This window comes from Nycticebus coucang, chromosome 19 (assembly GCF_027406575.1).
Source record: "Nycticebus coucang isolate mNycCou1 chromosome 19, mNycCou1.pri, whole genome shotgun sequence".
Lineage (NCBI taxonomy): Eukaryota > Metazoa > Chordata > Mammalia > Primates > Lorisidae > Nycticebus > Nycticebus coucang.
This window is the reverse complement of record NC_069798.1, coordinates 11896789-12018586: the sequence shown is the minus strand read 5'-3', so window position 1 is coordinate 12018586 and position 121798 is coordinate 11896789. Positions and strand designations below refer to the sequence as shown.

The window sequence follows — 121798 nt, the reverse complement described above, 5'->3', positions numbered from 1 at the left end:
GACAGAGCCTGAAGCTGTCGCCCTAGGTAGAGTGCTGTAGCCACACAGCTCACAGCAACCTCCAACTCCTGGGCTCAAGCGATTCTCCTGCCTCAGCCTCCCAAGTGGCTGGGACTACAGGCACCCGCCACAACACCCGGCTATTTTTCGGTTACAGCCGTCATGATTGTTTGGTGGCCCAGGCTGGATTTGAACCCGCCAGCTCAGGTGTATGTGGCTGGCGCCTTAGTCGTTTGAGCCACAGGCACCAAGCCGAAATATCCTGATTTTTAAACATTAGCATCTAACTTAATTTCTTTTTCCCCAAACACCGCAGGCAAGACAAAACAGTTCTATTCCTTAGCGGCTATCTGCGCGTCCTAACTAGATTTTGTCTCCCAACACAATAAATGTTGGTTCACCTAGGGGATTAACCCGCTTTTTTTTTTGGAGACAGAGTCTCTCTTTGTCATCCTCAGTAGAGTGTGGTGGCGTCACAGCTCACAGCAACCTCAAACTCTTGGGCTCAAGTGATCCTCTTGCCTCAGCTTCCTGAGTAGCTGGGACTACAGGTGCCCACCACACAACTCTTGGCTATTTTTTGGAGCTGGGGTCTTGTTCTGGCTCAGGCTGGTCTCGAACCTGTGAGCTCAGGCAATCCTCCCAGAATGCTGGGATTACAGACATGAGCCATCGCACAAAGCCAGGGATTAACCCTTTAATTATCATCAGTTATATTTACCTCAGAGTCCGGAAGTTTATTTCTGAGATCAAATTTTAATAGATCACTGATGGAAAGGACCTAAAGGTCCCCTTGAAATAAGTAATTTGGGTAGCACAATAGAGAGTACAGGTATATCATTTATCCAAACCTCCTAACAACCTGTGAGGGATGAACTATTTCATTTTACAGCTAAATAAAGATCCAAGGCCAGCCTGGTGGCACATGCCTATAATCCTAGCATTTAAGAAGACCAAGGTGGGAGGATTGCTTGAGGAGTTTGAGAGGAGTCTGAACAGAGTGAGAAGCTGTCTCACAAAAAATAGAAAAATTATCCTAGTGTGGTGGCATGTGCCTTTTGTCCCAGCTGTTTAGGATGCTGAGGCAGGAGGATCGCTTGAGCCCAGTTGTTTGCAGTAAGCTACGATAGCACTTTTGCACTCTAGCTGGGGTGATGAGACTCTGTCTCAAAAAACAAAACAAACAAAAAAGGAAAGATCCAGAAGGGTGTATTAGATTTTCTGTAAATGGTGGTTTTTAAAAAGTGGTTTTAAAAAGTTTAACTGATACTCTAAGATAGGAGAGAATATAGAATCACATAAAATCCTCAGTTAAAATCACAAAGGGCAGAAAAAGTGAAATCAAAAATAGGAACAAAGATCAAGGCAAACAGATAAAACAGTAACAAATATTTTTTTTTTGGATTTGAAAAATAAAAGTCTACACTTCTTCAAGAATTTATCAGGATACCAAGATTAAAAAAGAATAGCAAAAGGAACTTGAGCTATTATTAAAATAGATTATCAAGTTGTAGTAATGAAAAGTATGTTAGTAGAAGAATGACAAGTTAATTGGACAAAACAGATGTGTGTATGATAAATGCAGGAATCCAACTCAATGGAGTGGGAATGCATTAACCAATAACTGGTGTTAGAAAAATTATATGGGGAAAAAAATCATGTTAGGCCCTTATGTCATATTTTATACTCAACTTCCAAACAAATTGCAATGTTAAAAAGAAAATAACAAACATAATATAGAGATGAATATTTAATCTTGGATGGTAAGGACTTTCTAAGCTTAAAAAGAAATGAATAGACTTGACAACATACAAATGAACAACTTAAATGTCAAAATTACACACAAAATTAAATGTTAATTTTTGGAAAACCAGGAAAAGGTTTTGATAGTTTTAGGTGATATAATAGTAAAAGATAATTAACACTATTACCTTATTGAAAATAACAAATGCTGGGGCGGCACCTGTGGCTCAGTGAGCAGGGCGCCGGCTCTGTATGCCGAGGGTGGCGGGTTCAAACCCAGCCCCGGCCAAACTGCAGCAACAACAACAACAACAACAACAAAAGAAAATAACAAATGCTTTTGATTGGCCATTCAAAATTTAGTAGTGGACAATTTTATTTTCATTATGCCTATAATAAAAGAATTGTAAGGCACACAGAAATAAGGTTCACATTTCTCGTTTTTAGAAAATTAACACTGGCTGGGCACAGTGACTCACGCCTATATACCTAGCACTCTGGGAGGCCAAGGCAGGTGGATTGCCTGAGCTCACAAGTTCAAGGCCAGCCTGAGCAAGAGGGAGACCTCGTCTCTAAAAATAAATAGCTGGGTGTTTTGGCAGGCACCTGTAGTCCCAGCTACTGGGGAGGCTGAGACAAGAGAATCGCTTGAGCCCACGAGTTGGAGGTTGCTGTGAGCTATGATGCCACAGCAAACTACCAGGGGCATCAAAGTGAGACTCCGTGTCAAAACAAACAAACAAACAAAAAAAAGAGATAGAAAATTAACACCTTTATGGTCAAAAGTGGTCATTTCATTTTATATCCCTGACATAGATTCTCTGTACATACATTTACTCAAATCACTTACATTTCTCTATTAACTAACTGAACTTGGTGTTGTAATTTAAAAAAGAAAAGGAGAAAGAAATACTTATAAAAATGTCACTCACCTGATACGTAAGATTAGCTATACAGGATGAGTACAATGATGTTCTGAATTTAATAAAGAACTTATTTAATTTTGCTCAGGAGTTACAAGTAAATGAACGTTTTTTTCAATGATAGAATACATTCAGAATTACCAATTTTTCAAAAACTAATGAGTAAACACAAATAGCAACTAAAAAGATAAATAGGTGCGTTCGTTGAGAATTTTTATTTCAATTATCCATGAAATAATATTACAATACTTTATAAAAATATTAAGTTTTAGGCTACCATTATTCACTAAAAAAAGTATTTGTGCTAGAAGGTTGTTTTTGCCAACTCACTTTTTTTGGTAAGGGTTAAGTTCCACATTAAGACACTGAAGACGAAAAGCTGCTGAAAAAAAAAAAAAATCTTCAAATGTACAAAGTTGTTTATTTTTCTTGGCATTTAAAAATACATTAACAACTTAAAATGAATACACATTAAGTTAGTGTTTTATCCTTACTATACAACTGTTATTTTAGGGAACTGCTCCATTCAGTTAAAACCCAATGAATACCACCCATCTTTCCTGGCTTTTTATTTTTTTTTTTCAATCAGAATTAGTATGTAATGTTGTTACCTTTTTTTAAAAAAATGTTTAGAAAAATTACAATATTGTAGTTTACCTAAAGCCCTTTAAAAATCTCAGGTCACAGATATTAAGACTAAGTAATGATGTCACTCTCTTAGGAAGACCCTCTGGGAAGAGGTATTCAATACTAAGCAGGTATGTAAACAGAAAAAACCCCACAATTTTTAGTACCAGAACCATTGCTGACCTGCATGCAGATCATTTGCCACATTTTAAAATAGTTGGAATTTAAACACATAAATCATGGCACAGAATTTTAATCATTAAATCAGGTAAGTGATGGTAGTTAAAAATGATAACCTGAAAACAGGAGAACCCGATACAAGAATGTGTGACCAGAAAAGAATATTTATAAAACACAAATACCAAATACTTATCAGATTCAGTTTTTCCATTCTTAGAGACTTAAACCAGAATACTGATATTCAAATTTATATTTTGAAATTTCTTTCTGATTAGTCATAAAAATTTTTATGTTTCACTTTTGCCCTTGAAATGGGCAAAAATTGTTCCCCTTTTTCACTACTGTTCCTGTTCAAAATGAATTTTCCTCTCCAATTAACTATATTCTAAAAGGGAAAAAATGATCACCATTAAGTATATTTAAAAAATGACTGTAGAATCAAACATGGAATTGGAAACTGGAGTTCTAAAAGTGTTTTGCATACAAGCTGTGTCTCAATGGAATTTGTGTGAAACCTCAACTTCACCATTTTGAGGATATAACACTCATTTAGTGTGCATGTTAAGAAAAATTCATTCTGCAGTCCTACCATATAACTCTTAAAGTCTCAGAAAATAATGAAGTGAGAAGCTTTGAGTGCCAGCAAAGCCATTTTGTCACTCCATCACATCAACATTAAACATTCCATTCCATCCCTCTACCTGTAAAATGTTCACATTTTCTTCTCTCATATTTCTTTTAAATACATTTTCCTCTCCATTCGTTTATATTCAATACAAACAAAAGTGCATTCATGTCCCTGGATTTGTGGTATTTTCTATTTGTGGCTCCCATCACCATAAAAACACATTAGCAACATCTCACACTACCAAGTCTATTTTTTTTTTTAACTGTTTAATTAAAAGCTGGGTCTTACTTTTCATGCTAATGAAAGATTAAAAGAATTCCCTTTGGAATGAATAGTACAATTTCAATTATATACTATCTTTAAAAAAAATCAATGCAACCTTATAAAAGATTAACTTGCTTTCTAGTAACCTTCATTATTATAAATTGAACTATTCATAAAATGACTGAAGTGACAATTTTCTTATTCTACTTTCCAGTTCCATAAATATGATTATTAACATAGTGCATTATATTTTTAGATTTCACTGTTGTGGTCTAACATTTAGTCAAGTTTTGGATGCTATTTATATTCCTTTTTTGTTTCTGAAAAACTTGGCCCATTTCCATGCAAAAGGAGGCATATATTAATATTGCATACTGACTATTTAACTTCAGAAAAACTTTCGAGAATAATAAATTCAAGAAATTTTTAAAAACTGGAATGGAATTATTTGGTCCTATGATGTTCTTTAATTTTAGATTTTATTATGATATTAACTTTTTATTTCCCAAATTTTGTCTATAACAAGAAATAATTTCCTCTTAACAATTCTGAGTTTGGGGAATGAAAGAAAGAATGATTTTGGAGCAGTAGCTTTGCTGTTTTTCATTACCATGCCATTACACCACACTATCAGTGGTATCTTAGTTCGGTTTCCTTTGGACCCTGAAATAAGTTGGAAAATTCATCATTGGTACTTTAGAGTTTAACACTTGTGGGGAAAAAGGTGGGTTTGTGCAACCACGTCTGGAATTCCAGTTTACCATGAAAAACATGCAGAGTAAAGATTTTCTTCTCTTGATTCCTGTACATGAGAAACTCTACACAAGTTCTTTACAATTTTGGCAGATTTCTGCATATAAAATAGGCTACTTGGATTATAAATTTTCTCCTGGCTGGTACTGTGGCTCTGTAGCAGTGAAGTAGTCTTCCAAGAAGGACTGTATATATTCAAACGTTGGTCTTTCATCAGGGTCCTTCTTCCAACACTGATTCATCAAATCATGGAGGGATTCTGGACAGCCCTGAGGGCAGGGCATCCTGTATCCTCGTTCCACCTGCTCCAGCACTTCACGGTTTACCATACCTACCCAGACAAGAGTCAAACATTAAAAACAACCATCTGACCACTGCTAGCAAAACACATCCCCCATACTGATTCAAGCTGTATTTAGTGAAATGATTCTTTCAACAAAATAAATTATAAATATCATAGTCTATCAAGAAGAGCTTAGAAAATGCTAATCCATGTCTAATTTTTTCATTCCACTTAATATCTTTTTTTTTTTTTGGAGACAGTCTCACTCTGTGCCCTGGGTGGAGTGCTATGGCATCACAACTCACAACAACCTCAAATTCTTGTGTTCAAGTGATCCTCTTGTCTCAGCCTCCCAAGTAGCTGGGACTACAGATGCCCACTACAAACCCCCGGCTATTTTTAGAGATAAGGTCTCACTCTTGCTCAGGCTGGTCTTGAACTGCTGAGTTCAAACAATCCACCCTCCTTGGCCTCCCGGACTGCTAGGATTATAGGTGTGAGCCACCGTGCCCAGCCCCTAATTTTTTTTTTTGTAGAGACAGAGTCTCACTGTACTGCCCTCAGTAGAGTGCCGTGGCGTCCACATGGCTCACGGCAACCTCCAGCTCTTGGGCTTACGTGATTCGCTTGCCTCAGCCTCCCGAGCAGCTGGGACTACAGGCGCCGGCCACAACGCCCGGCTATTTTTTTGTTGGTTTGGCCGGGGCTGGGTTTGAACACGCCACCCTCGGCATATGGGGCCGGCACCCTACTCACTGAGCCACAGGTGCCACCCCTAATATTTTATTTTTAACACTAATGCCTTCAAAAGCCAACCCTGTAAATTAATGAAAATTTAGGGTGCCACTTTGAGGTACTGATGCTTTATGATCTTAACATTTAACAATGACCAAACTTGGGCTATGAGGAATGGTAGCAAGGTAGTATGTGAAAAAACTTTCAAATAAGAATTCAGAAGAAATAGCTGGGCATTGTGGCAGGCACCTGTAGTCCCAGCTACTCGGGAAGCTGAGGCAAGAAAATCACTTAAGCCCAAGAGTTGGATGTTGCTGTGAGCTGTGACACCATGGCACTCTACCCAGGGCGACATAAAGAGACTCAGTAAAAAAAAAAAAAGGGGGTGGCGCCTGTGGCTCAGTCGGTAAGGCGCTGGCCCCATTTACTGAGGGTGGCGGGTTCAAACCCGGCCCGGACCAAACTGCAACCAAAAAATAGCCAGGCGTTGTGGCAGGCGCCTGTAGTCCCAGGCTGAGGCAAGAGAATCGCTTAAGCCCAGGAGTTGGAGGTTGCTGTAAGCTGTGTGAGGCCACGGCACTCTACCGAGGACAGTAAAGTGAGACTCTGTCTCTACAAAAAAAAAAAAAATAGAAAAAAGAATTCAGAAGAATAAGTTATAGTCTTATTTTTGCCAAATATACTAACTATGTGACAGGCAAGAGTCACTTCTCTGAAAGTTTCCTTATCTAATATCACCTCCAGTGGTCCTCAAACTCTGGCCCGCGGGCCATATGAGGTGGTGTGATTGTATTTGTTCCCGTTTTTTTTTTTACTTCAAAATAAGGTATGTGCAATGTGCATAGGAATTTGTTCATAGTTTTTTTTTTAAACCATAATCCGGCCCTCCAGTGGTCTGAAGGACAGTGAACTGGCCCCCTATTTAAAAAGTTTGAGGAACCCTGTTAACTTAGACTTTCTTCCATTTATTACACACAATTCTTTTACTGTATGTATTCCTTTGTAATTTCCCTCTACCTACCCTACTTTGTCAGCAACCTGCCCTGTGTTATCACAGGCTGGCAAAAAAACCTCTTTTTCTAAATTATTCTTCCTGACACCATGTCACCAAGCTGGCAACCCCACCCCTCTTCTCATCTCCCACATCACCTCCCTTACCTATCTACAAGTCAGGCCCATCCCTTTTACCTCCTGCAATCTTGAACAATTAGCAATAATTTCTTAAACAGACTATGATACCTTTAAGTCAATGTAATAGGATTAAATTATTATTTCTACTTTTAGTTACAGTATTTCCAAGGAATAAGTGATTCCTCAAAATAGATTTTTTTTACAATCAAAGAAAATTGCATGAGTATTACTTTGAGCTTTTCATCTCAGTAGGTAGTATCACCTTCTAAGTGAAATCCAATATAATATTTCACCAGCCATGGAAATCTAACCAGAAGTTGTTGGAGAAGCAGAAAAGGAACAGGGAATTGATATTCAAGGAGAGCTTACTTGAGCTGAAAAACTGTTTCCTCACCTTTATGCCTTTATTCTTTTATTTTATGTTTATTATTTTAATTCACTGTTAAGGTCAATTGAAATAAGACTGAACCTACAAAAATAACTTCTAATTGCCAATAAACTTCCATTCAAAACTTGATTCTTCACAATCTTCTGATAATCAGAACTATTAAGTTACTTTATGTCAAGTTACAAAAGTAAAATGTGGCAAAAATGGCATCTAGTGGAAATACCCTCTATTTTCAAGAGGAAAATTGTTTCCTATACCGGAACTTACAGCTGAAACTATAGATGCATGGCACCACACCTGGCTAATTTTTCTATTTTTTTTTTTTTTTTTTGCAGTTTCTGACTGGGGCTGGGTTTGAACCTGCCACCTCCAGCATATGGGGCTGGCACCCTACCCCTTTGAGCCACAGGTGCCACCCAATTTTTTAATTTTTTATAGAGATGGGGTCTTGCTCTTGCTCAGGCTGGTCTCCAATTCCTGGCCTCAAGCAATCCTCCCGCCTCAGCCTCCCAGAGTTCTGAGAGGAACTTTTAAGCAGAATTTTAGAGTTCTTTCCCTGTGGTTCCTTCCTTTCTGGGATCCTGCCCTCCAGATATCAGCATTTGGATCTCTGTGTCTTTTGTTCAGTAAGAATGATGCTTTCTGTGTGGGCTTCTTTGCTCTATGCTCCTTTAGAAATGCTTTCAGGAAGAAAGATGGTATAAATTTAAGGTTCACTTCGTGTGCCTGCATTGTTTTAAGGGCTGTAGCCTTCACTGGTTGCTGTGCAATATCAAAACAATTCTTTTACACATTCTATTTAACTTTTGTGGTAGTCTGTAGTGGGATGATAAGCTAGGTATTAGCCATTCTATCACAACCAAAAGGGAAAGTTCCTCATGACCATGGATTTAAAGTAAAATTACTAAGTATGGCTGTATTTCCTTCTCTCTAGCCATGGTTGCAGGTGTGGAGCAACGTAGAAATTTTGCTAAGAAATAGTGATGACATGAGAGAAAGGGTAAGACAAATGTAAATACAAGGGAATAATTATGCTTCTTGACCATGGAATTTAAGGAACAGAGTGGTTTCACAAAGGGGAGGCGAGAGGCAGGACAAAATGTCAGAATCAATGGATTAAAGATCCTCGTATTACCAAGAAACTGCCAGGGTTGGGGTAGAGTCAGCTGGGGAGCTGGGAGGGGTGGTCAGGGAGCGGATGCATGACCCTGAGGTTCTGAGAGGCCTGCAGTGACGGTAACGTGAAGGGGAAGACTGGGAAAGGCAGAGCAGAGGACAAGATCACAGAGGAGCAGAATGCAGACAGGAGACCAGAGTGCTGGAAAAATCATGGGTATATCTATTAAGATGACCATGAATTAAGACAGGAATAGAATCAAGAGGGCAATGGTGACTCATTATTTGGTACGAAGAACTTAAATAGCAAAAAACAAGGAAAAGTCAGTGATAAACTCTGATGGCATCAGAGGAGGAACATGCTAGATAATATGGAAAAACGATAAGATCAGCATAACAGTTTTTCCTGAATTTTGGATTTTAAATTTTCATTCTCTTCAACTATTAGGATACTTCAGTAGAAAAGTTGGAGAAGTAACAGAGTAAAAGAATATTTAATTGTAGCTGAATTCTAAGTGAGCTAAAATATGCCCTTCCCCCCAGAAGCTATATAATCTCTCACTTTTATGAAGAAAACATTTTTTTTTTTGGTAGAGACAGAGTTTCACTTTATGGCCCTCGGTAGAGTGCCGTGGCCTCACACAGCTCACAGCAACCTCCAACTCCTGGGCTTAGGCGATTCTCTTGCCTCAGCCTCCCGAGTAGCTGGGACTACAGGCGCCCGCCGCAACGCCCGGCTATTGTTTGGTTGCAGTTTGGCCAGGGCCGGGTTTGAACCCGCCACCCTCGGTATATGGGGCTGGTGCCTTACTGACTGAGCCACAGGCACCACCCGAAGAAAACATTTTTATTTTTCCTCTTTATTAATGACAGATATAATTCTTAAAGTTATTAATAATTTATAAATATGCTTCGTTAGAATAAATAAAGAAAAAATCTGAAAATAGTCTATTGAGTAAAACAGGGCAAATTGCACACTATTTTAAATTGCACACGAACTTTATTGGCACCCTGTATATATTTAGAAAAATACACCAGTCACACCACTAGAAATTACTTTCAGAGGAGAGATGACCCAGGACTACTTTGATAGGGGCAGCAGCAGAGATGAACTAGAATATTCAAGCCATGCTTATTATCTGAGAGAATAGTACAGAGAAAATACCCTATAGGAAAATGTCCCATGGGAGAAAGCTGAGGTGAATACAGGGCACGCCTCACATGCTCACCCTATCAAGAACTGTGACTCTCATTGGCTGCTATCTGTCTAATGCTACAGTAAAGAGAAGGGGTGGAGAGGTGGAAAGAGAAGAAATAAAGACCTTTTTACCCCCCTTACAAGTCTGCTCCTAATAAACTCCTGATAAAGTCACTAATGGGATCACCAAGAGCTAGTGAAATGCAAGCTTACCTGGATATGGCACTCTGCCCTTTGTTACCAGTTCTGTTTGTAGAATTCCAAATGACCACACATCAGACTTTATTGTAAATCGACCATACAGGGCAGCCTCAGGAGCTGTCCATTTGATTGGAAATTTTGCACCTAAAGCAACATTGACAATATCAAGTTAGTTGTTTAAAAAAATCTACTGTATTAACATAGCACAAGCAAAACTAGTATTTTGTCAATATCCATACTGTATGTGTCATCAGTGTCAAATTATTTATTTATTTTTTTTGTAGAGACAGAGTCTCACTGTACCGCCCTTGGGTAGAGTGCCATGGCGTCACACGGCTCACAGCAACCTCTAACTCTTGGGCTTACGCGATTCTCTTGCCTCAGCCTCCCGAGCAGCTGGGACTACAGGTGCCCGCCACAATACCCAGCTATTTTTTTGTTGCAGTTTGGCCGGGGCTGGGTTTGAACCCGGCAGCCTCGGCATATGGGGCCGGCGCCCTACTCACTTAGCCACAGGCACTGTCCCAGTGTCAAATTCTTAACACAGAAAAAAATTTGTTAATTTTTTTTTTTTTTGACAGATTTTCACTATGTCATCCTCGAATGCCGTGCATCACAGCTCACAGCAACCTCCAACTCTTGGCTTAAGTAATTCTCTTGCCTCAGCCTCCCAAGTAGCTGGAACTATAGGCACTGGCCACAATGCCCAGCTACTTTCTGGTTGCAGTTGTCATTGTTGATTGTTGTGTAATAGGCCTAGCCTGGGCTCAAACCCGCCCTAGTCACTGAGCTGCAGGCACCGAGCCAGGACCCGTAACTTTTAAGAGTAATCCACCATCTAATAGCTATAGTAACTATTGGTGGATGAAGGTATAGTCTACTGGGGTCTGACATCTGCTGATTTTCGTCCATAATCTTCTTTTCTATTTTATAACATCTTTCAGGAAAGTTTTATTGTACCATTATTTTTATTTTTTGCAGTTTTTGGCTGGGGCTGAGTTTGAACCTGCCACCTCCAGCATATGGGGCCAGCACCCTACCCCTTTGAGCCACAGGGGCTGCCCTGTACCATTATTTTTAAAAGCCCATGATAGGGCGGCGCCTGTGGCTCAGCGGGTAAGGCGCCGATCCCATATGCCGGAGGTGGCGGGTTCAAATCCAGCCCCGGCCAAATTAAAAAAAAAAAAAAAAAAGCCCATGATAATTTACTCAAATTATTTAGTGTATGCCTTTTATGTATAAGGCATTATGCTAATCTTTAATGGCACACAGGCACAGGATTTGTGAAGTTTATACAATTATACTGGAAATAAGATTGTATGTGTCTTACATACAGATAATTACATATAGATATGTGTCTACAAAAAATAGAAAAATTAGCTGGGTGTGGTGGCATACAACGGTAGTCCCAGTTACTAGGGAAGCTGAAACAGGAAGGTCCCTTGAGTCCAGGAGTTTGAGGTTGCAGTGAGCTATGATAGCACCTAAATTAAGGACTAAAGAATGATTTTGGGTTTTTATAGGTAAAGATTAGAAAGATAACCTAGCTGGAGGTAATCTCACAAAGGTATGGTGGATGAGAAAAAAAGCACTGTGTCTAAAGCGGGGTTTCTCAACCTTGGCACCATTGACATTTTGGTCCTAATTGTATGGTGTCCAGCCTGTATGATCTGGCACTGTAGGACGATTAGTGGTACGCCTGACCTAGATGCCAGCAGTAGCCCCTGAACTGTGACAACCTAAAATGGCTGACATTGCAGATGTCCCCTGGGGAAGAGTGGCATATAGGATAACATCACCCCTAATTAAGTATACTCTGGTTTAAGACAACAGTTCAATAGTTCATAAAGTTTGTTATGAGAGGAATTAAAAAAACGTTTGTTGGCACATCAAAGTAAGTGTACAGAGGCTCTAACTTCCTATGTTTATGATGCAAAGAATACTAGTCTAGTCTTCCTTGAAGGAAATAAGCCAAAGTTGTATTTAAGAAGGCTGAGTAAGAAAAACATATAACATTAGGTTACATGCACTTTTTTTTTTTCTTCTTCTAAAGACAGGGTCTTGCTCTGTTGCCCAGGTTGGAATGCAGTGGCATAATCACAGCTCACTGTAACCTTCAACTCCTGGCTCAAGTGATCCTCCTGCCTTAGCCTCTCGAATGGCTAGGATTATAGGTGAGCACCACCACACCCAGCTTACATACACATACAGTATCCATGAAGTTCACGTGCAATTTACTATGTTAAACTATTTTGAATTGCACACGAACTTTATGTCCACCCTGTATAAATATATTTGGTAGATGCAAGGTCATTTTGCCCAAACTGGTCTTTGAACTTCTTGCTCAGGCTCCCAAAGCACAGGAATTATAGGAATGAACCACTATGCTGGGCCACAGCATTTATGCAAAAAGAATTTTACCTTGTCTTGCTGTGTATTCATTGTCTTCAATTAATCTTGCTAACCCAAAATCTGCTATTTTGCATACAAGATTTTCTCCTACAAGAATATTAGCAGCCCGAAGATCTCGGTGAATATAGTTCATTCTTTCAATATATGCCATACCATCAGCAATCTTAGAAAGGAAAAGAAACCCAAAATATATGATACAAAGGAAAACAGAGAAAACCATTTTGGCTTATGTTTAATCAGATCACTTAAAACCATGTATCTCAAAAGGAGATGATTATAACAGGGCATAGTCTAGGAAGTAATGGGAAAAATAAAAAAAACAAAAGTAAGCTAAATTTAGATTTTAAAAATCTGGTACTACTCTTAAGATAAAGATTTTTAATCCCATGGTATATCCAGTCACTATTAGCAGCATGACATTCTTGTGTCAGTGGTTAGAAGATAAATTACAGGGTTATTAGTGCCTCTGGACATAAGCCCATCAAGATCTGTATCAAACACAAGCTATGTATCTTATGGTATTAACCATATAGTAGAGGTTGGCGAACTCCAGTGACATTTGGCTTGCAGCTTGTTTTTGTATGGCCTGAGAACTTAAACTAGTTTTTACATTTTTTAAATGTTGTAAAAGAAGAAGATGGAAGAAAAGTATGAGAGGTTTTATGTGGCTTACCAAGCCTAAAACATTTACGTGATTCTTTACAAAAAAAAAGAAGAAGAAAAAAAAGTTTGCCAACCCCTGCTACCATAGTGTTTTAGAGCCTTGAACTCAGGAATACAAACCAGGCCCTGTATATGCCTGTCACACACATAGCTTCTCAATATAAAATTCCTCTGAATTGCCATATTCTGTGGACATTTGGATGCCCACTGAGAAGTTAAGAGTTCTGAAACCAGCATGTCAACCAAAGCCAACAAATTCTTAGAACACCTGCCACATATCTGGATAAAAACTGTATACTTAAAATAGAAGTTGAAAGAGTTAAAAAGTCCCATTTTAAACTATATAGTGCCATCTTAATTCTTGTTTTGGACTACATTAAGTAAAAAAATGCATCATACACTTTAGATTACTAATATTTTCTTTGGAATAGCATCTATCCATTTTAATTTTCTTAAAATTTATCTTTTAAGAAATAAATACATACAGATTTTATATTTATGGAAGCAAGGTCACATGATATAGGATGGCACTGGGCTGGGAGTTATATAGCTGGTTCTAATATTGGTTCTAGCAAGTTGTGTGAATTTTAGATACATGTGGTCTTCAGATACTACAATATTGTTAACCTCAGGAGCTCACATCAGAGTATCTCTAATGTTCCTTCAATTTCTAAAAATTTCATTATTTCACTGTATAAACTATAATATTCCACTAGGATCATTCTTTTCATTTATACTTTCAATTCAAATTGATACATGAATATATACAAGTACCTGAGCAGCCATATCGACCAGTTGTGGAAGCTTCAAATACTTTCCATCTCCTTCCTTAAGGAAATCTAATAAGCTCCCTGTAAGAGACAGAAAGATATTCATGGCATATCTTACATTAAGAATGAAACAAATACTCTTCCATCCCATATCACAAAATAAAATTTCTTAGCTTTTCATTTTTTTATTCTTTTTTTTTTTTGCAGTTTTGGAATTTCTGAGTAATAATGATCTTGATTCTAGAAGAGGTCCCGAAACTAAAATTTTGAAAACTCCTCCTGATAACATATGAAAAAGGGGGAAATGCATGAACTAAACCAGATGAGAGAGCATTCTTTCCTTGCTTTGATCAATATCCCAATTTTGATTCAAAAAGTAGTATTAAATACTTACATATTTTGAAAGTCACTCTGAATCAAGATGTCAGACAACTAGGACTATCTTGGGGTGGTTAAAACTAAATATAGGCAGCTACATGAGTTGCTGTGGACATGCTGCCCTGACCAGCTTCTCTCAATTTTAACAGAATATATCACTGAACACCAAAATACTACGAAACAAAAAGACTAGAAAGGGAATCGAATTGCTGCTTCTCTATTATTGTTTCAAAGCTTACTGTGTACTTGAATTTAATCAAGAGAGAACATCAGACAAACCCAAATTAAGGCACATTATATATAAAACATAAAACTAGACTGTTCTCTTAAAAAATAACAATACTGTTAAGAACAAAGAAAGGCTGTGGAAGCTCCAGATTAAAGAGGAAATGGAGAAGAAATAAAGAGAAATGACAACTAAATGCAATGCAAGGCTATGGATGGGATCAGGGAAGTGTAGTTGGCAGACTGGTCAAGTGACAGGGAAATTGAATTCCAGGTGGAAGAAATAACATGAACAAAATCATGGAAACAGGGCAGTAAGATCGGGCCAGAACAGTGGGTGTATGGTGGAGTACATGAGGCAGTGAGTTTGGACAGATTACAGTGGGTCAACTGCTAAGTAACGGAAACTGAAGTGAGTTTTCGAACTAGAAAGGACTTCTGTTATCTTGTATTCTAAATTTCGCACCTGTGAATAATCCTACCCAGTGATCTGACAATACAGAATTTTACCATGTTCTCCCAACTAAATAATTCTTGAAATCAATATTAAAAGCTAAATGGCTAAACAGACCATTAGCTTCTTACCTCTATTACTTTTGTTTTTTTGTTTTGTTTTTAAATTAAAAGACAGAGTCTCTTTCTGTTTCCCGGACTGGAGTACAGTGGCATGACCATAGCCCACAGCAACCATCCAACTCCTGGGCTCAAGGCCTCCTGACTAGCTAGGACTATAGGTACATGCCACCATGCCCAGCTAACTTATTTTATTTTTTTGTAGCAACAGTCTTATTACATTGCCAGGCTGGTCTTAAACTCCTGACCTCAAGAAATCCCCTCACTGTGGCCTCCCAAGGTCCTGGGGTTACAGGCATAAGCCACTCTGGCTTCTACATTATATTTCTTATATTACTAGTATCTTGACTAAAACATTCTGTTTTTACCTTCCTCTTCTAGTTCATTCAATGTACTTTTTTGACATGGGATTATCTGGTAGCTGTTGCAGTAGAAATTCTTTCCAAAAAGTATTTTGGGGCTTTAGATATGTTCTGGCTACCAATTAATAGGCTGTGTCAATTCTTAGCTTATGGTTTCAGTCCCTTTTGAGGGGGAAAAAAAAATTCTCTTACAGCAGATGTTTAGCTTGTAGTTGTCCCTGTCACCACTACAGGGAACTACATCATTGGTCAAGATAGACTATGGGAGAGAGTTATATAATCAGGGACTTTCAGTGACTTTAACTAGACTCCTGATCCAAACAGAGAGTTAAAAAAAAGTGGATCAAATTCATAACGGGTGAAAAATCAGGCCTACACACCGGTTTCGTGACTTACTGGTTCTTCTAAAGCATCATCTGCACAGAGACGCAGAGGGAAGAGGCAGGTGTCGTGGCTCACACCTATAACCCTGGGACTTTGGGAGGCTAAGAGGGGAAGGCTGCTGCTTGAGGCCAGGGGTTCAAGACTAGCCTGAGCAACATAGTTAGACCCTACTTCTATAAAAAATAAAAATTAGCTGGGCATGGTGGCTAATTTTGTGGTCCCAGCTACTTGGGAGGCTAAGGCAGGAGGTCCCAGCTACTTGGGAGGATCATTCCAGCACAGGAGCTTGAGGTTGCAGTGTGTCATGATGGAGCCACTGTACTTTAGCCTAGGTGACAAATCAAGACCCTGTCTCAAAAGAGAAAGAGTGAGGGACAGGCAGGGAAGAAGTGGGGAGGAGAGAGAGAGATAGAAAGGAAGGAAGGAAAAAAGGAAAAAAGAAAGAGAAATTACAGAACATCACCCTCCACCTTCTCTTCTCATTATCTTCTTGCCATAACTAACCCTGTCACCGAGGGGTGGAGTCTTACAGTCTGGAGTCTGGGAGAATGGAGAGATTATAACTCACAGCAGTAAGGGGAAAAAGCTCCTAGAGAAGTTCTAAGTATGAGGATCATGTTTATACTAAAATGAGATAAAGCTAATCTATTTTTACTTTATTTCTTTGCTTTAGTACTACAGATAGTACTATTATCTTTCTATTATTTTAATTCAATTTGTATAAACACCTTTTTTTCTATATTTCACTTTCCTAGCTATTTTATTTCCTTTAGTCAAACCTACTTTCAAAATAAATTCAGCCTGCTTAATTTTCCTTTTAAACTATATTCTATTTTCTAGAATAACTATAACTGATTATTAACTATTCCATTAAACAAATGTTAGATATCTTTTCAAATGTCCGCATAAAAAATCTTGAATTAAGCTGGGCATGGTGGCTCATAGCTGTAATCCTAGCACTCTGGGAGGCCAAGGCGGGTGGACTGTTTGAGCTCAGGAGTTCAAGAACAGCCTGAGCAAGAGCAAGTCCTTATCTCCAAAAGATAGCCAGGTGTTGTGGTGGGCGCCTGTAGTCCCAGCTACTTGGGAGGCTAAGGCAGAGGGTTTGAGCCCAAGAGGTTGATGTTGCTGTGAGCTATAATGCCACAGTGCTCTACAGAGGGCAACAAAGTGAGACAGACTGTGTCAAAAAGAAAGAAAAAAAAACTTAAATTAGAAAACAATTTATAATGAAAGCCTATATGCAGAAAACAGAAATGAAGGTTTGTCTTTAAAAAAATTTATCAACATGAATACCTTTTGAGGTACTAATATACACATACCTTTTGACATAAATTCAGTGACAATGTATATTGGCTCTTCAGAAACAACAGCATATAGTGGAACAAGTTTATCATGTCTTAATTTTTTCATTATTTGAGCTTCTTGAAGAAAAGCTTCTGGCATCATTGTACCTGGCTTTAGTGTTTTGATTGCTACTTTTGTTGTCCCATTCCATGTTCCTAAAAAAGACATGTTTTACTATTTTAATTTATATTTTAAGGGATTTTAGACCAAAATCCAGTGACTAGTAGTTACCTCAAATATTTAAACACTGTATCATAAATTGTGGCACTTTAATCTATGGCTAAACAGAAGTTCAGGCATCTTACCCATCCATACTTCACCAAAACATCCTTGTCCTAGTTTAACCTCTAGCCGTAAAGATTCTCGAGGAATTTCCCAAGCATCCTTTGCTAGACCTTGAGTCTGAGGTTTCACAGTTGGACACACAGTCGTTAATTTGTGACATAATCCATCAGCATGTTCTAGATAAATGAATAAAACTATACTGTGAAAATCAATTACTTACAAAAATTAAAAACCATAAGTTTATCCATCTTTTTTTTTTTTTTGAGACAGAATTTCACTGTTGCCCTCAGTAGAGTGTCATGGCGTCACAGCTCACAGCAAGCTCAAACTCTTGGGCTCAAGCGATTATTATTTTTTTTTTTTTAGAGATCGGGTGTATCAATGTTTTAAAAAGTTAATTGCACGTGGTGGCTCAATGCCTGTAATCCTAGCACTCTGGGAGGCGAAGGCAGGTGGACTGCTTGAGCTCAGCCTGAGCGAAAGCAAGACATCGCCTCTAGTAAAAACAGAAAAACTAGCTGGGCATTGTGGTAGGCACCTATAGTCCCAGCTACTCAGCAGGCTGAGGAAAGAGGATCCCTTGAGCCTAAGAGTTTGAGATTGCTGTAAGCTATTATGCCACTATTATGCCACAGCACTCTACCCAGTGCAACAGACTAAGACTGTCTCAAAAATAAACAAATAAATAAATAATGAATTGCAGAAAAACAAAAACATGATGTCCTATCACTTTTACTCTAAAAACAAACACAAAAAGAGAATTGTGTATAAGAAGCAAAACAAAGTACATGTAACTTTACAATACAATTTAAAGTTATGATTTAATACTTACATTCCAGTTATTGTGCTAATTTAGCACTTTACAAATATCTCATATAAATGAAGCTTGGAAAACCTATACAACTTTCCCAAGGTCTCACAGTTAATAAGTGATGGAGATGGGATTCAACCCCAAGACTGTTGGTCTCCTAAATTCTACACCACTGGGCTTTATGTATTCCCCAAATGAATGCTGTTATTAACTGTTACATTAACAACAACTAATCTGGTAAGAGGCATACCAAAAATCCAGAAAAAAGTTCACATAGGAGACTGGTTTTTAAATAAGGGAGACACAAAGGCTGGTAACCCCAGATTCATGATGACTTGACTTGTGGATCCTTGCTTATATAATCTTTCTTATTGTAAATGAGACACATTCCGTTCCATTCTAAGTAACTACATAAATTCACATTCTAACAAAGGCAATTACAAGAGACACTACTGCTTGATGGCATGTTTCATCAATGTGAAGATTGCTGGCTGCAATAAGACTCAGTTTGCAGCTAGCTGTCACTGAAGAAGAAATCACCATGGAGACTTCCCTCCCTTATTAATCATTTAAAGACTTACAGATTCATTCATATATCGAATTGGTAATGAAAATTTTTGAGATAAAAGGCTAATATTAAATACTTTTCAGAGGTCCTTGAAAGACAAGAATATTGGCTCAGCGCCCTTAACACAGTGGTTACGGCGCCAGCCACATACACCAAGGGTGGCAGGTTTCAACCTGGCCTGGGCCAGCTAAACAACAGCTAACCAACTGCAACAAAAAAATAGCCAGGTGTTTGGCAGGCACGTGGTCCCAGCTACTTGGGAGGCTGAGGCAAGAGAATCACTTAAGCCCAAGAGTTTGAGGTTGCTATGAGCTGTGACACCATAGCACTCTATTGAGGGTGACACAGTGAGATTATCTAAAAAAAAAAAAGAAAAGAAAAGAAAAAAGAAAAAGACAAGAATAACTGTAGTTGCTATAAGTTAATTTCCAGAATAAGGAATTGTATTTTCAGACCAAATTTCACATTTGGCAATCTCAGGTGATTCAGCCTATGCAGGCAAAGGAAATCCAAAAAAAAAAAAAAAAAAAAAAAATCTGACATAGCTTTATATGTTAGGTATTTAGTTTTACCAATATAGTAAGTGCTCATAAATAAAATATTTGCTTTTGCAGTGATTTATTTTCATAATCTATTTTGGTATTTATATGTTAGGAAATGGAAATTTAATGTAAACACTATACTACTGAGAAAAGGACTCAAATAATGATAGTCTGATTACGGCATACTATGCAAGTGATAGGAGTTACAAGACTTTAGGCAGGGACTGGGAAATGAGCACTGAGAAGAAGGGGGAGGGATTCTTTAGGGTGACCTTTGTCCTCATAAAATACAACATGAGGAAGTAATTTTTACCTCTGAAATATTCACCTACCTGTATAGTGTTTCACTAATTTTTGCAGAGTTTCAAATTGTGCTCTGGTTGTGATATAGTATCCGCCATTGTCAAGTTTTCTAATTTTGTAGTGTTTTACATTGTCACCTCTTACTTCATCCCAATCACGAATGGAAAGGGAATAAGCACCTAGGAGAGAACATGGATACAAATTGACTATAGCTTTCTTAAAATAATGACAATACATTTTTATCATTATTGTTATATGAATATAACAATATTCATACCTTTAGTAGTTTCACTCTCTCTTACTAAGAAAATACCTCGTTGATTACCAGGATTCAGAAGTAATCTTTCAGCATCTTTCCTTCCCATTTTGCCAAAATACCATCTAGAAAAAAATTAAGTGTTTTGAACTGAAAATACTGAGCAGAAAAATTATACCCAAGTATCAATAAAAATGGAGTGGCCCAGGGCGATGAGAAAGAACAGCTATAGAACACAGCTTAAACTATAGTAAAACATAATTATTCTTATTAAATAGGAATATTGCAACTATCACTGCTAGAATGTATTCTCATAGTATTTCCACGTACGGACTACTCAATGTGACTCTCGAAGTTCTACTTGGCAGTCACAGGAACAGTGAATGAAGAAGGAAAGGCATTCAAATAACAGAGGGATCCTTTCTGTCAGTGACAAATGGAAATATTAAGACTATAATAGCAAGAACAGAAGTGGTTCTTTAGTAACATTGTGATCATCTGTATTCAGTAAGATCCAAGTACACCATATCCAAACTATTAGAAACTCTTAAATTCGTGTGGATATGCTTAATAAAGTTTTGTGAATAAAAATGACAAGTCTCTGTTAGGGAAGAGCTCACAGAATACTGGAGAAGACAAGAAAGTAACAAGCACCATACTAGAACAGTTACTGAGACAAATTATTTGTCATTAATAAAAGCAAATGAATATTGATAGAGCACCTCCTTACTATGTGCAAGACACTGTGTTAAGTGATGTGCTATAACAATGAAATGGCATTTATGGATCCCAGATAAACTGGTTTAACCTGAAAGAAATATGTCATTGAAAGTAAACCTTGACTTTCTAAAAGTTCTAAAAACAGAAACTCCCATATTCCCCATGAGGAGGGTACCTGTTGACATTTTGTTTTGTCATTCTCCGTCTCTCTCTCTCTCTCTCTCTCTATATATATATACGTGTGTTCATGTATATTTTTTCTTGAACTGATTAAGTTGCAAACAAGCTGAATTAACACACCAAATACTTCAGTGTGTACTTTTTTTTGTTTTGTTTTGAGACAGAGTCTCATTATGTCATCCTTAGTAGAGTGCCCTGGTGTCACAGCTCACAGCAACCTCAAACTCTTGGGCTTAAGTGATTCTCTTGCCTCAGCCTCCCAAGTAGCTGGAACTACAGGTGCCTGCCACTATGCCTGGCTATTTTGTTGCTGTTGTTGTAGCTGTCATTATTGTTTAGCAGGCCCAGGCTGGGTTTGAACCCACCAGCCCTGGTGTATGTAGCCAGTGCCCTAACCACTGACTCAAGTGTGTATTTAAAAGACAAAGTGTGTATTAAATACAAGCCCAGTGTGTATTTAAAACACAAAGATACTCTCATATATAAGCACAATGCAAGTGCCTAAATAGAGAAGTTAATGCTGATACAATACTACTAACTGAAGGTAAATTTTTGTTTTTTTTTTTTGGAGACAGAGCCTCAAGCTGTTGCCCTGGGTAGAGTGTCATGACATCACAGCTCACAGCAACCTCCAGCTCCTGGGCTTAAGTGATTCTCTTCCCTCGGCCTCCAAGTAGCTGGGACTACAGGTGCCCGCCACAACACCCGGCTATTTTTTGGTTATTAGTTGTCATTGTTGTTTGGCAGGCCTGGGCTGGATTTGAACCCGCCAGCTCTGGTGCATGTGGCTGGCGCCTTAGCCACTGGAACTAGAGGTGCCGAGCCCAAAAGTAAATTTTTGAAGTGAAAGTCTGCAAAATATCAAAAGGGTTAACTTTTTTTTTTTTTTTGAGTAGAAAAATAATGGAGGGAGACTAGGCATAAGGCAGAATGATTGATGCAGATTCGTTTATGATTCTACTCTAAGTGGATACTATGACATTAATTATTAATTTTAAAGTAACATCTATTAATATGATATATTAGCTGTATTAAGACTGGTATGTAATTCTATGTGTATAAATTTGTGGCTAAGTAGAATGTGCATTAGAGCATTTTTAAAATCAAAAGAATTAATAAAATATGAAGTAGTGACATACTCTTCTGCCTGAATGGAATCTGCAGGCGCTACATAATTGCTAGGGATATAACCATTCCTTCCTGTAGCAATTGATCTTGCTTCCCACCAGTCTCCTTCCCTGCAACACATAAAACAAAAATCACCACAAGGTAGACTACTGCCCAAGCTATGATATATTGCAGTGTTGTCTTGTACCTGAAGTAGACAAGAGATACTACTTCCATTTTTATTTATGCATTCATTTGATCAATAATTAAACTCAAAGCACAATACATATTATAAAATGGGTTACACGAATTAAGAGAATAAGACTAACAAAAACACAAGTGTATACTTCTGCCCCAAACCCTCCGAAACCAAAATACTACATAACTTAATTTTAGTTATAGGAACTTCTTTTTACAGAATTCTTTCAACCTAAGACAATAAACTGTACTGAATAAAGCAACTTGGGAGGTAAATCAAAGTATTCAGTTTTGATTCAATGTTTTCTTTTTTAATAGCTTTACTGAGATATAATTCGCATAACATAATAGTTCCCAATTTAAGATGTACAATTTAGTGGTTTTTAATATATTCAGAGTTCAACATTACACAATCATTGTCACAGTTTTAGACTATTTAGAATATTTTTAATCACCCCTTAAAAGAAACCCTGTACCTGTTAGTGTCACTCCTCATTCCCTTCTCCCTCCCATCCCCACTACTGTCAACTGTTAATCTGCTTTCTTTCTCTGAGTATGTCTGCTGTGGGCATTTCATGTAACTGGAATTATACAGTATATGGTCTTTTGTGACTGGTTTCCTTTACTTCACATACTTTTGTCAAAGTTCATCTATGTTGTAGCATGGACCACTAGTTCATTCTTCTTTTTCTTGCCATGTGCTTTTCTTTTTAACAGTACATAAAATTATAACATTCTTTCTTAGGCATTTTAGGGGGGGAAAAAAAAAATCACAATGCCCTGGCACTCAGGTAGCCAAACAAGTAACAACAAAATTAAAAGGTGAGTTTCTAGAATTACGGATATTCATAAAAATGTTATCCATAAATAGCCCAATAAGCTAAAATTACAGTTAAGAACATGAGAACTATATGTGATTTATAATATATAAGCATTAACTTTTCCAAAATTATGTGAAAAGAAAAAATATTACCACACAGAAAATATGAAAATATATACATTAAAAAAAAAAAAATATATATATATATATGATTCACTACAAAAATTTATGTTTTGCTTTACTGAAGGTAAGTACTAAAAATTTACTGGCTAAATTGAGATTTTGTAAGTGCTTGAGGTGAATTTGCTCTCTAGAAAAATCCTTTGGTAATTTAAATATTTAGAAACTCACACACTTGGTTTGTGCTTTCTTAGTCCATAAGTACTTTCAGATATACAAACTTAAAACTTTCTATTTGGTTCTGCTAAGAATGCCCTGATTCATTCAAACATTTTGTGAATACCTATTAAGTGAAAGACTTTACTGTAGGCTGTGCTAGAAACAAAGGACTTAAAAGATGATCCTTGATCTCAGGGACCTCAAGGACCTCACAGTCTAGAGCTGGACTATGCAACTTCATTGCTACTAACACTTTGGGCTTCATAATTCTTTGTTGTGGGGGACCGCCGTGCGCACTGCAGGATGTCTACCAGTATCTCTGGCCTCTACCCACTAGGTGACACAGCAGTATCCCAACTGTGACAATCCAACATGTTTCCAGACATTGGCCAAATGTCCTCCAAATAGTTTTGCCCCAGGCTGAGAAACACTGATCTAAAAGAATGGCAAGCAAGTGACAAATTATAACTCAAAATTTGTTAAGAGCTTGGAGTGAGCTTTGTACAAGGTGCTATGTGAAGACTTGAGGGAGACACTCGATCTAGGAGGCAATGATGGGGACTGGGCCAGACAGGAAGGAAGAACTGTAAGGAAAGGCATCCTTAAGAAACAACATGAACTATGTTTTGAAGGATGGGTATGGTTAGCCAGCTGAAGGATAGAAATGATGAGATGGGAAGTCATATTTCAGAAAAAAGAAAATAGTACGTATGAAGGCCTGGGAGTATAAGAAACTGCAGCATACTCAGAAAACTACAAGTAATTCAGTTTGGCTGGGTGGTAGAGTGAGAGAGGTTTGGAGAAGCACACAGTAAATTCTCAATGAATGATGGCTATTATTATCATTGTTTTCCTTTTATCTTGATGGCAACTGGTAGCTACTGAAGGATTTTAAAGCACAGAGACATGACCATACTTTATATTCTGAAACAATAACTGGTAGCAGATGGGCATAGGATGGAAGGAAACCTAACTAGAAGCAAAGAGACCATAAACATGCTCTGAGAAGTTACAAAGTGGTCACTCTGCTTGCTAATAAAATTATGGATCTGTTTTTTATAACAAGCATCATATTTTCCGTGTGGATCACTGGATGACAAAAAGTCTATAATTACATGAGAAAAAAGCAAATTAATGTGCTCAAGTTTGGGAGTACAGGGTTCCTTACCCAACCTTTTCCCTTCTTTTTTAAAGAAGTAAGATCTTCAAATCATCTGGTACATAGATAAATAGGAAAACAGAATTCTCTTTATAAAGTATTTTTTAAAGTAATACACAGAGAGAGCCAAAAAATTTATACACATTTTAAGAGATATTATCTACATGCTACTTTTTGAAGTTGAATTGAAGGTACCATTACTGGTCAAGTGTACCCAGACAAGCTATGCACACTCATTTTACCTGCAATTCACACACTTTTTGGGAATGATCAATTCCCACATCCAACAAGATCTTAAAACGTATATATATTTTTGGTCCCCTCATACTCACACATATCCCTTCAATAACTTTTCATTCTTTAAAATTCTACTGTTTATCATAGAACCACAGCAACCCAATTTACAGAAGTAACAACTCTGGCAATAGCAGTAGTAGGATGCTACATGTCCAGAGACGCCAAAGGCACCGCAAAACCTCGTGGGCAGAGATCCACACCCCACCCCTCTCATCTCTGGATCATTAGCTACATCAGTGGTTTCAGTATAAAGACCTCATTTCCGTCAGTATTTTTCCCTCACAAAATAGTCTCAACACTTACGTGTTGTTAATAATTTGAAATCTTTCACCCTTCTTAAATGAAAGGTCTTCTGTAGTTCTAGCTTCATAATCATATAAGGCCACAAATATAGTAACACCACCTATCAGAGGAAAAAAAGACCAAGGTAAATTACACAGATAAATTAACAAAAAAGAAATAGAACTATTGCCAGCAAAAAAAAAAAAAAAAAAAGGCCGTTTAGCAAGAGGGAGGGGAAAGGAGGGGGGAGGGGAGGGGGCGATCGGTGGGAGGAGGAAGGCCATTCAGTGAGATCTGGTCTAAGGTGCACAATGCAAGGGTATATTTCAAAATAAGAGTAATTATAAATGTCTTACCACAAAAAAGTGAGGCGATGGTTATGTTAATCAGTTTGACTTAAGCTGTCATATTATGTATCAAACCATCACATTATACTCCATAAATGTATACAGTTAAGATTTTAATAAAAAATTACATTAAAAAAATAAAAATCAGATGTTAAAACAAAGAAAGTTAAAAAAAAAAAAAGCCACATTGCCTCCTACCTAACTCTTCAATCCTGTATCATACAATTCTTCCCTCTCTCTACACTGGCTTCCCCATGAATCTTCAAAGCTTCCAAGTCCATTTGTACCTCCTGAACTCTGCATTCATTATTCCCTCTCTCTAGAAAGCTCTTTTCCTAACGCTGCACATAGTCAGGTCATTCTCATTAATTAAATCTCAGCTCAGATAATTTCTTCTTGAGGTAGTTTTCCCCGATCAACTACAGAGCTTTCTCCAGTTATTCTACCCTGTTTCCCCGAAAATAAGACAGTGTCTTATTTGAATAATGAATGCAGAGTTCAGGAGGTACAAATGGACTTGGAAGCTTTGAAGATTCATGGGGAAGCCAGTGTAGAGAGAGGGAAGAATTGTATGATACAGGATTGAAGAGTTAATTCTCTTATTAATGAGAATAAGACAGTGTCTTATTTTAAGGTGTGCTCCCAAAGATGCGCTAGGTCTTATTTTCAGGGGATGTCTTATCTTTCCTGTGAGTAGGTCTTATTTTCGGAGGAAGTCTTATTTTCGGGGAAACGGGGTAGTTAGTTCCTCTATAGCAGCGGTTCTCACCCTGTGGGTCGCGACTCCTTTGTAACATTGAAAACACATCCTGCATATCAGATATTTACACTACGATTCATAACAGTAACAAAATTACAGTTACGAAGTAGCAAAGAAAATAATTTTATGGTTGGGGGTCACCAGAACATGAGGAACTATATTAAAGGGTCACGGCATTAGGAAGGTTGAGAACCACTGCTTCATAGCTTTTAAGAACCATTCATCATTCTGTTCAGTTGTTTACTCACTAATTACTGTCTAAACCTCATTATAATGTAAGCAATGGCCAGAAACTGTTTCTGTTTGTCTTGCTCACCTTTCTATACACAAATACTTCATATTTGTTAATAAATGAACATCCCTGAACAGAGTATTTTCTATGTGTAAATTGTTTAGATAACATAGGTGTTTAAGTATCAACATTTATTTTAACCATTTTGGATTACTATGTTCCCTAAACATAATCTGGAAAATAATTTAAACTTTTGCTGGTGACTGAGAAATGCCATTTCGATCATCTGTTACTGAAGTATTTAGAGTTATGGGACTAGAATTAAGATTGTAATCGACTCTGATATCTATAAACCCCCAAATGAAATCTAAATGAACCAGTATATGGCGGTCCTCTGGCCACTGCTCTGAGTCCAGAGATGAGCAGACTGAAGAGACAATGTATAGTCCATGCTTGTAGAAGAGATTTCTCTTCTGCCCCCAATGACTGGTAATAAGGACACAAGGTGCTCAATCCGACGCCAGCAGCTGTTTTGCTAAACTTAAGGATAGAGCGAACACCCCAAGAGCTGCAGTAGAGGCCTAAAAGAAACCCGAGTCCTGATGACATCGTGCAAGTGCTCTGTCACAGAATCCTCAGCTAACGGCAGCCACCTTTCTATGCAGCTGTATTTTGTTACTTCAATGAAAAAGCATTCTGGTATGGGGCACTTTACAAAAGAGCTCATTTTCTCTTTTATGAAAGTTTTTCAATCTACTTTTTTAAAGCATTCTGCCTCCATGAAAAGTCATCTAAGATTTCTTGCTGTTTGCTGAATGGACACAATGATATAAAAAATGGAGGTCAGGAAGAATGCGTTAAATCAGAGCTCTCCCACTTACTATCTATGACTCTGGGGAAAAAAAAAATCACAACTTCTGAGCCTCAGAATTTTTCTTCTTAAAATCAGTAGTATCTGACAGAAACATTGTATTATCATTACTATATTGTCACTTAATTAACATTTACTACGTAACTACTTTAATACTGCATAGCATTTTACAATCCTGAGAAGTTGGAAAATTCTTTAGAGAAGATTATATATATATATATATTTTTTTTTTGTGGTTTTTGGCCGGGGCTGGGTTTGAACCCGCCACCTCCGGCATATGGGACTGGCGCCCTACTCCTTGAGCCACAGGCGCCGCCCAAGATTATATGTTTTTAATATTTATATTCCCAGTGCCTGCTACACATTAGGGCTCAATAATTACGTGAATAATGTGTTAATGATATAATACAATACACAATCACCACCTGATTATCACCAAATGTCCCAGAACCATGCCAATATATACAGTAAGACTTTCATTTTTATGTTGGAAACTTTAATTTTCAAATGTAACTATTTGAAAAGTCTTCCACTAAAATGTTTTTTGCAGCAAACTGCTAAGTATGTATTATCCAAAATTATGTTCTCAGACAGACATCTATCCATTTAAATCTCACCTGTTAAAACTGCAGGATATGAACTTGGCACCACGGAAAATGAGGAAGATGCTCCTCCAAAAGGTGTCACCCCTGAGGATCCTCCAAATGGCGTTATGGAAAGACTGCTAAAATTAACTGATGTCCCCTTTGCTGCAGGTTCTGCTCCATAATGGCTGACACTTGTACTGACAGGTTCTGGAGGGTTTTCAGTTCTATACTTAATGGCTGGAGTTTTGTTTTCTTTACTTTTAATGCAGCCCATTATCAAATCTACAGAAGAAAAAATTCAAAAGTTGACTTTAAACAAGGCATGCCCCATCCCTGAAAGGTAACGTTAACAAAACAACAAAATTAGATAGCCGAAAATGAAGTTTTTTCCCCTCATTAATCTTTATCACAGTTTTGCCAAAGCCCTACTCCAATCACATCATTCTCCAACTCAATCACTTTAGTGGTTCAAAGATAACTGACTACTTTATGCTGGGAAGACGGGGGGCTCTGATGCCAGAGAGGCCTAAATTTGAATCCTGGTTTCCTAAGCAGTGGAGTGATTTCGGGTATGTTGCTTAATCTCCCTATATCCCAGTTACTTGAAAAAGTATCACTTACCTCTTAAGGCTTACTACGAGGATTAATTTAACTTTACGTCAAGTTCTAAACAATGTGGCATATAGTGGGTACTAGCAAACACTGTTGTATTCTTTCCATCTATATCAGCACCATGCAACAGAAATAGAATCTAAGTCACAACTGTAAGCCACATCAATATTTTAATTTTCTGATTTTTTCATGTAGCCATATTAAAGAAGTACAAAGAAATAAGTAAAATTTAATGTTATTTAACCAATATACCTAAAATATAATTATTTCAACATGTAATCAATATAAAATTTTTTCATGAAATGGTTTGTATTTTTCGTACTAAGTCTTAGAAATCCAGTATGTATCTTCTTGTAGCACACCCCAGTTTGGACTAGCTACCTTTCAAGGGCTCAGTGGCTGTATGTAGCTAGTGGCTTCCATATAGGACAAAGATTTACACCTCTTCCCTTCCCTATTGATAGATACTCCTCCCCCCAATGCTTATCAAATTTCAGTCCAATCTATCTTTCTAACTTTTCCAACTTTATTTCCTATTTTCTCATATTTAAGCATATATAATCCTGTTTCTCTAATACATATGCCCTGTGTTTTTCCTGTTTGGGGTACTCCCTCCTAAAACTGTTTCTGTATATAATACTCTTCCTATATCTCTACCTGCTAAAACCCTGTCCATGCACTGATGGTCATTATGAATATTACTTTTCCATTCAGGCTTTCTCTATAATTGGTAAAATTGTACTTCTGGGGAGATTTTTGCATGATATTCTCACATTATTCCATTTTGAATTTTTTTTTTTTAGGTGATTCTCTTGTCACAGCCTCCGAGTAGCTGGGACTATAGGTGCCCATTATAACACCCGGCTATTTTTTGGTTGCAGTTTGGCTAGGGCCTGGTTTGAACCCGCTACCCTAAGTGTATGGGGCCGGTGCCCTACTCATTGAGCCACAAGGCAGCCGAGTTCATTCCATTTTGTATACTACTCTTTGCTTACTGGCCGAAGCCTCAACCCACCTTCAAATCAATGGCACTAAATACTTTCAAAGTAAGAGTTGTGCTTTACTCACCTCTCACCCACTATATTGTCTACCAATGGGACCTGGTTAGAGGTGGTTTACTACTATCACGACATCTGCATTATTCTATTCACTTCCTATGGAAGCACTACTGTAGATCTAATTAATTCACTTACTTTTAAAGGTCAATCTTATTTGTACAGTTTTCCCCTTCCTATGACATTCAAAAGGAAGTGATGACTGCCTCACAGATTCTAAAAGACTGAACATTTATTATTTCAGCTATTTAATATTAAAATGTAGATACAAATATTTAAAAGTATCTGTATGGAAAATATATAGCCTTTCTTCTTTGCCACTAGCTCTAAACAACACAGCATACCAACTATTTACATTGTATTAAGTATTATAAGTAATTCAGAGATGATGTAAAGTATACAGGAAGATGTGCATAGGTTATAGACAAATACTATGCCATTTTATATCAGGGACTTGAACGTATGGGGATTTTGGTATCTAGGAGGTCCTGGACTCAATCTCCCACAGATACTGTGAGATGACTATATAATGAAAATAATGTGAGGTGGTTGGACACAGTGGCTCATGCCTGAAATTCCAGCAAATTTTGGGAGGCTTAGGTGGAGCATTTCTGGACCACAGGAGTTCAACACCTCCCTAGGCTACAAAATATAAGAAAAATTATCCAGGTGTGGTGGTGTATACCTATAGTCCCAGCTACTCAGGAGGCTGAGGGGGGAGAGATGCTTGAGTCCAGGAAATCGAGGCTGCAATCCAGGCTGGGTGACAGAGTGAGACCCCAGCTCTAGAAATGAACGAATGAATGAATGAATAAATAAAAATACTGTGAAGAATTTTAAAGATAAACATATAAAAGGGAAGTGATTCTAAAAGTATCACAAAAACTAAAGGTAAGTCATTTCATAATCTAGATTTGGAAACAAGTCTTTAAAGTGTAGTGTTACAATACAAACTTTAAAGGAAAAGATAGATATGATCATGTATCTTTCATTTGGGAGTAGGATGGGTACCAAAGTTTAAATGAAGCTAAACATAAAACATCTTTGTACTTGCTTGTGTTCCTTTTTGCTCTCTCAATATACACAGAAATGTACACATGTAAATTTTGATTAACATTCTTAATGCAGACAACTCTTACATATGAAAAGAAAAAGACCCCAGAGGAAAATCTATCAAGAGGCAATTCACAAAAGAAATAAGATAGGCCAGTTAATATGTGAAAATGCATCCAACCTTCCTAGTCTTCTAATAAGTGCAAATTAAAAGATACCTTTTTTGATTATCAGATTGGAAAATTTTGACTTAATTTTCAAGACTTACAGGGGAATTTAACTATCCATATATATGTACAAAATGTGTTAAATTACAAAAATAAAATCAGTAGGAGGAATTTGCAAAACCATCAACATCCAAAGCCTAGATATTAAGGAAATATTACTGTTATTAGGTTATTATTTATAGAATGTCCAATTTCCTTAAGTACTAAGTTTGACAGCTGACATAGCTGACATTTCACTTTAATACTTCTTGTTTTAATTTTTATTGTGAAGGTTATCAATCCCCTTTCAAACATATGTTTTGGCTTGTGATTATCTTTCAAAACTTTTTTAGAGCAATTCTGTGAAATCAGGTATAAGTAAAAAGTTCATGTTATTTTCAAATATGAGTTCCATCATGGACTCAAGGCAGTGTAGACAGCATGAAGTATCAGCGAAGTTTGGGAAGGATGGGGCCAATGAACACACAGTTCATCAATGGGTTGAGAAGTTCCATTCAGGTGATTTTTAATCTTGAAAATGAGCCACAATGGCAACCTAAGACCAAGGTGGGTAATGATGAGCTGACAGCTACAGTGGAAGCAAATCCATCTCAAATTACGCATGAATTGGCAGCAAGATTTGACATTAACTATTCCAACAATATTGGGCCATTTGAAACAAATTGGCAAGGTAAAGAAGCTGGGCAGACAGATTTCAAATGAATTAAACAAGCAACAGAAGAGAAACTGCCTTGAAGCTTGCTTTTCTTTGCTGTCACAACATAAAGGTGAGCCATTTCTATACTGTATTGTTACCTGTGATGAAAAAAGGATTCTTTTTGACAATCCGCCAGCATTTGGCACTATGACTGGATAAAGATGAAATGCTAAAACACACTCTAAAACCAAGTATTTATCAAAAAAGCTAATGGTCTGTTTAGTGGTCCAGCACTGGTATCATCCACCACAGCTTCGTGAAACCTGGTCAATTGATCACAGAGGATGTCTACTCCAACCAGGAGATGAGAATGCTTGCAATTAAGCAGCCAAGAGTGGTTAACAGAGACAGGCCAATCCTCTTATAACGTTTGAACCACGTTGCACAAGTAACACTGCTCCAACTACATACAGAAGCTGAAATTGGAAACTCTGTCATCCACTTGTACTCACCAGACCTCACCACCTGACTACCACTTGTTCCAGGCTTTGGATCACTTCTTGCAAGAAAAAAATAATCAATTCTCACAAGCTGTGGAAAACACCTCTCGCAATTTCAACATCACTCACTCTCCAGGCTTCTTCGCTGCTGGCATAAACAAGCTACCACTAAGATGGCAAAACCGTGTCAATAGTTTGGTCACATGCTTTGATTAATCCTGCTGGTTCTTTGAGATACAATAAACTGAACTTTTGATTCAAAATCGGACATTTTATTTTTAATGACCTAATACATAAATTAGATTCCGAAAGAGTAAAATTTATAAGAAAAAGCCAGCAACTATTGTAATTTATTTTAAATTTGATAGCAGACCAACTGTGAAATACCATGTTAATTCACAACAGATATTCCTGTATTTACCCACCCACCTATTTCCATTCTCAGCTTCATTCCTCATCCTCACCTGCTATACCGAGTAACCTCGCTGCAACACTCCTAACTTCAAGAGTCACACCTTTTTGCCTCATCCTATCAAGTCTTCCATGGCTATGCTTAACCTGTCCTCCAGCTTCTTTTTCTTAATTCAGAGTCTTTGGTCCAACCCCTCACATCCACCCTCTTACCCTTTCCAACAGCTTCACTGTTTTCAGTACAGTTTCACTAGCTCCCGAGTATCAATGCCTAGGAGCCACCACTGCTACCCATCTCATTTAGAAACATAATACTTATTGTCAGTAAACTCCAGGTGCAACATGAGTTAAAGGGATTTTTACATGTTGTATTTTTTAAAGATTTATATGGGAAAGGCTCTTCCAAATTGCAAGCTACTGATTTACAGACATGTACTTATTAACAATGTATAACAGACACTATAAAAGGAGCTGGGGATGATAAGAATGGTCTCTTTAAAAAGTCACAAATAAGTGTAAAAAACAAATACAGTATTATAAAATGTGAAAAATGCTACTGTGAAAAAAGTACTAGAGTAGAATTATGTACAAAATACTATGGGAATACAACAGAAGTTATCAGTTCTACCTTCAGCGCTTAGGAAAGAAAATTTTGCAAAGAAATTAGTATCTGAGCTAGGTCTTGAAGATTTGGAGATTTAGAGAAGAGAAAACAGAAGATATTCCGAGGAAGAATGAAAAGTGTGCAGAGTGGCTCAGATGCTTGAAAAAAGCTGCAATTACTTGGGGAGCAGAACACTTCTCTGTTGCCAAAATGTCGGCGACTGTGAGCACAGCAGGACAGGGAACTGGACGGAGACGAGCATTTATAAAAAGGATTATTTATCACACCATAACTTTTATTTTTTTTATTTATTTATTTTTTTTTTGTGGTTTTTGGCCAGGGCTGGGTTTGAACCAGCCACCTCTGGCATATGGGACCGGCGCCCTACTCCTTGAGCCACAGGGGCCGCCCACACCATAACTTTTAGACTTCATCCAGGGAGCTCTAGGAAGTTATTCAAGGATTTCTTTTTAGGTGAATAGCAGAAGATACAAGGTCTGACAATTAAGTTCAGTAAATCATCCTAGAAAACTGCTGCGTATGTCACTGCTGAACATCACTATGGTCACATCACCTCTGAAGCACCTCCCCTGGGAAGCTATGCACCAACACCAGAGCCTCGTCCCCACTCCAAAGCAATTCTGGAACTCTTTTCTGAAACGGCCATCAGAGCTGTCCTTGATGTCCTGAATATTATCAAAGTATCTTCCTTTCAATATTTCCTTTATCTTCAGGTAAAGAAGAAAATCATCAGGGGCCACATCAGGTGAGTAGGGAGGGTGTTCCAATGCAATTATTTATTTACTGGCTAAAAACTCCTTTATAGACAGTGCTGTGTGAGCTAATGTATTGTTATGATGCAAGAGACATGAATTGTTGGCAAAAAGTTAAGGTCATTTTCATCTTTTTTCGCACAGCCTTTTCAGCACTTCCAAATAATAAACTTGGTTAACTGTTTATCCACTTGGTACAAATTCATAATGAATAATCCCTCTGATAATCAAAAATAAGTCACTGAGTGCAATACCATTTTGAATCTTTTCTTTTTTTTTTTTTTTTTTTACTTTAGGGAGAAGATTTTATTAAAAAAATAAATTTCAAAAAAGAAAGCACATTAAAAACATCAGGTTTTAGTGATCAGGGTAAAGTATTTTTATTATAAACTTCAGGATCTAAAAAGTAATTTGTTACATTTACTAAGATAAATCTGAGATGACTGTTGTTATTAACCACATATACCCCACACAGTGACACTCTGACCCTGAGGCAGGAAAGACAAAGTTACAACCCTCCTTTAGAAGTGGGATTAGTGGCCAGGCGCAGCGGCTCCTGCCTGTAATCCTAAAAGGCGAAAGTGGGAAGATTGCTTGAGCTCAGGAGTCCGAGATCAGCTTGAGCCAAGAATGAAACTGCATCTTTACTAAAATAGAAAAATTAGGGGAAGGGAGGAGGGAGGTTTTGGTGGAGGGAGGGTAATGGGTGGGGCCACATCTATGGTGCATCTTAGAATGGGTACAGGCGATTGCACTAATGTACACAGCTATGATTTAACAAAATAAATAAATAAATAAATAAATAAAAAGACAAATTAACTAGCTGTCATGGTGGGCACATGTAGTCCCAGCTACTCAGGAGGCTGAAGCAGGAGGATCACTTGAATCCAGAGTTTGAGATTGCTATGAGCTAGGCTTGAGGCCATGGCACTCTAGCCACGGGGCAAGAGAGTGTGCCTTAAATTAAAAAAAAAAAAAAAAGGTGGGGGGGAGAAGTGTGATCAGCCAGATGAATGTTAACCCTCAGCTAGCATATACTGATCAGGATCATTCTGGTTTATTACTCAGGCGTTTGGGCTGTGAAGAGTTTAGTCAAAGATACCTCCATTCTTAAAATTCTGAAAGCCAAACTATAATAGAATCTCAAGGATACCCTCAGTCTTGAAATTCAAGCTTCTTTTTTCCTCACTTGTTATTTCAATGATATTTAGGAGACATTTAATAGGAGTTATGATTCATTTAGTCTGTAAACCCATGTATGAAAATCCCTAACTCAAGGCAAGAGACCCCCAGAACTGGTCAGTAATAAAACTGAGGTCAGATATTAGAACTATACTAGCCCAGAGTGACCATCCAGTAGTAGAGATGTTGCTGACAACCACAGCTAAGTGAGGTGACTCCTGACACAAAGGGCTGGAAGAGACCCCAGTAGGTCATCTAGGCCATCCTTCTGCCTTTCAGTGAGACAACTGCCTCTCTCTAGCCAGAGTTACTTGCAATGGCACTCACAGGTAGGAGACCGTAGGTGTCCTTTATATTTATTTTTTAAAGATTCCTAAGGCAGAATCCTTATGAGGTGGAGCTGTAGGGAGATGTGGGGACTTGACAGGTCTGAGCACAAGTACAGAGCATGCCCTACTCTGAGGGGGTTTCAGTAGGAACCTGGGGGAAGAGGACAGTGCAGTCCCGGAGAGGTGGCTGCAGCATGTAGGGTTACACCCTCACACTCCAGGTCTGGGGTGGCTGCAGCACACAGCTGATTCTGCAGGAAGATGAAATTTTAAGGAGTGAAGAGTCAATAAGTCAACAGCGAAGAGTCCGCAGCTAGGCACCCTTGCCTGGAAATTTCTATCCTAAATTTTCCTAAATAAATTCTCCCCCTCAAAAGCAGTGGCCCTCAGGGGGGAATGATTTGTCACAGGGAACATTTGGGAATGTCGGAGACATTTCTGGTTGTCATCACTGGGAGTGGGGTGGGTGAGGCCAGGGATATTGCTGAAGGTCCTACAACACAGAAGACAGACTCCTACAAAAAAGGAGGATCAAAACATCAATAATGCAAGGCTGAGAAACCCTGTTCTGGAGGGAGTACCTTAGTCATAAGATTCCTTGGAATTTGCAACCAGACAATGGAATGCCCTCTACCTCAAGCCCTAGCGTGTGGATCAAATCACTGCCTTGTTGAGCAGGAGTCCCCAACTATCCAGAATGTTCCACAAATGTCCAATCAGCTGCTAGTGGCTCAAATGCTAGCCAATACAACCAAAACCTTAGATCATTTTGTCATTTTCCTCGTCTGAAAAATCTGCTTTTTCTTTCTCAGAGCCACTGCTACCCCAATTGCCATGGCCAAGAAGGCAACGGCGGCAGCCCCTCCAAACGGTAGCACAGACCTGCCCTTCGCTCTCCCACTAGGGGAGGACTCTTCTGTAAGACGCTCTCTCCTTACATCTGTCTCCTTCTTGTTCAGCAGTGTTCCAGGGATCCCAAGGTAGGGATCTCCTCTTCCTCCACTTCAACAGGTTCAACTGTTGCTGCTTTCACCTCTTCTGCATCCATAAACAAACAAACAAAAAAAAAGGGAGAAGTGTGATCAGCCAGATGAACATTTACCCTCAGCTAGCATTACTGATTAGAAGTTCCATGAACAAACATGTAGCAGGGCTGGTTTCTCAACTACAATCATTTCTGTGTGGGGTTCCCCTATCTCCAGCAAGGAAGTGTCAGTGATAGTGAAAGCAAGGGGGCTGGGCCTCAAGGAATCCCGCCTGCAGTGCCCTGGCATGAAGGACCACAGAAGCCACAGCAGCCTCTTCATGCCCTCAGGGACTTCTTTCTCCACAAGCACCACGTCAGAATTAGAAGAGCTGTTCTTACTCTTCTTTCCAGCTCTGTTGCTATCTACGCTTTTGACATCTTCAGGATCCACTGCAATCTGCTGCCAGGATTCAGAACATAGTGACAGTGGCAGGCTTTCTGTGTGAGACAGGTAAGCTCTCTGACTGCCAGGAGGTGGTCACAGCTGGAGACTCTAGAGGCCTGACTCGTCCAGAGCTGTTACTGGGCAGGATATAAATGCCACTGCTGTCTTCTGCAGTGAGTCCTTCTCCTCTGATTCAAGATTAAAGACAGTGCCCCAGCCACTCTGCTGGATGATGTACTTTGCCATGCAGTCCTCCAGATGTCACACCAAACTGTAATACTGCATCCAAAGGTTCCTGACCATGTTTTGTCAACTCCAAAAGTATTCATCCTAGCAAGAGCAGAGGTACCAAAATCTTATTCCAGCCACTGCCTTGAACTGTGGTTTCCAATGTACATTTCCAAAAGGCCTCATATGTCACTGGGTGGCTGGGGAGCATTTACAATGCTCTGTGTAGAGCTCCTTAAGTTTCTGAGATGCTTTTTCTCCAAGATGGGCCAAGCAGTCTTTCATTGAGCTTTCTGGTTCAGCAGGGCTGAACACTGGAGAAGTTTGAGATAGTCAAAACCGGTGTCAGCGGAGGCTTCAGAAATTTCTTTATCCAGGGATTTTAACTCATTCAGTTTCAGTTTTAACTTTTAATAAAACTTCTCAATCCACAGACTGTGAAGCTATATCTAGCTGAACCCCTTTAATCACAGGGAGGCTGAAGCAGGAGGACTGCTTGGGGCTAAGAGTTTCAGACCAGTGTGGAAAACAGCAAGATCCTGTCTCTTGAGGTGAGGAAAGATGTTACTTTTGCAGTTTCTCCTGTGAAAGAAGTCCACAGTCGCTGAGGACAACATGTTTTGTTTTATAGTGAAATTCTACAGGCACAGTAATATAGGATGCCATTGCATTGGCTGGCAGAGCTCCAAAGAGGTGTACTCACAGCAGTGTAAAACCTGGGCCTTGGCCCCTGCCCCTGAAGAGATGAAAAAGGCAGCCATTGCTTCTGTCTGGGTCCCCTAGCTGTGGGGTTGTGGCCCAAATCTACTGCACCTGCTATGTTGGAGGTAAGGTCTGGTTTTGGAAATCAAGAGTCGGTCCAATTCATGAAGAATTGGCCGACTTCCATTGTGCACTTTGATGCTTTGTTTCAGGGTTGCATGGGTACACCCCGTGTTTCATCACCAGTGACAACACAGCCCAAAACATCATCTTGCCTCTCCAAAAGGTCTGACTCTGACTCTCCTTTGCTTTTGTTCATCTGTGAGTTCCTTCAGGACCATTTTTGTACTCACCTTTCTTTTTTTTTTGGTTTTTGGCCGGGGCTGGGTTTGAACCCACCACCTCTGGCATATGGGACCGGCACCCTACTCCTTGAGCCACAGGCGCCGCCCATGGAAAGATTTTCAGTTAAGATTTTTCTGTTTCTCTAACCATGTCTATTTGGTCTGCTATGCTTCTCATAGTCAGCTGATAATTTTGACACAGAATTCAACTAATTTTTGCAATGTTTTTGTCAGTTACGCTCATTACGGCTCCCTGATTTCTCTTCAGTGATGCTTTCTCTCCTCTCAAAAACATTTAATCCATTTGCACACTGCCATTTTCTCTATGGCCTTATACCAATAAACTTGGACTAACATGCCCTGGATTTCACTTCTACTCTTGCCAAGTTTAACAAAAAATTTATGACTGTTTGTTCACTGCTCCAATTCAAGCCCAGACATTCTCGTCACAGCACACAAAAACACTCAAGAATAAACACCACTCAGCAAGACACCACCACACATGAACACAAGCACAGCTGTGAGACACTGATATACCAAGGTTCTGAAACTTTACTGAGTTGTTTGTATAGTGCTGCCAGTGTAAGCAAGTGCACCGTGGAAGTTCACGAACTTAACTGTCAGACCTTGTTTATGTTTTAGAATAACTATGACAAAGGATCATATAGACTAAAAAGAAGAAAAACGATGGTGGCAGTTAGACGAGTTATAAAACTATCACAATGACCCATGTGAGAAAAGACAAAAGCACTATGGCATTGACAATGAGAGGGAAAATGAAAGGTCCCACATACAAGTAAAATACTCAAGGTTAGATGACCAGCTCAACCTGGGAGGAAGAGATATGAAGAAAAAGGAGCCTTTTATTCACTCTACAGCATGTACTGAGTATTTTTGAAGTTGTTACTATCTCTGTGTTAAGGGCTGGGTGACTCCTAACCTTCTAGTTTGAACTAAGTGGAAAGCAACACCATGTCTAAGGTAGGAGAGAGAGCAACAGGTTTTTGAGGACCAGTTTCAGATGTTCATTTTATGTGATTGTTAAGGATCATGTTGTTAATGCTAGTGGAGGATTGATAATATGTTTAAAGCTCAGAAAAAGATGGAAACCAGAGAAAATTCAGACAAAAATATTCTCACAGTTTAACCAAACCTTTTGAATAAAACTCAACCAAGGTACAGATTTGGAGGCAAGTAAACAATTAATACAGTGGGAATAAAGAGACGGACTTTCAGGAAGAAAACAGCTAACTATTAAAGACCAAAATGAAGTCCAGTGGCATTTTAATTGATTTTATAAGGCTAGCTAATTAGTAATTAGGAATTCACTGGTGACTTTAGCAAGAGCTTTTATTGTCATGAAGACAAAAGCCAGATTGCAGTAAATTAAAGAATAAATTAATGAGTTTGGTATGTAACATCTTCATAAGTTAGGAACACACAGTTATTATCAAGACAGTTTCTGTTATTGCTTTTTCTAGTTCACTGATTTCCTCCTTCACAGTCTTTGTGCAAACTACACTTGCTGTCCACCAAGCAGACACTTGGTTACTCAACAGCCATTCTCCCTCTGCTTTGATGAAAGAACTCCGATTTTGTTTACTCTCCTTCCATTTACCAAGTCTTGTGGGGAAGCCTGGGTACCTATATAGCCCTCGGTAGTAAACAATGATTTATTTAAGCCATTTATTCACTTTTTTTTTTTTTTTTTTTTTTGAGACAGAGTCTCACTATGTTGCCCTTGTCAGAGTGCTCTGGCATCACAGCTCACAGCAACCTCCAACTCTTGGGCTTAAGCAATTCTCTTGCCTTAGCCTCCTTGGGTAGAGTGCCGTGGCGTCACACAGCTCACAGCAACCTCCAGCTCTTGGGCTTACCTGATTCTCTTGCCTCAGCCTCCCGAGCAGCTGGGACTACAGGCGCCCAGCTATTTTTTTGTTGCAGTTTGACCGGCGCTGGGTTTGAACCCGCCACCCTCGGCATATGGGGCCAGCGTCCTATTCACTGAGCCACAGGCGCTGCCCTAGTCTTATTTCCTTTACCAGTTAGCTGGTTTGAGCCATGAGCAAGGGCTTCTATGAGATTTTCCTAACCTGGAAAAAGAAACATGATGGGAATATTCCATTTTCCTTCCACAAATGTCATCTATGGTTGTTAAATCTGGGGCAGTGAACCAGAGACCAAGTGCCCCTCAGAGGGTAGCACACCTCTGTACTGAAAAGGGAGAGCAGAAAGACGGAAGAACTTAGGTCCTTAATAATGTTGTGAAAGTATTAAACACATAAGTCTAAAACACATTTTAGGTCCAGAAATCTTATTATATGAGATACACTGCCTGCTGTGTAAGCCAGTTTCAGTTTGGTTCTCCTCATTACTTACAGCTGGAAGCATCTAATGTACTATTGTAAATCACATGACAAGGATTAATATCCTTTTCAAGGTGTCAGGCTTCAAGAGCTGAAAAACAAGAAAAATCTCACACTTGCTGGGTTTGGTGGCTCATACCAGTCGGGAGGATTGCTTTAAGCAAGAGTATTAAGACCAGCCTAGGCAGCAGGGTAAGACCCACTCTACAACAACAACAAAAAGTCAGCCAGGTGTGGTGGTGCACGCCTGTAGTGCCAGCTGTTCAGAAGGCTGAGGCAGGAGGACAGCACCACTGCACTCCAGCTGGGGCGACAGAGGAAGACTATGTCTTAGAGAAAAGAAAAGTCCTAAACTTCCCTCAAAGTGTTTACATAAATCTAAAATATCCTTAAAATTGTAAAATTCATAGTCTATAAGGTTAGTGGTAAAATCATAAGCAAACTATTTCATACTGATATTTGCATGAATATTGGCTAAAATACATAGCTTTGACTGCCAATTTGAATATTACTGCTAAAGATTTTTCAACTAATCTGAATTTAAAAATTAAAATTATGAAAATCTCAAGACACTATCAAAAACTGTCTACCTAAAATATTCTTTTTAAAAAATAATTCAACCTCGAGGTATAAGTTATGTAGAATAAAATGCACTCATTTTAAGTGTGCAATTCGATGAGCTTTGGCAAAAGTATACAATTGTGCGACCAACTCTACAATCACAACATAGAATGCTTTGATCATCCCCAGAAGGTTCTGTTGTAACTTTTCCCAGTCAATCCTAACCATAGCCCTAGGCAACCACTGATGCTTTCTCTTAACTAAAGATTTATTTTGCCTAGAGTTTCATATAAATAGAATAATACGATTTGTAGTCTTTTGTATCTGGCTTTTGCTAAACACTGTATATGTGAAAGACTTTGATACTGTTGCATTTATCAATAATTCATTAATTTTTTACTGGTAAAAAATTGTGTATTGTAATAATTTTACTGGTAAAAAATTGTGTATTTTAATAATTTCTCCCAGTCCACAGGTTGCCTTTGCATTTTTTGTTAATAGTATCCTTGGACATGTTCTTATGGTTTGTGCTTTCATGTGTCCTGAGACTTCCTCACCAAAAATGTTCTGTTTTCTTCTAGAAGTTTTGACCTGGCCTACTAACCCATTTTATGCTAATTTTTGTATATGTTGTAAAGTCAAACCTGAGGCTCCATTTTTAAAAACTCAACATCCCAACCAAGCCCCACTGTAGTGGCTCACTCCTGTAATCCTAGCAGGATTGGGAGGCCAAAACAGGAAGACTACTTGAGGCCAGGAGTTTGAGGTCAGTCTGTACAACCAGCAAGACCCAGTTTCTACAAAAAATACAAAAACTGGCTGGGTGTGATGGCGTGTGCCTGTCATCCTAGCTACTTGGGAGGCTGAAGCAAGAGGATTTCCTGAGCCTGGGAGTCACAGGTTCCAATAAGCTATGATGATGCCACTGCACTCTAACTCAGGCAATCCAGTAAGACTCTGTCTTGAAATACGTGTTCCACTGTCTTATAGGTCTGTCTCTATGTCAATTATCAGAGTGTATCTTGTAATTAGATAGTACATCCTCCAGTTTTTTTTCCATCTTTTCCAAAACTGCTTTGAATACTCTCATGCAGTGGTTAGTAAATTTTTTCTGTAAAATACTTTAAGTTTTGCAGACCATACAGTCTCTGTAACTACTCCACTCTGCCATTTTATTGTGAAAAGCAGCTATAAACAACATACAGAAGTGTGTCAGTGTTATAAAACAATGTCCGAAAACAAGGAGCGAGCCAAATTTGGCCTGCAAGTCACAGTTTGCCAAACCAGGCACTAGAATCTTTGTATTTCCATACAAATTTTAGAATTAACTTGTTAATCTCTACCAAAATGCCTGCTGGGATTTCAACTGGGATGATCTTGCATCTATAGATCAATCTGGGGAGAATGGACATCTTAAAAATACCAACCTCATTAAAAAAGGTGGCACTGCATTTATTTAGGACTCTAAAGACTTTTCTCAGCAATGTTTTATAGTTTTGGTGTATAAATCTTGTCCAATTTTTAAGTTTATCTCTAGGCATTTCGTGACTTTTTTTGATGTCATTACAAATGGTATTACTTTATTTCTCTTTCTAATTGTTCATTGCTAATATATACAGTTATGTGGTCTAACAATGGTTCAAGAGGATAACCACGTATATGAATGTGGTCCCATAAAATCATAATACCACATTTTTACTCTACTTTTTCTATGCTTAGATACATAATACTTTCTATGCTTAGTTACAACTGGCTGCAGTATTCCATGCGTTAACATGCTGTACAGGCGTGTAGCCTAGGAACAACAGGCTATATTTATAGGCTAGGTGTGCAGGAGGCTGTACCATTTAGGTTTGTGTAATTATAACCTATGACATTCATACAACAAAGAAATCGTCTAATGACACATTTCTCAGAACATATCTTTATATACCCATCTTTAGGGTAACGTATGACTGTATACACTCTTGGTATTTGTATACTGACTTCATTCTTGTGACCTTGCTAAACTTATCAGTTCTAGTAGCTTTTTCTGATAGGTTCCATTGTATATAAATAAACCCTGTTTTACTCTTTCCTTTCCTGTAAGGTGTATTTTTTTCCCCCTTGCCTTGCTGTACTTACTAGTACCTTTGCTACAATGCTGAACAGAAGTGATGAGAGATAATATCTTTGCCTTGGCTGCTGATCTTAAGGGGAAAAACATCAGTCTATGTATGAAGCATGTTATTGGCTGTAGGACTTTTTGTAGCTAAACTTCATCAGGTGGAGGAAAGTTCCATTCTAATTCTTTGAGTTTTATCATAAATGGGTGTTAAATTCTGTCAAAAGCTTTTCTACATGTACTTAGATGATAATATAGGTTTTCTCCTCTATTCAGGTGATATAATGAATAATATAAATTGATTTTTGAATGTTAATCACAGCACCTTTGTGTTCTGGGGATAAAACCCATTTGTTCATGATCTATTACCCTTTTAATACATTCCAGAAAGCTAATATTTTATTAAGTTATTTTTGTATCTATAATCAAGAAGTACACTGTTCTTTTATTTTCTTGTAATTCCTGAATTTGCTTTTGGTTATCAGGGTAATGTCGAGGCCACTGAGTTGACAGGTATTCCCTTCCTCTTCTATTTCTTTTAAAAAGTTAAAAATATGGCAGGGCACCGTGGCTCACGCCTGTAATACCAGCACTCTGAGAGGCCAAGGCAGGAGGATTGCTTGACCTCAGGAGTTTGAGAGCAGCCTGAACAAGAGCAAGACCCCATCTCTAAAAATAGCTGGGCACTGTGGCAGGAGCCTATAGTCCTATGACGCCACGGCACTCTACCAAGGGTGACAAAGTTGAGACTGTCTAAAAAAAAAGCTTAAAATTGGTATTCTTTAACTGCTCAAATGAATCCACCAGTGGAGCTATCAGGGCCTTGTTTTTTCAATTACAAATCCATTATCTTTAATATGTAAAGCTATTAATATTTGATTTTTTTTCTTTTGTTAACTTTGATAAATTTTATCTTTCAAGGATTTGCCCAGTTCATTCGAGTTGTTAAATTAATATTAGCACAAAGTTGTTCCTAACATTCTTTTTTGGATCTAGCTTAGCCCCACCCTCCCCACTGAGGCCCACAGACGAGTTTCCACCAAATGTCCTGAGTGATCAACAAGGACTTTCCCCTCTAGTTAATAAACTCAAATACCTCCCACCCCTATGTGACATCTGACATCAACCTGGTCGCTCCTTGTCTGGCTTTATGGTTTTCTTCTATACAAGTACAGCACGTACATTCTAGAACTCAGCAAAAAGTCTAAGATGCATCGATGTACACTTTTAGCATTATTTTCTGACAGTATCTTTCTGATGGAACTTTGCCCTACAAATTCCAGTTGCCTCTGCTTCCATAAATTCTGATCTCTATCTCAACTTAGTAAAAACCACTGTTCTTTGCCAAAGATTCCCTGTCCTTGCTCTGCAATTTGGAATGTGCCTGTAGGCAGAAAGCTAGGGTAGTAAGGTGACTCAACAACTCACCTAGTTTGTTCCCCTTCTTTCAGAGACTAGTCAGTCCTGCATTGCCGTTGTCCAATGTTTAAAAAACAATGGTTTGTTTACTTTGTCCAGATTTTCAAGGGTTTTTGCTGTTTTTTTTTTTACAGGTGGTGGTTAGAGGGGGTAAATCCATCATGGCCACTTAAAATGTTCTGGAAAGTTAAAACCTAGAAAAACATTTCATTCTTTGGTTTTAATATTACAGTGCAAAGGGTCTTAATTTCTAAAATAAATTTGTACTTTGGTTTATATAATATTTGTTCCTTAATGATCATCTTCTAATAAATTAACAGTTTTTGTTATAATTTATTATAATCTGTTCAAATACTCTGTGGCATTTTTCTTTTGTGTAATTTCAAGAAAAAATATTTTTAAAAAGTATTTCCTTACGTATCTGCTTGACAAGTCTACATTTTTGACTTTAATGTTAGGCTCCTTTGGACTGCAGAGGAGTTTTATTTAAAGATAAAAACAATAATAAGGAAGAAACAAGAATCTCATAAAATCAGAAACTATAGAACAGTCTGATCACACAGATCAAAACTCAAATTGTGTTCGTCTGAATGCAGGTCCTAGTACTAATTATTGCTTGCTGTCAGGAACCTTCTGCTTCCCTACCCTAATACGGATTCAGCATCTCTACTTCTGAGGTTTTTAACCAACTACTTCACTCTGTAGTGGTACAGCTATTACCTACCTCATAACTTTTTACTTACTCATAATTTTTATTCCTTTGTGGTCTACCCCAGCTTCCCTCAATCATCCACAGCCATGGCCTGTTTTGCCTACTTCTGAGCTTGCATTTACGTGGACAAGAATAAAAACAAAAGAATATAAATTGCTGTCTAATTGCCCAAACCTACTGACCAGTTATGGTTTGGCTGTTGGCTCATCCTATGGTCTACTGTTTAGCATAAATTCTTGCTTTAACAGTTAGTACAGACAGATACTTTAGCAAAATGCACTGAAAGTAAAAACTTTTCAAATTGAAGCAAACTTCCGCATCAGATGTTTTTTCTTTGTAAAAGAGATGATGTCGGAGATCTGGAAGATTCATGTCTAATGCAGACCTAGCTCCACTTTGCCATCACTGGAGGGAAGAGACAAGAGCCAGGTCAATAAGTGGAATGCTTTATCTTGCTCCCACCTCACACCTCATTACTTTTTCATCTTCCTAGATAATGAGCAAGAGCAGGCAGGGTAGAACAGACAGAATGCTGAGATAGGGCAAGTTCTCGAGTCCCTTCTCTATATCTTACATGGCTGTCTTACCATCTGCCGCCTCCCACCACTCCCCTTTACCCAGCAAAGAAGGTAAAATCACTGCACTCAAAAACCTGAGCTATTTTATATATACATAAATTTCTTTTGTTTCAAAATCCTATAGGAAATAATGGGTTACTAAGATAGTGACAGCACTAAGAAATGCTACCAGGTGTTTACGATGGGCAGGCATTCTCTTGTCATACCTCTGGCCTTTCATAATCCTGTCCATTACAACTTTCCTGCTTCTTTTCTTTCCCACATAATCCACTTCCTTTAGCAAACTTTGTTCCAACTTGCCTATGTTTTTCATAGTCAATTAAAATATACTCCAAATTTTCTTTATTTCTGACTGTGCCTGCTGCTTCTACTTTATTAAAACTGCTCACCAAGTCTAGGTTAAAAGTTTCAGTCTAGCCGGGCGCAGTGGCTCACGCCTGTAATCCCAGCACTGTGGGAGGCTGAGGAGGGAGAAATGCTTGAGCTCTGGAGTTAGAGACTCACCTGAAGTGACAGTGAAACCCCGACTCATGAAAAAAATGGAAAAACCCAGCTGGGCTTTGCGGGGAGCCCCTGTAATCCCAGCGGCTTCCGGAGGCTGAGGCAGCGGGGTGCCCGCAGCCCTGAGTCTGAGGTTGCAGTGAGCTACCACGCCCACTGCACCCTGCTCAGGGGCATAGGGTGGGACCCTGTCTCAACAAAAAAAAAAAAAAAAAAAAACTTTCAGTCTACTACTTATTAGCTGGACAAGTTTTAGCAAACTGCTCAACTTTTTGTGCCCCAGCTTCCTTAACTACAAAATGAGGATAATAAAAGTAAGCTTCATAGAGTTGTGAAAATTAAATGAGTTCATAAATTAATGCACCTACCAGGGTCTAGCACGTACTAAACACTAATGTTTGCTATGACATGGTAACTTTGATCATAATGATGGCTCTCCTTTCTAAACTGTAAGTATGGGTAAAATTTTTAAAAGTTATATTGAAATTGAACGCACATAACAGAAAAATACACCTAACAAACGTGCAGCTAAATGAATTACACAAACCGAATGGCAATGTAGTCGCCACCCAGATCAAGACACATATTATTACCAGCTCCCAAGAAGCTCATCTTAGGTTACTAACCCCACTCTGTTCCTCTTATGTAACTTGACTAGAGTTTGGTCTTGCCTGTTTCTAAGGCTTCTTATAAATGGAATCACATATTGTGCCTTCTTTTGTGTTTGACTTCTTTCACTTAACGTCTGTAAGACTCATCTATGTTATCTTGTGCAGCTATACTTGGCTCATTTTCATTTCTGTGTATGAACTGCTTTTATGAATATATCATGTGTAAGAGATCTGGTTCCAGTTTTTTGCTGTTATTATGATAATGATAGCAATGAACATTACTGAGCTCCCTCAGTACACATGTGTACCATTCTGCTGGAAATACAGTGTACAGTAGACTGTTGGGCCAAAGTGTTTACGCTGTTGAACAGTTTTCCCAAGTTCCTATTCCAGTTTACACTCTCAACAGCATAGTATGGGAGTTACTATTGCTTCACATCTTCATCAACACTTTATATCCAATCTCCTTAAATGTATCTGTTCTGGTGTGTGTGTGGTGGTTTCTCACTGTGATTCTTATTTTATGTTAAAATTACTAATGAAACGAGCACCTTTACATATGTTTCTTAGCTATTCGCTTTTGCAAAAGGTCTGTTCAAAACATATTCCTTTATTACAGGGCTATTTGTCCTTTTCTTACTGATTTGTAAGGCATTCTTTGTATTTTTAATATATGGGAGTAAAATTTTATCCCCTTCACTCCTGTATCCCTAGAACCTAGGACATAAGTGTTTTTTTTTTTTTTAAATGAATGAATGCTTGCCTCTGTTTTCCTTCAGATCCTAATCATCCCCATTTCTATAATTCTGCCTCATAATCTGACAATGTGCAGTTATTCTCAACTCCCATTCCAGCCCAAGGAGCTTCTAACATGTTGACAGCGAAATAATCTTTACAGAGTAGAACTATGTCTCCTGGATAAATCTTTCAATGGCTTCCTACTACCTACAGAATAAAAACTTAATCTTTAATCTGGTATCTCAGGTTAACTCTACTTGCTAATCTACCAAAACACAGAATTGGGATTAGAAAAAACAAAAAGGCCAATCACACATTAGCTACAAAAATCAGGAGGCAAAAATTATCTTTTAAGCAGAGAAAGCAGGATGTGCAAAAGTCACAGACAAGAGAGAAGGAGGTTTTTAAACCATGAGTTGTTCCGTTTTGGTGAAGGACAACATAAAAAAGTAAGGAGAGAGATAAGGCCAGGGAACAAGGCACTTAATTTTTCGATAAAAGAATCACTGAGTTTTAACTAGATTCTGATTAATTCTATTCAATAACCTGACTAACATTTACATCTCCCAGCCCCTCCAAAAAGCCAAGCACAGAAAAAGTTCTAGAAATACTGTAGGTTTTCAAACTATTTCCTAATTTATCAATTCCCTAAATCACATGAAAAATTTCCAACTTTATATTAGGTGCTAATCTATCAAAATTATCTATACTGTATCAGAACCTGCTTTATAACAGTATGTTAAATAAAGCTGGAACAAATTAGAAATAAGTTTTTACTGTATATGGCTCAGTCATTAGCAGTTAATACACGTTAACATCCTACAGTATGTTACACTGTGTTAAAAGCTATTTTGTGGGGCGGCGCCTGTGGCTCAGTGAGTAGGGCGCCGGCCCCATATGCCGAGGGTGGCGGGTTCAAACCCAGCCCTGGCCAAACTGCAACAAAAAAACAGCCGGGCGTTGTGGTGGGCGCCTGTAGTCCCAGCTGCTCGGGAGGCTGAGGCAAGAGAATCGCGTAGGCCCAAGAATTAGAGGTTGCTGTGAGCTGTGACGTCACGGCACTCTACCCAAGGGTGGTACAGTGAGACTCTGTCTCTACAAAAAAAAAAGCTATTTTGTGTTAATAATATTTTACATTTTGATAGTACTTTATCTCCATTTGTTATTATTTAATTTGATCCCATAATAATCCTGATATGTCAACCAGGACAAGTAGGTATAATCTCTATACCTTACATTTGAAGGACCTGGAGCTGAGGAAGGTTAAATGTCTTGCTCAAGGAGACGAGGCTATCCGCAACCAAATAATGACTTCACTGCACAACTCACAGCATAAATCTTTTGTAAAAATTTTGGAGACAGCCCGCTGGCCCTCACCATGACTATGTTTTGCCTCATCATTAGTTGATTAAAAATTCTCCAATGGGCTTGGCGCCTGTGGCTAAGCGCCAGCCACATACACCTGAGCTGGAGGGTTCGAATCCAGCCCTGGCCCGCCAAACAACAATGATGGCTGCAACCAAAAAAAAAAAAAAAAATAGCCAGGTGTTGCAGCGGGTGCCTGTAGTCCCAGCTACTTGGGAAGCTGAGGCAGGAGAATCACTTAAGCCCAAGAGTTTGAGGTTGCTGTGAGCTGACGCCATAGCACTCTACGGAGGGCGACATAGTGAGACTCTGCCTCAAAAACAAAAGAAAAATAAATAAAATAAAATAAATAAATAAATCCCTTCCCTTGCAGGGGTCCTCAAACTTTTTAAACAGGGGGCCAGTTCACTGTCCCTCAGACAGTTGGAGGGCTGGACTATAGTTTTAAAAAAAAAACAAACCATGAACAAATTCCTATGCACACTGTACATATCTTATTTTGAAGTAAAAAAACAAAACGGGAACAAATACAATCACACTGCCACATGTGGCCCACAGGCCGTAGTTTGAGGACGCCTGCTTAGCGTAAGGCACGAAAGACAGGCAGGACAATAAAGGAAGAGAGAACACAGGCAGAGAGGAGGAAGCAGCAGACTGTTACACTCTGCCTTGTAAAGCAAAGAACTTAATTTTCCAAGAATCAAAGAACAGAAAATGTGAGCAATGGAAAACTGAGCTTGCAGGACCCACTAATGGTAGCAATTTTCTGTCATCCTATCCTTCTCTTTTTTTGCCCTTTAGATACATAATTGACATTAAAGAAAAAACAAGCCAACTAATTCTAAATTCCTGGTGTCTTGTGGTTTCTTTATGAAGATTGGCATAGGATCAGCCATGAGAAGAACCTGATGTAAATATGTAAAGAAATGTAAAGAAGACTTAGGCTTTTTTTGTTGTGGATAACAGTAATAAAAAAATAACTTACAAATTAATGTAAAGGCTCAAGATCAAAAAAAATTCAACAGAACAATTTTGAATTATGACGATCCCAGGTAACAGTTAATTACCTTTTGCCACTTTAGGCAATTATGAAAGACACCTTATTGCTAGAAAGGCAAGTGTGAAGTACTGTTAGGCATTATCCCTTATATAAATCCAGTCAACTCTTGAAAACATAAACTGACCTTAGACCCATCTTAAGAATCTTTATGCTCTCAGATTTTCACTGATTGCCTCCTGTCTTTTGTCTGGATTCTGACCACCAAATATGACAGTAAACAATGGAGGCCACTTTCAAGTCCTTACATTAATTAAATGTTCCTCAACACTGCAGGGACTCTTCTTTAATTGGGGTTTTTAAACTTGAAAACACATCAACACACTATACAACTCCTATAACAATGTATGTATCCTTTCTGTATTTCAGGAATAGAAAAAAAAGTATCCAATGTACTCAGCACTACTGTGAAACCAATTTATAACTCACACTTGCATATGAAAAATGAAACACAACTTTAGGCTATGATGAAGGAGGGATGGGGAAGGGGAGGGATGGGGACGGGGTGGGAGGGATAGTAGGGGATAGTAGGGGGACCACAACTACGGAGCACTTTGCAAGTACAAGTTGGTTCTATCATGTGTAGAACACAAATGTCCTAATGCTATAAATGGGTAAATGAGATGAAAGCTATGCTGATTAGTATGATTTAAGCACTCCAATCTGTACAAATAATGAACACACTGAAATGGGCATAAATGTATTTATGATCTATGTACAAAAGAATTAAAAAAATAAAAAAGAAAGAAAGAAAATCTCTTTAAGGCTCGGCACCTGTAGCTTAGTGCCTAGGGCGCCAGCCCCATACACTGGAGCTGGAAGGTTCAAATCCAGCCCAGGCCTGCCAAACAACAATGACAAGTACAACCAAAAAATAGCTGGGGTGCTGTGGCAGGTGCCTGTGGTCCCAGCTGCTTGGGAGGCTGAGGCAAGAGAACCGCTTAAGCCCAAGAGTTTGAGGTTGCTGTGAGCTGTGATGCCACAGCATTCTATCCAGGGTAATGGCTTGAGACGCTGTCTCAAAAAAAAAAAAAAAGAAAAGAAAAGGAAAAGGAAATCTCTTTAAGACTAAAGAGCATAGTAAGTTAGATTTAGTTTATAAAACTGGCCCAAAGCTCTTTAATTTTCCCCAAATTCCTGTGATATTTATTTCTACCATGTGTTTGCTGTAATATTTTGAGTTTCAATGTATGTTTTATGTGGCAGATTTAAAACTTAAAAGCTTAATAGATATGTGAATCAAATGTACACAACTGTAAACACATTTTGTAAGTTATTTTTATTAATATAATCCCTAACCAACCAAACAAACAAAAAACACAGCAGATCTGGGAAGAAGTTTTCAGCAATAAATGCAAAAAGCAAGGAATAGCCAGGTGTATTTCAGAAACCAAAGTCAGTCAAATGACGGAAAGTGTTGGGCATTGGGGGTCCCAGTTGGTCGAACCTGGTCCAATTACTTGGCTGAGCTAGGAAGTTTAATTGAGGTATAGTGGTAATTGAAAGTAAAAGAGTAGAAATTGAAAATAAAATTGGAACAACACAGGCAGTGTGGACAGAAACCAAAAGTAACTTGCATAAATTTCAGAGTAATGGAGTTTTTGTTTAAGAAGAACAAAGAGAAAGTTTACAGCACTTCCAAACAGAGTTGGAAGTAGGTCCCTTTCATGAAGGAGAAAAGGAAAGAGAGACTGACTGCCCTTTCCTTTCAGTGTGAAATTGGTTTTAAGTCTTTCATTGGTCTCTTTGCACCACCAGGCATTATTGTCCTTTTCTGCTAGTTGAGTACAGAGAAATATTAGCTTGAGGATGCCAATTCATTGTTCTTTTCTTTCTTTCTGTGTTTTTTTTTTTTCTTTCTTTTGAGACAGAGTCTCACTATGTGGCCCTGGGTAGAGTGCTGTAGCGTCACAGCTCACAGTAATCTACGGGCCTTCCAGACTTCTTGTTCCACAGGCCAGGTTTCTCCCCCATCTCCCTTTAAGTCCCTTTCTTGGTGTCCCTTCTCAGAAAGCATGGCTGGTGATAAGTTTGGGGAGACAAGGCAAGAAATCAGTTTAATCTATTACAGGTCTGAGACCACAGACCTTTCCGACGTCTGGTATTTCAGTGAAAGTCTTGTATTTTGCTAAACCACTAGCCTGTTTGTATGAATTGGAATCCTCAAGCTAATATTTCTCTCATTCTCAAGCTAATATTTCTAATAAGATTAAGAAATAAGTTCTTAAAAATAAGTTCTGGCTGCCTTGTAGAAAGCAAGTAATCCCAGTTGACAGTTCAAAGTCAGAATTCCTTCTCTTTTCCCCCCTTCTCACTGGCATGCTTGACTCGTCTAAAAAGATAATAGAACCTGATTGGTATCCAAGAATTTAATTGTAACTCCTGCATAAAAAATAACATACAAATTAATGTAAAGCCTTTTAAAATCATTTTCTTTTTTCCAGTTATTAAAAAACTGTTGGGCAGCGCCTGTGGCTCAGTCAGGCGCCGGCCCTATATACGGAGGGTGGCGGGTTCAAACCCGGCCCTGGCTGAACTGCAACCAAAAAATAGCCGGGCGATGTGGCGGGCGCCTGTAGTCCCAGCTACTTGGGAGGCTGAGGCAAGAGAATCGCTTAAGCCCAGGAGTTGGAGGTTGCTGTGAGCTGTATGATGCCATGGCACTCTACCAAGGGCCATAAAGTAAGACTCTGTCTCTACAAAAAAACAAAACAAAACAAAAAACTGTTTATTTTGAAATAATTTTAAATATACGGAAGAGTCATAAGTTCCCTTTTGTGAGACTGATATGCTGCCAGTGCACTAAGAGGGCAAGTGAACAGCACCTTTAAAACACGGTCCTTTACAGTTTATTTTGCTACCTAACATCTCTTCATTCTCAAGAGAGATGGTATACCATTACATGAAACAAACAATTTGTTTTTTCATACTTTAATCCAAAGTTTAAAAAGGCTTACTTCAAAATTTGAACAGCCTATGCAGGGAAAACCCTTGAAGAAATCGGTCTGGGCAAGTATTTTATGAGAAGGATCCCCCGGGCATTTGAACCAGCTTCAAAAATACACTACTGGGACCTGATCAAACTAAAAAGCTTCTGCACAGCCAAGAACACAGTAAGTAAAGCAAGCAGACAGCCCTCAGAATGGGAGAAGATATTTGCAGGTTATGTCTCTGGCAAAGGTTTAATAACCAGAATCCACAGAGAACTCAAACGTATAAGCAAGAAAAGAACAAGTGATCCCATCGCAGGCTGGGCAAGGGACATGAAGAGAAACTTCTCTGAAGAAGACAGGCGCACAGCCTACAGACATATGAAAAAATGCTCATCATCTTTAATCATCAGAGAAATGCAAATCAAAACTACTTTGAGATATCATCTAACTCCAGTAACATCAGCCTATATCACAAAATCCCAAGACTAGAGATGTTGGCGTGGATGTGGAGAAAAGGGAACACTTCTACACTGTTGGTGGGAATGCAAATTAAAATTAATACATTTCTTTTGGAAAGATGTTTGGAGAACACTTAGAGATCTAAAAGTAGATCTTGCCATTCAATCCTATAATTCCTCTACTAGGCATATACCCAGAAGACCAAAAATCACATCATACAAAGATATTTGTACCAGAATGTTTATTGCAGCCCAATTCATAATTACTAAGTCATGGAAAAAGCCCAAGTGCCCATCGATCCACGAATGGATTAATAAACTGTGGTATATGTACACCATGGAATATTATGAAGCCACAATAGAGAACAGTATGATACATGCTTGAGGGGATGGACACGCCAATTATCCTGATTTGATCACTACACCTTGTACGCCTGTATAAAGCCATCACATGTACTCCATAAACAGAATACACCCATTATGTAGCCATAATTAAAAATAAAAAAAATTTTCAAAAACTTTGTCAAACATTCTAAAAGGTATTTTTCTTTCAATTTTTAACTTTCACTAAAAAAAAAAAAATTGTGCCCTGTTAGCAATAAATAAAAAAGCTACGGTTTTGGTATACTCTAGGTACTCAATTTATTACTCAATTTTCTTAGCTTGTTTCATTCAAGCTTCATTCCATGGATATCTTACTAAGTATCAATTTTGCTTTTTTTTTTGTAGAGACAGAGTTTCACTTTATTGCCCTCGGTAGAGTGCCATGGCATCACACAGCTCACAGCAACCTCCAACTCCTGGGCTTAGGCGATTCTCCTGCCTCAGCCTCCCAAGTAGCTGGGACTACAGGCGCCCGCCACAACGCCCGGCTATTTTTTTGTTGTTGTTGCAGTTTGGCCGGGGCTGGGTTTGAACCCGCCACCCTCGGCATATGGGGCTGGCGCCCTGCTCACTGAGCCACAGGCGCCGCCCCAATTTTGCTTTTTAAATAGGCTTTTCTTCTTCTAAAAATATAAGTCTACAAAATAATGGTAATTACACAGTACAACAGCAAAGACAATGATTTTCTAGTAATTTGCAGGGAAAGAACATGATCATACTTTTTTTTTTTTTGAGGCAGAGTCTCACTTCGTTACCCTTGGTAGAGTCTGGTGGCATCATAGTTCACAGCAACCTCAAACTCTTGGGCTCAAGCGATTCTCTTGCCTCAGCCTCCCAAGTAGCTGGGACTGCAGGCACCCACCACAACACTCAGCTATTTTTAGAGACAGGGTCTTGCTCTGGCTCAGGCTGGTCTCGAACCTGTGAGCTCAGGCATCAACCCTCCTCAGCCTCCCAAGGTGCTAGGATTACAGGCATGAGCCACCACGCCCACCCTATGACCATTCTTTTTAAATTCGTGAAAAAAGCCTCTACAATCTAAAGTATTAGATGCCTAAATTATTTTCCAGGAATCAAAAAAGATGAAGATGAAAGATTAGTTCTTGTTTTGTGAGACACTGGGTATCTATTGGAATACCTTCCAGGAATCTCAAATTTACCATGACCAAAATGGGACCTGTCATCGTTTCCACAGTAATCCACCTTCCTTTGTTAGCCATCACTCAGTGAACTGTAAGCACAGGGATTCCATCCCCTCTTAGAAACCTGAGGGTTGTTTTTGACTCCTCCCTCTCTGCTATGGTTTGAATGTCCCCTCCAAAACCTGTGTTGAAACTTAATCCCCAATGTGGCAGTACTGAGAGGTGGGGTCTTTAAGAAGTGATTAGATCCGGCGGCACCTGTGGCTCAAGGAGTAGGGCGCCGGTCCCATATGCCAGAGGTGGCGGGTTCAAACCCAGCCCCGGCCCAAAAAACCACACACACAAAAAAAGAAGTGATTAGATCGTGAGGCTCTATTTATATTTATCTGTTTATAGATTACTTGATGGAAGGGCTAATGGATTAATGTGCTATCATAGTGGCTTTAGAAGAGCTTAGCATCTTGGTATGCTCAGCCCCCTGGCCATGTGATACCACATGCCGACTCTGGAGAGGCAGAAGTCGCACCAGATGTGGCCTCTAGAACCTTGACTTCTGAGTCTTCATAATTGTAATAAATACATGCCTTTCTTTCATAAATTACCCAGTTTCAGGTGTTACCATAAGCAACAGAAACCAACTAGGACACCCTCCCAATGCCCATTGTAACCAATCAGTTACCAAGACCTGGCCATACTGCCCATTTCTTCCACAACTAATCACTACTTCCCTTGGCTACTAATCATTTGCTATCTGGATTATTGCAAAAGCCTCCCTTAACTGACCTCCATGCCTTTTTCCTGGCTATAATGTGAAGAATAGTTGTGTTTTCTAAAACAGAAAATCTGATTATTAGGCTTAGATGGCTTGGCCCCCACATTCCAATAAAATCTAAACTCTCTGCCATAAAATAGTAGGCCCTGCATGATTTGTTTTATATACTGCTCCTGGCTCTTTTCTTTTCCTTTCCTTGCATTCTATGCTCCTGGCATACTGAATTTCTTTTAGATTATCAAATGCACCATATCGTTTTCATAAACGCTTGGCACAACCCACCTGTTTTCCTATGCTTGGCTTATGACTACTCAACCTCAGGTCTCAGCTTAAACATTCGAGGATCTGTCCTGACCTTCCATGTGCTCTTACAGCACATTTTATTCCCTCCCCCACAGCGCTTACTGCACTGAACTGTCACTCCCTCTTTGTCTCTATCATCCTCTGAAATGCAAGCTGTGGAACAATGTTTTGGTCTGTCTTGTTGCTAAGCCTAGTGTCTGACCCAAAGCTGATGCTCAATAAATACTTTTAGAGTTCATGCATACAAACTAACTTTAGATTTAGAGCTACATTTTGATTCTGGGTCTGTCATTTATTAGCTACTATGATCCTTGAACAAATTATTTAACCTCTCCTAAGTCTGAATTTCCTTCTTTTTTTTTTGAAATGCAATTCTTATTACAACTCTAAGTTGGTGTTTGTTTGCAAACATTAACAGAAAAGGAAAGCAAAGACAACCCACCATTCTTCCTCAGCGTAAGACCAAGAATTGGAGTCTTGGAGGTGAGCTTCCACTTTAACCCCCATCTGACTCTCTATCTCATCCCCAGAGCCTGAGATGCCTTCATAACCTGCCAAGGTTGTAAGAATTACCTGATAGCTTAGATACAAGGTGAACATAAAGTTCGTGCACAATTTACTATGTTAAACTATTTTAAATTGCACACAAACTTTATGTCCACCTTGTATAAAACCATCAGCACATACCCTAATAAAAGAAGGTGTTTGCACTGGTTAAGACTTCTGGCTGCAAGAACAAAATCTGACTAGAGATAGGTTAAACAAAAAAGGGAATTTATAGGAGTGTCCCATTGAATTCAAGGTCATAAGAGAAAATCAGAACCAGAAACCTGAGTTCTAGAAATTTAGTTTGTCATATTCTCTTTCTCCTGATCCTTCTGTCACCACCCCGCCCTTTCCCACATCCTCTCTCCTCCCCCACTCCCATCTCGCCTCCATGGGTTTCTCTCTCTGCCTCTGTCATCTCTGCTACTATGCTCATGTGCTTCATCTTCTGCTTCTCTCCTGTGGGACAATGGCTTTTCTAGGTCTTTACATGGCAAAACATGGCTGACAACAGTTCCAGCATTATGATCTTCATTTTAGAGCTAGACTGTCTCAATTCCAAATTCCTAAAGAACTTTGGTCCAGTTTGAGTCAGCTGCCTCCTTCTGGGATCCCAGAGGCAGCATCATTGCTGGAACACGGCAGACCCCACTTTAACCAGAAGATGCTGGGAAAGGTCCTAAAAATGAGGGAGTCTAAGCAATCAGACATTTAGGGCTCGCTACTCCATCTATTCAAAAGCTATTGACATTTTAACAGAATTATTTTACTTGAGGTAGCTACAGTAACAACATATCAGCAACTTGCCACAAGTTATATGTCTATGATCTTAAATTTTATGTTAATGGAAAATGTGTAATATCAATATAAAACATGTAAAAAAGATCATTTTTCCTCATAAATTTTATCTTTCTAGGCTGGGTGTGATGGCTTACCCCTGGAATCCTAGCACTCTGGGAGGCCTAGATGGGAAGATCATTTGAGGTCAGAAATTTGAGATCAGCTTAAGCCCCCACAACAGAAAAAAGTAGCCAGATGTGCTTGGGAGGCTGAGGCAGGAGGATCACTTGAGCCCAGGAACTGAAGTTCACAGTGAGCTATGATGTTGCCACTGCACTCTAGACTGGAGGGCAGAGAGAGACTCTCAAAACAAAACAACAACAAAAGTCTTTCTAAACTTTTAATCCTAGTAGTTAATGCTGCAAAACAAACTATAATGGTAAACATTTAAAACAAAAGATTTACTACTAAAAATCACTTAGCATACTTTATTTCGCTTAGCTAAAGACTCACAAAAAAAGTTGGGAAAAGATCTCAAAAATACATTTTAATTTTAATTTTAACTAGTACACTCTAAATGTCTTCCCCAACCCTTAAATAAATAGAAAACCCTTCTTAAACAAAGTGAAAAAAAAAATTTGGGCAAAATCACCACATAACCTTTTACAATTTTCTAACAATAAATATAGACATAGTGTTGTAACAAAATTGAATCTAAAAGATCAATTTAGTGGGCGGCGCCTGTGGCTCAGTCGGTGGGGCGCCCGCCCCATATACTGAGGGTGGCGGGTTCAAACCCGGCCCCGGCCAAACTGCAACCAAAAAATAGCCGGGCGTTGTGGCGGGCGCCTGTAGTCCCAGCTACTCGGGAGGCTGAGGCAAGAGAATTGCTTAAGCCCAGGAGTTGGAGGTTGCTGTGAGCTGAGCTGGGTGAGGCCACGGCACTCTACCCAGGGCCATAAAGTGAGACTCTGTCTCTACAAAAAAAAAAAAAAAAAAAGACCTTCAACTGATTGGACAAGGCCCACCTTGTCCAATTAGGGAGGGTATATAAAAAAAAAAAATCAATTTAGCTGAATTGGAAAACCAGAATAAAACACTAAGAAGCCAGTGAGCTCAGAGCGTATCTGCTCCCCCTCTCCCACCTCCCAACAGATTTTTTCTAAGCTTCTATATATGTTTCACATGCTGGTTAATTTTCACCTGTATTAATATTTGTAACATACAATTAACACTAAAAGTTACTTAGCTTTTTCCTTTGAGGATAGTGAAAAAATCATTTTCTTAAGTTAAACAAAACAAGCATGGTATTGAGAGAATTTCCCCAAATTTCAGATTAACAGAAAAAGCTCATTTTAAGACAAATTTTATTAGACATATAGCCAAAACTTTTCTTGTAATTCTAAACGTCCACAGGATGTGTACTAAATATAATGCCTAATTTCTTCCCCAATTAAAAGTTCTTTTTCTTTTTAACTCCAAATTTTCTATATACTCACCATATTGAAGTTTAAGTAATAGAGATGTATATTAGTAAATGCATTAGATGCACTAACTTATTTATACAGACAACCACAAGGCCTAGGAAGTTCAGCAGGTTTAGTTCTACATCACAAAACTAAAAAATGGCAGCACCAGAAGTTAAAAGTGAACTCAGGAGACCTTGTCTCAGTGTCCATTAAGTTTCTTTTGCTTCCATAATATATTACCACAAATTTGGTGGCTTAATATACTTTACCTTACAGTTCAGAAGTCTGATTGGGCTGTGAGACGTGGAGAGAGTTAAGGTTTTTTGCCCTTTTCCAGGTTTTAGGGGCTGCCTGCATTCCTGGCTTCATGGTTTCCTTCCTCCATCTTTAAAGCCAGAGACTTTTTCTCTTTCTGACCTTGCTTTGTTGTTACATTTCTTTGACTTTTTTACCTTCCTCTTTGACTCCTAAAACCCACTGCTACTATAATGGGCCCACCTGGAAAATCCAGAATTAACTCTGTTTTAAAATCAGTTTATTGGCAACCTTAGCTCCATATGCAACTGTAACTCTTTACCACATAACCTAATATATTCACAGGTTCTGGAAATTTAACAGGATATGGACATCTTTGGGGAGCCATGATATTGGCTATCCCACTACCCACACTTGTAATCAGTATACTATAAAAATTATGATCTGTTAGAGTCCAAATAGTCAGCACATTTTGAACCCAAAATGTATCATGGCTTAAAGCTAATTCTGTACTAAGCAACATAACTTTGCTAAATTAGGAGAACAGTTTAATTAATTCTCAAAGTAAAACAAAGTGATTAAGGCAAAAGAATAACGTGTCTTACTGTTTTAATACCTGTCTTAAAAGGAAATAATCCAATAAGAGATACGCCTGTGGCTCAGTGAGTAGGGCGCCCGCCCCATATACTTAGGGTGGCGGGTTCAAACCCAGCCCCGGCTGAACTGCAACCAAAAAATAGCCGGGTGTTGTGGCGGGCGCCTGTAGTCCCAGCTGCTAGGGAGGCTGAGGCAGGAGAATCGCGGAAGCCCAAGAGCTGGAGGTTGCTGTGAGTCCTGTGACATCATGGCACCCTACCAAAGGCGGTAAAGTGAGACTCTGTCTCTACAAAAAAAAAAAAAGAGAGGTACCATCTTCCCCTTCCCTTACCAAACTTCTGAAGTCCTAGTGTTGCAGGGAGAAAGAGGAACATGTAAAGCTGGCTGGGAGGAGACCAGCACTGCAATAGGTCTGAGTCCTGCCAGCAGGGCTGTGGTTGGCATTATCACAAGTTCATTCAAATGACACTCTATGCTATGGTTTGTCCCCCCAAAGTTCAAGTTTAGGTGTTGGAAGCTTAATCTTCAATGTAACGTTGTCGGAAAGTGGAACATTTAAGAGGTGACTAGGTAAGGGCTCTGCCCTCTGAATGGATTAATGTCACTGTCATGGAAGTAGGCTTGTTATTTTGAGAGAGGGTTTATTTTAAATGCAAGTTCAGTGCTCTCTCTGGCTGTCACTTTCTCAGCTAGCCTTCCACAGCAAGAAGGCCCTCCCCAGACACCAGCACTTTGATACTGGACTTCTCAGCCTCCAGAACTATGAGAAATGGATTTCTATTCTTTATAATTTACACAACCTGTGCTATTCTTTTATAGCAATACAAAATGAACTAAGAAATCCTAAGACTCAATTGTTCTTCAAATGCCACCTGAAAGGGAATTTGGCAGGAAGCTGGTCTCCACATAGAAATTACCAAAACCATCAGCCCTCAAAGACAAGGCATGGGGAGGGCGACTTCCTTCTAGATCACAACATCAAACATGGAGGCATTCCTTCTTTTTCTCCTCCCTAGAGTAGGTGCTTCACATGAGAGTGCTACGCCTAAGAGGGAAAAGCAGGACAGCTAAGGAAACTTCAAATAGGATATTTGCCTATTGTTATGTTTAGCCCAGAAGGCATTCTGTAACATTCATTACTATAAATGTCATCATTAATAAACTGACATAACACACAGAGTTGCTCCTCATTATGAAGAATTTTGTATTTATATAGGCCTGGTGCGGTGGCTCATGGCTGTAATCCTAGCACTCTGGGAGACACAGGCAGATGGATTGTCTCAGCAACAGCGAGACTCCATCACTAAAAGAAAAAACTAGCCAGGTATTATGGCAGGCACCAGTAGTCCCAGCTACTCCGGAGGCTGAGGCAAAAGAATGGCTTAAGCCCAAGTTTGAGGTTGCTGTGAGCTGTGACACCACAGCACTCTACCAAGGGTGACATAGTGAAACTCTGTCTCCAAAAAAAAAAAAAAAGAATGAACATGAGCCACAAATACAAGCTACAAGCCATATATTTTAAATTTTCTAGTAGCTAATTTAAAAAGGTACAGCAGGTGAAATTAATTTTAATAAGATGTCTTATTTAATCTAGTTATGTTCAAAATATTATTTCAATATGCAATCAACATTAAAAAATGGAGTTACTGGGGCAGTGCCTGTGGCTCAAAGGGGTAGGGCGCTGGCCTCATATGCCGGAGGTGGTGGGTTCAAACCCAGCCTTGGCCAAAAAAAAAAAAAGTAAAAAAAAAAAAAAAGAGGAGTTATTTTACAAGCTTTTACTGTCCTAAGTCTTCAAAATCAAGCGTATATTTCACATGCATAGTATATCTCAATTTGGACTGGCAACATTTCAAATGCTTATCTGTTATACTAGACAGTGGTCATAACCACTGTTCTGTGCTTTTCTACTAAAACAGTATAGTTTATTCTTAAGAGTGTAAGAATGCTTTACTATTAGGGTCTATTCATAATAATAATTCATTATATTAAAAAATATGGAAGCCAAGCACAGTGGCACACACTTGCCCCAGCCTGAGGTGGAAGGATACTTGAGGTCAGCAGTTTGAGGCTGTAGTGTGCTATGATCACACCTGCGAATAGCCATTGAACTCTAGCCTGGGCAATATAATGAGATCCCAACTCTTTTTTTTTTTTTTTTTTTATTGTTGGGGATTCATTGAGGGTACAATAAGCCAGGTTACACTGATTGCAATTGTTAGGTAAAGTCCCTCTTGTAATCATGTCTTGCCCCCATAAAGTGTGACACACACCAAAGACAGAGGCTGGGTGTGGTGGCTCACACCTGTAATTCTAGCACGCTGGGAGCCCTAGGCAAGTGGATTGCTCTAACTCAGGAGTTCAAGACCAGCCTGAAGAGCACAACCCTGTCTCTAAAAATAGCATTGTGGCAGGCAACTGTAGTCCCAGCTACTTGGGAGGCTGAGGCTACAGAATCACTTGAGCACAAGAGTTTGAGGTTGCTGTGAACTATGACAGCACAGCACTCTACCTAGGGCAACAAAGTGAGACTGTCTCAAAAAAAAGCAAAACCTCTAATGATACAAGACTCTTCCATAATATTATATATCTATAGCTAAAGTTCTAATCAATCCTGGTATTATAAGGTTAATGGCATTAAAAGAAATAGTCTAAAATTTGTAACAATTATTTAATCTGTTCTGAAAATACTAAACAATGCAATTAGCCAAGAGAACAAGTTAAAACAAATGTTAAAAATGAACTGACCATCATAATTAGCATTTCATTTTTCTTTTTACAGAAAAATCTAAGAGAATTAACTGAAAAACCAAATACACAATATTTCTATAGAGCAGTTTACAAAAACATACAGAAAAATAAGTAGCTTTTTTATATACCCAAAATAGCCAGCTATAAAATAGTACACAAGAAATGATGGAGATCTATCAAAAGTGCATAGGAGCCAGCTTGAAGTGGTCCTTGGTGGCCAAACACAGGATAAATTTGATCAAAAAACAAAAAGTGACACTAATAGGTTATGACCTACTGACCAGAAGGATTCTGTAGTCACTATGATAATAGACAAATGAGAGAGAGGGAAAAGTTCTCTCTTTACTGAATCCCAATAAATACAGAAAGAATAAGATAGCTAGGACAGTATTATTTTGCAACTATTACTGCAGTAATTAATTCAGGCAACAATGATCAATGGAAGCTAAAACTGTTTCCACAGTTATAATAAAAAAGAGAAAAGCATTAATTTCACAGTGAAGAAATCTGGCAGCTACCACCTTAACTAAGCAATCAAAGTTAATATTGCCATTAACAGAGAACAGACTAACACTGTGACTCCTGATATGCTATGTGCTAGGAAGGACAGAATAACTTTAGGTGGTATTCCTGCCCCAAACCAAAATCTAATTCTTTTTTTTTATTTTTAATTTCAGCTTGCTTGTTCATTCTTCATTTGAAGTACTTTTTTTGTTGTTGTTCATTTTCTTTCTTCTTTTTTTTTAGATGTTCTTTCTCTGGCGATGCTCTGTCCCCTTGCCTCCCCAGTAGCGGGGATTACAGACGCCCACCACAACGTCTGGCTGTTTTTGATGTTAGTAGAGACAGGGTCTTGCTCTGGCTCACTGCTGTTACATACAGGTCTCGAACCTCTGAGCTCAGGCAATCCACCAGCCTTGGCCTCCCACAGCGCTGGGACTACAGGCATGAGCCACCACGCCCGGCCCCAAAATCTAATTCTAATCATGAGGAACCATCAGACAATTCTTCACTGATATACATTATACAAAACAAGCAGTCTGGGGCAGTGCCTCTGGCTCAAAGGAGTGGGGCACCGGTCCCATATGCCAGAGGTGGCGGGTGCAAACCCAGCCCTGGCCAAAAACTGCAAGAAAAAAAAACAAGCAGTCTGACTTTTCAAGTCTGTCATGAAACATAAAGAAGGGCTGAGGAACTGTTCAAATTAAAGAACACTAAAGAGACATGACAAATAAATGCAACATGTGTTTCCAGATTGGATTTTGTATTTTTTTAATGTATTTTTTGTTTTGCAGGTTTTTTTGGCTGGGGCTGGGTTGAGCCTGCCACCTCCGGCATATGGGGCCAGCGCCCCACTCCTTTGAACCACAGGTGCTGCCTGGAAGTTTGTATTTTTGTTATAAATGGCATTATTAGAACAATTGGGAAATTTTGATCATGGACTACTGTATTAGTTTCACAGGATTGGTTTAAAAAATAAAATCTTAAAAGAACAGAAAGTCCAAATTAAAAGTGTCAGCAGGGCCACGCTTCCCCTAGAACTCTGGATAAAATTCTCCCTTGCCTCCTCCTTGCTGACAGTAGCTGGCAATCATGGTTTGTTGCAGCTGCATTTCACCAATCTCTGTCTCTGTTGTCACAAGGCATTCTCCCGGGGTAACTCTGTTTTCACATGGTATTTTCTTCTCATAAGGACACCAGTCACAGTAGAGTAGGGCCCACCCTAATTTTAGCGTAACTTCAGATTAACTTAAAATGTCCTCCCTTTTTAAGTAAATACAGACGGAAGTATTTAAGGGCATTAAAACGTGATGTGTGCAACTAACTTTCAAATGGTGGTGGGGAGGGGGATACACACACACATACACAGTCTAAGTTTGCAAACGCAGCCTAGAAAAAGTGCTATATACCTCGCTGCTGAATATCACTATGGCCACCTTCAAAGATGACCCCTGGCCATCTGGTGACAGTACTGATATTCAGCAATGAGATACACAGCACTTTATCTAGGATGAGTTTCTAAACTTAACTGTCAGGTTTTGTACAACAGCTACGATGGCCATTCCAGAAAAAGAATTCCAAAATTGCTTTGAAGGGTAGACTAGATATAAAAAGAGCTTTAGGCCTCTTAATATCTTTGGCTTTATCACCAGAAAGATAAAGCAATAACTATCATGTTATTAGAAGACTTCATTATGTAAATGGGAAAAATAAAAGAGAATAAAAAAAAAAAGGAAGCCAGACATTGTGGCCGGCGCCTGTAGTCCCAGCTACATGGGTGGCTGAGGCAAGAGAATTGCTTAAGCCCAAGAGTTGGAGGTTGCTGTGAGCTATGACGCTATAGCACTCTTCTGAGGGTGCAATAGTGAGACTGTCTCAAAAAAAAAAAGGAAAAAGAATCACTGCAACCACATTGTTAGAAGGAAGCTAAGCTTATCAGGTCTGACCATTTACTAATGAAAGAAAATATCACTGACAAATGACAAATATGCAGCATACTCCAGAGTTAAGGCAGTTTAATGATTTAAAAAGCACTGTAAGGCTGGGCGAGGTGGCTCACACCTGTAATCCTAGCACCCTGGAAGGCCAAGGCAGGAGGGTCCCTTGAGCTCAGGAGCTCTATTCTACTAAGAATAAAAAAAAAAAAAAAAAAAAAAATCACCCAGTTGGGCATTATGGAGGCACCCATAGTCCCAGCTGCCAAGGAGGCTGAAGCAAGAGGATTGCTTGAGCCCAAGAGTTTGACACTGCTGGGAGCTACGGTGCCATGGCACTGTATCCAGGGCAACAGAGTGAGACTGCCTCAAAAAAGTAAATAAATAATAAAATACAATAAAATAAGAAGCAATACTAGACAAATGACTGTTAAAATTTCTTTATAATTTCAAACTGCTTATAAATAATAAACATCCATTCAGCAAACTGTTTTAGAATTCTATCAGAAATCAAATGCAACTTTAAGTGACTGCTACTAAAATTCACCCGTTAAGCCATTGTTTAATCATTTTTCTGGGATGTCTGTGATTTCTCCACTTCTGGTGGGGCCCTGGGAATACCATAAATGTCTTTCAGAACTTTGGGACATAATTCTTCTTGAAATCATTTAAAGCTAGATGCTCTCTCTACCATCTATTTTCTTATTCTTTGTTTTAGTTTATTTCATTTAAAGAGCAACCTCTTGTCACAGAAGTTGGAAGAAAAAAGGAAATAGGCTAGGTGTTCTCTGTATCTAAGATTATTTCAATTTTCCTTACCTGTAAATTATTTCCTCCCTTTTTATTCTAGCTATGAATTTATCTCTAAGTACACTGTCATTAGTTTTTCCTTTTCCTAAACATCAGTCTTTCTAAAAATCCTATTCATTTTCTGAAAATATCCTAAGAGGTTCATGACCCTCTTTTATATTTGATCTTTATTATGAGTTCCTCCCTATGACTTACACATTGTATTCATGAAAACAAAACAAAACAACAAAGCCCCAGAATAGCCAGGGGTGAAGGAGGAGGAGGAGAGGCGTTGACTTGGGGATTGGGCTTTACCTCCACCTTAATCTCTATCTCCACCAGCCTAAATTCTTTGACATGGCTAATAAATATCTTCTCCCAGTCACTAAAAGTGCTATGTGAATGTAGATATAATTCAGGTTCTATTCTGACCCCTTCCCTTAGGCATGCTTCCTGAGCTTTCTATACAATAAGTTTGGGGCATTTTTAGACTTTTTACTACTTCCCATTTGAATCTTAAAACCACACTCTTGCTGGTTTTCTAAGGTGTCCTAAAGTCTAGGGCACATATCTCTTTAAAATCCAAAATTGCCTTCCCTACTTTTAGTTTTTTTATTTTTTTGCAAACAGAGTCTCACTTTGTCACCCTCAGTAGAGTACCGTTGTGTCACAGCTCACAGTAACATCAAACTCTTGAGCTCAAGCGATCCTCCTGCCTCAGCCTCCTGAGCAGCTGGGACTACAGGCGCTCACCACAACACCTGGTTATTTTTAGAGATGAGGTCTCACTCTGGCTCAGACTAGTCTCAAACCTGTGAGCTCAAGCAACCCGCCTGCCTCGGCCCCCCAGAGTGCTAGAATTACAGTAGTGAGCCCCCATGCCTGGCCTTTCCCTGCTTTTAATTTAAACCACCCCCAACATGGCTCCTATATCCAAGGCTTCTTTCCAGAATTTGCATATCACTAGCTTTTTTTCTTCTATTGGTCCTAATTAAGTTCAAAATAGCAAGTACCTTTATAGTTTCCTTTGCCACCTGAAATATAAAATTAAATGTATCAGATGCTCTGCTATAAAAAATAAACTTCCGGAGATATTAGGATAAGTCAAGTCTTCCATCACAATTATTCTGCTTTTTTATTGTAGCCTGAATTAAGATATCATGTATGCCCACACCTTCCAAATAGATATCCTAACCATATTTGTACAACCAAATAATGTATTTCCATACATATGTCTAACTTTTCAACTACTGGGTTACTCTACTCAAAAATCCATTCTCTCCTTCTATGATACGAAATTCTCATGGGGGATAGCTGCCTGGCCACAGACTGTTTTTCCAGTCCTATTCCCAGATATATCCATATGAATTGTTTATGCCAATGTAACATTAAAAAGAACTGCTAGGTGCTAGTTTTTAAGAAGCATGGTTGCTTGACATGTATTCATAGATTACGATATAAAGAAATTGAAACCCCTTATTATAAGTGGGTTAACTATCCTTAGGGGTAGTTGAGAACTGCTCTTTAACATTCACAAGTCACTGACATATCAAACCTCAGTTTCTCCAGCAGACTCAAGTAGAATGCTTATCTGAATTCATCCTGAACATTAATGATACTAGCTTAGCACTAGGTCTGCCTTGAGTAAAAAAAATATCTGTGGTTACTACATGAGTTTTTAGTGAGAAGGTATTTGTTCATGTTCCTTTCTCTCATGCCCATGGAAGGCAGAGATTGCCTGCTGACTTCTGGACCTTCCTACATTAACAAACATTTAGTATTTTTACTAATTTTTACTACTATGTGTCACTATTCTAGACTAACTTTAGTAACCAAAACAAAGATCCATACCTATATGAAGTTTACATTTCAGTAGCAGATACACAGGTCATTAGAGTTGGCACAACAGTTTAAAAGTTATCTGCCAACCTTTATATAAAGGCAATGACATGAGCAATGGTAAACTGCTGGAATGACTCAGGAGGAGCTGTACTCTAGATATCCTCTATGGGATAATAATGCTACAAAATCAAGTCAGCTTTCCCACTAGAAAACAATGCTCCAGCTTACTAGGAAGGACAAAGGGCACATTCTTAGATACAACTGAAGAAATAAAAGGAAGCCTAAGAAGCAAAGGCTTCTATGGTGGTTCTTGTCAATGTAAGAACTTGACAGAGTGGCAAAAGAGTAGTGAATAAAATTTATACTTGGTGCTTTAGAAGAGACTCTTCTTCCACTAGTGAGGAGTTCATGTAACAGGATGATTTATAGGAACAAACCAGTATGGAAGGGTATAAGAATCAGGAACAAGCCGGGATGAAAGAATACTATTATTCCTCTAGAACGCAGTACAGTCTGAATGGCTGATGAGTCTCCAGCAAGGTGCAGGAATGACTACCTGCTGACAGGGCAAATCACAAAGTGGCTCTCATTCTGCAGCATGTCTGAAATGCAGCCGAGAGCCACTAGGCAATGCAGACCTTCCTTCTATTTGTACTGACTCACCTAGAAATAAATGATAGCCATCTGATCCAACTTTTGAGGCAGAAAACTCAGATTTGAGTACAAATTATATATACATATACACACATATGAGTATACAGAAGCTGCCAAAAAATACACATTTTAAGGAAGGAAAAACTGTATTAAAATCACAATATTCAAGTCACATTTGACTTCTGCAATTACAAGAGATAGAAGACACAATATACAAGATAACAAATATTATTGGTATATATTGAGTATTGTAATTTAAAAAAATTTTCCTTTCTTGAAGTATATATACATTTTGGCCAGGTATGGTAGCTTACTCCTATAATCCTAGTTTCTGGGAGGTTGAGGTGGGAGGATGACTTGAACTCAAAAGTTCAAGAACAGCCTGAACAAGAGTGAGACCCTATCACCACTAAAAAACCGAAAAAATAGCCAGGCATTGTGGCAGGACCTGTAGTTCCAGCTAGAAGCTCAAGACTACAGTGAGCACTCCATCCCATATAGCAGAGTAAAGCTCAAATAAATACATAAATAAATAAATAAATGTGAGCTTTAATGATAGCGGCTATTTTCTTAACACAATGTAGCAAAGTTTTCATCCAAATAACCATGATTATCTAGAAACTGACTCAACCATCTGCTGTAACTTAAGTCATTATTTTTCTAATTTTATTGCAAAAGTCTGAAATTTTTTTTAAAGCCTTGGTTTCAAATTTGTTTTCTCATAACAAAACTTCTATATAAGTGCTGTGGAGTCTGCATAGCGGTGTCAAAAACATCCGTAATGAACTAATGTTTAGAAAAATATTAAATGAAGTTTTCCTGCCAAATAATTGAATCAATTTACTTGAGGCTGAATCTATCCAGTGCAAAGGTATTTATTACAATTTCAAAGTTATCATACACGTAATGCCATCTAAAACCAAAAATATTATAGTAGATTATCACGCTAAAAAGATCTACCAATCTACAAAATTTGTAACAGCCTGATAATCACAGCCAGTTCCACTATAACCCTGAATTCCTAGAGGGCAGCAGTCGTGCCTTAATCGTTTTTATAACAACAAAACCAGTATTGTATTTGTCACATCGCGGGTTTAATAAATGTTTGCTTAATGAGTGGAGTAACACTGTGTTTGCTTGAGAAAGTTCCATGCCAAGTCCATGGGTCACTTTTTATTATAATTTGTGCTACATCATAGCTCACAGCATTCTCAAACGCTTGGACTCAAGAGTTTGAGCTGGGACTACAGGCACCTACCACAATGCTCAGCTATTATTTTTTTAGATACGGGGTCTCACTCTTGCTTAGGCTGGTCTCGAACTCCTGAGCTCTGGCAATCCATCCATCTCAGCCCCCCAGATTACAGCATGAGCAACCATGCCCAGCTAGTATGCAATTTTATTCCAAATTCTAGACTCTGAAACATTTCCTTAAAATTTTGTCTATTCAGGTATGCATTCCTTAACAAAAGGAATACATTCAGAGAATTCACTGTGTTAGGTGATTTCGCCATTGTGTGGCCATCACAGAGTGCACTTACACAAACCCAGATGGTACAGCCTACGGCACACCTAGGCTATACGGTATAGCCTATTGCTGCCAGGCTACAAACCTGTACAGCAGACACTTCTGACACAATGGTAAGTATTGTTTACCTAAACATGTAAACAGAGAAAAGGTAAAGATAAACTATGAAAGATTAAAAAACGGCCAGGTTTTGGCTCCATGGCTCCACCTGTAATCCCAGCACTATGGGAGACCAAGGCAGCAGGACTGCTTGTGGCCAAGAGTTCAACACCAGCCTGCATAACAAAGCAAGACCCCGTCTCTACAAAACATTTAAAAAGTAGCTGGGCATGGTGGTGCACACCTATAGTATCAGCTACTCAGGATACTGTGGCAGGAGAATCACTTTAACCCAGGAGTTTAAGGTTACAGGGAGCTATGACCGTGCCACTGCACCCCAGCCTGTGTGATAGAGTGAGACTAGTGAGACCGTGTCTCTTAAAAAAATCAATCAATCAATACATTTTTAAAGATAAAAGAAGTACACCTGTCTAGGCAGCTCCATTCTATTACAATCTTATGAAATCACCAACACTGATGGAAACTTCACTATACAGTGTATGACTGTATTATAAAAACTGTAGTGGAAGCACACATTTGTATAGACTGAAAAACTATTAGAAACTACTTGGCCCAAGTACTTCTTGTTTCAAATCACAAAGGAAGCCAGGAGCAGTGGCTCATGCCTATAATCCTAGCACTCTGGGAGGCTGAGACAGGTGAACTGCTTGAGCTCAGCAGTTCCAGACCAGCCTGAGTGAGAGAGCCAGACCCTGTCTCTAAAAATAGCCAGGCATCGTGGCGGGCGTCGGTAATCCCAGCTCCTTAGGAAGCTGAGGCAAAAGAAAAGCTTGAGCTCCAGAGTTTGAAGTTGCTGTGAGCAATGATGCCATAGCCCTCCACTGAGGGTGACAAAGTGAGACTCTGTCTAAAAAAAAAAAAAAACAAACAAACAAACAGAGCCTAATGAGTTTACTGAATTGACCAAGGCTACATACCTCTTCACTTTCAGAAAGAACTAAATCCAGATGGTCTTCTATGTTCTAGTCTTTTCCTTATTACACCATGTTGCCTGCTTAGCTCCTTTCCAAATGTCTGATTGCTATCATTTAAAAAAATTACCCTTATCAGTAAAATACCAGTAATATTGGAACAAAAGTTAGAAATCAACAAACTTGCCATGAAACAATTTTAAGTCTTAACTTATACACAAAACCACCAGCTTTTTTCCACTTCACCCCGAAATCCACTTAATGCTAAGAAACTAAAAGTTATATTTAAAAATTAGAGAGGTCACAGACATAGACATATGGAACAGAATAGAAAACCAAGAGATGAAACAAGTCTCTACTTGCCATCTGATCTTTGATAAACCAAACAAAAACCTACATTGGAGAAATGAATCCCTATTCAACAAATGGTCCTGGAAGAACTGGACAATCATGTGTAAAAGACTGAAATTCGACTCACACCTTTCCCCCCCTACAAAAATTGAGTCAAGATGGATAAGAAACTTAAATCTAAGACACGAAACAATAAAAATTTTAGAAGAAAGTGTGGGGAAAAATCTTGATGATGTTGGACCGGGGCAAGATTTTATGACAAAGACTTCAGCAGCCATCACAACACCAACGAAAATTAACAAATGGGACTTAATTAAGTTAAAAAGCTTCTGCGCAGCTAAGGACACAACAAGTAAAGCAAAAAGACAACCTTCAGAATGGGAAAAGATATTTGCAGGGTGTCTATCTAACAAAGGGGTCATAATTAGAATCTATAGAGAACTCAAATTAACAGAAAAAGAGTAAACAATCCCATCTACCTCTGGGCAAGAATACGAACAGACCCTTCTCTGACAGACGAACAACTAACAAACATTTGATAAAATGTTCATCATCCCTGATCATCAGAGAAATGCAAATCAAAACCACCCTGATATATATATCACTTAACCCCAGTGAGAACAGCCCCACATCACAAAGTCTCAAAGCTGCAGATGTGGCGTGGCTGTGGAGAGAAGGGAACTCTTTTACACTGGTGATGGAACTGCAAAGTATTACAGCCTTTTCGGAAGGAAGTATGGAGATTCCTCAAAGAACTCAAATTAGAGGGCGACACCTGTGGCTCAGTGGGTAAGGCGCCGGCCCCATATACCGAGAGTGGTGGGTTCAAGCCCAGCCCCGGCCAAACTGCAACAAAAAAATAGCCGGGTGTTGTGGCAGACGCCTGTAGTCCCAGCTACTCGGGAGGCTGAGGTAAGAGAACAGCTTGAGCCCAAGAGTTTGAGGTTGCTGTGAGCTATGATGCCACAGCATTCTACCAAGGGTGACAAACTGAGACTTTGTCTCAGGATAAAAAAGAAAATCTAAAGCATTTATTTAACTTCAGCCTATGCAAAAACACAAGACACTAAGCTAGTTTTACAATATTTTAGTAGAGGTGTACCTAAAATATTTGTTGTGTACAGAAAAAGTCTATGAAGTCACACAAATTTACCTAGTACCAACCACATCCCCACATAGTACAATTCAATACTTACTTAATATTTATTGTGCAAGGGGATGCTCTCAAAGATCCATATAAAACAGTTCCTCACTACAGTGAACACCAGGTCAAGAATAACAGGTAAATAATCACAAGGCAAGGAGAAGTGTTCCTTGAGGTGGGGTTTTGTGAGAGTACAAAAAAAGAGGTCATCGGGCACGGCGCCTGTGGCTCAGTGAGTAGGGCACCGGCCCCATATACCGAGGGTGGTGGGTTCAAACCCAGCCCCGGCCAAACTGCAACAAAAAAATAGCCGGGTGTTGTGGCGGGCGCCTGTAGTCCCGGCTGCTCGGGAGGCTGAGGCAGGAGAATCGCGTAAGCCCAAGAGTTAGAGGTTGCTGTGAGCTGTGTGACAGCACGGCACTCTACCCAAGGGCGGTACAGTGAGACTCTGTCTCTACAAAAAAAAAAAAAAAAAAAAAAATTGCCTTTAAAAAAAAAAAAAAGAGGTCATCACACCAATGTCTTGCTAAATACGTGCCACAATGGCAACATTTACTTGTTAATGTTAAAGTGTACAGTCTTCCTGTACTTCTTTCTTCCTTCTGGTTAGGCATACAAGTTTGACTGCTGCTACTCTCATGCTCTCTAAGCCCCATCTCAACTTAGCTAAATTCTGAACCACCAAGTTCCAAAGCCAGCAGTATAGTAAAAGGAATTGTCTGTAGATTTTCAGTAATTAGGAGCTGTGAAAGAGAGGACAAGATGCTGCCACTGTTTGCTCGGCGTATTTATAAATTAAGCAACATTTCAGAAGCAGCAAAATTTGCCCATGGCATCTTCCAGTCTTGGATTTGCCACACAGAGTTGATACTGTGTCTGGCGATTGCTTATGTCCATCTTGTCAAATGCAAGGAATAAAGAAAGAACAAAAGGAAAAGAGTGTAGGTTTCTACCTGCAAAATTCAGGTAGTCACAGGGGATATGCGATGTGTGGCTAGTTCTAGAAACAATTCCTCTTGAGAGCCTTCCACTTCCTGGGAGAAAGTAGGGAGTCCAAAGGACCTGCGTGTCAGCAATCCTACTGCCCCAAACAACAGTAACAGCAGCAATTCTAAGAATCAAAGGTTAAAGCAGGATGGAATGTATGCTATATGCTTCAAGGAACCTGCAGTCTCCGAGCTTACTATACACTCAAGCAAGGGAAACTGAAGGGCACTGCTACCCCAGGTTGGGGAGTGGGGTGGAGTTGAGGCTCTGATTTGTAATTCAGTCCGTTTGTACGTTAATAGTACATTATCCCATAATCTGAACTTGCAGGACTCTCTGTCTTTGCTGGAGTGGGCTTCCAGATCTTAAAAGTAAACCCAACCCAAAGCAGAATAGATTGCCATCAAGTCTGCTAGTTCCAAGACAACAGTAGTGCTGCCGTAGCCAAGAATTCCTTGGCATACAGACATGTTAAAATGATATTGGCAGTAGCACTGGCTCTTCTCTTTCACCCTCTACTGTTACTATAGCTCCTTTTGCTAAATCTGCCTGAGTTTAGACAGGAGTTGGATGGTTCATAATCACCCAGCAGCTGCAGCTGAGCAATACTCAGCCTAATTGTGGCACTGAAGCAGCTGAAAGGAAGAAAAGAGATAATACATTCCCTACCACCACCATACACAAACTGCCGTGCACACCACCAAGACACATCGAGATACTTTCACAGGAACGGATTATGCCCTTGAAAGAAGAGTAGTTGTACCTTGCTAGAGAACCTGTATTTGTATCATAAACCTGTTTAAATGTGAACTGAAGGTGACCTAAGCCGCGTAGGGCTCTGAACAATAATAGATGATCTTACTAAAACTTCCTGTAAATATTCACACAGCAGAGCCAGAGCCACAAACATCACTTCATAACATGACTGATGGGTCCTGTGATAGAAGAATCTGGCTCAGATGTGATCTCTTCTTCAACTCTACATTACAACAGCACAAAGCAACATCAATAACCCAAACAGCAAATCATTACATAAAGCAAGAAAAACAGCACAAAGCAATGATTCTCTGCATTTCTAAACCACCAACACCACGTTGTCATTTGCTTTCTTTTGAAACAAAACATATTTTTCCTTCCGGTGCTATACATCTTTATAAAGTTTAAACAAAAAATTATTTTACTCTAAGAATTTCATGATATCCTTAAGAACATAAAAACTAAGGCTGAAATTACTGATGCAAAGAATTACTGCTCTAGAAAACTAAAAATGGGTAAAAGTCAAGACTTACTATCTTTATGCCATAATTGAATATTGAGTTTTAACTGCCATGCTACATATTCTGAAAAACACGGTATTCGATGACAGAACAGTATCCATTCCTACGATAAGCATATTTTGATTACTTATACAAGCTGATGAGGATTTAAAATTAGTAAAACCGAATGTTTTCTATCAAATTAACATATTAAAGAAAATCAAGTAGAACTTAATGTAGAAGTTTGCTTTCAAAATTCTCTAATTACTGTACATTTGGAAGTGAGTTTTTAACGTTTTCAAGGTAGTTACATAGTAGCTAGTGTATGTCAATTAAGATTTAATAAGTCTAGCACTCTGGGAGGCCGAGGTGGGCCAACTGCCTGAGCTCAAGAGTTCAAGACCAGCCTGAGCAAGAGCAAGACCCCATCTCTAAAAAAAAATAGCTGGGCACCTGTAGTCCCAGCTACTCCGGGAGGCTGAGGCAAGAGAATCACTTGAGCACAAGAGTTTGAGGTTGCTGCGAGCTATGACGCCATAGCTCTTTACCAAGGGCCACAAAGTGAGTCTGTCTCAAAAAAAAAAAAAAAAAAAAAACAAAAACAAAAAAACAAGCAAACTTAGAACATATATTAGTATTATACTTCAACTGTAAGACAAATTCCACCTATCCCAGGAAGATAGGTCAAAGCTATAATTTCACTTTCGGATGAACAGAAAGGAGTCAATTTTGTGGTTTATGAAGTCAGCAAAAACTGCAAAATTAAAGCTATTATAACGTTATGGCGGTTACAGCAGGGTATATATTTTAAAGAGCCCTTTTATCTTTTATCCTGGACTCACAGATATGAACTGTCTTGAACTTAAATTCAGATCAAAAGCAACTGTCTTTTTCAAATTTAGGACCCTTTGAATTGTCAATTAGCATTTAAAATCTCCCTTGAGGTTTAGCTAATGTCTAAATATTAAAATACAATTTATCCTCCTTTTTTAAAAATGTTATGCTATGACATGGGTCTCACATAATTGTGAAGAAAAAAGTATATGTATATGGCTTGGTAAAGTAAAACTTTCTTACAGTACAATGTATATGAAAATCATGCGTGATGCACAAGATCCTTGGCTTCTAATACAAAACACTTCTTTATTATGTGTCCCTTCAAACTGTTTCCTGTTCTCTGTGTTCCAAGCATCAGAAATTTACCACGTATTCTGCCTTAAATGTACAGTCACACGTACACATTTAGCACTAATCTCCTTAGAGTGAAACTTAACAGGATGTTTTAAAATACACTTAAAATTATCAAGATGTCTTCGGCACTTAATAATTATGAGCAAATGAATACACTACAATCGTATTATATACATGTGAAATCATCTACGTGAAAACACACACGAGTTAATAAATGGCATACCATAAAGTTGTGGTTTTACCAGAGAGTTCTCATTATTTACTTTAACAACTTAAAAAATTATTAGACCCTATGTCCTTCCATGCCTGTTTCAATTAATTATGCGTAAAGTAATTCAACCAAACCGAAGTAAGTTGTGTTCCACTCACTACAAAACAAAAACTAAAGCAGACCCTATACTGGACCTGACTTCCGAAGAGCTTCTTAAAACAACTCTGCCCTCCTGCCTAATAAAGCAAAAGCTGGAAGCAATTATCAAGAAAAACACTCTTTAAAACCACATTTTTCTTTAACACATGTGGACAGAGAACGGAACCAAACGGGAGGCAGAGTGGCATGATACTGTAAAAGTGGACGCTGAATAGTAAATTTCCCAACCCCCAATCCAAAACAAAGGAAAACTTTTTAACATGTTGCGGTTTTCAATCAAACCAAGTGAAGCCAGAGGCTCACCCACTCGCCCCAAACACCTCGTCCTCTCTCCCAGCACAGCTGCCAGAGGCGTCAGCCGACACACAGACCTCCCCCCCAACCTCTAAAGACAGAAGGGGGCCACTTCTGTCGCCCCTTACGTCGGGCTGTAGGGGCAAAAATAAGCCTAGCCTCCAGCTCACCGTGGCCCCATTACCTTAAGAACGAGGGGAGCTGGGGGCTGGCCCAACGCTTCGAGAACCCCAAGTTGGACCGGAGCGGAGACGCAGTCAGGGGGCGAGCAGGTAGCGCGCAGCAGACACGCCCGCCGCGCGAGCCGGGCCGGGGGAGGGGAGAAGTTTCTCCCCAACTTCCCGACTCGCGGGCGACGGAGGCGGGGAGCGGTGGCGCCTCCGGGCGCCGGGGCCTAGCGCTGCCTGGGCTGGGGGCAGCCGCCTCCGGCCGCGCGGCCCCTCCGGGTCCTTACCTGCTCTCCGGACGCGCTCTCATGAGTCGCCGCTGCAGCAGCTCGGGCTGGCGGGGAGGGGGCGGCAGGCGGAGGCGAGGCCCGGGGGCCCCTCCGTCCTCTCCCTCCTCCACCTCCTCGTCCCACGGCCCCGGCAGCACCGACCACCGCAGAGCCGCCCGGGACGCGTTCCTTCAGGGGGAGGGAATTCCCGGGCTCCCCACCGGCCGTCCCTCTCCCCTCCTCCTCCGCTCGCGGCCCCGCCCCTGCGCTCCTCGCGGGGGCGGGGGCTGAGGCTACCTGCGCGCGGCCGCCCGCTCACCGGAACTCGCGCGCGCCCGCCGGGTTCCCGCGCCCCCCGCCTTCCGGCGCCGGCGCCCCGCCGCGTCCCCTCCGCGGGCTCCGGGCCGCCCTGCCGCGGTCCGGGTCGGCGGCCGGTGCGAGTCACTTCTCCCGACCCAACATGGCGGCGGGGTCCGGGGCGGATTCCTGGGGCGGCGCGGGCTGAGGGGGCGTGTGGAGGAGGCGCTTCTCCACCCCGAGAGCGGGCCCGCTGACCGTCGGCCGCCCGCCGGGCCGGCGCGGGGTTTGAACGGGGCGCCGCGATCCTGCCCCTCAGCCTTTCGCTCTCCCCGGTCCAGATCGCTGTAGTGCCCGGGGCTTTGGGGCCTTGTTTTTGTGGGGGAGGACAGGGCTGAGCTTTTTGCCTGGATGCTGGCTTGTCAGTACTGTGCTTCCGCACTCTTTGTGGTTGGTAATAAAATCTCAGCCCCGCCGCGGGAGCCAGGGGGGCGTTACTCACACCCTCATCACCGTACTGACCGCGGGCCAAAAACGTTTGCGTCTGGCCTCCTTCCGAGGCAAAGATCCTGTCCCTGCCCCAGGAGCTTCCTGTTGACTGTAGGTCGAACCAGCCTTGCCGGAGGGAAACTGAAGCTGAGTTTGGTTGGCGATTATCCCAGTAGTGGTGGCTTTGGCTTATGTTAGGACAGCGTATTCTTGTATGACCCTGGCAACGTCCCAGTGAGGAAGCTGGGACAGGTATCTTTATCCTGCTCGACAACCGTGGAAACTGAGGCTGCAGCCCATAAGGTGGAGCAGCCACAGCTAGAATTGTGTTCATCCGAATCCCTGCACCTTTCCAATTAGCCTTGTGAGCCAGTCGCTGAAGAAGGGGGAGGATGCAGAAGGAACTGGGGTAAAGATGAGGGTTAGGGTCTGCAAGGGCTGAACCTTGAAACTTCTACTGAAGTCACTTTTGCCCCGCCAGACTCTCAGAGTCATTTCCTCTCTGTGTTTCCTCTTTGGTAGGGTTATCAAAATTATTGTGGGACTGTTGGTTTCCTTTGTGGTTTTTAGCGAAATCTGAATTGTCTACAGCAAATAATGAAATAGCAAAATCGTGTCAGTATTCTGGTATTCTAGGAACTTAAGGAAATGAACGAGAGTTTGAAAATTTTTTCTTCAACTCAGTAAATGAGTCCAAGGTAGGCATAGGCATTCAAATGAACAAAAAGAAGATATTATGTAATTGGAACAGTAATTTATTTAGCTGTTAAAACTTCATTGAAGTTTTCAGGTAGATTTAAATTCAGCTTTTCTTAAAACTAGAACATAAATTCTTTGAGCTATTATCTTTGTAAACTTGTAAACAAAATGAAGATAATATTTTTGTTTTCCTAAATGCACAGTCTCAGAGAATCAACTCTAAAATGCTAGTTCACCCCAGTTTAAGCTTTGAAGATGTTCTGTCTGGAGTTTTAAAAGCAAGGAGAGGATGTCAAAAATCTCACCTACAAGTTATAACTTATATTGACTTACTGAGGGGATCTAAGTCTTAAAACCCCTGGGAAAGCGTACTGGATGAAAAAAGCCAGAAAAAAGTTTTGTTTTGTTTTGTTTTTCTTTCGAGATAGAGTTTCACTATGCCACCCTCTGTAGAGTGCTGTGCCATCACAGCTCACAGTAACCTCAAACTCTTGGGCTTAAGCCATTCTTTTGCCTCAGCCTCCCAAGTAGCTGGGACTATAGGCACCCGACACAACACCCGGCTATTTTTTTGTTGCAGTTGTTTAGCTGGTCCAGGTCCAGACCCGCCACCCTCCATGTATGTGGCTGGCCTGGTAACCAGTGTACTACAGGCACCGAGCCAAAGGAGAAAGTTTTTTTTTTTTTTTTTTTTTGTAGAGACAGAGTTTCACTTTATTGCCCTCGGTAGAGTGCCCCAGCGTCACACAGCTCACAGCAACCTCCAACTCCTGGGCTTAGGCGATTGTCCTGCCTCAGCCTCCCAAGTAGCTGGGACTACAGGCACCCGCCACAACGCCCGGCTATTTTTTTGTTGCAGTTTGGCCGGGGCTGGTTTTGAAACCACCACCCTCGGCATATGGGGCCGGCGCCCTGCTCACTGAGCCACAGGCACCGCCCCAAAGGAGAAAGTTTTAACAAACAAAACTTAATGGGACATGTTAGGTCCCTATAAAAGTTAAATGTTTTCTTTGATTTAAGTTATCAATGGTTAAAATTATCTGGCTGGAAGTTTGAAAGATTAGAAGTGAGCTGTCCCCTCCCTTCCCACTATCACCCTGGAAACTGATTCTGCCAGGAAATGTTTTTGTCTAGGATAAATTCTACTAGCTATCAATAATGTGCTGCAGCTGACCTCGCTGAGGCTGTGATGGTGATTTCACCTTCCTAGTAACAGCAGAAAGCCTGCCACCCTGCTGAGTTGTGAGCACTGTCTGCTCTCACACCCATCCCACCCCACCTCCTGAGAATGCCTTTGACCAAAGCGTGGATCTCCTCACAGCCACTTGGTGCCTGAAGTTATCTGCACCAACTTAGCCTTGCCTTCTGGCAAAGATATATGAGGTCCCATCTAAGCAAAGATGTGAGGGATCAGGCAAAAGGTAGGTATTTCTCCCTAAGTGTTAAGCTGATTGTACCAAGCTCAGTGGGGAAATGCAGCGACCCATCAATTTCTCCGTGCTCCTGTTGTCTTCATTGCCTCAAGGACTGGAGTTCCTGTGTTATAGTTGTATTTTCCTCAACTGGGCAGAGGCCATCTAAGAGAACAGAGTCAATAGGTATATAAGGACATTGTAGTGTCTTTTTTTTTTTTTTTTTTTTTTTGAGACAGAGCCTCAAGCTGTTGCCCTGGGTAGAGTGCCATGGCATCACAGCTCACAGTAACCTCTAACTCCTGGCTCAAGCGATTCTCCTGCCTTCGCCTCCCAAGTAGCCACAATGTCCGGCTATTTTTTGGTTGCAGCCGTCGTTGTTTGGCGGGCCCGGGCTGGATTCGAACCTGCCAGCTCAGGTGTATGTGGCTGGTGCCTTAGCCGCTTGAGCCACAGGCGCCAAGCTGACGTTGTAGTATCTTAACAATTAATAGATGTGAGGTGGTGCCTGTGGCTCAAAGGAGTAGGGTGCTGGCCCCATATACTGGAGGTGATGGGTTCAAACCCAGCCCCAGCCAAAAACGGCAAAAAAAAAAAAACCCAAAACAATTAATAGATGTCACAAATGACAATCTTATATGAACTTCAGCAAATCTGCCTCCATTTTCTTCCTTTTGTTGCTTTCTCTAGCTTTTCATTTCTTCTTGGCTGCCTGGTCTACAATCTTAAGAGTTTTGCACTGTGCGTAGCATGTCTCTCCATCTCCAGAACTACCTTCTGGCAATACAGTCTCTGCTGTTGGAATCTGGTAGATCCTCTTGTTTTATTTCTGTGACTTCAGTTCTTTCTTGTTCTACAGTTTGGCCCCAGGGTTATTATTTTCTGCCAACGTCGCTGACTTCAGCTCTAGCTCCTGGTACCTACTCTGCCTGGTACCTAGGCAGGTACCTGGTACCTGCTGGTTCCTACGCAGCCTTACCCACAGCTTCAGACTTTGCATACTCTGAACCTGGTTCCTCCTGTTCTGGCAAGGCAGCCTTTAAGCTGGATGAGCACTTGGAATCCTCTCAAATGGCGTTTGCTGGGCAGGAGGACACCTTTTAAGGGTGCCTGCTTAAGTTTCTCTTCTCTGAAAATTATATCTCCACCAATAGCTGGAGTGTAGACCTGTGATCTGTACTGCTAAGCCCAGGCTCCAGGCCAAACTTTAATTTTGAAAGAGTGACACAAACATGACATAGTGATTGTTCATGGTGAAGTTGAGAATCAAGTGGCAGAAGATGAGTGTCCAGGGGTAGAAGACTTCAGTAGCAGTAGGCAACAAGTATCTAGTGCTTTGATTCTTAGGTGCCTTTGTCCTAAGCAGACCATCCTCATGGCAGGACGTGGAGTCTGTCTTGCCTCCCTTGCTTCCTGCCTGAGCCTGCTCCTCTCATTTTCCTGTTGATTCTCAACTTCCTCTAATAAATTCCTTTTCTGCTTAAATTATTTAGGGACCATTTCTGTTCTTTGCAAATAAGAACCTCTACTTAGTCTCTGCTACTCATTTGTACAGCTGACAATAAACTCAGATGCTGTGAATTGCCCATGTAGAGCGGAGATGGGGGTGGGGAGGGGGAGCCAGTTTTTCACAGGGAAGGCTAAAGCAAGTACACCATCAGAATGGAGCTAAGAGATAGTAGGATCCCAATGCTGAGACTCAGGTGACTTGTGCCAGTCAGTCCCTCTTGCCTGCCCAGGGCAGTGACAGGGTTTAGATCATGGCACAGCATGTACTCTTTCTCCCAGAGCATTCACTCCAGTTAATCCTAGTCAACACAGCAATCCAGGCATCAGCCACCCCAAAATTGGAGTTAGAATGTGTTGAAAGCCGTTTGATTTATCTCCCTAATAGGCTTGTGATTTTCTCCTAAGGTCTATATTTGCCATTCCTATAGCCATTACAAAGTGTGTGGCCTGTACTTTCCTGATTTATTAAGCTGATGCATAGTCATATATGCCAGTGTCTGACATTGAGTTTAAACACTCCTAAAATTGCTACCAGATTGCTACTTCCTGGAAATCTTTACAAATGGGTTATGAAAAGTAGAACAAAACTTTGCTTGAAGGGAAGAAGTTAAAGTTAGAATGTTTTTCTGCATTGAATCTTTAGAAAAGAAACTATAAATGAGGCTTTTATCTTTAAAGTTAACTAATATCAGTTTATGAAACAAACAGTTGCTAGTAAGGAACTTTTTATTATTAGATATTTTGCAAGGTAACGCTATTGCTAGAGTTTTAAAAAAGTGTTTAGCATAAGTCCAGGCTTTTGAAAACCTTGTTTTTAAACTCCTTTCTGAAGCTAAACTTTGTGCATTTTTAGTTGCAAAATCACTATGTTTTACCTTTGTGTCTGAGCAAATTTTTTTTTTTTTTTTTGTAGAGACAGAGTCTCACTTTATGGCCCTCGGTAGAGTGCCGTGGCCTCACACGGCTCACAGCAACCTCCAACTCCTGGGCTTAGGCGATTCTCCTGCCTCAGCCTCCCGAGTAGCTGGGACTACAGGCGCCCGCCACAACGCCCGGCTACGTGTCTGAGCAAATTTTAAAAAGTGATGTACCGGACGCGGCCGGGCAAGATGGCGGACAAAGAGAAGAAAAAGAAAGAGAGCATTTTGGACTTGTCAAAGTACATCGACAAGACTATCCGCGTGAAGTTCTAGGGAGGCCGCGAAGCCAGTGGAATCCTGAAAGGGTTCGATCCACTCCTCAACCTTGTGCTCTATGGGACCATTGAATACATGAGAGACCCTGATGACCAGTACAAGCTTACGGAGGACACGCGCCAGCTGGGCCTGGTGTGTGCAGGGGCACATCTGTGGTGCTCATCTGCCCGCAGGACGGCATGGAGGCCATTCCCAACCCCTTCGTCCAGCAGCATGATGCCTAGCAGCCAGCACAGTCTCCACAGCACCCACCAGCACTGGAACAGAAGGTCTTTTCCTTTTTGTATAGGTTAAACTTTTGTTTTCTTAATAAAACTGCAAACCTCAAAAAACAAACAAACAAAAAAAACTGATGTACCAGATCTTATTATTTCAGGTAAACCATAATGCATTTAATCCTTTAGCAAAGTATTTTTGCTCTTCTTTGACTTGTATGTGAATAAGGCTGTCTGTTGATTACTTGAAATAGCTACTTAACTTTTCTTCTTTATAAGGGAATCACATATGCAACAAATGTTTCACATAAGACCCACACTTTGGCCAGGCAGGGTGGCTCATGCCTATAATCCTACAACTTAGGGAGGATCACCAAGGTGGGAGGATCACCTGAGGCCAGGAGTTTGAGATCCGCCTGAGCAGGAACAAGGCCCTGTCTCTACAGAAAATAGAAAAAAATTAGCCAGAGATGGTGGTGGGCACCTATAGGCCCAACTACTCAGAAGGCTGAGGCAAGAGGTTCACAAGAGCTCAGGAGTTTGAGGTTGCTGTCAGCTATGATGTTGCCACTGCATTTTAGCCTGGGAGACAGAGCAAGACCTTGTCTCAAAAAACAAAAGAAACTGGGCGGCCCCCATAGCTCAGTGGGTAGGGCGCCAGCCACATGCACCCAGGCTGGCCAGTTCGAACCTGGCCTGGGTCAGCTAAACAACAATAACAACTGCAACAACAACAACAAAAATAGCCAGGCGTTGTGGCTGGCACCTGTAGTCCCAGCTACTTGAGAGACTGAGGCAAGAGAATTGCGTAAGCCCAAGAGTTTCAGGTTGCTGTGAGCCGTGATGCTACAGTACTCTACGGAGCATGACATAGACTATCTCAAAAACAAAAACAAAAACAAAAACAAAAACACACACACAAAAAAACCCACCCATGCGTTCCTTGATGAAATGTGTTTTTGGTCACGTAAATGAATGAACAAATCAGGCAATGGAGCTGCTGTACTAGGATTGATAAACAGCAGCAGCAATGGGTATCTTTCATTGAGCTTTCACCATATGCCAAGTGCTCTACCTTCATCAGTCACTGAACCCTGACAGGAGCCCTGGAGATTGGCAGTATTGTCTTCAATTGCAGATTGGATGCCTCAGGCTTAGAGTGGTTTGAGTAACACACAACTAATAAGAGGAGAGGCTCTAAAACCTATTCTACTGAGAGTCATTGTGATTGCAGAAAAATTATTTTTAAATGTCATTTGAACAATCACATAAAACTGCATTTTCCAAAATTCTAGAATAATAAAAATGGGTAAGTTACTTTTATAATTAGGAAGGTATAGCTAAGCAATATGGATTCTACAAATTCATAGAAGATTCTTTCTGTGTTACAATTTTACATCACTAAAAGGATTGGAGCAAACTCAGAAGTATGAGAGTAGTCTAAAAAGAATGAAATTCAATATAGAAGAAATAGTATACATTAAATATAACTTTCTGGAGGTTAGTAATTTGCAGCTATCAAGTCAAACTTCCATTGACAACTCCCTAAAACCATGGTCTTCAAACAAGGAAGTAAACATCTGGTAAGTGACTTATGTGTACCATGTAAATCATTACCATACCAAATACAAAATATCTAAGTTAAGTCAAGTTAAGGTTTACATTTTAATCTGCCACGTCTGTGTAACTGTAGTTAAGCCTTCCATGGTAACCATAACCCCGTGATATGAGTCAGTGATAATAGTTAATAATAGCCTAACACTAGGTAAGGTGGTTTACTATTTTTAAAATCAGCTAGTTCATTTATTTATAAAACATAGTGTGTCTCTTGATAAATTGTCTATTTTGGTCTTTATTATGTTAAAAGAGATCTTATGACTTTATTAGCGAGAAGAAACAAGATAAATGGCAGGACACTTTGTATTGAACTCCAAGGAGTTCAATATTAATAGATTTTTAAAGACTTTGTTAGAATTTTTTTACAAAGAAAAAAGGAATTAATATCCTCCAAAATTTTACATTAAAATACATAGATTTCTTTTGGAAATTTTCATTAGAGGCTAATCAGTTTTTATAATTTGTACCTAATTTGGTTAAAAACTTGATTAGAACTAGCTGTTATTTTAAAATATTATCTTCTAGCTTTATTTATTTTATTTTATTTATTTATTTTGAGACAGAGTCTCACTCTGTCACCCTGGGTAGAGTGACATGGCTTCGTACCTCACAGCAACCTCAAACTCTTGGGCTCAAGCAATCCTCTTGCCTCAGGCTCCCAAGTAGCTGGGACTATAGGCACCCACCACAATGCCGGGCTATTATTAGAGATGGAGTCTCACTCTTGCTCAGGCTGGTCTCCAACTCCTGAGCTCAAGCTATCCACTTTCCTCGGCCTCCCAGAGTGCCAGTATTATAGGTATGAGCCACGGTGCCAGGCCTATTTTCCTTTCTTTATAGTATAAAAATCGAGAACCATTTCAAATTAGTTGTGCCCTGAGTTCAGATCATTAATTTGAGTGAGTATATGTCCTTACGAATATTGAAACCACATTCACTACATAGTAAAGGATCAACAACCTGTACACTGAAGATTCAGAATGTACACAGTAACTCTCATGCTGCTATTAAAATAATTGGAACATGACTAACTTTAGATTTTTCTTTTGGAGACCTGGTAATTTTGGCATAATGCAGAAAATTGGCACTCATGCTCATTTTATGTAAAATCAATTCCAACAAGTTAAAATAAAAGCAAGCAAAGGGACTGAGGAGTGGATGTTTTGAAAAACACAGGCTGGAAAAATTGGTTTATTTTATGGTGAGTGAGTGAGTTTTAAAATTTACATGAACAATTGTCCAGGAGAATATTTCAGTTTTCCTTAAGCTTCTTAAGGACCTGTTATCTAGTTGTGGGTTCTATCTGAAAACTTTAAAATAGAAAACTACCCCCCTTTTATAAAAGGCACCCAAACAAACACCTTGTTTAAGCTTTTCTCTAAAGTCTCACATGTTCTTTATGAAAATGACCAGTGTCATTTCCTTTGAAATGATGTGTTGTACATCCAAAGAACAAAGCATTTCCTGAGTCTGTTTAGAATATGTAGGACTTGTTCCTAAATACTTCCCATGTAGCCTCAAGAATCTGGTATGTTTGGGGGGGACCTCAAAGAATACAGACATTTACATAAAACTTTGAGATGGATAAAGGAACAGAATTATGCAAAGCGCTAGCATTTGATAAATTTCATCATTTAGACATGCAAATATTAAGCAAGCTTTATTTACCTTAATTTAATCAGTTGGAAATACCAATATAAGACCATGACAAGGTCTTTGGACTGGGAGTGAAATATAAACTCTGGTTCCATTGCTAGTTGGTACAAAATTTTGGGAGTGATAAAAATATTCTGAAATTAGATACTGGTGATGGTTGCATAGGTTTTGTGAATAACTAAAAACTACTGAACTATACATTTCAAAGGGTAAGTTTTACTATATGTAAATTACATCTAAATTAAAGTAAATCTGGTCCCAGAATTTTATGCTCCTTTGTAACTGTAATCTTTTTTTTTTTTGCAGTTTTTGGCCAGGGCCAGGTTTGAACCTACCACCTCTGGTCTATGGGACTGGCACCTTACTCTTTTGAGCCACAGGCACCGCCCTGTAACTATAATCTTAAGCAAGCAATTTTCCTAGTTTCTTAGGACTTCAGTTTTATCCAATATAAAGTGAAAGGATTATATTAGGTCAATGTTTCTTGAACTGTGGGTGGCAATTCCTTAATAAGTGGTAAAATCAAATTTAGTGGTTGGCAGCCAGCAACTTTTAAAAAATGAAACAAGGAGGGATGTGGTGGCTCATACCTATAATCCTGGCACTCTGAGAGGCTGAGGTTGGTGGACTGCTTTAGCTCAGGAGTTTGAGACCAGCCTGAGCAAGAGCAAGACTTTGTCTTTAAAAATAGCTGGGTATTGTGGCAGGCTCCTGTAGTCCCAGCTACTCGGGCGTCTGAGGCAGGAGGATCACTTGAGCCTAAGAGTTTGAGGTTGCTGTGAGCTATGATGCCATGGCACTGTACCAAGGGCAACAAAACGAGACTCTGTCTCAAAAATAAATAAATGAACAAATAAGTAAAATAAAAAAAATGAAACAAGCCAGGTGCTGTGGCTCACACCTGTAATCCTAGCACTTTGGGGTGGCCCAGGTAGTAGGATCCCTTGAGGTCAGGAGGTTGAGAGAGCAGCTTGGGCAACAGCAAGATCCCCATCTCTCAGAAATGGAAAAAAATAGCCAGGCGTGGTGGGACAAGTAGCAGGCATGGTGGGATAAGCCTGCAGTCCCAGCTACTGGAGAGGGGACGGGAGGCAGGAGGATGACTGGAGCCCAGAAGTTTGAGGTTGCTGTGAGTTACGAGGTTGCCACTCCACTCCACCTGGAGGACAGAATGAGACTCTGTCTCAAAAATAAAAAAGTGGGGGCGGAAACCCAAAGAAATATCAGAAAAAAAGTACCAGTGTGCACTGCATATACAAAGTACTATTTTAATCACCTTCTGTTTTTTCTTTTATGTGCATACTGAGTTATGATATAAAATATTTTTTTCCCAGGGGTTATGGTAAAAAATTTCCAGGCGCTGTGGCTCACACCTTTAATCCTAGCACTCTGGGAGGCGGAGGCCAGTGGATTGTCCTGAGCTCAGGAGTTTGAAACCAGCCTGAGCAAAACTGAGATCCATCTCTACTAAAAATAAAAAAAAAAAATAGCTGGACATTGTGGTGGCACCTGTAGTCCCAGCTACTGAAGAGGCTGAGGCAAAAGGATGGCTTGAGCCCAAGCGTTAGAGGTTGCTGTGAGCTGTATGATGCCATGGCATTCTACCCAAGGCAACAAAAACCAGTAGAGGATCTAATTCACGTCCACACAGGAGAAAAACTCATTTCAATTCAAGGTGGGGAGAGGGGAAGTGAAGGGGGCAGTTGGGGTGCTCACACTGAATGGGCACTATGTAAGGGTGTATGGCACACCTTTTGGGTGCAGGACGTAACTACAAGAGGGACTCTACCTAACAAATTGAAATACTGTGACTCAGTTGTTTATACCTTCACTTTAACCTGAAATAAAAAAAAATTGAAACCCATTGTATTAATTGATTTATAATGTTCCTGCTATAAAAGTCAGCCAGTTTATGCCATTCAATTTAGTGGTAGCGAAATCTTCATTTGCTCTTGTCATATCCACAGATAACATTCTTTGAACACTTGCCTTGTCAGATACTGGAACTCTCCGTATCAACTCAATCCTCATGACGAAGTATAAAGTAGAATAATTACCTTAATCCTTCTCGTTTTATAGATAAGAAACATGAGGGAAGGAGAAGTTAGTAAATAGGACAAAAATCATGCAGCTAGACATAGTAGAGCTGGGGATTGGGTCCAAATAATTTGATTTTAGAGCTAGCATGCTTAACTATTTGTGCCACCTTTTTTTTTTTTTTTTGGCCAGGGCTGGGTTTGAACCCACCACCTCCAGCATATGGGGTCAGTGCCCTACTCCTTTGAGCCACAGGCACCACCCCTATTTGTGCCATCTTAACTAGATTTTGACAATTTTTTTTTTTTTTGGTAGGTAGAGTCAGCATTTTACTTTATCACCCTCGGTACAGTGCCGTGGCATCACACAGCTCACAGCAACCTCCAACTCCTGGGCTTCGGCGATTCTCTTGCCTCAGCCTCCTAAGAAGCTCGAACTACAGGCACCTGCCACAATGCCCGGCTATTTTTTTTTGTAGAGACAGAGTCTCACTTTATGGCCCTCGGTAGAGTGCTGTGGCCTCACACAGCTCACAGCAACCTCCAACTCCTGGGCTTAAGCGATTCTCTTGCCTCAGCCTCCCAAGTAACTGGGACTACAGGCACCCACCACAACGCCCAGCTATTTTTTGGTTGCAGTTCAGCCGGGGCCGGGTTTGAACCCGCCACCCTTGGTATATGGGGCTGGCGCCTTACCGACTGAGCCACAGGCACCGCCCTGCCTGGCTACTTTTTGTTGCAGTTTGGCCGGGGCTGGGTTCGAACCCGGCACCCTCAGTATATGGAGCTGGTGCCCTACTCACTGAGCCACAGGCACCACCCGATAATAAAGTTTTTAAAAGTTTTAAATTGACCTGTTATCTTTTAGCCCTTCTCCACTTACTAATATTATAAAATTATGTACTTATAGTGGTGAATATTGTTATTATTACTATTATTATTTTTTTAGAGAGACAGGGTGCAGTACAGGGGCTCCATCATAGCTCACTGCAGCTTCACATTCCTCAGCTCAAGTGATCCTCCTGTCTCAGTCTCCCAAGTAGATGAAACTACAGGTGTGCACCACCATGTCCACCTCATTTTTTAAGCTTGTTTTTTGTAGAGACAGGGTCTCACTATGTTGTTCAAGCTGGGCTTGAATTCCTGGCCTCAAGGGATCCTCCTGCCTTGGCCTCCCAAAGTGCTGGGATTAAAAGAGTAGGTCGCTGTGGTTGGGTGATGGTGAATATTGTCCAAAAAAAAAAATTACTAAAGAGTTTTGTTGAAATGAAATTAACTGTATTAGAGAAAATATGAGAGGGAATGGAGGAGGTGTAGTCATCAAACCAGTTCGTACCCGTGGCCTACTGGAGAGCTCAAAGTTTCAGCTAAATAGCAGAAACTTTTTTATTTATTTATTTTTTTTTAGCAGAAACTTTTAAATGAAAAAACAAGAAGTCTCTCTATTAAAGAATCTTTCCTTTAGAAAACAAAACTCTTATAATTCCTTTGTTTCATTTTTTTTAATATAAATATTACTTCAACTCTGGTTGAATTTGGCTGCAAACGTGCTTTTCCTCCAATCATAATTGTTCTAATTAATTTCTAAGGAAGGAAGATGATAACAGGGCACATGAGACATGAGAAACAGAATTTGGATGGACGGCCAGGCCGCGCGGTTAAAAAACAGAACAAACACCAAATTCTGTCTTCCTATCTGCTTTTTGATGACAGCTATATTCATGAGCACACACACCTACTCGCCTAGTAACTCAACAGACACACAAACATTTTTGATGTGTTCCCTGCTTGTCAAGGAGCTTCCGATTCTTGGCAATCAAAATTGGAAACCATCATTTGTTGAACAGTCTTCAGCAGACACTTGCCCTGCTTTTATATGCTGACATATTTGTTAGTCTTCACCACAATCTATGAAGTCAATTGGTTTTGTTTGTTTTGGTTTTACTGTGAGGGCACTGGAACTCAGTTAAAATACTATGGTGTTAGGAGACACAGGCTGAATCAAGTATGCCTCAGTTTCTGTGAGCCAGGCCTGGTCATTTTCCCCACTATTTGGCCCTCAAGTATCCCTTCCATCCCCAAATGAACCCCCATACACTGTATACATATATAGTGTATGTTTTCTGTTGTTACAATGATTTGAAATAAATGTAAGATACCTGTGCAGACATTTCCATTCTTTTTTTGCAGTTTTTGACCTGGGTCAGGTTTGAACCCACCAGTATAGGGCCGGCGCCCTACTCTTTGAGCCACAGGTGCCGCCCAACATTTCCATTCTTTAGCTTTCATTTGTTGTGGGACCTATAATTTATTATCATAGAACAATTTTTGTTCTTTTATCTTGAGTTCAGCTCAAATCCTGTATACTTATATATTTATAATAGTCACGTGCAAATGTACCCTATTATTTCCTTTTTAATGCTACACCGTAAGTTGTTAAATTTAAGTCCAACCACTAATGCCTAATGGACTAGGAACAATGTAGCTACGCAGATAGTATTTTGCTAATTCAACATGGAATTTAAAAAGGAAGGGAGACCCCTGGCTGGGTTTAATTAAAAAACAAAAAACAAACAAACAAAATACAGGCCTGCATGGTGGCTCATCCTAGCACTCTGGAAATCTGAGGTGGGCGGACTGCTTGAGCTTACGACTTTGAGACCAGCCTGAGCTAAAGTGAGACGCTGTCTGTGCCATAAATAGAAAAATTCACTGGGCATGGTGGCACTTGCCTGTAGTCCCAGTTACTTGGGAGGCTAAGGCAAGAGGATCACTTGAGCTCAAGAGTGTAAGGCTGCTGTGAGCTATGATGATGCCATGGCACTCTAAGCCTGGACAACAGAGTGAGACTGTGTCACTCAAAAAATAACAACAAAATAACCCAAAACAAAGAACTATAATGTTATTCTTGGAGGAATGCTCGAGATAACAATTCCCACAAGGAAAGTATGTTATGTAGAGAAAAATCTCTTGTATAAAACATAAAATGAAAGATGCACTTCCAACTTTTAAAAACCTTCTTTGGAAAAATCAGATTACAGGCATTTTGAAGGGAGAACACATTTAACAGAAAGATTCTAGCTGAGTAGGAATAATGCAGAAACTAGTAATGGAGTGTTCAGTGTGACTAGCCATATACAAGCTTTCTGGTCATTCATTTCATAATTCCAATTTCCAGGCAAATTACTAGTACTTGATGTCATCATAACTCATTAATCCCTCGAATCAATCCTATAAATTTAGTTATTAATGAAATAAAAATCCCCCGAGTCAGAAATGTACCTTTTAAGTTATACCAGCCAAAAAGAGAATGAAATTTTATGAATTTTCAGGATGAAGAAACTAAGGCTTAGCAATGTTAACTAACATATCCACATCTGTGCAGTTATAAGGAATCTGATTTTTAGCCACTTTTTCCCATTGTCTTCACAAATTAATAACACGTTTCCTATACTTTTTCTTACAGAGCTCAATTCTTTTTTTTTTTTTTAATTTGGCCAGGGCTGGGTTTGAACCCGCCACCTCCGGCATGTGGGACCGGCGCCCTACCCGCTGAGCCACAGGCGCCGCCCCAGAGCTCAATTCTATAACCATACATTAATAAATTTCAACTGCAAATAGTATATAGCTTAGTCCTTTTCCAAAAGTTAGAATTTAAGTCTTTTGTTTTTTTTTTTGAGACAGAGTCTCACTATGTCACCCTTGGTAGAGTGCTGTGGGATCACAGCTCACAGCAACCTCAAACTCTTGGGCTTAAGCAATTGTCTTGCCTCAGCCTCCCAAGTAGCTGGAACCAATAGGTGCCCACCACAATGCCTATTTTTTTGTTGAAGTTGTCATTGTTTAGCAGGCCAGGGCCAAGTTCAAACACACCTGCCCAAGTGTATGTGGTCGGTGCCTCACCACTGAGCTATGGGTATGAGCCAGAATTTAAGTTTTGATTATAGATTAGAATTCTTACATAAAGGAGTACTTTTGGATATTTGTCATGAATAGATTTTTTAATCTCAGTAATAAAGATTATGTTTGTAACTTATTTTGTCCTTTTCCTCTACTTGGAAACCAAAGATATTTTACATAACATCTCAGTTATCAAGTATTTTCTTCATGGGTTAGCACATGAAAAATTAGGGAATTGAAATGATTTCTCAGTTTCTCACACTGAGTCAATAACAAAAAATCATTATTGTTACTCAAGACATGCTTACTGTACAGGATGAGAGAAAGAAAGAACATATTCTACTTTTAGAAGCTTAACAATAAAATGTTACATACAAAGATGAATAGTAGCTTGTATTTGATAAATGCTAATGAAGAACACAACAAATAAAATCTTTAGGCATTTCAGGTAGGGAAAGATCATAGTAGGCTAAGGCAGTGGACAAGAGCTTTGAAAAGACAGTGTTACCATCAGGAAAGACAATTCCAGAAAGGGAAGATGATGACATAGGCAGAGTTTGAGTTTGAGTCCTAAATTTGCATGAAATAGAGTGCTCCAGTGTGCCAAAGCAGAGAGCTTGTGTAGGAGCAGAGTAGGAGGTAAAGGCGCCGGATGATTCAACATTTACAACTCTTACACTTTGAACGTGAATTTTTTTTTTTTTTATCACCTGCCTCCAGCTCTCTCTCTGAACTCTTTTAAAGGGCAAGGACTTTATTTTATCTTATCAACCCTGATAACTTCAGTGCCTGGTACAGAAAAGGCATTCTGCAAAGTATTTGTTGAAGGAATGAATGGGTCTCAAGGTCGATCAACTAGCAGATGATGGCGTTATGATTGTAATAGAACATTTGCTTTTACTCTATTCAGACATGGACTGTGAGATATTATAGCATTCTCCTTGGCTTTTTGAAAATGTCTTGGGTGAACCTAAAGAAGTTTTTATTAGTCAGGGTTCTCCTGAATAAATGAACCAGTAAGATGGATACATACATGGACTTTTTTTTTTTTTTTTTAAAGACAGAGTCTCACTCTGTTGCTCTGGGTAGAGTGCTGTGGCATCATAGCTCACAGCACCCTCAAACTCTTGGGCTCAAGGGATCCTCTTGCTTCAGCCTCAGAGTAGCTGAGACTACAGGTGCCCACCACAACACATGGCTATTTTTTGAGATAGGGTCTTGCTCTTGCTCAGGCTAGTCTTGAACTCCTGAGCTCAAACAATCCACCTGCCTTGGCACCCCAGAATGCTAAGATTACGAGTGGGCGCCACCGTGCCCAGGGAAAGACATTTATTATAAGGAATATGGTTCATGTGGCTGCGAAGTCCTAACATCTGCAGGGTGAGTTAGCAAGCTATAGACCCAGGACAGCAACCAGTATAGGTCCAGGCGGAGTCTAAGGCCTGAGAACAAAAAAGCCAGTGAAAGCAGGAGAAAGCCACTGTCTCACATTGAAGGCAGGCAGGTAGGAGGATTCTTTCTTATTTCAAAAGGTTAGCCTTCAGGCCTTCAAAGGATTAGAAGAGGCCCATCCACATTGAGGAGAGCAATCTACCTTATTCAGTTTACTGATTCAGATTTTAATCTCATCCACTCAAAACACCCTCACAGACACACCCAGAATACCGACAAAGTGTCTGGGTATCCAATGGCCCAGTCAAATTAACCATGAAATTAACCGTCCCAGAGTTTTATATTGACATGCTTCATCACTTGAGACTAGGTCTGAGTGAGTGAGAGACCAGCTCTATAAAAAACAGAAAACTTAGCTGGGCATGGTGGTGGGAGCCAGAGGGTTATGCTCAGAACCAGCTACTCTGAAGGCTGAGGCAGGAGGATCACTCCAGCCCAGGAGTTTAAAGCTGCGCTGAGGTATAATAGGCGTTGCACTCCAGCCTAGGCTACTTGGTCTTTAAAAATAATAATACAGTTACAAATGAAGTGATTTTCAAGATGTGATTATTTGAGAAGTATTTCTCTGTGAAAATCTCAAAATTTTATGTCAACAGGAACAGCAGTACCAGGAGATTATGATATAATCACAGTAACTAATATTATAGTCCTGAATGATACTAGGGTAGCTTGGTTCACTAAATAGTATTGTGTACTCCAGATGACAGCTTTTTTTCCACATTAAAGTCCCGAGTTTGACACAACTGTGTCTTTTCTTCTATATGACTATAGCCTATTTTCTCCTATTGATACCATTTACTATTTTGTCTTACAATCACTCAAAACAATTTTTGACTAGGACACAATATGATACAATAGAAAAAAAGACATAGTTGTGTCAAACTCAGGACTTTAAGGTGAAAAAAGCTATCATCTGGAGTATACAATACTATTTGTATTGGCATGAAGTGGAAATGAGAACAGTTGTAATTCAGTGTAGGATTCATATCCTTAACACCGATTTAAGACACAAATCTTTTTCTATTGACGTTATAATCTTGACAATGTGATAACATAATAATAACTACCCCAAATCTACCATTCTGGTGGTGTTGTTATAATGTATTGTTGCATGATATACTATTTCTTTCCCTCAGTCTCTAAAGGAGAGAAAATCTCAGGTTTTTTTTTTTTTTTTTTTGGTAGAGACAGTCTCACTCTGTTATCCTTGGTAGAGTGCTGTGACATCACAGCTCACAGCAACCTCCAACTCCTGAGCTTAGGCAATTCTCTTGCCTCAGCCTCCTGAGTAGCTGGGACTACAGGTGCCCACCACAACGCCCGGCTGTTTTTTTTTTTTTTGTTGTTGTTGTTTGGCTGGGGCTGGGTTTGAACCCGCTGCCCTTGGTAAATGGAGCCAGCGCCCTACCCACTGACTTACAGGCACCACCCAGGTTGAGACAGAGTCCCACTATGTTGCCCTTGGTAGAGTGCTGTGGCATCACAGCTCACAGAACCTCTAACTCTTGGGCTTAAGCGATTCTCTTGCCTCAGCCTCCCAAGTAGCTGGGACTACAGGCGCCCACCACAATGCCTGGCTATTTTTTGTGGCAGTTGTCATTGTTGTTTTAGCTGGCCAGGGCTGGGTTTGAACCCATCAACTTCAGTGTATGTGGCTGGTGCTGTAACCACTGTGCTATGGGTGCTGGGCCCTCAGTTGGTTTTTAAAAGCTCCAATTTAAATGTCTTTCTGGTAATTTCGAATTTAAAGATTATGTCTGTGACTTTTTAAAAAACACCCCCATGGGGTGGTGCCTGTGGCTCAGTGAGTAGGCGCCGGCCCCATATACCGAGGGTGGTAGGTTCAAACCCAGCCCCGGCCAAACTGCAACCAAAAAATAGCCGGGCGTTGTGGCGGGCGCCTGTATTCCCAGCTGCTCGGGAGGCTGAGGCAAGAGAATCAGGTAAGCCCAAGAGCTGGAGGTTGCTGTGAGCCATGTGATGCCACGGCACTCTACCGAGGGCAGCAAAGTGAGACTCTGTCTCTAAAAAACACCCCCTTGTATAGTGTGTAGAACGCATGCTGAAGGTGCTTAATATAGTCTTGAGCAATGACAAGATTAATGAAAGCAGTTGGAAGAGACCTGGGGAAGTCTGGGAGAGTAGACGGGAATACTCTTCTCTGTTAGTAAGTAGCACAACGCTGGGACATCAAAAATGACAATCTTGTGTAGCAATTGGTGAGAAGATGCAGAAAATAAGAGAAAAATGAGGCAGAGGCAGGCACAGAGGCAGTCCAAGGAAAGGAAGGCAAATTTTGACCATGAGACCTAAAGACAGGGGGAGTTAGGGAAGGGAATGATGTCATCAGAACAACAATAGAGGAAGATGGTTCTGGCAGCAGCCTTTGAATAGACTTTGAAGAAAAAAATTAGAGAGAGAGGAAAAAGGAAACAGGAAAGGGAAGTCTGTTGAGAACTCAGCATGACATTTGGAGTAGGTGGAGAGCTTCCTGCATAGCTTGATGTTTGGAACATCTGGTCACCTTGAATAATAACAAGACCTCAGAAACTTGAGCTTTCTCAAGTGCCCAGCTTAAATGCATGTGGATTCCCCAGGCAGTCTCAGCAGAAGCAGGAATATCCAAAGAGAGAAGAAAATACAGTTGGAAACAAACTCTCCTCTTATGCTGAGAACACTCCCACTAGTTTACCAATGTAAGCATTCTTATTTGTATTATTTGCTTTATGTAGTTTTGGAATACAGTATTGATTTTATATTAAAATGAAAGGGTAAAGTTTATTTTAATTCAATTATCTTAAATGGTGAAAGGTAGTCAGCAGATTTACAAAGAAAAGCAGTTGTTTTCAAAGCTAATGGTTTTCACTACCTATTTTTTTCATTGCATTGTTTAATTTTTGGAAGATTCCATACCTTCCTTCATTTCCAATATTGGCCAAAGTTTTCCACAACTCAATTGTGCCCTCTAGGGTTTCTTAGTATGTACTGACAGCTGCTCTGGGATTTTAAAAAGTGGTCACACAGGGGCAGCGCCTATGGCTCAAAGAAGTAGGGCACCAGCCCCATATACCGGAGGTGGTGGGTTCAAACCCAGCCCCCGCCAAAAACTGCCAAAAAAAAAAAAAGTGGTCACATATACTATATAGAACTGGACTCTTGTAATCAGTAGAGAAGCCACGTTATCATCTTTAGGCTATTCACTGTGTTATCCAGCATAGGCCTGGCTCTGTTATGGTAACAAATCCTCAAATCTCAGTGTCTTAAAAAATGATGTGTATTTCCCACAGAAGGTCCAAGGCAGGCTGGCTGGGCTTGTCTGCTGGCAGTGGCTGGGGATCCAGGTTTTCTGCATTATGTGATCCCCGTTTCCAGAAGATCACCTTGGCAGGGAAAGGGAGCGATGGAGGAGGCACACTGGCCCTTAACTGCTTCAGTCTGGAGGTGATACATGTCAACCTGCTACTTTCTGTTGGCTAGAACTAGTCACCCGGCTGAAGGCCAATGGCAAGGAAGCGGGGAGGATGGACAGAAGCTGGTGAGGACTAGTTCCGGGAGCTGCAGGTGCTTCTGCTAAAGCTTCTTCAGAGCAGCTGGGGACAAACTCAGTGGACATTCTAACTTTATTGTTTTGGAAACTTTTTTTTTGTTTTTGAGACAGGGTATTACTCTGTGCCTACTGCTAACCTGGGCCAATGAGAAAGACACTGCCTCAAAAAAAAAAAATTATGCAAGAGAGAATGTTTGTGTCAGAAGCAGGAGAAGAGTGGAGGAGACTGGCATCACACAGGCTACAGGTGAGGGAGATGGTCAACAGCAAAAGAGCACCTCTGAGCGTGAGAGGAAGGAGCACCAGGGAGCTGCCACTGGGTCTAGCAAACAAGCAGAACCCTTCACAGAGCAGTTCCAGGAGAGGGGAAAGGGGAGCGTCAGTGGTGAGCAAGTCCTCCTGGGCACTGGAGAAAATGGATGGAAAATTACGGCTGAAAGGGAAGGAGTCAAGGATGGGTGGACACAGCAGTTAAATCATTAGGCAGCAGGGATGGAAACAGAGGGACCAGAAGCCTGGAAGCTTCTATTTTCTAAGCAGAGCTGCGGCCGTAGTCATCAGAGGCCACACAGCACCAGTGACTAAGAACACAGGCTTTGACAGAATTCTAGGCTCACATTTGAGTTCCGCCATCTCTTAGTTCTTTGATTTCTGTGCTTCAGAGTCTCCCCTGTACACAGGGGATTCTGTCCTGTGGGGCGGTTGTGAAGGATAAAATGAGCTAGTACCTATAATGTTTTTAGAACAATATCCACCAGGCAGTGAGGACTCAGTTTTGTGTTAACAGTGATGGAGGCAAAGGACAGGGCTTGCTGGCTGGGCCACCTCTGTAGGGCGGGTAGAAAGAAATCCCACAGAGCTGAAAAGGGGTCGTTGGAGGTGTCAGTGGCCCAGTGAAAGCTGGAAACCAGTAATTTTGTAGCAGAAGCAACTAGTGACTATTTGATTCTCTTGGCAGAACTCAGCAGCAGGAAGCCAAGGTAATGAGGCTTTAGCCAGGGAGGTGGGCAGAGGGTGCAGGGCCTGAGAATTCCAAGGGCTCCCCTGACTGTGGCTAAATGGTTGTCCTTTGGCCCAGGTTGGGGCTGGTAACCTGAGGAGTCAGGGAGGACTCCAGGTGAAGGTCCCAGCATGGGTTTAGTGGCTGAGAAGGAGAAGAAATACAGCAGGGGAGGGAGAAAGGCCACAGGACAAGTGTAAGGACCCCCAGCCCCCAGCCCGTCCCGGCCACCCATCAATCATTTTCAAACTTCTCCGCGGAGCCTGGTGGTTTTTCAGCCCTGTTGCAGGACAAATCTTTCCATCAGAGCGACTCCATTCTCATTTGTCTAGACATGGGGTGGGGGGTGGGGGTAGTGGAAGAAGTATATTTCGTTTGTAAAGGTTTTCCCCCCCAGGAAATTGTTGAAAATTTTTATTTCCTTTTTCTTTTTTATTTCGGGTTAATATGAGGGTACAAACGATTAGGTTACAGTGTTTGTTAGGTGAAGTCCCTGGCTAGCTGCGTCCCGCATCCAGGAGGTGTGCCACAGTCCCTTACACTGCCCATTAGGAAGGAGCACCCCTCCCCCTCCTTCTCTCTCCCCCTCCCCGTTTGTAAAGTTTTGTTAGGAGAAAACGCGTTTTCCTGTTTTGTTTTCGGTTTGAAAGCCACTGCACTTTGGGGGACTGAACTTGAGTTTGACCGTGAGGAGACACGGCCTTTGATTCTGTCTCTCCCAAACCAGTGGTGGCGTTGAGGCTGTGTCACTTACCTCCTGTGGGTCTCGGTGCTCACGTGGGTAGAATGACCCGCCAGGACGGGCTCCCTCTGGCGGCCGCGCCCTCCCCGCTGCCGGAGCGCCGGATTCCGCGGCCCGGCGAGCTGCGCCTTCGGAGCGCGGCGGGCGCCACCCTGTGGCCAATGCTAGCAGGGCCGTCAGCCCGCACCGCGAGACCGAAAAGGGAGACTCCCGCCCCAGGCAGCTTTCTAGATGGGCTTTTACTTACATTAGAGAAAAATCTCTCCAGGGACAGGGTGCCCTATCCAGGGTAAGAGCATCCTCTTGTTAGAATCAATTGGGGATGAGCTGGACATGGCACAGGAGCCAGCATCTCATCATGACAACTAAAATAACTCATCAACACACGTGAATAATTTATGGCATGCTGAGCCTGTTGGAGAGGGAAGCAGATAGCATGAGCCAAAACTTACTCGGGATCAGCTTACTTCAATTAGATTTTTCTTTTTTGGAACAGTGACTTTCAAAATGACTTCATCTTCGTATTCAGGCCTATCTCACGCATTTCCTAGAATACTTATAAAACTGATCTGATGTATGTGCTGTTTGTGGAGTGGAGATGAAGTCAGGGTTAGTGTACCATGAGCCACAACAGCTTCTTTTATCTCTAAGGAATTTTTTAAATGGCTGATTAGTAATATTGGAGAACCAGGTGTATGATTCAGAAGGGTTACTGGAACAAAAGCTTCTGGAAATTGACTTGGATTATGAATTTCCTCCTTAAGGGCATAGAAGGTCTGCCACAAAGGCTGCCCGCAAACACATGAAAATGATAATAGGGTGGAAGTTGGAGGGAATTTTTCTGTTATTGTGTTAATCCTTGAACCCAAATCTGGTTTCGGATTGCACACACCTACTACTCTCTTTGTTTAACTCCCACTTGTTTTTTAAGCTTTGGACTGAAATTTTGCCCTCTGAAGAGCTGGCTTCAAAAACTGCTTGGAAGAGAGCTCCCATTCCTTTGTATTTAGGGCTATTTTATTTCTCTTATGAAGAAACTTGTTGATTAGAAACTATAGTCACCAAAATTTATTATATTCAAATATCAAAACGTTTATAGTTCTTTAAGTCAGTCTAGTAATCCTGCCCTTCAATTACTTGCCCCTTGGTCTTACCTCTAAATTCTCAGAGCAAACGTAGTACACCATGAGAAATTTAAACTCTCTACTCCCGTTCTTAAAAGTTTACCACATTTATGGGGCCTTGGTGTGTGTCACACTTTATGGGGGCAAGACATGATTGCAAGAGGGACTTTACCTAAGAATTGCAATCAGTGTAACCTGGCTTATTGTACCCTCAATGAATCCCCAACAATAAAATAATAATAATAATAAAAAAAAAAGTTTACCACATTTATCCTCTTTGCTATTTCCTTCTGGTTTCATAATAGAAGGTAAGCACCCTCCTTTTGTGTTCTAGAACCTATGATCTTTTACCTACCTTATACATCACCTGTCACCTCTCTTTTGTATTTCCAACTTCCCCAGAGTGGATAATCATGCTTTTGTTACAGTCTTAGGCCTCTTCTTCCTGTTGGAGCCCTGCCTCTTAACAGAGTACGGGGCATTTCTGCTTCCTCCCCATCGTGGCCAGTGTGGGAAGAAACAAGTCCTTCTATTTCTTTCTCTTGGGAAGAGGAGCATGTAGTTTGGTTGTGAGCTCAGAATATTCACCGAGGCTTTACCAGGAGGTGGGATTACTGCACTCACTGGCTTTGCCCTCTCTCAGTCACTTCCTGCTTTTGAGGCAGGTTGGTCTGTGTTCCTGTCCAAAGTCCCCCAGCAGCGGGAGGTTGGGGGGGAGGACAGCAGAAGGTGTCTGCCTCCTGCTTGCTGTTTTGCCCTTTGCCCCGGCACTAGGAATGTGCTTTGTGTTGGAACTGCTGGCTTGATAATAGGCCCATCTATCCTTGGCTTTGCAGGAGAAACAGGCAAGTGTTTATGGGAAAGCAGTGGAAGCTCCATTCTGCCCTTAGGTCTAAGCCTTTGTCCAGTTCAACTTCTAGGAAGTTTATGTCAAGGGCTGGCTCAGCTTTTAACCAGCCAGTCTTGCTCGTTGGTTCCTTCCACCTGTCAGGCTGCAGAGGGCGCTGAAGAGCTAGGCCTTGATACAGTCTTATTTATTTATTATCACTATTTTTTGTTAAGTCATAACTTTGTACATTAATGCATTTATGAGGTTCAGTGTACTTCTTTGATATGCAATGTAAGCATTTCACATGGATACAGTCTTTACTTCTCCAAACAACTCTGAGAGCCAGGTATGACCCCCCCTTTCAAATGTGTGGAAGCAGAAAATTGGAGATGTTAGTATCTTGCTTAGGACTCTTCGTAAGTGGGTAGTAGAGCAGGAATTTCAGTTTCTCAGGCCTCTAATAACTATACTTTTATCATTTTAAAAAACAAAATAGTTTCTTCCATGTTTTATGGACCAGATTTACCAACAAAGCAGAGGTAGGAGGATCACTTGAGGCCAGGAGTTAAAAAAAACAAACAAAACTTTTTTTTTTTTTTTTTTTTTTTTTTTTTTAGTTTCTGAGTAGATCCACAGCTGTTTTTGAGAGGAGTAAATTTGGTTCTGGTAGCATCTATTGACAAGGAGGAGATCTGTTTCTGGTAAGAACATAAATCAGATTTCTAAAATTTCCCAACACTGTAATTCTTGCCATCTGCATGTCTGGGATCTAAAACATATGTATTTTCCTCCACTGAACAACACAGAAGACTAGCATTTTAGTTACTTGTCACTATGAGCTGATTGTAATTCACCCCTTGCCAGAATTTTGTGACATCTGGTGAGAGAGAGAGCAGAAGAATGTAAAAGCAGATTTGTGGGAGTTGTATTTATCTTCCAGGGTCTCTAAGTCATTTGGCTGTATTATATTGGGTTATAATTACCTTGGGTGATCAGAAAATGTTCTTGACTCTGTGTGTGTGTCTGTGTAGTGACAGTTCCCTTAGAAATATATTTATAAGCGTAACAAAAACCACTTTTAGGCTAAATTGCTTGTAAAACCTGGCATTGACTAATTACTAGGGCTGCTTTAATTAATCTTGCAGGAATGACAATTGTCTCCTTTTCTTACTCTTCAGGGTCTACCTCATCAAACCGAATGTTTGGTGGAAGAGAAATTTCTTTAGTCAAGATATATAAATATCTGGGCTTTTATACTCATTAGAATAATTATCCAATACACTATTCAATGTATTTCTATAAGCAGTCCTGTGAGAAATTCCTGTTGGAGTTCAGTTCACTTTTTTTTCTTTTTCTTAGGAGCCAGGGTCTTGCTCTGTGACCCAGGTTAGAGTGCAATAGCCTGATCATAGTTTATTGCAGCCTTGAACTCCTGAGTTTAAGTGGTCCTCCCATCTCAGCCTTCTCAGTAGCTGGGACTATATGGGTGCACCACCATGCTTAGCTAATATTTAAAAATTATTTAGAGAGACAGGGTCTTGCCATGTTGCTCAGGTTGACCTTGAACTCCTGGCCTCAAGTCATCCTCCTACCTCTGCCTCCCAAAGTGCTGGGTTTACAGGTGTGAGCCACCATGCCCAGACTACTCACGTATTTATTCAACAAAAATTATGTGCTTGGCACTGGTAAAGGTACTGGAGGTTCAGTAGTGAATATCAGACCACGTTCCTGCTCAGATGGAGCTGACATTCCAGTGAAGGAAGACAGACAATAAAAATAAGCAAATAGTGCCCACGGAATATGAGACAATCAGGCAGGAGTGGATCTGAGTTTTGCGAGGCTTGGAGTTCACTTAGTAAGAAAATGAAGACTGCCAGGCACAGTGGCTCACGCCTGTAATCCCAGCACTCTGAAAGGCCGAGGCAGGTGGATTGCCTGAGCTCAGGAGCTCCATACCAGCCTGAGCAAGAGCAAGACCCCATCTCTAAAATTAGAAAAACTAGCCAGGCATTGTAATAGGTACCTGTAGTTTCAGCTCCTCTGTAGGCTGAGACAGGAGGATCACTTGAGCCCAGAAGTTCGAAACCAGCCTGAGCAGGAGCGAGACTCCATCTCTACTAAAGATATAAAAAAATTAACCATGTGTGCGCCTGTAGTCCCAGCTACTTGGGAGGCTGAGGCAAGAGGATCGCTTGAGCCCAAGAGTTTGTGACACCACAGCCCTCTACCCAGGGCAACAGAGTGAGACTCTATCTCAAAACAAAAACAAAAACACCTCCCCAAAACTCCCCCAAAACCGAGGGTGAAGGGCTCAAGTACAACTGGAACTTCACCTTAGAAATGAAAACAATGTAAATGAAACATTTGTACCCTCACATTAATCTGTAATAAAAAACAGAAAAAAAAGAACATGAAGACAAAATTATCTTCTGTGGCCAAGTGTACATACTTGATATGAGAAGGAAACTCTGGCAGGTGACGGAGGAGTGTGGTAGGGAAGAAAAAGGTATGCCTGGATGAGCCTGATGCCACCCAGGGCCCTGGGAGCCAGCCCAGGCCAGGAAGCTTGGACTTACCGCACTTGAGGAAACTGGATCTATTTTGTGTCTGCTCTCTCTGTTGTCAGTCATTGGTTGAAGTTTGCTCCCAAAGCATTATTTCTGTGGCACTTCTGGCCTGCAGTGGGGGAAGTGGGTATGAGCAGTTGGGAGTCAGACTGGTGTAGGCTGAAGTACTAAGGCAGAAGAGATGGGTGCTGCAAGGGGGTGTGTGTGTCTCACTGTCACTGTTTCATGCTCTGGTCCACTCATGCCCTGCTTTAGGTCCACGGCATCCTGTTGCCAATTCCTCTAGGTTTAGAATTTCTAAAAACAACACTTACGACAGGATGGTGTAGGGAGCCCACAATACTGGCAGGGCTCCCTACACCATTTTTCTTTTCTACTGCACATTGGAAGAAGAATTGTCTTGGGCCCTGCATTAAATACACAAACACTAATGCAAGCTGATGAGAAAAAAAAAAAGGTCCATGCGTAATTTTTGTGATATCAGACACCACAGAGAAGCTAAACAGTCCTCAAGCAATCTGCATGTGGCCCGTCTGGGTCACAGGTTGGACACCCCTGCCGGACTAGAGCTTCCTCTGTTGCACTTGGTACCCAAGTTGGGACTAATATTCACCACTTTTCTCTTCATCCATTCTAGATTCCTCCCACCCTGGGCTAATCTTTCTACTAGTCTGGGTTGCTTGCCCAGATATTTTCCTGTGAGGAATCTGAGCCCCTAATTCCTGTGTTCTTGCCAAGTTGGATGCTGTGTGGAAACAAGGGACGACCTTATGAATCCATGAGTTCCAGACATACTCTTCCCTGCCATCTTATTTCCTTAGGATAATCAGGGTAAGTTTCTGCTAACGGTACAGTAACTCTGCTCTGCCTTCTGATTTACTAGCTGAGAAGGCCCAAATGGCAGCTGATGCTTTAGGTTCAGTGGAGCCCTTACTCAGACCCTTTCTTTTGGAGACAGAGTCTCAGTCTGTCACCCTGGGTACAATATGTCATCCCAGCTCACAGCAACCTCAAACTCTTGGGTACAGGTGATCCTCTTGCCTTAGTTTTTCTATTTTTAGTAGAGATGGGGTCTTCCTCTTGCTCAGGCTGGTCTTGAACTCTCAAACTCCAGCAATCCACTGGACTCAGCCTCCCAGCGTGCTAGGATTACAGGCATGAGCCAGCATGTCTAGCCACTCAGTCTCTTGGTCTGAGGCCAGGACCTGTGGCCCAGGAGAGCCTAAGATGGCAGGGACAGGAGCTATTTTTACTCTTTGGTTCCAAGACCTGTGTATTCTACCTAACAGCAATATAGTACCACATCATGACATTGGTTCAAAGCAATTCTATTCTTTCACAAGGATAGAAAAGAAATACTGAACTGCAGGGGCCCAGGGCAGATAAAAACAAGTCACCTAAGAGGAATAAAACCTAGGCTTAGATCTCTGTGAATGCCAGAAGAAATAGTTCAATGCCAACATCACTTGCAGAGAATAGCGTGCAGTTAGAAAGTTTTATGCTTAGCTAAATTGTTGTCTATTTGAGAAAACTAAAGAAAGATGTTATTGTATGTGCAAAAGCCCCAATAAAGCGCTTGTATTGGAAAGAAATTACTTGCACATATAACCTAGTTTATCAAGAGATAACCAACATTTAGATGAAATTTAGAATTTAAGAAAGGACAGATGATGGCACAAATGACAGATAATAAACATGAAAACCAGGTACATTTAGAGTTAGCCACAAAAGCAAATGCAGACTTTATTGAAAACATTGAAGACCTAAATAAATGGAGCAAAAATATCCACGTGTGACATTCAGATATGGAAAGACAGTTTTGGAGGCCCATGAGTCCGGGTGCCACTTTGTGAGGTCTCATAAGGCTAACATCAAGGTTTCTGCCAGGTCTTCCATCCCGGAAGGAGCTCGGGGTCTTCATCTAAAGTTCATTGGTTGCTGGCAGGATTCAGTTCCTTACAGTCAGAGGATGGAGGTGCCTGCTTTCTTGCTGCTGGTCAGCTGGGGTCCTTTCTCATATCCCGGGGGCTGTCCCGTTCCCTCTACAACAGGGCAGCGCTTCCTTGTGAAATCAGCTGGAAAATCTCTCACACTCTGCATCTCTCTTTCAGGAAGGGTTCCAGGGTTTCCAGGAGCTCATCTGGGTAGGTCAGGCCCACCTAGGGTAGTTTTCCTATTGATTATTCAAAGTCAGCTTCTGAGGGGCCTTAACTACATCTGCAAAATTCTGTCAGCCACAGGATGTGATAAAATCCCAAGAGCTATATCCGCCTTAGGTTCAAGTCACATCTATGCTCAAGGGCGGGACATGATGCGGAGTCTGTACAACAGGCTGCAGGGATCTTGGGGGCCAGCTGGAAACTCTACCTCTCGTAATGACATTTCTTCTCACTGGTCGACTCACAACAGGTCTTCTGTCTATCCCCGGAATACATTCATAGTTAGAACTTGAGGGGTTTCATAACAGACTTTGCTGTTTGTTACCCTTTATGTGAGGGTATCTGTGAGTGGAATGGAGGGCAAGAGTGAGATTATTCAGAAAGGAACCCCAGAGAAACCACAGAGGGTCACGATGGAGCCAAGAAGCCTTGTCAGGTAGGGGCTGAGGTGGAAGCCAATGACACAGCTTATGCCACACATTTGGCTGCCTGTTCATTACTCGGAAGAATGACACTTTATTAGGTTTTGTCACTCAAAGTGGAGTATGTCTTCATTCTCTTTAGAGTTTTTGGCAATTAGATTTCTGAGTTATTTCATAAAAATTTAAATTAGCTATTTTTAATGGTGACTGGTAGAAGGAAAATAAACCAAGATTTGCCCTGGTCCAGATGTCTCCACACCAGAATTTTATCTAACCTTCAAAGAAGAGCTTATTCCTATACTACAGAAATTATTCCAAAAAATTGAGGAGGAAGGAATCCTCCCCAACGCGTTCTATGAAGCAAACATCACTCTGCTACCAAAAGCAGGAAAAGACCCAACTAAAAAGGAGAATTTCAGACCAATTTCACTAATGAATATAGATGCAAAAATTCTCAATAAAATCCTAGCCAATAGATTTCAGCTTATCATCAAAAAAGTGATACATCATGATCAAGTAGGTTTCATCCCAGGGATGCAACGCTGGTTTAATATATGCAAGATCTATAAACGTTATTCACCATATCAACAGAAGCAAAACCAAAGACTATATGATCCTCTCAATAGATGCAGAAAAAGCATTCAATAAAATCCAGCAACCTTTTCTAAGTAGAACACTGAGGAGTATAGGTATAGGTGGCATATTTCTGAAACTGATTGAAGCTATCTATGACAAACCCACAGCTAATATTTTCCTGAATGGAGTAAAACTGAAAGCTTTTCCTCTTATAACTGGAACCAGACAAGGTTGTCCTCTGTCACCATTTCTATTCAACATAGTGCTGGAAGTTCTAGCCAATACAATTAGACAAGACAAGGAAATAAAGGGAATCCAAATGGGAGCATAGGAGGTCAAACTTTCACTCTTTGCTGATGATATGATCTTATACTTAGAGAACCCCAAAGTCTCAACCACAAGACTCTTGGAAGTCATCAAAAAATACAGTGATGTCTCAGGATATAAAATCAACGTTCAAAAGTTAGTTGCCTTTGTATATGCCAACAACAGCCAAGATGAGAGGTTAATTAAGGACTCAACTCCCTTCACCATAGCCCCAAAGAAAATGAAATACTTAGGAATATACCTAACAAAAGAGGTGAAGGATCTCTATAAAGAAAATTATGAAACCCTAAGAAAGGAAATAGCAGAGGACTTTAACAAATGGAAGAACATAACATGCTCATGATTGGGAAGAATCAACATTATTAAAATGTCTATACTTTCCAGAGCAATTTACCAATTCAACACCATCCCTATTAAAATACCAACATCCTACTTTCAAGTCTTGGAAAAATGATTCTGCAATTTTTATGGAACTATAAAAATCCCGGTATAGCTAAGGCAGTTCTTAGTAATAAAAACAAAGCCGGTGGTCTCACCATACCAGACTTTAGGCTGTGTTACAAGGCCATAGTGGTCAAGACAGCATGGTACTGGCACAAAAACAGAGACACAGACATTTGGAATCGAATAGAAAACCAGGAAATGAAACCAACGACTTACAGCCACTTAATCTTCAATAAACCAAACAAGAGCGTCCACTGGGGGAAAGACTCCCTATTCAATAAATGGTGCTGGGAGAATTGGATATCCACATGTAAAAGACTGAAACTGGACCCACACCTTTCTCCACTCACAAAAATTGATTCAAGATGGATAAAGGACTTAAATTTAAGGCACGAAACAATAAAAATACTCAAAGAAAGAATAGGAAAAACACTGGAAGATATTGGTTTGGGGAAAGATTTTATGAGGAAGACTGCCATGGCAATAGCAACAACAGCAATAAACAAATGGGATTTAATTAAACTGAAAAGCTTCTGTACATCCAAGGAGATACCAACCAAAGCAAATAGACAACCTACCCAATGGGAAAGGATATTTGCATATTTTGAATCAGACAAACACTTAATAACCAGGATCTATCCAGAACTTTAATTAATCCACAAGAAAAAAACCCAACAATCCCATACATCAATGGGGAAGAGAGATGAATAGAATCTTCTCTAAAGATGACAGACGAATGGCCAGCAAACACATGATAAAATGCTCATCATCCCTAATTATTAGAGAAATGCAGATTAAAACCACTCTTGATATCACCTAATCCCAGCGAGAATGGCCTATATCACAAAATCTCAAAACTGCAGATGCTGGCGCGGATGTGGAGAGAAAGGAACACTTTTACACTGCTGGTGGGACTGCAAACTAATACAACCTTTTTGGAAGGAAGTATGGAGAAACCTCAAAGAACTCAACCTAGACCTCCCATTTGATCCTGCAATCCCATTACTGGGCATCTATCCAGAAGGAAAAAAAATCCTTTTATTATAAAGACACTTGTACTAGGCTGTTCATTGCAGCCCAATTTACAATTGCCAAAATGTGGAAACAACCTAAATGTCCTTCAACCCAGGAATGGATTGCTAAGCTGTGGTATATGTATACCAAGGAATATTATTCAGCCATAAAAAATGGAGATTTTGCAGCATTTGTACTAACCTGGATGGGGGTGGAACACATTATTCTTAGTGAAGCATCACAGGAATGGAGAAGTATGAATCCTATGTATTCAATTTTGATATGAAGACAGTTAATGACAATTAATGACACAGTGGGGCATGAGGTAGGGGAGAGCAGACAGAGAAGGAGGGAAGGGGTGAGGGGAAGGAAAAGAAAAAAAAAGAAAAGATAAGAAAATAGTGACTAATTCTCACATAAATTGGATTTATTTTTGACCAAAGTACATTACTTAAACATTAATTTTTTTTTTTTTTTTTGTAGAGACAGAGTTTCACTTTATTGCCCTCGGTAGAGTGCTGTGGCCTCACACCGCTCACAGCAACCTCCAACTCCTGGGCTTAGGCAATTCTCCTGCCTCAGCCTCCTGAGTAGCTGGGACTACAGGCGCCCGCCACAACGCCCAGCTTAAACATTAATTTTTTTTTTTTTTTTGGCCGGGGCTAGGTTTGAACCCGCCACCTTCGGCATATGGGACTGGCGCCCTACTCCTTGAGCCACAGGCGCCGCCCTAAACATTAATTTTTAATTCAACTTGTTAATATGTTGTTTAGGATATTGTATCCTCATTTATAAGTGACATATGTTTGTAATTTTCCCTTTATAATATATTTTCTCCAATTTTAATATCAGGTGTACCCAGATCAAGTAGAATGATTTTGAAGCATTTCTTCTTTTTCTATTGTCTACAAGATTTGGCATGATCTGTTTTTCGAAATTATCTTTTACTTTTATTTATAAATATTAGTGGTCTATTTTTTGAGACTTAAAAAAATAATAAGTTGGGCGGCGCCTGTGGCTCAGTCTGTAGGGCGCCGGCCCCATATACCGAGGGTGGCAGGTTCAATCCCGGCCCCTGGCCGAACTGCAACGGAAAAATAGCCGGGTGTTGTGGCGGGCGCCTGTAGTCCCAGCTGCTCAGGAGGCTGAGGTGGGAGAATCGCTTAAGCCCAGGAGTTGGAGGTTGCTGTGAGCTGTGTGAGGCCATGGCACTCTACCGAGGGCCATAAAGTGAAACTCTGTCTCTACAAAAAAAAAAAAAAAAAAAAAAAAAATAATAATAAGTTAACTGATGACTCCATACCGAATCTCAGAGTCAAAGTATTCTATAATAGACACACTCTTATTTGACAACGTGAATGTTACTTTCTTTGCATCATTATTATTATCATTGTTATTGTTATTGCTTAATATTTTGGTGTAGCAAGTATCTGATTGCTTTTCTGATTGTATTTATGTTCGTTCTTTCTTTACAAGGTTTTTGTTTCTAGTCCTTATCTGAAACATTTATTGTTATTAAATTTTAAGCCTTTTTCATTTTGTGAAGGCAAAAAAATGGAAACCTAATAAATACATGTATATGTAAAAATAAAAAAAAAGATAATACATATGCAAAAAAACCCAAAAAACAAAAACAAGTTTCCACAACAAGGCAATAAATCAATCCTAAATAAAAAAAAATGATAAATTGGGCGGCACCTGTGGCTCAGTAGGTAAGGCGCTGGCCCCATATACCGAGGGTGGTGGGTTCAAACCCGGCCCCGGCCAAACTGCAACCAAAAATAGCCGGGCGTGGTGGTGGGCGCCTGTAGTCCCAGCTACTTGGGAGGCTGAGGCAAGAGAATCGCTTAAGCCCAGGAGTTGGAAGTTGCTGTGAGCTGTGTGAGGCCACAGCACTCTACCGAGGGCCATAAAGTGAGACTCTGTCTCTACAAAAAAAAAAGATAAATTGTCACTCAGAATTTTTAATGGGAGAAGTAATTTCTATAATTCTTTTGGGGAAGCACTTTAGGGTAAAAGTTATCCCTGGAGCCCTCATGATATCACTTCACATATGAATCTCGGTTAAAAGAAGAAAGATCTGCTAATTTTTAAGTTTAGGATTGGTGATTCTGAAGAGAATGTTCAATGTATTTGTAACACTGTGGAATATGCATGATACTATTTTTGGTGACTCATTTTCTCATTTATTAACTTAATGAATACATTTTCCAAAGGGAGGCTTTCTATGGTGAATAATACAGTGGTGGTAAGGGCGAGGCGTAGGCTTATTCATCCTGGGTTAAGTGAGAACATCTTCCTTTTCATAATTTGGAGCATTATCCTTTTATGTAGAGATTGAGCTAAACACCATGCTTCCTGTACTTGCCTAGAATGCGTATCAGGATGGTTTGTTAAAAAGGAAACATTTTGAGTTTGGCTGAAAGTAGTAATTTAGAAAAAAATCTCCGGAAACTTTTAATGACGGAGGAAATGAGTTGGTTTCAAGCTTCTCAGAATTGATAAATGAACTAATTGAAAATGAAAAAAAGTTATAAACATGTCTCAGTAAAAAAGAATATGAACTAGTTGGTCATCAAGAACTTAGTAGTTATGATGACATTACAGTGTGTGTGAAATAATAAATATGCTCTATTTTTTATTCTAATGACTATAAGTATGAAAGTAGTCTGGGTAGGGTGGCTCATGTCTCTAGCCCCACCCCTTTTGGAGGCTGAGACAGGAGGACTACTTGGGCCCAAGAGTGAGGCTGCAGTGAGACATGATTGTGTCACTTGACTCCAGCCTGGGTAGCTAGGGGGCCGGTACCCTACCCACTTGTCTGTAAGTCCTAGCCAGAATAATCAGATAAGAGAAGCAAATCAAGGGTATCCAAATGGGAGAAAAAGAGGTTAAATTATCACTCTTTTCTGATGATATGATCTTATACCTAGAAAACTCCAATGATTTTGCCAAAACACTCCTCAAATTGATAAATAAATTCAGCAAGTCTCAGGCTACAAAAAATCAATGTATACAGATCAGCAGCATTCGTATACACCAACAACAGTCAACCTGAGAACCAAATTAAAGACTCTACAATCCTTCACAGTAGCAAAAATAAAATAAAATACTGGCTTGGCACCTGTAGCACAGTGGTTACGGATCAGCCACATACACCAAAGGTGGTGGGTTCGAGCCCGGCCTGGGCCAGCTAAGCAACAATGACAACTGCAACAAAAAGTTTCTGGGCGTTGAGGTTGCTGTGAGCTGTGACGCCATGCAACCTTAAACAAAAAGAACAAATCTGGAGTTATCACTTTACCAGACTTCAAGCTATACTATAAGGCTAAACAAGGTTACTGGCACAAAAACAGAGACTCATGGGTAAGAACAGAGAGTCCGGATAATAGAACCATCCTCATAGTGCTATCTGATCTTTGACCAAGAAGACAAAAACATGCACTGGGGAAAAGAATACCTATTCAATAAATGGTGCTGGGAAAACTGGATAGCCACATATAGAAGACTGAAATAGGATTTGCCCCTGTCACCACTCACAAAAATTAATTCACAAAGGATAACAGAGGCTCAGTGGGTAGGGTGCCGGCCCCATATACTGAGGGTGGTGGGTTAGAACCTGGCCCTGGCCAAACTGCAGCACACACACACACACACACACACACACCCAACCCATTGTGGTGGGTGTCTGCAGTCCCAGCTACTTAGGAGGCTGAGGCAAGAGAATCACCTAAGCCCAGGAGTTGGAGGTTGCTGTGAGACTCTGCTCTGTCTCTAAAACACAAAACAAACAAGAAACCTCTTATAGGTACCAGCCTAGGCAAGAAATTTATGAAGAAGACCCCCAAAGCAATCACAGCAACAACAAAAGAAATAAATGGGACTGGATGAAACTGGAAAGCTTCTGCAGAGCCAAGGAAATAATAGAGCAACCAGGCAACCTACAGAATGGGAAAAAATACTTGAGTGCTATATATCTGATAAAGGGCAGATAGCCAGAATCTGTAAAAAGAACAGATCAGCAAGAAAAAAATCAAACAACCTCCCCCTAAAGTGGGCAAAAGACATGAAAAGAAGCTTTTCTAAAGAAGATGGACTAATAGCCAATAAACATATGAAAAAATGATTAACATCTGTAATCATCAGGGAAATGCAAATCAAAAACACAATGAAGTATCACCTAACTCCACTGAGAAGGGCACTTATAAAAAAAAAAAGTCCCAAAAGATGCTGGTGTGGATGTGGAGAGAAAGGGACACTTGTACACTGCTGGTGGGACTGCAAACCAGCACAACCGCTTTGGAAAGTAGTATGGAGACACGTCAAAGAAAGGAAAGAGAACCTACCATTTGATCTGGCAGTCCCACTACTGGGAATTAACCTAAAGGAAAAAAAAAGTCATTTTATCAAAAGACACTTGCACTTGAATGTTTATTGCAGCACAATTCATAGTTGCAAAGATGTGGAAACAACCTGATTACCCATCAATACATGAAAGGATTAATAAAATGTGGTATATGTATGCCCCGGAGTAATATGCAGCCATAACAGACGGTGAACTAATTCCTTTTGTAACCACCTGGATGGAACTGCAGACCATTCTTCTAAGTGAAATATCACAAGAATAGAAACACAAACATCACACGTACCCACTACTGAATTTGAACGAATGGTTCAACACTTATGGCCCCACATGAAAGTGAAACTCAATGGAAATCAAGCAGGTGGGGGAGGGGCCAGCTAAATTCACACCTAATGGGTATAAGGTGTGACTCAAACTGTATAAAAGCAATTAATGCAGCCAAAACATTTGTACCTAAAAACATTCTAAAATTAAACAAAGAGATCTTGTCTTAAAAAAATACATATATACGTGTGTGTGTGTGTGTGTGTGTGTGTGTGTGTGTGGTATAAAACTAACTACAAATAATATATCTACCTCAGGTGAAGTCATAAACTGCTGGCTGGTTTTTTTTGTTGTTGTTGTTTGTTTTTCTTTGAGACAGAGACTCACTATGTTGCTCTTGGTAGAGTTTGGTAGCAACCTCCAAAATAAGAGTTTCACTCTGTTGCTCTGTCTGGAGTGCAATGGGTTCTCATAGTTCACTGTAACCTCAAACTGCTTGGTTCAAATAGTTAGCTAGGGTTAGGGGCCTACTGCCTCAGCCACCCACATGCTGAGATTACAGGCACCTACCACTATGCCCAGCTAATTATTCAATTCTTTTTTATAGATGGGGAGTCTCACTCAGGCTTGTCTCCAGCTCTAGTCCTCAAGTGATCTCCCCAGAGTGCTAAGATTACAAGCGTGAGCCACCACCCCTGCCTCAGCCAATGTGTTTCTTTGATGAACCTTTTACTTAATATAACAAACTTGTAAGTTATGCAATTTCTTTTATTATTATTATTTTATTTTTTTGAGATAGAGCCTCAAGTTGTGCCCCCTAGATAGAGTACCGTAGCATCACAGCTCACAGCAACCTCCAACTCCTGGGCTGAAACGATTTCTCCTGCCTCTGCCTCCCAAGTAGCTGGGACTACAGGCACCTGCCACAACGCTCGGCTGTTTTTTGGTTGCAGCTGTCATTGTTGTTTGGCAGGCCTGGGCTGGATTCGAACCTGCCAGCTCAGTGGTACGTGGCTAGTGCCTTAGCTACTTGAGCCACAGGCGCCGAGCCAAGTTATGCAATTTCTAACTTATTTTTCTTATGCCCATTATTTTTTGCACAGACATTCTCAGAACAGTAGCATGCAAGGGACTGGGTGTGGCTTATTACTCTGTTTTGACATTTTAGGCTTTTCAAAGATTCATTTCTTAGTTTATAATCCAAGAGATAAAGCTCAAATAATATATACAAGGAGAACTAGCACTATAATTTTTTTCTGTCCTCTCTCTTCCTTTTCATTTTGTGTGGAATTATCTCTCAGGCCATGCTTAGGGAGCAGGACACCAAGCCAGAGCTAGCAGATACTGGAGTGAATCTGAGCTTATCAGGCAGTCTGGTAAATTCAGTTCTAGTTTCTACTTCGCTTTGAACTGGGTACAAATTCTAAACATTCTAGCGCTACCTACTGTAATTTTAGTTTTGGAGGTTAGGCTGTAGAATTTGATTTTTATTAAGGTCGAGGCCTTAGATTGCGGGAACTATCTAGGCTTTAAAATGTAATACAATTTTAAAGCAACACTCAGGTGTAAGAAAAACAACATAAAACAGGCAGCCTCATTGAAAAATTCTATCCAGTGTCCCTAACCTTCTGTCAAGGTCTCTCTACTTTACATATTGGTGGTGAAAAGGTATCCCTAGCAACCAAGATCACCAGCTTGTTATATACAAAAAGACCCCGGACTGTTCCAACATCTAAAGATTCAGCTGCTTGTCACTGAGTTTGCTTTTCCTTCCCAAGGATAATAGACACGCAGATGGCAAGATGCGATGGCAAAAGCTCACCGGCCACGGTGTGTGAATCAAAAGCGGAATGTGCGTTAGGCCACGTGCATCTTGGTTTCCCCTTCCCAGCCCTCTTTGTGTCTTTCGACAGAGTCTCCTTTACTGAGGCTGCCCAACAAAAGGCATTTCATTATCATGCTCAGGAAAATTAAGGGAAAATAAAAATGCACATGGAGCCTTTTAAAAATTCAGAATGAAAACAGAATGAGTTCTGCCTAAAAGCAAAATGTCTATCTTTACAAACTGTCAGGATTGAGAAAAGAATGACATTGAGGCAAAAAATGATAACTGGGAAAGAATGATGAGCCCCCTAAAAGGACCATATTTGGTTCTACTTGAGAAGTAATAACAGAGAGGTTCTTTTCTACTTTTATTCTGAAGTTGGTGATTTCTTGAGGGAGCAAGATGGTAGCTGAGTAACAGCTTCTTTGCAACCAGGCATGGAGAGACTGGGGAGAAAGACTCCAGGTACCTCTGGCTTCTGGGTTCTGCCCAGAAACATCCCTTTGGGGACACAGGGAGACAGGGAGAGACTTCTGGACCCCAGGAGGAGGACAAAAGCAGTGGAGAACTGGCAAGTGGTTGTGTTCGTTGGTCTGAGGCTGTGGTTGCCACAGCTGTAATTGCAACAGCGGCGAGCCTGCAGACAGGGAAGGCCTTCCCTATGGGTTGTTTTGTATTTTTGGACTTGGGCACTTGGTTAAAGTTAGTGATTTCTTCAATCAAAAGGAGATCCCTTGTGTTTGCGAAGATTCTCTTCTCATAAATTAGGTTGGGGAAAATTTCAGGAATTTTCTAAATTCTTCTGAGATACTAAATCCCTTTTCCTTTTCTCTTTAAGCCCCTGTCCCCCCAAATCAAACTGTAGCAAATGTGTTACTATGAAGCCAACAAAAAAGCCTGGTTGCCCTGCTATATGGAGCTCAATATTAGCTAATTCCCAAATAGGTTGGAGTTATCTACTAATTTTGTGAATAAGAGAAGGAGGGTAATCAATGATAAAAACCGAAAAGCATTGTTTTTTGCATCTTTTTAGTGCCTGTGCAATTACAGCCTCTGTTTCTAGAATTGTCATTCACACTTACATGAGAAATCTCTGCACTGACAAGTTACATAAGATTTGTTTTCACCTTTTCTTGACTGACCGATGAAGCGACATTTATAATCCTGGTGAAGCTTTGTATTTCTGAACTGTGGAATAAGGACCAGCAGCCTGAGGAGGTTCATTCTGAACAAGGCTGCTCACGTTCAGAGGGAACACTCAGTTCGTTCACAAAATGCAGAGATAAAGAATAGTGCAGCATGTGCAAGAATCCAGATCAGTTTTTATAATCTTCCAGTTTATGAAAACCCCAGGTGACGTTCAGCACCAGGCTTAGCGGCATAATCAACTGTCAGCAGTTGTCTGAAAAAGTCATCCACGCAGAGAAAGCACCAGGGCCTCTCAGGCCACAGCAGGGTTGTTTGTACCCAGGATTTTTGTTTTTTAAACCCACACACAATTTGGTGGGTTTCTTTCTTATTACTGAATTTTCCTTAAGGTATTAACTCAGGTAGTTCTATTATCTTTCCATCTGACATGACTAAATCACTCTGACATTAATCTTATAAAAGGTTGTCACAAGTGAACTGCATGGTCTTTTTCAGTGGGAAACCCCTCATGGAGAAGGGCAAACTTCTTTTAGGAGGAATAGAATGCACACACTGCCCAGGAGATAAAGTGCATAAAGAAAAGACGTTTGGCCATTGCCTTGGGATCTATCATTCAATGAAGACTCCTTCAGGTTTGAGTCCTCAACAATCAGGGCAAGGGGAGTCCCTCCTTTTCTCTCTCAATCTCTCTTTCATTCTTCCTTCCCCTCCCCTCTTCCTTTTTCCCTTCCCTTTCGCTTTCCCCCTTTCCCTGTTTCCCCCCTTTCCCCATTCCCTCCTGTCCCCTACCCTTCCTTCCCTCCCCTTCCCTGACAGGGCTCTGTCACACAGGCTGGTATACAGTGGCATCATCATAGCTCACTCTAACCTTGAACTCCTAGCCTCGTGATTTTTTTTTTTTTTTTTTTTTTTGTGGTTTTTGGCCGGGGCTGGGTTTGAACCCACCACCTCCGCATATGGGACCAGCACCCTACTCCTTGAGCCACAGGCACTGCCCACTCCTAGCCTCCAGTGATCCTTCCTCCTCAGTCTCCCAAAGGGCTGGGATTACAGGTGTGAGCCACCACATCTGGCTGGGGTTCTCTTTCTTAAAATACCATTTTGCCTCACATTCAAAGAACACGAGTCCACGTAAACCCACAGCCCCAGAACAGGTGCTATAAAGTTCAAGCCTTCCTACCATGAGCGGCCAAGTAAATCTGGGAAAAATATTTGATTTCCTCTCTTTCCTATTGATATTCAGAGATAATCAAGTGCCTCCTTGGCCCAAGATACCAACCTTGGTGTTCACAGTACTGGTCAAATAAATGCTGATTTCCCCATTTCATTTTCGTGTTCTCTTTCCTGTCGCATGCGGATTTCTGTAAAATGGTGCACTTGGAATTGCTACTGTAAATTCCAGTTTCACCTCCTTTTACATAGGCAGCAGCTGGAAGGTGCCCCCAGCCCCCGCTGTAGTTGAAATAATTGAGATATTTAGTTAAAGTGAAAGATATGAAGACTGAGGTTTCTGCTCAACAACGTATATAGTTTCTAGTCTCAGTTGACTTTATAGCATATGGCTCCTGTTTGCTAGGTAAATTTTAATCTACACGTCAGAAGAATTCCCGTAATAAGGTAGGATCGCACATTGGTTCCCACGCTCCTAGAAAGGACAACAGCTGTGATTTGGGCATCGTGAAGGAGTTTCCAAAATGGTCACTAGGTGGCGGTGCTGCCCCGTAAGCGCGAGGCGGCCGCTCACCTCCCGGAGTCCTGGGCAGGGAGATGTTTCTGCCCAGAAAAACTGTGATTGAGGTTGCTTGTCCCCACGAGCAAACAGGTTGGCCCAAACAGAGGCGATCTTTACATGTTATATATCTGATAACCGAAGAATTTTCTGTTAAGCTTTTGTTGCGGCTGCAGCAAACCATTGCAGTCTGTCTAAAAGCTATGACAGCTTTTTTAAAAAATTAGAATCTGTAATGAAAAAGTTCACATTTTGTTGAGATTATTATAATAGTAAAATTTTATTTTTTATTTATTTTTTATTTTTTTTTAGAGACAGAGTCTCACTTTATGGCCCTCGGTAGAGTGCCGTGGCCTCACACAGCTCACAGCAACCTCCAACTCCTGGGCTTAAGCGATTCTCTTGCCTCAGCCATCCGAGTAGCTGGGACTACAGGCGGTAAAATTTTATTTTTAACAGTAATTTGTTTTCTATTGGATGACTAATATTTTCCTAAAATTGAAAACACATGATGGATGAATGGAACCGTAAAGAACTGGCCTGGGAGGCATCAGGTGGCCTGAGCTCCCCAGGTAGGGTCTGAAGGAGGAGCCGGCAGGTCACTGGGCTTCTCTGCTGCAATATGAGAGAGATTGGGACTGGAGACCTTCCAGGCTCCTTCTCATTCTAACAGTCTTTGATGATCTTATTTTAAACAGTCGCAAAATAATAAAGTATAGGAGATCTTGAAAGCCATTTATTTGATTTCAATTTCTCAATCTCATAGTATGGTATATATGTGAGGACTACTTTTGTTTAGTGACTTTCCTTGCTGGAATTCCATTACACCGAATGAAAACTTTAAAGTTTTAAAGAGATAATGGAATTGTCTATTATGATACCACCTTAGTGCTTTATCTTTGCTGTAAATGTTTTAGAAACATTGACATTCTATTTGCTACATTTAAAAATCGTATTAGAATTTTTCGATCACAAATATGATGTGAAAGATTTATTATATATACAATTTTCTTTTGGGGACATGATCTATTCATGTCATAGGTATGCTAACATATGTTCCCTTTGAATTAACTTACTTATTAACCTTCTTTTAAATAATCTATTCACTTATTGAAAGAACTAATTATGGGCTCTGTCTTCAAGGAGATTTTGATTTTCTGTTCAGACAACTACTTGAACAAGCAATTCCAATTCCACTTCATAGCAACTTTGTAGGAAAATTGAATGTTAGATTGTTCATGGGTGTTTATAGAAAAATAATCCTTTAACAGGAAACACATTTTTCCTTTGGAAACCTGGAAACCTATGTAAAATTTTTTGAACACATTGACCATATTCACTATAGGAGAGCTACAGAAATAAATACTAGGACAATATATAGTTTTTTAGTTTTCAAGTTGTATAAACAGTTGTATCTAAAAAATTTAAATATGTAGTACCAGTAGACTTTCCATCATCTGTGAAATCTTTTTTTCCTCTGTTATTTATGGAGAATATCCTTACTTTAGGAGGAATATGACTCCTAATTAGAACTACAAAGTTACCCCCAAATTGAAATTTGAAAAGCAATAGTTTGTATTAGCAATATAGACTAAGGTTCATGGAAACTTTTGATTATTTAAGAAATAATTACACTGAAATCTGTCATTCATACTGTGAACAAAACAAGGGAGAAGATTCATAGAACCAGTGATTCAGAGTTATTTTTGTTTGGGATGAAAAAATCATCTCTTGAGAAGGACAATAGTTCGGTGAACAAATGCCACAGTGTCTGGAGTGACACGAGCTATATTCTTAACTAAATGGAGGAGGAAAAAAGTTTCTTTACAAGGACAGTTTTGATGTAATCGAAATATTACATTTATGAAATCCTATTCATTGTTGATGAATCATTTTGATGACAATCCTTTGTTTGAGATACATACAGTCTGACAACGAACTCTCCTTTCCACTCCTCAAATAGAACGCTTGAAGTTTAATATTATTTCTTATTAACATTTTCTGTATCACTCCCACAACTTGGGCTCCTTCTACGTGCCAAATCCAATTCTAGCCATCAGAATACATGGTGAACTCTTCTCCCACGGATAATTTTCAGAGTGTTTATATTAAATTGAAGAATATTAGGGGTGGACATGGCTTTAAAGAGCATCTCATGCCCTATTTTACAGATGAAACATTAAAGTTTCAGGAGTTTAGTTACCTATTTGATTGGTTGTGGAGCTCCAACTAGAACTCAGGGGAGAAGAGAACATACAAGGGAATTTGTATTTGGGAAGCAGTTATAGATTTTAGTCCTCTCAAAAGTCCCATGTTGTAAGGAAATTTCTGTTTTTAGTCCTCCTCACCCCTTCTTTAGTAAGGAATCATCAACAGACAAAATCATGTACGTTTAAGGTGTGTAACATGATATATACATGTATGTGATATGATATGCTATATATACTGATATACTATATATGTATATACAATTTTTATATAGTGAAATGGAGGGGGCAGGGACAGGGAGGGAAGCAGGAGGCCTAAGGAAGGTGTCTTAGGCCTCCTACTGGGTTGTCCAGAGCAAGGCATGTCCCACATAGGCATGTGGGGAAATGTTAAAACATCACATTTATGGTAGCTAGAAATATGGTTTATACCCAATCCTTCTTAGTTGTTCTGAACTTTCTTTGAAGTTCTGCAACTATCTTGGTTTTTTTTTGTTTTCTTTTTGAGACAGGGTTTCACTTTGTCACCCAGGATGGAGTGACAAAATAGTGTCATCACAGCTCACTGCAACCTCAAGCTCTTCGGCTCCAGCAATCCTCCTAAGTACCTGGGACTACAGGCCCACCACCACATCCTACTAATTTTTCTTTTTTTAATAGAGGTGGGGTCTTGTTCTTCCTCAGTCTGGTCTTGAACTCCTGGCCTCAAGCAGTCCTCTTGATTTGGCCTCTCATAGTGCTAGGATTACAGGCATGAGCCACCTCACCTGGCAAGAACTCTTGCAGTAGTACTTGGGGAATAAAGGGAACAGGGCTATTTTTCATATGGCAGAAGTCTTTCATCTCTAGAACATGCGCTTCCCCTTGCCCCTTCCTGCTCTGTGAAAAGTAGCTCATAGTTATCGTACTGGGGAGGTGGGATGAACTCACTCTCCCTGACTGTACTTGCTGGGAAGTATAAAACATTATCCCTCTGTGAGAGTTTCCCCGGTTCCTGATGTGATGAGAGTTGAGCTGTGATGAGGAAGCCTTCCTTTTCACCACCTGCTATATTTCCTCAATCCTACCAGTAACCTAATTCCTAAGATTTGGAAGATTTTTGGTTTTCATAGACCTCTACTAAAATATACCTTAAAACTTGACCAGCCACAGTCAGCTCCTTGAAGGGTGTGGGAACAGAGCTGGGGATAAAGACTAAAGGAAATGGGTGGAGTTAGGTGTGGCTGTAGGGGCTCAGAAGGACTCTGGAAACAGAGGCAGAAGGCTGCCTTCCTGGATGGAGCTACGTATAAAACTGCAATTTTAAGTCTTAGATATAGCCAGGTGGAAGGAGATCTGGAGAAAAAGATACACATAATTGTGTGACTGCCTCATCCACCTGCAGGAAGGGGGCGTGGGTCAAAGCTCTAGAAATGAAAAAGCAGGTGGAGTCAGTGTGGGACAGGAGGGAATGAGACACAGGAGGGGAGGTGCGGGCTGGATCTGGTCTCACATTTGCCACTGGGCAGCTGAGTGGACTTGGTCCCCTCACTCAGCCTTCTGGGGTCAGTATCTTCCTGGGAGGCATACTGTGGTCAGACCAGGTGATCCATTTTCTTTTTTCTTTTCTTTTCTTACCCTTTTCTTTTCTTTTTCTTGAGACAGAGTCTCCCTCTACCACCCTGGGTAGAGTACCGTGGAGTCAGAGCTCACAGCAACCTCAAACTCCTGGCTTCAAGCGATCCTCTTGCCGCAGCCTCCGGAGTAGCTGGGACTACAGACACCAGCCATGACGCCTGGCTGTTTTTTTCTGTTTTTAGTAGAGATGGGTCTCGCCCTTGCTCAGATGGATCTCCAACTGTGCTCAGGCAATCCACCTGCCTCAGCCTCCCAGAATGCTGGGATTACAGGCGTGGACCACTGTACCTGGCAGGTGATCAGTTTCTAAGGCACATTTAGCTCTCATATTCTCATCTGGAAACCCACTTTCTGACAGTCATGAGTATGTAGAATGTGGTTCACTCTTTCTTCGGGGGGGGGGGTACAGTGTGGTAGGTTTTGAGTTTCTTCTCATTAAGAAATCTCTCATTTCTTAAAATAAATGGCACAATACAATAGATTTTGAGCTTCTCCTCCAGTGAAATCCCTCATTTCTTTAAAGATCCTGTCTCTCTCTGCCTTCTGTTGTTTGTCAACAACCTTGGCCTCCCAGAGTGCTAGGATTATAGGCAATAGCCTGGCCTTGTGATTCTTCGATCATGTTTATTTTACAACTACTTAAACTTCAAGGGCCACCATGCTTAGCGTTTACCATATTTCTGTTTTA

General features: G+C 40.3%; 1 protein-coding gene and 2 pseudogenes across 8 annotated transcripts; 1 reads left to right on the top strand and 2 right to left on the bottom strand.

The window, feature by feature from the left end:
* Positions 1-2862: 2862 nt before the first annotated feature.
* YES1 (YES proto-oncogene 1, Src family tyrosine kinase) lies at positions 2863-77427 on the bottom strand. Of its 7 annotated transcripts, none has more exons than XM_053571145.1 (13): positions 77047-77427; positions 36214-36369; positions 27979-28230; positions 25173-25272; positions 22089-22187; positions 20071-20174; positions 19823-19972; positions 17590-17745; positions 17260-17439; positions 14020-14096; positions 12592-12745; positions 10183-10314; positions 2863-5449 (listed from the first exon to the last, which is right to left on the bottom strand). In XM_053571145.1, the coding sequence occupies exons 3-13, from the start codon at positions 28220-28222 to the stop codon at positions 5241-5243; spliced, it is 1605 nt and encodes a 534-aa protein (XP_053427120.1). In that variant the 5' UTR covers positions 28223-28230; positions 36214-36369; positions 77047-77427; the 3' UTR covers positions 2863-5240. The 7 variants fall into 7 exon arrangements, with proteins under 7 accessions (XP_053427120.1, XP_053427117.1, XP_053427119.1 ...); XM_053571142.1 differs by lacking the exon at positions 77047-77427 and adding an exon at positions 76746-76980; XM_053571144.1 differs by lacking the exon at positions 77047-77427 and adding an exon at positions 76746-76980 and having other exon boundaries at positions 36270-36369.
* LOC128571605 (bcl-2-like protein 13) lies at positions 36943-37637 on the bottom strand (annotated as a pseudogene).
* Positions 77428-82053: 4626 nt separating the features above from the next.
* Positions 82054-82661, top strand: LOC128571780 (U6 snRNA-associated Sm-like protein LSm7; annotated as a pseudogene). The gene has a single exon (XR_008375968.1). The product of XR_008375968.1 is annotated as a U6 snRNA-associated Sm-like protein LSm7 (transcript).
* Positions 82662-121798: the final 39137 nt, after the last annotated feature.

Excerpts from the sequence above, each read along its gene's own strand:
- YES1 (XM_053571145.1), bottom strand. The coding sequence starts at position 28,222 with ATGGGCTGCATTAAAAGTAAAGAAAACAAAACTCCAGCCATTAAGTAT. Across the intron at positions 20,175-22,088 it reads GATTCCATTCAGGCAGAAGA|ATGGTATTTTGGCAAAATGG; the intron begins GTATGTCACTAC and ends ATTTTTTTCTAG. Across the intron at positions 19,973-20,070 it reads AGAGAGTGAAACTACTAAAG|GTGCTTATTCCCTTTCCATT; the intron begins GTATGAATATTG and ends GTTCTCTCCTAG.